This window comes from Choloepus didactylus, chromosome 8 (genome assembly GCF_015220235.1).
Source record: "Choloepus didactylus isolate mChoDid1 chromosome 8, mChoDid1.pri, whole genome shotgun sequence".
NCBI lineage: Eukaryota > Metazoa > Chordata > Mammalia > Pilosa > Megalonychidae > Choloepus > Choloepus didactylus.
The window spans coordinates 54904476-55048654 of record NC_051314.1 but is presented as its reverse complement, the minus strand read 5'-3'; the positions used below and the strand labels follow the sequence as shown (position 1 = coordinate 55048654).

At 38.4% G+C, this 144179-nt stretch overlaps 2 protein-coding genes across 8 annotated transcripts; both read right to left on the bottom strand.

Moving 5' to 3' along the window:
- Nucleotides 1-58104: 58104 nt before the first annotated feature.
- On the bottom strand, nt 58105-60598 carry PHLDA1 (pleckstrin homology like domain family A member 1). Its single transcript, XM_037847718.1, has 2 exons — nt 59034-60598; nt 58105-58621 (listed from the first exon to the last, which is right to left on the bottom strand). The coding sequence occupies exon 1, from the start codon at nt 60218-60220 to the stop codon at nt 59060-59062; it is 1161 nt and encodes a 386-aa protein (XP_037703646.1). The 5' UTR covers nt 60221-60598; the 3' UTR covers nt 58105-58621; nt 59034-59059.
- A 10363-nt stretch (nt 60599-70961) lies between these two features.
- On the bottom strand, nt 70962-103815 carry NAP1L1 (nucleosome assembly protein 1 like 1). 7 transcript variants are annotated; one of them, XM_037845439.1, is made up of 17 exons: nt 103666-103809; nt 103310-103484; nt 92326-92362; nt 88008-88093; nt 86473-86575; nt 80854-80995; nt 80565-80645; nt 79672-79800; nt 78662-78733; nt 77758-77897; nt 77178-77323; nt 77063-77082; nt 75448-75570; nt 74717-74746; nt 74154-74204; nt 73241-73312; nt 70964-72569 (listed from the first exon to the last, which is right to left on the bottom strand). In XM_037845439.1, the coding sequence occupies exons 3-16, from the start codon at nt 92340-92342 to the stop codon at nt 73277-73279; spliced, it is 1176 nt and encodes a 391-aa protein (XP_037701367.1). In that variant the 5' UTR covers nt 92343-92362; nt 103310-103484; nt 103666-103809; the 3' UTR covers nt 70964-72569; nt 73241-73276. The 7 variants fall into 7 exon arrangements, with proteins under 7 accessions (XP_037701368.1, XP_037701367.1, XP_037701365.1 ...); XM_037845440.1 differs by lacking the exon at nt 103310-103484 and having other exon boundaries at nt 70962-72569; nt 73271-73312; nt 103666-103814; XM_037845437.1 differs by lacking the exon at nt 103310-103484 and having other exon boundaries at nt 103666-103814.
- Nucleotides 103816-144179: the final 40364 nt, after the last annotated feature.

Sequence of the window (144179 nt, the reverse complement as noted above, 5' to 3'; positions counted from 1 at the left end):
CCTCAATGAGAAAAACTCTTCTTACCTTTCCATTTATACACAGCTCCAAGCAATAATTTAACTACTTTACTACAGAAACAGTTTTCTAAAGAAATTAAAATTTATACGTGTATAAAGATTATTAGAAAAATGAAACACTTTTATTCTGATTTTTCAATATTGAAAAATTGTAATAAATATTTGGAGTTCATTTGTCATGAGTTTTATTTCCAGGTTCCAAATGGGTTCATATGCCAAGTGCAAATGCAATTCCTTTCTGGGTATCTGGTACTTGTTCACATAAAGGGACCCTACCTTTTTGAATAGAAGAGACTGACACAGAGAATCATCACAATCCTAGATCTGTGTATCTGTTGCATTTAAATTGGTACCCTTTCTCATGCCTGTTTCTTTAATAAGCAATTAAGAAAACTATTTCAGATAATTCTACATCTACAAAATATCTAAGATGTAACAGTTATCACACCAAAAAGTAGATGAATTCAAATAGCTCCTTATTCAAGGACAAAGGATCAAGTTCATTCAGGCAATAAACAATTGTGACTGAATTCAGCAGCTACGGTTCACGTTATTTTCCTGTTTAAAGAGCTGGTTTTCCTTCAAACCAACTGAGTCTTTTTTCCCCAAACTTTCAAGTAGGAAGACATAATTTTTAACAAAAAAGTCAGCAAAAACTTTATACATACAAGACTTGTTCATTGACAATTAGTATCGAATGACATTAACACTGATTTTCCATTTGGACAAAAATCCCGGATTGCTGTGAAGAAATGTCATGCATGCTAACTTCCTTTAAGAACAGGGACCAATTTGAGCACTGATTTACATTAGGAAAAAAAAATTTGTTGGAAGTATGCAAAAGCTTTTTAAAAATGTAAGTGGGATTACTTATGAGGTCTCTACAAAAATAATTGTTGGTAAAATCATGACACCATTCAGCATTAATAAAGAGCAGAGAGAAGTTATTATGAGGAATCTTACTCAGCAAACAAAAACAGAACAAATTCTACTGTCAAAGTGTATTTTTTAAATAGTTGAAAACATGACTCATACAAATATAGAATGAACACGTGTTAACTCATATTCAACTCATTGATGAGGGAGCCAGCGTGTTGGTAAAGCTGGTTCAAGGGGCATTTGGGGCCCTGGATATTTATGGAAATTTGAAAAAAAAGAATGCATGAATAAGATTGCTGGTTAAATACAAAACTGGTTAATGTCCTAAGAACAATAAAACCTTAATCTTTGGGGTTATCTATATAGTCTTGTCAATAGAAAATAGTACATCAAACAAAAGATACTTTTCCTTGGATAATTATATAATCCTTGGTGGTCTTTTAAACATTTTTCCGATGTGGCTTTGATAGGATAACCTGTCTTCTTCAAGTTTTAGATTATTTTTTCTTAACACCTCAGAGGTGTGTTTAAATCAAATAAAAATAAGATTCTAGTACTACATGTCAAAAGAATCATTATTGAAAAGAAATTCCTAAATCTGGGCATCTGGAAGCAATTTATGGAAATGAATTTTACTTGTTTTGTTTTTTTTTTTCTTACCCCTGATTTGAAACAAAGATTCTCCATGTGACGAGCCACTGGCTTTGCCTCCCTTTTGCCTCTCTGTTCTAGCAGAGACCTTGTTCTCTTCACCATACACTGGCCCAAATTACTATCCTACTCTTAGAAAACATGAAAGAAATGCCATACCATACCACACTAATGTCCAACAACTTTCACCTGAGAGAAAAATGCTTCTTTTAAGCAAACATAATTCCTTACTTTCCTGTCTTTTCCATGGCATTATTGAACAGTCAGGTCTTTTTTAGTAATCACCCTCATTTTATTGGTAAGCCAATAATCTCCTCCAAATAATATGATCATTGAAATTTTAACTTCCTCCTAAGTCTTATTTTCCAGTTTTAAATTCCCTTCTGGGTCCTTTTTAAATTTTCCTTAATCTGCTAGATTAAAATGCCCTCCTAAAACTCCAACATATGTTGAATCTAGGACCAAGTGCTCCAACAAATATTTAAAGAAAGGAAGAAATTACCTTTCCTTTGCCTGTTTACACCTTCTCTCAGAGTAAAAGATTAGACTTTGGTAGTTAACAGGTTAAACATAGGTGAAAGATGCAAAGACTTAAAAGAGAATTTTAAATGAAAAACAAGTAATGGCAAAGAGGTTTTGGGCTGGGGGTTTTGCTGTTTGCTGGGTGTGTTGGATTTGGGGGGTGATTTGGGCCTTTTTAATAATGATCCTGCTCTGTTGCAGGAATCATGGCACCCAGCTAGGAAGCCCTGGCCTCTGTCTGCAGTGCACACACTCTGAATTTCCTCATAAATGAGTCCCATGAAGACCAAAAGGAAAGGAAAGGCTTAGCATGTAAATGTCTCATTAGCCTGGGCCTGGGCTGGCTGCCCGGCTCTGATTGGGCTCCCAGTGACTTCTTTTAGGCTTGGGGCCAGGACTTATTTTTATAGAAGATCTTGAAGCAATTTATTCAGTTCCCACAAACCCCATGGTATTGTGAGAAAACTTCAGATTCTTCAAGAGGGTTATGGATATAGGAATGGCCAGAAGGGGCGAGAAAGACAAAATGCCATAAAGACACTTAATGAGGTATAAAGCAGTGCTTCTTTTGGTCAAAACAATTGTATTTCGATCTACCAATCAATCTCCAGAGCTAAATTCCCACACCAGCCTGAAATAATGAGCTGCTCCAGCCTCAAAGGGAAAACCTCCAGTGTAGCCTGCGGTAAGGGGACAGAAGGCAGGGGACAGGGAAGTTCCATTTAATGATCACTAGCCATGTTCCGAACCCTGCACCAGGTGCTTTAGCTAATTTATTTTTCCAAACAACCCTAGGAGGAAAGACAAGCAAAAAGAGTCCTGCTGCCACTGTCATCAACCCCCTTCCTCACCTTTAATTCAGTGGACAAACACAGGCCATGCATGAAACTTGGGAAACCAACTACAACCCCAGAATTAATTATGTAACTCGAATAAACAACAGATTTAATGCTTCCTTTGCACTTGACTCCATCACAAACTCGTTAGTAAGGACAGAAGCTCACCCCAAAATGAACTACATGTATGAAGTGCTACTCAGCATTCCTGAAGGTTGAATGGAGAGCACCCTCCTGGCTGCCTAGGGGCACTGAACACAGAGACAGCCTTGGCTCCTGGAGAGGTTGTTTTTCTCTCTTCAACCTCTGGCTAGATTTGGGTTAAAACATCAAGGGACAAGCCCCTGGTCCCATCTGTGACTCCCGCCACCCATGGCTCCCACCTGCTAGGGTGGGTTAGCTTGGGCCGGCAGGCAGAAACCTTCTGTGCTGGAGGAAAGCCCACACTCAGCAGGAGTCCAAAGCCACAGGTGATTCTGAAGAAAGAAACTATGTTTTCAACACACAATAACATTCCGATCTATGAATCTAACAAGCCAAGTGTAGTGGAAGAATTTGATGAAAATAACAAATTTAAAGCCCTCTTTTTTATTGCTCTGCATCCCTGGGGAAGGGATGACCTTCAATATTTATTCATTCCATCATTCATCCAATACATATTTATTGAGAGACCACTATATACTAGATATTGTTCCAGGACCTCAGCAGCAGTGAACAAAACAACAACAGCAAAAGAGTACTTTTAACTTCCTCATTAAAGTAATATATGCTCATTAGGGAAAAATTATAAAATGCGGAAAAAACTGAAAGGAGATATCACCTGAATCCTACCAACCAGAAAAAAGGTACTCTTAACTTCATGGGATATATATTCTCCTTTTCAATCTACTTTTAATGTGTATGAACCATATGTACATAATATTTTCCCCAAATAATACTATATTGTACATAATTTTGTATTGTAGCTGATTTTTTCACTTGCCATATTGTTAGTCATATTTCCAAATGTTTCAGTCTGGTTGAAGACTAATGTCCTAATCCAAAAGCAGAACTGGGAGCACATTTTGTCTTCTGACCAGTTGTCCAGACTCACTTGATATGAGGAAAGCAAAAAGGAAGATTAACTAGACCATCAAGCCACCATGCTCCCCGGGTTGCCACCCAGGAGAGCGTATGTACTAAAGTTCTCACAGATCTCAGTTGATGGCAGGGAGGTGTAGGCAACATCCTGTTAGGTTGCGAGTAACTTGGAGTCCAGGTTCATAGCCTGGGTTCACCCAGCCTAGACAAGGGAGGGACGGAAGAGTCATCCGTGGGTGTAACAGCAACACACAGTCTGGAATGCTTGATTCCTGCAGCAGGTACCCGGGAGGGCGGCCCAGACACAGCTGGGTGTGGTTAGGGCTCTTCTGGAGAACAGCAAGGCAGGATGGGCTACTGGGTCCAGGTCTAAGTAATTTGTAATTTCTTTCGCATTGTACCTGACTAAAAGCTAATCACATTATTACAATTGAAGATAGCAAGCTTAAATTCAATCTATAACACTTTAGCAAAGCAGCAAAACTTGAGGATCTAACTCTTTAATTAATTTAAGAGAAAAGCGGTGCCCAAAAAAAGCTTCCTTACAAGGTGGATTTGTTTATGGAGACCAGATCCCATAAAAATGGAAATTATTCCAGTGGCCATACCATGGCTTCATTTTCAATGATTGTCTTTTTTTCCACTGCATCAGTGCACTCAAGTTTATTTTATCAGTCCTCTTTTATGGGAAAAAAATTTTTTAACTTCCAGCTTTTTACTAAAACGAACAGTCCTTAAGTGAACACCCTTGTTGATAAATGTTTGTGCACCTGCTTTGTTATGGCCTAAAAATAAATTTTTTCAGATAATATTATCAACTCAAAGTACATACACATTTTTTACGGCTTTTGATTCAGATTATCAAGGTGCTCCCTCAGAGAAGTACCAGTCTATTCCCACTGGTTTTGTGTAGAGGTATCTAGTTCCCTGTAACTTTTCTACATTGGATAGTACCAGAAAACAAAACTGCTAATTTGGGAGTTAAAAAAATAATTTCACTGTTTTCCTTTGTATTCCTTTATTACTGAGGCTGAGCACATTTTTATATGCTTGTTTACTATTTACTTCTTTTGTGAATTAGTTGTTCATATACTTCATAAGTGTTCTTTATACAATAAGGATATTAACCCTTCACATGTATATACTTGGTAAAGAACAACTTTTATAATGTATATACTAAGCCTAATAGGTTTTCTCCTCTTTGTCCTATAAGTCATTTAAAGGATTCTTTTCTTTCCAAGTTGGCTGCATTCATGACTTTCCTAATCATATATCCAAAAGACCATATCATTTTGAAAGAACTCAGTATACAACTCACTATTTAAGGGAGTCGCAGGGTCATATCAAGCAGCCCTTTTCAATTTGTATGTTATTGCTCATGCTTTTCAAACTTCTTTGACTGCATTTAAAATATGATATTTTACATTGTGATCCACTATATCTTCTGTGAGTTTCTATGTAAATATACATGTGTATATATAATTAAGCACATATAATAAACAACATATAAATATACATGTATAATAGAAATGAAGTGTTTATAAGACAATACAATTCTTAATACCTGCCTTGTATACTGATATTTTTCCTCTTTTTTTAGGCTAGTCGAGACCCAATTAAACTGAGTTTGTGAACCATTAAGAAGACCTACCCACAGTTGGAAAAACACTATCATAATTGAAGATGCACTAGATCCAGGAAAGAGATATAAGCATGAGTCTTCCCCTATGTTTTTAGAGTCTAGTTAACAATCAAGATTATTATAATCATAGCATTTTTGAGAGCTTACCACACACTTATTAATTGTTTTACATGCATTATCCCATTTAACCTTCTTGATTTCCCCATAAGTAGGAATTATTATTGTCCCTATTTGACAGATGAGGAAACAGGCAGAAAGTCTAAGAAACTTGCTCAAATTCCCTTGGTGAGTACTTGATAGAGCCAGAATTTCAACTAAGCAGCCCGATTCTAGAAACCTTTGCTTCCTCTGGTCTTCCATCCACAGCAGCCCAGATGTCAGTTCAGGGGCACTGACCCCTATGGGCAGAAACAAGCTAATTGCAAAATTTAGCACCAAAGGCTACAGAAACTTTCGATGGTTCTAATAAAGGCACTGGGAGAAGAAGGAGTTCAGGGCACAGAGAGAAAGGGATGAATATTTCCATCATCAGAGAAGTTGTAGGCCCTTTGCAAAGAACCTGCTGTGTTCCAAACTCTTTTCTCTCCCTGCCCAAGAAGTGAATATAAGAAACAAGTAGGCTATAAAATGGAGTATAGAAGGAATATATAGAACATCAGGTCTCGTTTATCTGTCACCTCTAGACAGAAATATGCAGTGACACTCTACCCTCAGCACAGGTGTGCAGATATTCGTCTACCCTATTTTTAAAGAACAAGTCTATAAAAATTATCTTTATTGGAATGTGTCAGTGAGGATGAGAAAGGGAGTTGAAGCTTGAATTTGCAAATAGGAACTATTTTAAAGGCTACTCCAGACTAAATTTGGCCCTTATGATGCTGACTGAAGTATCAACACCTTTTTTCTGCTCTGCCCTTAGCAAAGTCCATGGTCTTAAAGGAGAGTCTCCCAGAATTTGGGTTTTCCTAGGTCCCCACTCCAACCGTCTTTTCCTTTCCTTTGATACTTTATTATTTGTGTTTAAGGAGAAACCCAGCTTGTTCTACTGGAAGATGATGATAGTTTGGTTTTGCGATAAAAAGGGCACCATCAAAGAGGCAGGACATCCTCTGCAATGCAAGGCTTTAAAACCTGCTACCTTAATTCAGGCAAACACTTAAGAACATCACAACCAGGAAGTCCTTTTTTAGATCTAATCTACATCCATCTTGCTGCAATTTATAAATAAACTTTGGCTTCCCATCCCAGCCCCAGATTGCTAGATGCCTAAGTAAAATTTAAACAGTAATTGAGTGCATACAGAGCAGCCATCAGGAAAGTTCATTAATTTGCATGCAACAGCATGTGATCCCCAGATAAAAGGTGCCGCATTTGTACAAAGCGTCTACTAATTTTTTTTTTACAAATTAGCCCTGTAATTAAACTTCCGCTAATAATAATTGCAAATACTTACTTCATTACTAAATAATTCCTTTTCAGAAAGGAAAAATCCAGCTCATTTACTCATATTATCATTAGACTGATTTATACAATGGTTCTTTATCTAAAGACACGGGGCCCTGAGCTCTTGCTGAGATAAATGAAGAAAACAATGCTTTCAAATCCTCTGCACCAAAGAAAAATGAGCTTCAGCTTCCCAGGTGTTGGTTGGAGGTGGGAGGACTGGGTTTCATGGTTGCATATTAACTCTCTGACCTCCACTAGATAGCCAGGTGACAGCTGCAGTGAGGTTTCTTTGAAGTGTGACATTCCTGCAGCACTTCAAAGGGCCCTGGCCTCTCAGGCAGGTATGTTTCCTGGCCACACCTGGTACCTGCCAATCCCACAGCAGCATCTGGCTGACAGAAAGCTCCTAAGACCCAGCTCAGGGTCTCTGTAATGAAGTCCATCCAACTGACACTGTTCCAAGGGAAGAGAGTGGGACCCTAAGATGAATCAAAGCTTCAGGACCTGTCCTTTTCTGAGGATTTAACACTTACCTCAGCCCAGGTCATCACAGCTCAAAAAGCAGCAAGTACAGAATTTTGACTGGCAGGTAACCATTGTAGAAATCAGACCCGATTCTCTTAAGCAAGCTGTCTGAGCATGTTGTTTAAAGGGGGACTTGGTTAAAAGTGAAAAATGTGAGCAGAAGGCTAAGGTTGAAAACTCTCCTGGGAAAGGTAAATGTGAAGCAGCTATAATAATTGAAGCCAACTTGCCAAAGGGAGCACATTGAGGTCAGATCTAGAATAGGAAAATATCCCTGGCTTCAATCCAAGTCTGTAAAAAAGCACTTAGCCCATACGTCATCTCCACGCCATCACCAATCACCCTGAAACAGTCACCTTTTGGTGGTTCTCCTGAGTAACGAGTATTACTGAGTACCTACCATATTGTACGCGTGTTATGTAGGCGAATAAAATACAATACTCCTCAAAGAATTTACACTCTAGTTGAGACTAAAATCCACGCACCTCCTTATCAAGCCTTTGGCCTCTAAAATCAGACATCCTTGGGTTCGAATCCTAGTGAGACACTGGGCAAATAGACTTAATTTCCCTATCTCAGTTCCCCCCTCAGAGAGTGGTTGTGAGGATTAAATAAGGCAAGGCATGCCTCATGACTAGGGCAGTGTCCCGCACTTAGCAACAGCTCAACAAACATTAGCTAATATGATTACTGCTATTGCAGGCCGGAAGGTAATCAACGGGATGCGGTCCCACAAAACCACTGCCCCACCCAGCTGGAGGATCATGTTGACTGGCAATGAAATGTATCTGCACTCATAACTCACTCATTTCTGGGAGAAGAAAGGTCCTACACCAGCTATGTGTGGTTCAGTGGAGAATGCTTGAACCGAGTAACCAGAGCACCCAGTGCAGTGGACCTTGCCCTGGTGAGGCATAGGCAGTGAGCTGGGAAGGGGCCTGTACCAATCCACCCCACTGCCTCCTATCATCATGCACATAGAGTGCTTAGCTCATGGGCTTGATGTGAGGATTAAATGAGATCACAATCGTGATGCACTGAGCATAGTGACTGGCACATATTAGGGACTTAATAAATGTTCAGTCCTATCATTAAGATATAGCAGTGTCCTTGAAGCAGCAAGTAATTCTCTCCCATCAACACATCTGCAGTGGTTTGGAGCTGTATGTACCCCCGAAAAGCATATTCTTAAACTAATCCATTCCTGTGGGTGTGAACTCAGTGTAAGGAGGACCTTTGATGAGGTTACTTCAACTAAGGTGTGGCCCAAAATGGACCTTAATCGTATTACTGGAATGAAAGCAGAACGAAATGAACAGAATGAAACTCAGACAAATAGAGACAAAGCCACAGGAAGCAAGAAGCTGAAGATCAGCGGTACCCAGAAGAGAAGGCAGAGGCCGGGAGAGGCTGCCATGTGCTTGCCATGTGACAGAGGATCCCAGGAGCAAGGATCACTGGCAGCCAGCCCTAGAATGGCAGTCTTCAGGAAGAAAGCATCACTCTGATGATGCCTTGAATGGGATTTTCTGTTAGCTTCAATACTGTGATCTAATAAATACCTATTGTTTAAGCCAACCCATTTCATAGTATTTGCTTGAGCAGTCAAGGAAACTAAAACAACATCCGTTCCTGTCCACATGATGCAATATAACCAACCATAGAGGGAATAAGTCAAAGGCACAGAGTAAGGGCCTCATTTATCTTTGAATCTTCACATGCATTACAGAGTATGGGGAAAAGCATGGTTTTGGAATTCAGGATAATCTGGGTTGAATCCTGACTTCACTTCTTACTAACCAAGTTATTTAACTTCTCTAAGCCTCAGTTTTCCCATCTATAATAAGGAGAGAGGGGTTGTAAAAATTAGACATAATATATGAAAAATACCTAGGCCACTGCCTAGTACACCCTGAGTGTTCAACAAATGACTAATAAGATACATTCATGGTGTCAACTTTTTCTTTGGTTCTCCCTTCCTACATTTTATATATTCTATTTTAGCAGGTGCTTTGTAAAGTTGTAAAAGGCCATGAAAATTGGCTGTTAAGTAGCATGAGATCATATGACAACAAACATCATTATTTTTCTCCAAAACGAGGGAGTTGGAATAAAAGTTAGAGAACCTGGTTGTGTCAGCACATCAGCCATGCTTCCATAGGTGAGGCCGGAGGTAAGGCTGGCCCTGGCCAGAATGGAAAAATAGCAGCAGTTTACCTTCCTTAGCATTTATCCCTCCTTTCTCCCACCACCTTCCCACAACTCTGTCTCCATCACCAACCAGGTAATGCTTTCTGAGCCTTTAACACACACACACACACACACACACACATCCCTGAAGTCTAAGCCCTCTCTTTTCTTTATATAGGTAAGTATATGTGAGAGGATGTGGGAGAAATGGCCTGAGCTTTGAAACCAATCTCCTGTCCAAATTGACCTAATTTTGCAAAGACCCCACTCCAACCATTTTTCCCTTTTTTGCCAAGGCCAAGGAATGGTCAGTCTCTCACCTAACCTCTTAAAATACGCACAGTCTAGACTCTCCACTCCAGCACAAGTCTCCTCTACCACTCTCTCAATGTATTTCACAAGGATCTCTACCCAATATTTTAGCCATGCCCCCTTTCCCTGTTGAAAGATAACTCAGTAAATCCTCTGAGAGTATGGGAGCTACTAATGTTAACACTGCTACTACCTCTATAATGATAGTTTAACTTTATTAAGGCATTGTGCTAAGGGCTATAGATATATTAGATCATTTTATTTCTTCCAACATCCCTATGAAGTAAATATATTTTTTTCCAACTTTGCAAATAGCAAAACTGGCACACAAAGAGCTGGTAACTTGCCCAAAGCCACAAAATGGAAATACAGCAGCTCTGAGATTTCAAACAGGTTAGTTCATTCATTCATCATTCATGTATCCCTTTATTCATTTCCTCAACATTCAACAATAGTTATTGAGTATATACTCTGTGCCAGAAATAGAGCTAGGTACCGGTATATCAAAAACCAAGATGGATTCAATTCCTGCCTTAGGATCTTTTGTCTGACTCGGAATTCTGTTTCTTAACCACTGCATATATCTCCTCCCAAATCAGACACCAAGCAGCTGTGCCAGTGTACTATATTATATCCTAACCTGGAAAAGGACCCACAACCTGACTTCCTAGAGACTATAGCCTGATATACCCAATCATCATCCTTCATGTGCAAAAGGAAGAACTTCTAAATAGTTCTGGAAAGTTCAGACTACATTCTGAAAGTGCCACCTTAGAAAGCTTGGATCTTCTACATTCAAGTTCTGCTCAATTTGAATATAGTACAAACAGTGGGAAGTCTATAAATGCCTGTCACACACAGCTGACCACACTTTTGTAGCACAGAGTTCTATCCCGTCTGAGGGAAGGCATTTCTATCAGAAACTTCCTTTTACTTCCTTGTCAGGCCATCTCTGCTTCACTTCCAGGTTCATTTCCATATCTGTGTTTCCCATGCACAGCCAGGTCAGAGAGGTAAGCTCCTATTTAATATTTCAGTGTGATTTCAGAAATACTGAGAAGCTAACTCCACAGTCTCCTTCTCCAAGGCTGCTGCACTGCACATCTCCAGGAATAGCGAATATGATGCGTCAGATGCCCTCTGGGATGTGAGGCCCTGTGCCTTCTGCCCCACAAAACACCATTCATTCTCTACCTACCCCAAATAGCCCCAAATCACCAGCCTTTCCTTCCACAGTTAGTGAGAAAAATACTCTTCTCAAAGATCACATTCATGCTGAGTCAAATATTTTCCTGGTGACATTTAGGAGTGGGAGTAGTAGGGAAGTAGAGGTGGAGATCCTTGTGGCAGCCAGATTTTGCCTCATGTATATGAAGTACTGAAAAGACAGGGAGCACTAAAAGAGAATTTGGAACATAGGAAAAAAAATCACTGAGCACACCAGGTACAGACGTTTCCCACTTTTCGTTCGGGTTAATCCTAACTGCCTATACCAAATATTCCTGGTCTTCAAAATCCCAAATCCCACAAACTAAGGGTAAAGTAAGTTGAAATATAATACACTGTTTTCTTTCCCTACTCTTCCCTAGCAACATGCCTGCATAGATGAAAAGCTGACACATTTAAGAGGAAAAAAATATACAATTTCCATGGTACCAAACCATCATCTAGTTTCTAGTTTTCAGAAGATTTATTCTAATGCACTGACACTTCTCACTTTGAAAAGACAACTCAAGTTCCAGAAATGAGGCAAAAGAAAATATTGCCTGTCTTCCCCGAATATGATGGGTTTCATTTAATATTCATTAAAGTGTGACTTGCTTTCCGTTCATAAATCTTGAAAACAGATTTTGACCCCCAGTGTGCTGTTTTCATTGGCTGAGCACTTTTTCTTTCCCTTGACATTTTATAGTTTGTGTTTAAATATGAGACACAGATGGTTTTGCTAGTGGGGGTTTCTGGTTTAGCTTTAAAAGAAAACAGAACAAAATCCCCAAAGATTTACAACAGGTGTCCTATTTCCTCCTCATAGTAAAATAATACATTGTGCAATAATGAAAAGGGAATGAAGATGGTAAGACAATGAAATGCCCAACCTAGAAGGATAGAAAATATGAATCTTGGCTGACTGGCAGATTCAAAGCAGCAGATTCAGATGCATTGTCTGTCTATTTTAAAGAAATCTTTGATGCCGACAACATAAAATTGAAATTAAATATCCAAAGTGGAAAATTAGAGAGAGAGTGTATGTATGTGTGAGACAGAGTTTGGAGGATATGGGGAGTAGTGGTAAGAGAAAGTCATTCTTTATGGGTAGAGAATTTTCTTTTAATTAAATTCAGTTTTATTGAGATATATTCACACACCATACAATCATCCATGGTGCACAATCAACTGTTCACAGCACCACCACACAGCTATGCATTCATCACCCCAATCTACCTCTGAACACCCTCCTTACACCAGAAAGAATCAGAATAAGAAAAAAAAAAAAAAGTAAAAATGAACACCTAAATCATCCCTCCCATCCCACCCCATTCTTCATTCAGCTCTTTTCCCCATTCCTCTACTCATCCATCCATACACTGGACAAAGGGAGTGTGATCCACAAGGTCTCCACAATCACACTGTCACCCCCTGTAAGCCACACTGCTGCACAATTGTCCTCAAGAGCCAAGGCCACTGAGCTGGAGCTCAATTCCAGGAATTCACCTCTAGCCATTCCAATACATCAAGACCTAGAAAGTGTTGTCCACACAGCATGCAAGAATGTCCACCAGAGTGACCTCTCGACTCCACCTGAAATCTCTCAGCCACTGAAGCCCTACCTCGCTTCATTTTGCATCCCCCCTTGGTCAAGAAGATGCTCTCAATCCCACAATGCCGGCGCCCAGTCTTATCCCCGGGAGTCATACCCCATGCTGCCAGGGAGAGCCACACCCCTGGGAGTCAGGTCCCATGCAGGGCGGAGGGCAGCGAGACCAACGGGTAGAGTATTTTAAGGATTTTGCCCCACATATCCCTTTATTCACAAAGTGTCTATGGACCATAACCCTCTATGTGACCTGATAACCAACCAAATCGAGTTCCTAACAAACCAGAGAGGCAGGACAGCCAAGGCAATTAACCACTGGATTTGAGCATAAAGGGCATACTGGTAAAACCAGCTTTGCGTTATATGTGAATGACACTGTATGTGGAGCTTAATTTCCAGATGATGATAATGGTGATAACAATAACTATAATGGCTAAGATTTATTGGCCACTTACTATGGATCAGGCACTGTTCTAAATTCTTATCTCATTTAATCCTGACAACAGTCTTATGTGCATGTACAATGATTATTCCCACTATACAGAAAAGAAAACTGAGACCCAGGGAGTTAGGTGACTAGCTCAAGATCACACAACTGCAAGGAACAAGCCACAGTGAAACAGCTGTGTGGAGAGGAAAGACTTTGGATGGGCTCATGACTAAGTACCATCATAAATATTATCTATCCATAATATATTCTCTGCAGTCAGGTGGGAAGACAGGTGGGAGATTTGGTAATCCAGGGAATCTCAAAGGTTATCAGAAATGTTTAACCTATTCCAGAGTTTTCAGTCACTCTACCCATACTAACCACTAACTACAGTAAGTGCTTAATAAATTTACCCATGTTCTTGTTACTATTTTCAGTGCTCTAAATGTATTATTCCTGTAATCTTCACATCGACCCCATAATGTGGATAACATTACCCCATCTACAGATGTGGAAACTGAGGAATGGGAAGGCTACACAACTTTTCCAAGTTTACACAGCTGGTACATGTTTTTCCCAGGATTCTAACCTGGGCTCTTCCGGGTTCAGAACTCAGGGAAAGGATACGTTTATTTTGTTCACACTTCAATTACATGCATGGAACATGCATATGTTGAGTGATAGAGAATAATTGGTGTCCAATATGTTTATTGAACTGAATTGATATTATTGTTATTATCATTAGACCTGAACCTTCTTATTTCCGTGATTACACATAAATTTTCATCCTTTTTGAGAGATAGTTTTTGGAGTTGTAATTTCTGAAAACAAGAAATAATTCCAATGAGATGTTAACTTGATCACTTTGCTCAGATGGTGTCTACTGGGTTTCTCCACTGTATAGTTAACTATTTTTCCTTCTGTCGTTAAAAATAACCTGAGAGGGCTACTTTGAGCCTGTGCAAATATCCTGTTTCTTCTCAAACTTCCACATATTATTGGCTACAACAATTATTCCTGTGGTGTTCCAATGGTGATTTTCTATTTCCCTCAACCTTTCTACATTTATTAATTGAAATCCTTCTGTAAGGAAGAGTTGTCCCTTCTCCCAATTCATTTATTTATTCAATTATTTATTGACATCTGTATGGACCCATGGATATTTATTTTATTCTGTAAGTTTAAACTCAATGCTATCATTATTTTGTTGTTCAAGATAATGTAATTTTTTGAAGCTGGTATGGGAATGATTGACTTGGCCTCTCCAAGCCTGTTTCCTCAGCTGTAAAATGAGAATAACAACAACGCCACACTCAACAGGATTTTGGGAGGATCAATGTCATCTTGTAAAGCCTGCCGCTCACTGCTTAGCATGCAGTAGACTCTAAATATGTTAGCCTTGTGACGATAGCCATTAAATACATACACGTGTCACATACAGATTGGAGACAGTGGCAGAGGGAAATTTGGTCCTTGGGCAGGTGTTGGGAAAATAAATTGGGCAGGAATTTCATTGAAGGTCAGAAGAACAGGAATTACTCTGCTATTAATCAGCCAGTGACATTGGACAAATCACCTCTCCATCTGCAACTCAGTTTCCTCGTGGATAAACAATGAAGGTCCTTTCCAGTTCTGACATTGTATCATACTAAACCACCTTAGCTGTATGGAAAGATTCACTTGCACAAAGTCAAGGAGCAAATCAGTGATACTCTCACACTGACACGGAGAAGGGACTAATTCACAAAAACATAATCCAAGAATTTTTTGCCAGTGTAGAAACAAGCAGAAGGCCAAGAAAAACAATACACATGGCCACTTTCTTGTCAGGTAACATGCTCCATCTCCTGATAAAATCCACATTATTTCCCTGCCTCCAAGCTTCACATATGGCCTTGTCTTTTTAAATTATTCCTAATAATTTGGAGGACAAACATACACAACTTTTTTCCATAGCACTTGTAATCATATAATTGTGCTTTAAAAATTCATTGAAAAAATGAAAAATTTTTTAAATGCAATAAATTGTATTTTTCAGCCCCAGAGACATGTTAAAGTGAGAGCTGTTGCCACTGCTCTCTCTCCAACTTTCTTCACCAAAAAAAAACCAAAAAAGCAAACAAACAATAAATGCCCTTTAGCACTGGACGCTGGAAACTCATGGTGAAAGAAAGCCACCAGCTCAGGGTCCTGGCCTCTGTGACCAGGTCCCACATTTATTGTGACTCAGATGTTCCTCCCTAAGTTAAGGACATGGATTTGGACAATTCATAAGAACCTCTGAAAATAAATTCCCTGTGCTCCCTTAATCCCAACTCCAGACATACTCCAAAATTAAATTCCTGCCTCATTTATTTTCCAAGCTTTTTGCTCCTTGATTTACCAAGCTTTTTACACCAACATTTAACCTGCTTTCCCCTCATGGGGAAATGCTGGCTGCAGGGAACCACGCTAGGGAAGCTCCTGATGGGCAAGTCCAATGCATAACAGTGTTTTTATGGTGCTTCAGTAATGATGTCTTGGGTAAGGTCCAAGATGGATGGGCATCTCACCAAATTGTAGACTACAGTGAATAGCAATATAGCACAGTGGGTGTTTCCAGGGTAATCCCACTCCATGTCATCTTTGTCATCTTCTAATTAGGTTTTCTCACATTAAGCTTATAATACCTACTACAGGCTATGGGCACCAGGTCACAGAGGCGGCCAGACCTGTGATGTCGGGAAGCACAGAAAGTGGCCTTGGATCAAACGTGCACTTCAAAGACTGACCTGAGTCCTCCCTCCAGCATGATAGAAATCCCATAACCCAAAGTCCTTTATCCTGTAAGTTCCCAGACTTCAGCCAATGCGCTTAAGAAGAAAAACATTTGGGATCTTGAACCCATTACTACTAATAAACCCAGTAACTTTTCATTCTGTCTAATAAAAATGGACGCTCTTTAAAAATTGGTTGCCAAGGAAACCCCAAGGTCATCAGGCAAAGGAAATAAGACGCAGCTTGATAAAGAGGAAAGAGAACATGGGTTTGAGTCATGTTTCAGTTCCTGGTTGTGCTAATTTCTTACTGTGTGATTCTGTGTAGTTACTTAAGTTCTCTGAAATTCAGTGGCCTCAATTAAAAAAAGAAGCCAATAAATAATTATGCCACAGTGTTGTTACTGTTTAATAAGATGATGGATCAAAAGTGACTAGCATAGATTAGTGGTGCAATAAATGTTAGTTTCCCTTCCATTCATCCGTAAATTTGCCTGAGCCAATAACAGAAGTAAAGAAAGAAAAAGAAATGAAAATGGTTACAAATCAGGTTTTAAATCCTATTCCCATTTATCTCCTTTGTCTAGCTCAGCAGTGACTATGTCAGACCAAAGAAGGCCAAAAAAATCCTTAGGGTGAGTTATAACCAAGAGCATGATGAAAAAATACGCTGAAATAGCACACATATTCTCACAGTAGGAAACAAAGGAGGAAAAATTCCAAGAACAATAAATAGATCCAACTTCTACAGATTTTAGAATTTGCTGAGCTTTTTATCAAGGACATTTTTTTAAATGGCAGGAATGGGGAGGAAGATTCCGCTTTACATCACAAAATTATTGACCTCAATTCGCAGTTCAGGACCTAAGAGCACAGAGAAAGACCACCGAAAGTTTCCTTCTTGTTTCACCTCTTCTCCAACATTATTTTAAACATGGATCTTAGCAGGAGTATCATTAGTTCATGACACAGCAGATATGGATATGCAGTTCTGTGGAATCTTTGGGTGGGGGAGAGAAAAGCAGTACATACACTCCAGTCCAATGTCATCCCTGTGGTAATCACTTAATACAAATGAATCACATTGTGCCACTGGCAAGAAGTGATATTGCTTTAGAAAATAATAGCCTTGCATATGTTGGTTTTAAGAAAAGCAAGGAAGTGATCACCACAAAACTGAGGATAGTGGTTTCCTCTAGAGGAAGGGAAGGGGTGTGGTCTAGAAAGTAAACAAAGGAGGGGCTTCAGGGCGGGTGATGCTCTATTTCTTGACTTGAGTGGTGGTTACAGGGGTGTCCACTTTGTAATTATTCATTATACTATATGTTTATGTTTTTTGTTTACGTATTATATTTCATAATTTTCAAAGGTTAAAAAAAGAAAGAAAATAATAACCCTCCCTTCATTGAGAAAATAACACTTTACTGCAGATCTTAGCTCCAAGTATTTAAACTTTATCTTCCTTAGTCGATGCCCATGTTCCGCCCATAGATTGTTATTCTGGGAAAAAGAGAAGAGGGTGAGTTTTGAGGGGCCACCAATAGACTGCTATTATTGCTCCAGTATATGTGATATTCTGGAGAATATTTTAATACCATAGTGTTTTTTAACTTTTTAGTTTGAAATAATTTCAAACTTATAAGGCTGTTGCAAAAATAATACAAACCCCAAACAGAGAATTCCAATACACACTCACTTCCTCGGATACACAAATCACCAATTTTAACATTTTGCCACCGTTGCTGTATCATTCTATCATCTATCTATCTATCTATCTATCTATCTATCTATCTATCTATCTCTTTCCTGAACATTTAAGAGCAGGTTGCACACATCTTATTCCTTGAGCACATAATACTTCCATGTACATTTCCTACAAACAAGGATATTCACTTTTGTAATCACCTTATGTGCAGTTATCAAGTCAAAATTTTGATATTCATACAAAGCTTACATTCTATATTCCAACTTTGTCTTATGTCTCAATAATGTCCTCTTAAGCATTTTCTTCTCCATTCTTAGATCCCATCCAGTATCATGTACCGCATTTAATTATCATTCTCCTTAGATTCCCTTTCCTTCTTTCTCTTTCCTTTTTTCTTTCTCCCTTTCTTTCTTTCCTTCTTTCTTTCCATCTTTCTCCCTTTCTTTTTTTCTCTTTCATTTTTCTTTATTTTTTTCTCTCTTTCTTTCTCTTTCACGTGGGAACATACATACAATATAAAACTCCCCATCACAACCGCTCTCAAGCACACCATTCAGTGGGATTAATCACATTTCACAATATTGTAGGACCCTCACCACCATCTATTACTATAACTTACCCTTCACCCCAAACAGAACACTATACCCATTTTGCATTAATCCCCCATTGGCCCTGCCCCCACCCCTGGTAACCTGTATTCTACTATCTGTCTCTTTGTGTTTGCATATCCTCTGATATTTTCTCTGTGGTACCATAGGGTTTAAAATTAACATCCTAAATCTGTAACAATCTTCTTTGATTTGATAGCAATTTATACAACTTCCATAACATATATAAACTATGTTCCTATACCCCTCCAGCCTCCCACTTTTATGTAGTTCTTGTCAAAAGTTATATATTTATACAGTATGAGTCCAAAACCATTGATTTAACTTTATATTTTGTATATTTGTCTTTTAGATCCTGTAGAAAGTTAAAAGTGGAGTTACAAATCAAAAATACAATAGTGCTGGTATTTATATTTATGTATGTCATCATCTTTGTTGGAAATCTTTACTTCTTCATGTGGCTTCAGTCAGTTGTCTATTGTCCTTTCCTTTCAACCTGCAAAACTCCCTTTGGCATTTCTTGTAGGGCTGGCCTAGTGGTGATGAACTCCCTCAACTTTGTTAATCTGGAAATGTCTTAATCTATCACTCTTTTTTTAAAAATTCAATTTTATTGAGATATATTCACATACCATACAATCATCCAAATATTCAATCAGTTGTTCACAGTATCATCATATAGTTATGCATTCATCACCCCAATCTATTTTTTGAACATTTTTCTTGTACCAGAAAAAGTAAAAATAAGAATAAAAGATAAAAGTAAAAAAGAACAAATCACCCTCCCACCCTATTTTTCATTTAGTTTTTTGTCCCCATTTTTCTAGTCGGCCATCCATACACTGGATGAAGGGAGTATGATCCACAATGCTTTCACAATCACACTGTCACCCCTTGTAAGCTACATTGCTACACAATCGTCTTCAAGAGTCAAAGCTACTGGGTTGCAGTTTGATAGTTTCAGGTATTTACTTCTAGCTATTCCAATACATTAAAACTTAAACAGGGTTATCTATATAGTGCATAAGAATGTCCACCAGAGTGATCTCTCGACTCCATTTGGAATCTCTCAGCCACTGAAATTTTATTTGGTTTCATTTTGCATCCCCCTTTTGGTCTAGAAGATGTTCTCAATCCCATGATGCCAGGTCCAGATCCATCCCTGGGAATCACATCCCATGTTGCCAGGGAGATTTACACCCCTGGGAGTCAGATCCCACATAAGGGGGAGGGCAGTAAGTTCACCTGCCAAGTTGGCTTAGCTAGAGAGAGAGAGGGCCACATCTGAGCAACAAAGAGGTACTCAGGAGGAGATTCTTAGGCACCATTATAAGCAGGTTTATCTTCTCCTTTGCAGTGACGAGCTTCATAAGGGCAAGTCCCGAGATAGAGGGCTCAGCACACCAAACTGCCAGTCCTAAATGTTTGCATCGCTCATTTTTGGAAGACAGTTTTGCCAAATATAGAATTCTTCATTGGCAATATTTTGCTTCTGGTGCTTTAAATATTTCTTCCCACTGCCCACTTTGCCTCCATAATTTCTGATGAGAAATTGGCAGTTAACCTTACTGAGGCTCCCTTGAATGTGACATGTTGCATCTCTCTTGGAGTTTTCAGAATTCTCTCTTTATCTTTGGCACTCAGAAGTTTGATTATAATATGGCACAGTCTAGGTTCATTTAGATTTCTCCTGTTTGGAGTTTGTTGAGCATCTTGGATGGGTATATTTGAATATTCTCTCTGCCCCTTTCTTTCTTCTCCTTCTGGAACTCACACACTGCATGTATTGGCATGCTTGATGATGTCCTACAGGTTCCTCAGGCTCTGTTCACTTTTCTTCATTCTTTCTCCCTTCTGCTCCTCAGACTGAATGATTTCAACTATCTTATCTTCAGGCTCTCTTATTCTTTTTTCTGCCCACTCCAATTTACTGTTGAAACCCTCTAAGAAATTTTTAATTTCTGTTACTATGGTCTTCAGCTCTGTTTGGTTGCTTTTCAAAATTTCCATCACTCCTGATATTCTCTTTGTGTTCCTCTATTATTTTCCTGACCTCATTTAGCTCTTTGCCTGTGTTTTCCTTTAGCTCTTTGAGAATATTCAGGATCATTTTTTAAAGGCTTTGCCTGGAATGTCCCTGGTCTGATCCTCCTCATTGATTGTTTCTAAAGTTTAATCTTCTCCTTTGCTTGGGTAATCACTTCCTGTTTCTTTGTATGTTTTGTAACCTTTCATTGAAACCTGGACATTTTGATATTTTAAAGTGTTATTGCTGATATTTAGACTCTGAGACATCTGTTCCTTAAGCTTGTATCTAGCTAGTGTAGTGACAGAGCATTCCTTGAATGTGTGGAGCTAGAAGAAGAAGAAGAAGAAAGGAGAAGGAGAAGGAAGAAAACTTCTTTCCCAGGACTTGCAGATAGATCTGGGCAGAGTGCTCTCCTTCAGGGCTTATCCATACAATGAGTTTGGAGAACAGCTCCAGGCCAAAGTGCAGGGTCCTCCCTGATCCTTTCTGCGCATATCTCTTATCGTGGGCATGCATTCCTGTGACCCTACAATCCTCCTATTACATGGATACAATGTCCCCTCTTCCCTAGTAAACAGTTTCTCCATGGCTGGGCACTGTACTGTGTGTCTTGCAGCCAGCAATCCCTTGCCTCAGGCAGCACACTTGACTGCTCTCCCATAGCATTCTATAGGATTGCTCAATGAGCTGCCTTCTATAGGAAAAGCAAATCTTGGTATGATGAGTGCCTTAGACACCAACCACACAGATTGGACTAGACCTACATGCTCCCAGTATGTACACAAAGATTACTCAGCTCCCTCTGGAACCAAGACCAGGGACCCAAACTGGGACAGCAGGCCAGCTCTGTGCCAAGCTGGTGAGGATTAGGGCAGGGGCCAGCCAGGGTGTCAGGAGATTCTACTGCTTTTAAGTGGCCTTTTTCTTGATTCAGTACTCACCCTGTTAGTGCAGTCTTTTAACTGTTTTCTGGAGTTTTGAGAAAGCTGTTCCAGCAACTCTTGCTGATTATGCAAAGCTTTTGTGGGAAGACAGAACCCTGAAGTGTGTCACTCTGCCACCTCAATCAGAGCAGGGCTGGGGCATGTTTTTAAGGTTCAGTACGTTTGTGTCAGAATCCAGTGGGGTTCCACAAGACAAAAGTTCTGCAAGAGGAAATCAACATTCACAAACCAGCATCAACAGACTTTCAAAAAAGGTACATAAATGGATTTATGGAATCATCAGAAAGAATACAAAAGTTTTAAGGAGATATTAAGAACTCAGTTCCTCCAATTCAGGGCATAGCGGAGCCTCAGGGCCTCTATGTGAAGAAAATCCCTCCTGTGTTTGGCATCTGAGTGACTCACCCAGAAAACCATCCACTGCGTGCAGTACAGAGGAAATGAATCATGGAAGCTTCTGACCTTTACCCTTGTCATCCCTGCACAGGGAAACCACCCACAGACAGTCTCAACAGAGCTGGAGACAAGGCAGTCAAACAAGGCACACACGAAAGTGATGTAAATCCATCAGCAGAGTAGAGTAAGATAATCAGGTCAGGAGAATGCAGCTCAGAGTTTGAGGATACAGGAAAAGCACTGATTATATGAAACAAAACTTAGCAGCTGAACTGGCATTCAAGACAGTTTGGCAGTGCCCACTGACCCAGGGTCTTAAGCAGTGATCTGAACTCCTTATACAATTAGCTGGGGTTGGGGTGGTGATGGGGGAGCAGCATGGAGGAAACAATGACCCCATGCCCCTTGGAATCTTCATCTTGTGTTTGGTATTTGGGGAATTTGCTTAGCTGGCTTAGAGGAACAAGCCCAAACTAAAGAAGAATGACACTGATAGAATTATTCACATTTAAGATGAATACCCAATGCCCGCACTCTGAAAGTATAATGAATTTACATGGCAACTGGAAGAGGGATACAAATGCAATCTGAAGAACTATCTATAGCCATAGTCCAGTGTTGTAGGTTATGATTTCAGACTTAAAATCAGAATGCCCTCAAAATGCTAACCTGAAAGTAAATATAATTCAAGAAATAGGTGTTGAGTAGAAAGCAAACCCTAAGAGGACAAAAAGGAAAAGCTCTAATTGCCTACTGTACTGAACACAAATGCATTTGGGGATGATATGTGGAGGTTGAGGTGTCTCTCAGCTTCTCTGCTCACCCATCCATGGTCAGGGAAAATGTGACTAACTGCAGAGCTGCAAAGCTCAAAGGTGTTTCCCCTCACGCCAAGGTAAGCTTTTTCGTGTATTTCTCTGCTGATATGGATCTAGAAATTGTAGTAAAACTTTGTAAATACTTTATTATAAATGAATATGCTGTCCCTCCAAAAATATCACCCAGTAATGAAAAAGGTTTAGTAATAGAAGATAGTGATGATAGCATATTATTAAAGTAACTAATGGCACTGAATTGTACACTTAAAAATGGTTAAAATGGCAAATTTTATGATAGATTTAGATATAGATATAGACAATAACAATTTTTTAAGAAGAACATAGCCCAGCCTTTTCTTTGGGAGGTATTTGGCTAGGAAACCTTGCCCTTGCTGGTTAGGAAAGTTGGAGATAGGCATGTATGTGCCACACAGCTTAATACTGAGTTCTGATTTGTGCTTGACATTGGGTGTCAAGATATTGGAGCACTTTGGATGTCAGATAATTTTTCTGGTCATAGCCCAAGGAATATTGAGGCCAGTCTTCAAAACTTTCCTCTCCCTGCCACCCACACTTCCCACTCTGGCCACTTTCATATTCTTTCTCCTACTGTCTCCACCATTATTCTATTTATTAAATGAGAGATTAGTCATTTCCAGGTAGACAAGCAGGATTTATTGCTCTGTACCCTATTATTACCCTCAGTGTTTACTGATGGAAATGGAAGTAATTCAGTCTTCTTTCACAGCCCAGAATTACAGGGTGATGCTTTGCATACTGTTAAATGATTTGGATACAGTTGGTATCAAGCAGTCCCAGAGTTATCTTTTTACTCCCTGATGAGCTTTCATAACCATTTCTGTCATGATTTCCCACTAATTAATTAATATCTTTTCTGCAATAATTAATAATAATTTTAAAAACAGCTAATATATTCAATACTTACCACATGCCAGACACTCTGTTAAATTTTTACAGGCTTTTAGTCTTTTTAATCATCACAGTAACCATACATACTATTTTTATCCCCACTTTATAAATAGGAAACTATGGATTAGGGAGATTGTGTAACTTGCCCAAAATCAAGCCAATAAGCGAAGGAGCCAGGATTCAAGCCCAGAGCTTTTCAACCCCAGAATCTGAGCTCTTCACCACCACAATATATGCCCTAGGATGCTGGGGCAGGAGAAGAAGCAATCAAATAATATTTATTGTCGTACTGATTTTGGTCACCTTTTCCTTCCATTTAAGTATGTAATTATAATAGGCAGTAGAGGGGAAATATAATAAAATCCAATTTCTATTTTGATATCCCATCTGTCATTCATGAATTTTCTATATTTCTTTCTCATGTGTAAGAAATTAGAAAGGAAGAAAGGTAGCAGTAGAACTACCTGCAGTTTCTAGCTTGATTTTCCTATTCCTTGATAATAGGGAATGTGACCTTTCCGAAAAGATGATCTTTCAAGCTTGACCAATAAAACCCCCATCAGAAACACCTCATCAAGCACACATTGAAAAGGGCCAATTGAGGTCAGCTTCTCATTTGGAATTCACTTTCTGACCTTCTGCTCGGAATAGTAGTAAAGACAATGCAAATCATTCTCTCATCTTCTGCCTCCACATTTTATCTGAGCCAACCTATCAACAATTCATTGAGCATCTGTCATACATATCAGGACTAGAACAATTACTGTGTAAAAATTTGAAGAATTAGACAGTCTGTCTTTAAAGAGTACATGTTCCCCAAAGCTTCTATTCTGTAGCTAGTCTGTTGCTGATGGTACAGTTGGTTTCTGATTCAGGGGCCCACGGTGTTCAAAGCAATTTTTAAAAATAGATCAGCAACTTAAAGATTCATGATTTCTTTTGGCTAATTAGTGTTCTGACTCTGTGAATAGAGAAAGAATATTGCAAAGTCAACTCAACATTTAGATTTCAAATGAGTATCATAGTAGTTGAAAATTATCTAGGGAAATTATAATTTTGGAAAATAAGAAGGCATCTTGAAACTGCCTCTAACTTGGGCAAGTTACTTAACCTCTTTAAAAATCAATAGCCATCTATAAAATGGATCATCTGTGTAAAAGACTTAGCACAATGACAGACACATCAGAGCTCAATACATGGCAGCTGACAAAAAAAAAAAAAAATTAAATTAAATCCTCATTATATTTTTCCAGTGAACCAATTTGAAGACTGTAGGTGCCAAAGGAAAGGCCTAGCAGGACATTAAAGGTTCATCACAAAAAAATATTGGCTGTAAAGCAGACTTTGGTATCAAGAAAGTCTATTTAGGACCCATCAAAAGGGGGGTTAGTGATTACTGAGGCACTTCTTTACAAGGAAGTTCACCCATATCACATTAAACACGGACCAAAATGGAGAACCTTCTTGAGACACAAGCAGTTGAAGATTGAGAACTCACTCTTAACTGAACAGTAGGGTGGGAATTTGTTGAGATAATTAACCATAACTGGCATCAAAGAAAAAGTTTTTTTAGTTCAAACCCAATTAATTGGCAAAAAGAGAGGGCCAGACAAAGGGAGCCTGTGAACCGTGTGGAACAGAAGTCTGAGTTCAAGTTAACCCAGAGTAATTAAACAACTAAAAACAAGTGACTTGGACCGTGCAGATTTCCTACACAGAGCTCCTCTGGTCAAATAACTTCCTCCCAAAATAAAGTTGGTGGGAAACTTTCAGGTGGAGTTTGATAGTCTTAAAATAAAATATTAATGACAATTGCTATATATCTTATCCCAGCTGGCAGTCACAGACTGCCCAACTTTCATTGTTAGGGATGTCTAATTGATTTCCAAACGAAACAGAGAAACCCACAAGAAGCACAATGAATGTTAAAAAAAAAAAAACAAAAAACAAACAACAACAACAAAACTCCATTCTGAGTTTTGATTTTATTGATTAGGTTGGGATAGAATAAAAATGCAAAACAAATTTCAATATATAATATACAAGGCATAAGAAATAAAATTGTGGGTGGGAGGTGGGGGAAAGGCAGGGGAGTAAGGTAACAAAACCAACCAAAGAGAAATTTGCCAAGTCTCACAGATTTTACGGAGAATAGGAGAGAACATGGAGTCTGACAGGAAAAGATTCAAGGGAGAAACTGTGGGAAAATGTGAAAGTGCCTTGAAGAGGAGCCAAATTTTAGTGGGTGGGAGAGATGAAATGATAACATCTGCTGGCCGCCTAAGCTTTGAAAGGAAGAATCTGGAGCCTGGCGCCTCATTAAGACCTTGAAGAAAGGAAAGGGTTCCTGGAACACAGGGGTACAGCCTCATTCATGAACAACAATAAACATAAGAATAAAGATATTCTTTCACCTCTCCATGGAAAGGTATTTTTTTAGGGAGAGTAACTCTCATGGATTTTTCTTACAGCTACTCTGTTATGAGGGGAGGTGCCAAGAACGGGTTAACCTTGCCACACTACAGAAGACTGGGGCAGGGGAAGTGAAAGGTGACTCTGATAAGTGACTCACCTAGGCTGTGGCAGCTGGAAGCAGAGATGTGCCCCCAGCTCAGCTCTTCCATCTGCCAGGCACGGTGCCTCTACGAGAGCACCAATTACCAGTCTTCCCCTGGGAAAACCAGCTGCCCCTAGTTATCAACAACCTCAGAGGGTCATAGTCCTCAATAAAATCCCCAAGGGCAAGGCTAAGAACATCACCTTCTTCCATACAGCCATCTTACCCATTCCTCACCCTTGCTATCATCTTCTTTTCTCTTGGGTTGAAGGACGCGATACCAAACTTTGCTATTTGAAAAGGCATGTTTAACTGCCAACTTGACATCTCCGTCTGGAGAGCTAATAGACATCTCAGACTTAACATGTCAAAAAAGAACTCATGGTCTTTCCCTGTTCCCTCACTTCCCCCAAAAACCCTGCTCTACACCAAGTTCTCCCTCTCGTTTAATGGCAACTTCATCCTTCCTTGAATTATTCTATTTGGCTTACACCCTACATCCAGCCCATCAGCAAATGCTGTTGGTTTACCACCAAAATATCTCCAGACTCTCACCACTTCTCATCACCCCCATTATCTCTCGCCTGGATTTTTGCATAACCTCCTAACTGGTCCCCCTGGTTCTGCCCTTGTCCTCCTACACACAACATAGAGAATCAAGTGGTCCTTCTAAAGTTTAAGAAAACTGATGGAATCTCTCTGCTCAAACATTCCAGTGGTATCCAGTCTTAGTTGGAATAAAAGCTCAAGTTCTTACAATGGCTTAAAAAGTCTCACACCCTCTCGCCCCCAGTATCTCTTTTACTTCTTTTACTTCCACTGTCCCCCTTTCTCACAACTAGGGTTGCCAGATTTAGGAAATAAAAGTACAGGATACCCTGTATGTCCCAAATGTTGTAGGAGACATACTAACATTAAAAAATTATTTGTTGTTTATCTGAAATTCACATTTAACTGGGCACCTGTATTTTATCTGGCAACCCCAGGTACACCCCTACCTCATGCCTTTTGTACTGCTTCTCCATACTGCCTAGAATACCCTTCCCCCAACATTTGCTGACTCACTTCCTCATCTACTTCAATCCTTTGCTCAAATGTCACCTTCTCAGTGAAGCTGGCCCTAGTCTCAGAAACAATTATAATCTCAACCCCCACCAGCACTTCCTACTCCCTTCCCTACTTTATTTTTCCCTAAAACATAATTTACTTATTTGTTGTTGGTCTCCCCCAGATAGAATGTAAACTCCCTGAGGGCGGAATTGCTTTTGTTCTGCTTTGTTCATTGCTGTATCTCCTGCACCTAGAACATTACTCGGCACCTAGTAGGCTGTCAATGACTATTGAAGAAGCGAGTGAACAAATGAATGAATGCCTCTCAAAGCTATTGATAATAAAACAGTCAACAACAGATTGCCACTGACTCAAAGATTGTTAACATTATACTCTCCATCCACTTTAAGTCTACCAAAAAAAAAAAAAAAAATCATGTTGGAAATACTATAAACAATCTTTTATCGTTTTCACTCTGCCTGTCCCCCTAACACAGAATAAATCAACTCTCTTGGCTACCCACAACAGGGATTGTCTCATTTGATATTGATTTTAAATGTGAAAACCCCAAACTTCACCAAAAAAAATGTAAAGCAATAGCTTATTTTATTTACAGCTTTACAAAATACTGTCACCACACATTAACCCCTTTCAAAGGCCTTAAATGCAATAGATCCAGACTCAAGAGGACAAAATTCAAGAGTTTACAAAATTCAGAACGAAAGGTTTGATCTCCACTGTAATAAGTACATTTGTAAAGGTAGTCATACCCAGCCCAAAATAACAGCAAAATCTCTACCATACTCACCCTCCTGATAATGTCCCCTTAAGAATCCAGCTATTGACATTAAAATAAATAACTTGTGAAAATTTATTAGCAGTGGTTATCATGACTTTGTGTGTGTGTGTGGCTTTAAGAGACCAAACACCTGCATCACATAACGTAAGCCCAATTAATTATTGAGCATGTGTCAGTTTTATGATCATCAAAGCTTCTTCAGTGTTTATATTAGAGCATGAGAAAAATATACATTGCTCTGTGATTCAGGGTGAATCATTATACAGCCCCTCTAAATTTTCAGTCGGAGAGGGGGAACAAAGCCTTTTCACATAGAATATGCCAGGTTCCTTGAGTACTTCTGGAAAAAAGTGGGGAACAGTTGGGCCTTGGGTTGTTCCCACAGGGGTTCTCAGCCTTGAATGCACATTGAGACCACCTGAGAACAATCACTGATTCCTAATGTCTAACCCCAGAGTTTCTAATACAGTTGACCTGGGGTACTGCCTGGACCCCGGGAGTTTTAAAAGCTCCCCAAGTAAGTCCAATACAGAGAGAGCTTGAGAACCACTATTTCAGAGTCTCCAAAAAATGCACAGTGAAATAAGCCCTTTTCAGGTTTCAGTGAGAGGCCACACACCCTGATTTTATAATACTCTTCTCCAAAATAGAATGAAGTAGATGAGTTTGAAGAAATGGAAAAAAAAAATAAAAATAAAAAACTACTCTCAGATTTTATCTTAAATCAATGTGTACTGTTTGAGGAAAAAAAATAATAATCCAGGCTTTAATATAAACAAAGGAAATTTTATCTCAGTAGCTATGGGAAACTCCCCAGTTTAACCTAGCTTTTCAACAATTCTCATGTGCCATAACTGTGGCAGCAGACAAAACATCTGACAATGTGCTCTTTATTCACACCAAACACACCAGTGGACTTCAAAAGAAAATCAACATTTACAGTTTAATTGCTGTTTATTCCCTGTATTCAAATCAGCTTTCTTTGGCTGCCCTCTTCTACTCAGAAGGAGATTTAATCATCTGATCTAATTTTTCCAAAGAATAGGAAGTTATTATTATGGCAGCACACTGAAAAAAATTAAATGACTGCAAAAGAATTTGCATGAGACACAATCACACTGAGTATTTTTAAAAGCTCTGTCACTAAGGCAGGTCATTTTTTTAAGTCAATAATTTAGGGATTGAAAACCCTGATTCCTATTTCTTAACTGACTTTTGAGTTATTGATTACGTCTATGCTCGCAGAATGAGTTATAGCAGTGAAAAACATTGGTGCTAAAAATCAATGGAACCATTTACAGCAGCACTGTCCAATGGAAATATAATGCAAGTTTTAAATAAATATAATTTAAGTTTTCTAGTAGCTACATTAAAAGTGACCAGAAACAGGTGAAATTAATTTTAATAATTTAATTTGTTTTTAACTCAACGTATCCAAAATATTATCATTTCTACATGAAATAAGATATTCTACATCCTTTTTTTTAAACTAAATCTTCCAAATCCAACGTGTATTTTACACTTGCAGTATATCTCAATGCAGACTAGCCACATTTCAAGTTTTCAATAGCCACATGTGTGTAGCTGCCACCAGACTGAAGACTATAGGTCTATGTCAACAGCAGTAGTTTGAAAATCAAAGCAAATATTTTCTCTTCTGGTTCTTCCTTTTTGACAAGCACTTTTTGCTGTGCTAAACAGAAAGCTGGGCTTCATGACATACAACACATGCTGAGCACTTTCTACCCTTTAAACATTTTTTGTGGCTTTGCTGGAACTGGAAACTATAGTTTGGCCCTTTTCTGTGCTGTCATAATTCATGTTAGTTTTTCATTAGCCACAAAGAAAACATATGATTGAGTGTGGTTCACAGTAACCCCTGAAAATTAATGGCAGTTTTCTCCAAAATATTACCTTTCTTGTAGAAACTGTTGTTTTAGCATCTTCTTTCCCTTTGTTGGTAACATTTGTTGATCACACTTTACTGGCTGACTCTACCTTCATCAACTGCAGTATTTGAAAAAATGCTGATTCCTACTTCACAGGCATTTGAAAGAAGTTTAAATTCTTTTCACAATGCCAAGATGAACATCCACAATACTCTTACAAAATCCTGACAACAGAGCTAGCTTCTTAAACAGTGTAAGGGACTACCATTGTAGACTTAATGTTTTTACAACACCAGAGACACTTGAGCTTATTCTTCACTTTCAGTGACCTATCCAACAGGATTTATTCAAATTTAACCTAAGTCAACTTCCCATAATCTCTAGAAGAGATCCAGGCAATCTTTATCTAGGCCTCTCTCCACACACTCTTTGAAGTTACATTATTTCTTAATCACCCTTCAGCCATTGGTAAATAGGCTGCCAGCTCCAAATCAAACAAAAAGTCTCCATGTTCTCTAGCTAGTAGATGATGTCAGAAGAAAAAAAGTGAAGGAAACATTTATATTTACGCCGCAAGTCAATACATTGTGACCTTCACCTCAGCCTGCAAGAAAAGCAAATCAGATAACTAGAAATGGCATAGAATTTGTCACGGGAATGGGATTTCAAGAACCCAGCTATCAGTTTCGTCATTTACTAAGATTGCTGGAGTGTAGTCACTCTGTGCTGTGCAAATACAATTTGCCTTCTTTGCAATGGTTTCATTTTTCCATGATGAAGCCTGCCATTTTAAAGAATCTTTGCACATAGCAGAGTCGTGATAAAAGGGGTGAAGTCTGAAGCTAAAGGACTGATCTTTTCCTCCTCTCTGAAGAATGCAGTCTCACCGTCAGAAAGGATTTATATTTTGATATAGATATACATAAAGCCCAGAATAAGAACTGACATGGATCCCCATTGCTTATACCAAGCGCGAACTCCCTCTGTAGTCTGATGTCGTGCCATTTGCCAACATTTTGCCTCCCCTTCATTCACGATGGTTTCTTTACTGCGCATCCCACCACCCATCCCCTACTCCCACACACATACTTATTCCTGCATGGAAGCAGCTACCTGAAATGCTCTCAACCCACAAGTGAATCCATAAATAAATAGAAGTGAAGGCACTGTACTTCATATCTTAACACTTCTGGATTTGGGGTTGCAAAGCTAAAATTCCCAAGTCTCCTTCATCCCAATAGATAGTAAAGCTGACTCGCTTGACATTGTAATCTAATCAGCTAGAATTCCCATGGGAGTGCTTGACTGAATCAAAGGAAATGCTTTTGAACTATGCTTTATAAGAAAAGAAGTTCTTTATTAAAAGAAAAAAAATATATATGCATATACTTTAAACTGTAGCAAAACATAAATAGAAACATAGAACCTCACCCATTGACACTTTGCTGTTTTCAATCACTATTTAATCTCAATCTAATATTGTAGAAGGGGCACTTCCCAAATATGGCTTCCTCACTTGGTGCAGCCAATAAAAGTCATGCGGAAACCAGGCTGAAGAGGAAAAGAGGATTTATTTACACCAGTGGAAGACAAGGGAAGCTTTCCCAAATCTGCCTCCCCAAAGTGCTTCTTCAATTGCTTTTTATGCAGGTTCAGAGACAAAGAGAGATAATCATTTAATTAACAAATAACAAGAGTAATAGACAAAAGGCTTATCTATATCTGGGAGGTTTGGGGCAATCTCTTTAATTGGTTAAACCCATTAGAGCTGGACAAAGAGAGTTAATCATTTTAGTTAACATGTAACAAAGGTTTAGAGAATTTCAGTAATTTACTTATTTCCTATTTCCTTTAGGAACTAGGAGCCCCAAGGTTATGTACTGAGATAGATGAAAAGGCTTTTTCCTATCTGGGTAGTCTGGGGACCATAGATGAATGCTTATTCAAATCTGGGTGCAGACTTTATATTTACATACTGCTTCAAGGCTTTACATTTACATATTGCTCCTTTGTGAGAACAAGAGCTTCCATTATAGCCTGCTTTTGCTTACACTTTTAAGGCTATATTTTAAAAGTCACTGTTACAATATTACCAAAAGATGATAACATACAACGTTGCCACTAATCCTGGGCCTTTCTCAAACCTTTACCTTTTTCACAGTATGTGGTACAATTTGGTGGTGAAGGGGCTCACAGCCTATTCACATCAAACATTCTCCCAGGCAGTTTTCTTTGGACTTTCATTTCTTTTAGCAAAAAGCAACTTTATCTGAGACAAATTATAAAGACAAGGACTCATTTGCCCTTTGAAGCTTCCTGTTAACATCCTCTGCTTCCCATCTCCTTCATGGCAAAGTAGAATTCCTGTAATTTATTAAAACAAAACAAAACAAAAAAATCAGAAGTTTCCATAGCAGCTTGCTATTAAGTGTTCATGAATAGGCCTTTTTAAAATTTGAAGATCATTCCAATTTCCTACCCCAGATATCTCCCTTTCTGATCAGTCTTGCATCTGCTAACAATTAATTGAATTTAGTTTAAAATACTAGCAAAATTGGCTGCTTCTCTCACAGCTTTGGTACAAGACTAGCAAACTGCAGTTGGTGATCAGAAATTAACTTCTTAAACCACATATAGCAAAACACTACAATCAAGAACAGGGATTTTTTTTAATATCTGTGCTGAGAGATATTCATCTCTCCTTTTACTGGCATGTTACTTTTTAGGTCTATACCAAAACAAGCAGCACTGAATTCTATTCTGTATTACTATTCCCTCCATTTGTGTTGTCATTTTGTCTTTCCATTCACAGTGTAAACTCCTTCAAGGCAGGTTCTGGATGTTATGTTTTTTTTTTTTTTTATTCCCTGTTTGTAACTTAATGCAGCACTCATTTTTTGGTCCAAAGAAAATACTTGTCTGGCTGTTTGATTGCCTGAGGTATACAGTGGCTCAGGTTGTGGGTGCCCAATAAAACATTAAGCAGCAATCTCTTTCTCCATAGGCTCAAATGCATCATACTTGAAATGCACACTTTCTTCAAGTATCCTGACTCAGCAACTCCAACATCTAAACTAGGGATCTGGCCACCATGCTCAGAGTGACAGACAAAGCAAGAGCACAGGTGAAGCACGCTTCTTGCTTCTTACATAGTGGGTATGCTGCATTTCAGAAATCATTGAAATAGATTTCACCCTGTCTTGAAATCATCACACACCAAGCAACCAGTAAATAGCCAGGGAGAACAGAGATGCTTGAAGTAGCTATAATTCTGCAAGGACGACCCCATTTGATCTAAGGAACACGTCTCCAATAAGCCCAGCCAATGAGCCAGAAAAGAGGAAACACACATGATGTCATTATCACAAAAGTAAGTGGAAACTGTATACACTTCTCTTGGAATAGACTACCTACCCTTAGCCCATCATAAATGGAAAAGCAATTCTTTTTACTTACAGTGAGTAACAGTGATGACAATGACAACGACAACAGTGACAGCAATAATCATAGCAACTACTGAGCACTGAATTTGTACTGAGCAATCTGCTAAGTCACTTCCTTACAACACCCTGACAGTCAAGTATGATTAGACCTATTTTACAGGTGGGGCTATTTAGATCAGATATCACACCCACCTACTTAGGAGCAGTCCTGGTATTTAATCCTAAATCTATTGGACTCCAATTCTGTTCTACATATTTTATCAGTCAGACTAAGCCAGAGGGGCCCTGAGGATGTTCTCTAGCATACTTTTCTTTGGAAAAGGGCTAGCTCTGTCCTAAAACTCTTATAAATTCTGCTACTTGGCCTAGTGTCTTAAGAGTTTGCCCAAAATTGTCATGAGAAGATCACCTAATCCTAACATGACCATATAATTTATCAAACAGGCCAATGTTTGAATGGCTTTGTCACCATGACAATAGGCATTAACTGAGATTGACCAGGACAAACCAAGATCTACCTACATATTAGGTTGTCTGTCCTACCTAAACTAGGTATTTCTGATTGCAACACTGTAAATTAAGCGGCCAACTCTTTGAAGTTTATTTTTTAAAGCTAGGTCTACTGAGTTATAATTTACATACAATAAAACTTACCTTTATTTAGGAGTACAGTTCTATGAATTTGAACAATCATAGTCATCTAACCACCACCACGATCAAAATATAGAATATTTCTATCACCTCAAAAAGTAACCTTTGTAGTCAATCCCCTGCCACCCCCGGACTCTGGAAACTATTAATCTGATTTCTGTCCCTATGTTTTTACCTTTTCCAAAATATCATAGCAAATAAATCATATAATATGCAGGTTTTGAGTTTGGCTTTTTTCAGTTAGCATAACACATTTGGGATTCATCCATGTTGTTACTTCTCTTAGTCATTCATTCCTTTCTATTGAGAAGTCCTTTCCATACCCCTCCCTATGAATGTCCTACAATTCGTTCATCTGTCTGCCAGTTGATGGACATTTGGATTGTCTCAAGTTTGGGGTGAAATTATGCACAAAGCTGCTGTAAACATTCACATACAGATTTTTGTGTGGACTTATGTCATTATTTCTCTTATGTAAATAAATATCTAGGAGTGGGGATGCTGGATTATGTGGTAAGGGTATGTTTAAATTTAAAGAAACTGCCAGTCAGTTTACCTAACTGGCTGTCCCTTTTTGCATTCCTACCAGCAATGTATGAAAGAGTTACATTTACCCATAATCTTGCCATTATTTTATATTTTCAGATTTCTTTTTTCAAGCCATTCTAATAGATACTGTAACAGTGACTTTTAAAATCTAACCTAAACCTGCAAACAAGCAGGAAATTGTAAATTAACCTTAAAATGTAACCTAAAGCAACTTCTAAATGTAATCTTAAAACTGGAAGTAGGCAGGGAGTGAAAAACTTAAGTCTCACAAAAGAGCAAGATGTAAAGTTTGCAGCTAAAACCTAAATAAGCTTTCATCTATGGTCTCCAGACCTCCCAGGTAAGAATAAAGCCTTTTCATCTATCTCCCTAGACGCCCAGGGGACACCTTTCACAGGTGTCACCTAGTTCCTAAAGGAAATAGGAAATAACTAAATTACTGAAATTCTCCAAAGCTTTCTTACATGTTAACTAAAATGATTAACTCTCTTTGTCCAGCTCTAATGGGTTTAGCCAATTAAAGAGATTGCCCCAAACCTCCCAGATATAGATAAGCCTTTCATCTATCACTCTAGTTGCGTGTTAATTAAATGATTATCTCTCTTTGGGAAAGCTTCCCCTGTCCTCCCACTGGCATAAATAAACCCTCTTTTCCTCTTCAGCCTGGTTCGATGTGACTTAGCACCGAGTGATGAAACCATATTTGCCCCTTCTACAGTTTCTCATTGTGGTTTTAACTTGTATTTTCCTAATGGCTAATGATTTGAATGTATTTTCATGTGCTTATCCATCATCCATATATCTTCTTTGGGAAGTACTGGCTTAAATCTTAAGCCCATTTTTAAAAATGTGTTGTTTGTTCTGTTATTACTAAGCAGTGAGAGTTTGTCCTATATTCTGGATAGCTAAAGTATTTATTGAGGTTAAAAGATAGCATGATTACTGAATTTCACTCTAGGAGTGGCATGTGCCTTGCCAGGAAATTATCCAAGATACCAGCTACGCTAATATTCTTTCTCACACCAGGGGCAAATGTCTGCAACTCTACTGGAGAAGAGCACAAGGCCAGACAACTTGTTCCAGATCCAACCAAGATAAGCTACTTTTGGAGATCTTGAGAATGATGAAATACTGGGGAAAAGACGGGACAGCTTATTTTCATTAACAAACAGGATCTACCATTTTTTTTATCAATCAACTTGTTCCAGTTTACTAAAGCTGCCATTATGCAAAATACCAAAAAATGGACTGGTTTTATAAAAGGGATTTATTGGCTTACAAATTTACAGGTCTAAGGCCATAAGAGCATCTCATCTAAGGCATCAACATGAGGATACCTTCACTGAAGATAGGCCAATTGTGTCCGGACTATCTCTCCCAACTGAGAAGGCATGTGACTGACTTCTGCTGGTCCTTTGCTCCTGGGTTCTGGTTTCAAAATGGCTTTCTCCCAGGACATTTCTCCTGGGGGTGTTCTCTTAGTTTCTCCCAGGCAAACTCCAGGCTAGCAAAAGTCTACTTTCAATGACCTTCTCCAAAATGTCTCTCTTGGCTACAGCACTGAGCTTCTTCTGTCCGAGCTCTTATAGGGCTCCAGTAAACTAATCAAGACCCAGGCTGAATGAGCAGGACCACGCCTCCATGGAAAGGAGCTAATCAGGGTTATCACCCACAGTTGGGTGGGTCACATCCCCATGGAAACAACCTAATCCAAAGATTCCAGCCTAATAAACACTAGTATGTCTGTCCTCATAAGACTGCATTAAAGAACATGTCATTTTGGGGGACATAATACATCCAAACCAGCACAGAGCTTATACATTTTGGGCAAGTATACTAGAGAAATTATGCTGTGTCCTTCTCAGTGCATCATATTAAGTTATCTCAGTTTTCAAGATGAAGATTCCGAGACTCAATGAAGAACACAAAGCTAGTGAGTGGCAAAACCTGGATGTGGGAAAACAGGAGTTGTCTTTGACTATGTCCCTTGCTGCCTCTTTGCAGGAACACAGTGAAAAACATTTTGAAAGGGAATTTGGAGGCTTTTGAATGCTGGACAGTTGGGTTAGGGCTCTATCTAGTTAGTCTTCAAAGACTGGATAACTATTAAAAGACATTGAGCAAAGTGGTAAGATGTCAAAAGCAGTGTTTGAGGGAGATGAACCTGACCACAATGTAAAACCTGTATTGGAAAAGGGAGAGGTTAGGGGCAGGGAAATCAGTAAGGCTCTAAGGAGACAGCCCAAACACAATCTCTGAGTGCAGGCCCACATATTTGCATCTTAAACACCCTCTCAAGGTAATTCTTATACACATTAAATAAATTAAATATTACAAATATAAGAAAACAGAGATCGACTTGATCAGGGTCAGCAAACATTTTCTGTAAAGGACCAGTTAATAAATATGTTAAGCTTTGCAGCCCATTCAGTCTTTGTCACCAGGATCAGCTCCATAATTTGCAAAGCAAAGTGCAAAGTGAAAATGCAGGGCCCCTGGTTCAAAGTTAGATTTCAAGATGACTACAGCAGAACCTTAAAACTATACAGATCACACACACCCATGTCACAAGTACTGGACTCTGCCATTGTAAAGCAGAACCAGCCAAAGACAAGATGTAATGAAAGGGCAGGTAAGGGGCAGGATTTGGACCAGGGCTGTAGTTTTCTGGCCCCTGAGCCAGATCATCTTTCAGCATGTCAGCATGCTCACTAATGTTCAGAAAGCTAAAGAAAGGCTTTTTCTTTTTTTTAAGTTGGGGGTGAGAGGAATACAAAATAAAATAAAATGATGCATTTACCAAATAAACACAATTTCACACAGGAGTAGATTTAGGTATATCTCAAGTGAATTTTGTTTGTATTGATATTCTTTCTTAATGCAAGAGAATAAATAAGTTTCTTTGAACAGACAAAGAAAAGGGGATGCTTAAACACCAAAAGAACATCCTGTAGTTCTGGACTTCTCTGATGCAAGCTTTGTTCCTGGTTTATCTATCATCTGTACATCATAACTCAGATAAAATTCACTTCAAAGGAAACTACAATCTGTTAAATTCTACAAGATTACCCAAAAAGTGAAGACTGTTTTTGCGTTTGAATCAGAAATCAAATTACTCTAAGGTATTATAGACTTTTCTATCAAAGAAACCTAAGAACGATTCAGAATTCAATTGAAATTGGAAAAAGAAATAGCAACCTCCAACTGAAAATATCTAAACAGCTTTTTCCCTGGTGTAACATTCCAACTAAATTGTTATATGTGTTACGGTGTTTCAGACATCGTATTACTATTTCCTATCCTGAAGCATTTCAGGTCTTAGCCTTTCTCTCCGCTAACAAAACTAGAACAATTTTTTAAAAACCAAGATAGTATATCTAAATGAAACAACATTTACAAAAAGCAACTAGCTCAGACACAGTAGGTGCTCGAGAAATGCTCCCTTTACTCTCTTTAATAATAAAATTGCATAACACCAAGAATTAAAAGAAAGATATAATCAGTTCATCAGAGGAGGGGAAAAAATGTTTCCTGGCATTTTTTCCAGTCTTAATTGTTCTGGTGCCCATGGCCATGACTGTTTTAGAAAAACATATGCTACACAGCTGCAAATGCAAACCTGATTACCTCTAAATTAATAACATGTAGGAGGCAACACTTGCAGCTGTGAAAGAGAACGGACGAGAGCCCCAGTGAAATCCAATCCCCATAACATTTTTACTGTTTATTTTATCACAAATATCTTTTAAAAATCATAATAAAAATCCCTAAAGAGGAGGGAAATGCACAATAAAAACAATTAAACCCACCATTGCCATTTCTTTGTTCTTGACCAGCCAATTTGGGTAATTATCAACTGAAGCCAAATTGATTTTTCTTTCTTGATCCTCTGGCTCTGAGGATGTGGAATCTTTCAGCAGCTGAAGGGATCACAAAGGAGAAACTGCATAGTACCTTTCAGCAGTCAAGAGCTGGCATTTCCAGTTTATACACCTCATGTCAAACACGGGAAGTTAGGGAAGAAAAATCACAGCTGGGTATTTCTGCTTAAGGTTCATTTTTCATGAGCAAAACTAATGTGCCATGCAAAGGGGAGGGCAGGGGAGGGAAGGCGTTGGGCAAAGCACACATATGTTTCCTCAAGAGACAGCATTTCTTTCAATATGTACCAAGGGGAAGAAAAAGAAGCTTTCATTTGACTTAAGGTCCAAACAATCTTGGTTTAGCCTCAACAGAGGCTTAAACTGAGATATGAAGATCAATTAGTAAGTTCATCAATCAGAGTTTTGTTAAACTCAGGTTCACCGAATCCTGTGTGAGCATCAATCATTTCCCTTGACTGTGAAAGAGTCTTCAAGGGACCCAGAAAACATCAGAGGTCCCCTGCTTGAACGAGAAGCTTTGACTCCATTGTTTTGGGGGAGGCCAGCCATATTCTTCTGAAAACATGGAGGATTCAGTGGTAACTGACTTGGTGAAGACCTTAAATGCTATGGGATTTGAAGAAAAAGGAGATTAGTGGGCAAGTTATAACTGGAAATAAATTAACCTGAGTCTCAGATTCCTCTTCCAAAATGGGTATAATAAAGTTCACCTCGTAGGACGACTGTGAAGATTAAATGGCACTGTAAAAGAGCCTGGCACATAGTAGGCCCACAAATACTGTTAAATCAATCTGAAGCAAATGTTTGGAGAGTCCAGTAGGAAAGAACATGAGTATGTGAACATGGCACTTGTATTTGGCAGCAAGAATACTGGGCTGCTAGGAGCAAAGAATTTGGGTTGGACTGTTCCAAGAGGTTAGAGGGCAGCTGTGGTTGGTTGTACAGCTGGTTAGAAGAGCATGTAGTTGATCATGAAAGCAGAACTCTTGATGTGTGAGCTGGTGTGGCTGAAGTTGCCAGCTGTTCACCAGACTCAATGTTCTCCTCACCTCCCCAGGCATGGCTAGGCTCCCTCGAAGCTGACTGTGGCAATGGGATTGAGTACCAGCCAACAGAACATGAGCAGAAATAATGCATTCCACTTTAAGATTAAGCCCATTAAAACCTTTTATGCATATTCTTTCTGGCTCTTTTCTTCTTCCAGCTGAATGGGGCAGCAACCCCAGAGCTACCTTGAAAGTTATGTGTTGCAGAAACCAGAACCTCTAGCTACCTAAGTCCCTGAATACTTCATGAAGCACAGGCCCACTTCCAACAGGGAAGCTTCCTGGGCTGTTGCATGAGCAACAAATAAACTTCATTGTGTCTTTACCACAATATCTTTACCGTGTAGGGTAATACTCTTCGCTAATATAGCTCAGGAGTCACACAATGAAAGAAGTGCTTTAGCAAAATGGCCTATCAGGGACTAGAGAATGAATAATAAAATAATCATTGCCACTTATTGCAGTGCCTAGCAAGTGCTCAATGTAATAGTAATAATACCTAACACATGCAATACTTACCATGTGCCATGAACTGTTCTAGCACTTTTTATATATTGACTCAATTTTCATTCTCTAAGCTCTATTAGGTAGGTGCTATCATTATCCCCAGTTCATAGATGGATAAGCTGAGACATAGTGTGGTTAAATACCTTGCCCAAGGTTACATCACTGAATACATTATCTCATTTGGTCCTTTCAACAACTAACTCTACGAGCTAAGTAGTATCTTCCCCATTTTACAGAGGAAAAAAATGAGACTACGACCCAAGCACACTTGAGGACACACTGCCAGGAAGTTGGAGATGCTGTGCTTGGCTCCCAAGAACTTCTAGGCCTTCTTTCCCTTCCACCCCAGATGCTGGGATCAGGAAATCAACCTGAAGAACTTGGGAACTGAACAGGCAGGAGGCAAAGCTTTATTTATGCTTTATTGTCAAAGCTCATTATTCAGTGGGTTAATCTACCTCTCCATGTTTTGTTAGACTTAGTGCTGCTTTTCAGGAAAATAAATAGCAAGCTTGAATTTCACCAGTCTGTGAGAATCTCATACATCTTACATTTCCTGAGGGTATCCAAGACTTCTAGTTTTCTCCTATGAAAATGGCTCACAGGGGGCCTCCCAAGACAATAAATTAAAAGTGATGGGTTGATTAACAAATCCTTAAGGGAGAAGCTACTTTATAGTAAGTTGCCCTTTTTAATATTTTAAAGAAAATCCGTATCAATGACATAAAAGGACATTATGGCCATTAAGGATAAAAGTACCCCCCAACAGCTGCCTTTGGTTGGCGATGGACACAGCCAGTACGAGGTACAACTGGGAGGCTTGTCTTCAACTCTGGCCTCTCTTCCATACCTGTGCCTCCTCTTCAGCGGCTTTCCTCTCCAACTATACTCCACCCCTTTTCCTGGATCTAAATCAGATCTGTCATTTTAATCACACTGCTTACACAGTAACGGGAATTGAGTTTCAATCCATTATTTCAATGTCATTTGTATTTTAAGGCTTTTATCTATGCCTAATTCAGGGGGGAAATCCATGGTTCCCCATGAACTGAATTTCATGTGGTCTCCAGACAAGTTGAGAGATAATAATTTGAAAAGTCTCCCTGCAGACTCCTCAAGTGTAGGCTGAGTGTTCTCCCCACCCACACAGGCCTCCACAACACAGGGTAATTTCTGCAAGAAGAGAAACTCCCACATTTATTGTTTTGTTTATTGGTCATTGAGTTCACTGGGGGCAGGGACTGTGTCTTACTCAAGAAAGACTTCATCAAAGTTCCTGGCAAGTAGGAAACGTTCAATCAATGTTTGTTGAATAAAAGGAATAAATGAAAGAGGAGGGAACCGATGGACTAGAACCACACAGTAGTGCTTCCTGTCCCTCGAGTACACATATACATACACACACCACACACACAAGTGCCTGCATGCACACACAGGTGCACACACATGCCACACACGCATCCATGCACATAACATACACACACACACAGTTTCTTAAGGATTGGCTTGGGAATGGCTACACGTGGCGTATGTGGTGACAACAGACTAACCATTTCTCTAAATTCTTTGAGAAGCTGAAAGTCTGCCCCACCAGCACAGGAACCCTCCCCTCCCCTTCCCTTGCCTGGTAGGAGCAGGGCAGGGTCCTTCCCGCATCTCCCTGAGCCTCAAGTCATCCCAACCCTCCTGCTGTTCAAGACTCTCAGGCATATATTTGTGTCTCTAGCACACTTAAATTCCTTCCAGTTAGAATTGAATGTTTTGCTAACTCTTTCTTCTACCATCCCAAATTAAGTACTGTTACATCCTGTCATCTTCATCTCTGGTAATGGAGTTTCTAACAAGATGTTGTGAAAAATCCCCATGTAACTAACAGAAGTATTAGGATATCCTTCATAATGAAACTAAAGATGTCTCAAGTGAATAAAAATAGCAATAGTAATAGGTGGTATGTTTTAAACCTTTACTGGATGCTAAGGCTTTATACCTACTTCCTCCTTTAATCATAACCAAAACTCTCTGAAGTATTACTATTACTATTACTATTGTCCCTTTTTTATAGATGAGAAACTGAGTCTGATAACAAAGTAAATGTTCTTACTACCTGGTAAATGGTATTCTGCCAATATACCAATTATTATCTTGTACAGCAGAGATAGTATTGCTTTGGAGTCCCAAGATTACGGTTTGAATCCTGATTTTGCCACTGGGTGTTTTGGGCAAGTTCCTTAACATCTCTGTTTCCTCAAATGTAAAATTCAGATGGCAATAACCAATTTATGAGTTTATTGTGGGAATTAAAAGATGTAAGGAACACATCTTTCTGGCACCCAAGAAGAGGTCAATAAATGTCTGCTTCATTTTTTCCCATTTTGCTGTTTGTATTCTCATCCAATGACTCGATGTCGGAGAAAAACGCATTAAATTCTCTGTTCATGTCCCAGGAAAAGTAGATCACCTCAGCCTGCTGGCCAGATGGAACCATTTGAAAGCAAAAACAAGTGTTTCTATCCCAGATGGTCTTTACCAGCCACACTGCAGAAAAACAGAGAAAGAGTTATGGTGTTTCTCCAGCACAGATACATCCCTCCATGTTGATTAATAACACTCAATCTAGAGATTTTTATACAACTGGTCACTCTTCCACTCCTCACTTGGAGTTGAAACACTCTGTGTGAGAATCATCAAAGCCACTGATTCCTCTAATACATAATGCGCCAATACATCATCACAATCCAATAAATCACATCATCGGCACATATAGTCAAAGCTAACAATTCTAGGCTCCTTACTGATATGTGTTCTAGAATAGCACATGTTTCCTTTCTGCTTATTAAAAAGCACAGAAATGTTGGATGAATGTAAAGTGGCACAGTAAGGTTGTATCTTCATAGAAGCAGAGTCAAGAAGGATTTTGGCAGATACTACAATAATTTAAACAGTTGATACCTAATACTTGGGTTTCAATCATTTGACAGTTTACCTAAAAGCAGGTTTATAATCTGGTCTATAGAGCCAACTCTCCCAATTCTTAAGATCCATTTAGAAGTTTAGACAAAGTCAGGATTAACACCTGCTGAAACATGATCTTGTTTCTTGGCCCAAGAATAGATGGCTTGTGAAATGTAATGAGTGAATTTCAGTAGGCAAAAGCAAACAGATACGTCATTCCACACAAACCTCCCTTACCTGGCTGGGCTTCTTATTTAACTAAATTGATAGATAGCAACACACCACTGGCTAAAGAATCATGATTTTTAAGAAATAGTATTATAAGAGAAGTGGTAAGCACAGCACGTGTGTATGCACAGTATTTAGCCCAATACCCAGCATACGGTAAGCACATCATAACCAGGAGCTGGTTACAATACTTGCAAAAAAGTACGAGAAGTGGTAATAATAGTGACGGTAACTTCTGTGCTAGCAATGGAAATACATTCATTTAGATACATTTAAAATTTCAAAATAATGTGTATCCATGGATCGGGAGTTCTTATTCTCATTTTACAGATGAGGAAACAGGTTGAGTAATGTGTCAATTCTGAGAGATAGAGCCAAGTTTTGGGCCCAGGATTGTCTAATTCCAAAGCCCATACTGCCCCTCTCTGTAACACCAGGCTGCTTGGGGCAGAATTCAAGGGGGATTTGTAGGCATCAAAGGAAACAAAGAGACCTGCCCATCTCAGCCACCTCATCCCCCTCTTCTCATGTCCCCACCATCTCTCTCCTACCCAACCCCAGGATAATCTGGCTGAGAGATAGAACACACTGGTAGAGTGTTTTAGGGGCTGGCATCAGTTTAGGCATGGCCCTGTGTAATAGAACACGTACGTTTGCTTGGTTGGAGTTGGAGTGCCCTGGCATAAGGGGTGTTATGAGTTGCCAAAAGCCCAGGAGGGCATTTTCCTGTTTGCTGGGTGGCTGACCACCGTGTCTATAGATCACTCTTCTTTGAAGCTGTTCTGCTTTGTTTATAGTCATGCCCTTGACATTAGCCAGAGGGGACTTTGGGAGCAGGGTATTCTGGGAATACTTCCTGTCAGGTTTTTCCCAGCCTCTCTTTGGAATGCCTCTGCAATCCACTTTAAAACTCTGGGGGTGGTCCAATGTGCCTAAAGGGACTCTGCTTTGTGTGCTCAAAAGGATTCCCAGCAGTCAACCTCAACCTCAAAAATAGCTCAGGGCTTAATGAGACTTCATTGAAATAGTCCCTGTTTTTACATAAAAACACAAATCTGGCCTGGTATCTACAAGCCATAAAGAATTATTTCACTTGCTTCCGAAATTACATGTCACTGTAGGGTACTAATCCATATGCTTATTTTGGAAACTCTGAGAAATGGGGGAGGCTAATAGGGTCCCTCTGTTTGTGTGAGGAAATCTTAAGCCTCCGAAAAGAAACAGCAAAGGGACTTCGGTGCTGACAGTCCAACACCTCGGAGACTGGGATTAGCCCTCTTGAGCGATGAGGGGAGACAAATGCTGCCCTGACTTCTTAGAAGAACTGAGGAGAAGGTAAGAAAGAAGATAAAACTGGTATCATGGGACCATCACCAGGGAAAGGCAGCTAAGGGCAAATCCTACAGGGACCCACACTGTACAATATCACACACACCGGAGTCCCAACTGATCCCAGGCCAGAGCCCTGGGGAAGCCTTACTAAGTTCCTCAGTGGGAAGCACCATAAATTTTACAAGCCAGACTCTGTTCCCGGGGTTCTTAAAAGGCTCTGGGGTTCACCGGAAGGACAGACTGAGACCAGGATGGAAGATCTGGCAGCACTTGTGGATAATAGCTTTGACTAAAGGATCAACATTAAGTATTCAACCAGCTGACTAACCCTCTGAAAAAGAAGTGTCAGGAGGCCATGGTGAGTGGTTGGAGGGATCAATCCAGATACTATTGTCATTGTTACCCAAGCTGTGATTATCTCCAAGGTTGGGGGTGACCTGGGGACATCCAGATTTCTTCATGGTAACTGGATTAGTGAGGACTAGGTCAGCTCCTTTCCGCACCCTGCTACTCGTGCTTGCTCCCACCTGCAGTTTCCCACAAGGCTTGTCTTTTCTCAGCTTTCTGTGGTTCTGCGTTTCCACTGAACTCCATTTCCTTCTCCGAGTTCTTTCCTTGGCTGGTGATACACTATCACACACTACAATTGTACATGCTTCAAAGCAAATTAAAGCTGCTCCATCCCTGGAGTGCTGGCTCTCCCAAGCCCTAGACCGTTCTGTGAGAGAGGCCACCTTCCGGAAAGTCCAGTAGATGGATGAGAGCCAGGGAAGGAGGGGCTGCAGGAAGGCGAACGGTCAGCATCACTTTTGTCGTACCACAAAAATCTTCAAATACTTATTTTTGAAAAGGGGGGTGGGAGGGAAGCAAGGGAACCAGGAAGAGCTTGATAAATTGCAAATAAATAAAAATCAAAAGACTGTGAGATTTGGGTGAAGCCTGAATGGTAATGTGGACCCCAACCCACCGTTGAGCTTTTCGTTCCTTTCTGCCCTTCCATGCAGCTTACCTCATCCCACTGGCAGGACGGTCTTCATAGGCCCTTCGCTTTTACCATGATTCATGTGTTTTGCCTCCAATAAGGCCTGGGGTTAAGCTCTGGCAAGGTGGGGTGGGGGGTGGGGGGCTCTGAGATGATGCGGTGCTCTCCTTAACTCCCCAGGAAGTGATGCTTGTCCTTGCAGTTGTGAGACATGGCTTCCATTCCATTCCTTATAAAGGCATGTGTTTTCTTGAATAAATGCTAAGTGGAAGTAGTCTCTATGTTTTTTTCCCTTGATCCATAACCCCATCATTCTATAAATAAAATGCTGCCTTCAAAGCACACAGACTGCTTTGCAGGGTGGTCTGGGAAGAGAATCTAAAGCCTGTGTGCTGGCCTCTGTCTGACTCCACACTGTTCTCCTGCAAGTCATACTGGCCACGAGCTGCCCGCTGCCAGGCCGCTCTCTCCTCCCCCGGAGAAGGGTGGGCCAGGCTGTCATTGGTCCCCCCCCATTCCTACTTACACTGAAGGGCTGGGAGTCAGCCTCCTGGGTGGAAGGAGCAGGGGCTCTGGGGTCTCCTGGGCCGCGTTCAAGTCACAGCTTTGCCACATAATCGCCCTCTAATCTTGGTCTTGCAAATTTAACTTCTGCAAGCTTCTGTTTTCTTATCAGTAAAAAGGGAGCTAACCAATTCCTACTTTATCATTTTATGATAAAGGACCTATCATAAAGCAAATGCTACAAAAAAATAGTAACTAGCATTGTTTTTATTATTTCCTCAATTGCTATTCTCTCCCATTGTATTATTAAAATGATATGCTGCTCATTACAGTGTTCAGGTAAAAGAAGATTCTGGTTAAATAAAATGTCTGCCTAAACTAAGCCTTTCAGAAGGATCCTTTTTCATTTCAGGGCATGGCATAGAAAATAATTCCAGATGATGTCTGGCTATATTGCAGCCTTAGTGATTAATCAGATCCTTTGATCGCTGAGCATCTTTCATTGCCCTGGATGTTAGTTCTCTTAGTAGAGTTGGCTTTTCATTGCATAGCAGTCAGAGGAGGTTGAGTTGAAGGCATATTGGGTTGCTAAAACAAGAATAAGAGCAAAATCTATAATGGCATGTCTAGATGTGGTTTCCTTCTTTTTCCTAAAGGAAGGAGGGGAAAAAGCACAGAGTAAAAACGGATGGTTCTCTAAATTGATGGAGATTTTTGCTGCCTGTAGTTGCAGTGCATTAAAATGAAAAGGTTGTGAAATGATGATCTTCTTTAGCAAACAGTGGAGGCAAGTTCTTCCAGAATGTTTTGCCTAAATAAAGTCAAGCTTCCCATCAGGGAAAGAGGTCTGGGGCTATATCTAAACTAACTAGGGGAACTAAAGGGACTGTTATTTCACTTATGGTTATAAACTGCTATTGTAAATCTCTTCCTTTCTCTCCTCTCCAGTTGGGGAGGGAAATTACATACGATTTTTTTCTCTCTCGCTCCCATTCTCTCTCTTATTTGGGAATAAAGTAGATATTAAGCATTAAGAAATAAAAAGAAAGTGCTCTGAAGGGTTAATGGCATATTTGTTGGTCACATTTATTAATCATCTACTACTGTGCAAAATACATTCATGTATATTATTTATTTTAGTTCTCATAATAGTTCTGTGGTGCCAGTTTGATTATTCCCATTTTACAGGTAAGGAAATGGAAACTCAAAAATGATAAGTGACTTGTGTGAAGTCACAATTTTTTAAGAGGCAGACGCTAAGATTCAAATCGAGGTCCTCCAAAGTCAAAGTCTGTATACTTTCCAAACAAAGGCAACTGAACACAGAAATAACTAATAATCATATAATATTATAATTGAAAGGGTCCATAGAAGACATCCTTATTCTAAGACAAGAAAACTGAAGTCCAGCGAGGTCAGGTCCTTTGCCTAGGATCATGCAGCTTGTTTGCAGCAAAGCCAGGTAGAGAATACAGGATTCCTTCCAACTACTCTTGGTAGATCCTAGAAGCATCTCCCTAAAGAATGAGAAGCTCACACAGAGAGTAGACACAGCATGCTCCTCTTGCTCAGCATGGATCAAAAGCAAGCATTTCTTCTTCTCCTATGACCTGCTTTGGATCTTGTGGCGAAATATGTAAATGGGATGAGGTCTGTAGGAGGGCTGGCTGCTGTAAGAACATCAAGCTCTGCTGGTGGAGGCTCTAACCTTTAGTGTTCTGGATCCCTGAGACCCTTAGATCTTTCTTATTGAGTTCTTACCATGAGCTCACTGCAAGGCTAAGCACACTTGATATGTCTTGTCTCATTTAATCCTGTGGGGAGAGATGGCAGCCTTCCTCCTCCTTTTAGAAATAGGATCTAGGAGGAAATATTCTAATGAATGTCAGCTTTCCAAACTCAAGTCAAATTACAGAAAACGTTCTTTAAGGGATTTGAGCCTGTAGGAAATATACAGAATTTTTACCTTATTCTGCATTATTTCCTTTTTCACTCATTTAAGGAAGAAACAAAGTGTTATAAATAGAGAAGAAAGCTTCATTCTTCACCCCTTTTCCTCTAAAGTGATCTCCATTTTAAAAATACATTATTCTTAGTCATCTGTTAGAAACAACCCAAAGTCTTAAAGGTTCATAGGAATTTTACATCCTGAGTAAAGATTCTTCCCCACAAAAGAGAAATTTTCATTGGTGACTGGGAAAGCATTTTCTCCCAAGATCCCTTCACTTCCCCCTTGCCCTGTCCGTCAGGAGGTAGAATTCTTGGGCCACCCTACATCTCAGACATTTCCATTTCACACCCAATTCTTTCCACATTTTTAATTCACAGCCCCCCTTAGCTATTATCCTTGTTCTATATGTTAATTCCTGTGCAATAAAATGTTTGAAGCTAGAGTATTGATTTTATATGTCAAGTTAAATACGTGCAACTAGGGTTCACTGATCATGACACTGACATGGTCATGAATTTGTGAGGTTTGGGGGCATGGAGAACCAGCCAACCCCATGAAAGCTGCTCAGTGGACCCATTTTACACAGCCATTTGGTTCATCTGGATATTGCCTTGTTAAGCAACATTGAAATCAAAGTGTTTTCCCAGGCTCTCAGAGTGCCCGGGTCAAGAATGTTGAAAATCTGCTATCAGAGAGAGAGGCTGTCAGCATTACCCCCTATCAAGCCCTCCCAGTCATCACTTGCATAAGAACAAGCCGGCAACCCACTGCCTTGTGACAAGGTCTGTGACTCCAGGAGGGAGCCAAGCGCTATGAATGAAACCCTGTAAAAGGTCATTTTATGTAAGAGGAAACATTGGCATCACCCAGGGCACATATTACATGGTTTTGAATTAAAAACCAGATTCCTAAACGTGACACAAAAGGACAGATGATGTATTATTTCACTTATATGAAGTACCTAGAAAAAGCAGATGCATAGAGACAGAAAGTAGATTACAAATCGGGGGGTGGGGGGATTGGGGATTTATTGCTTAATGGGTGCAGAGTTTCTGTTTGGGGTGATAAAAAATTTTGGTAATGGATGGTCATCGCAGCACAATATTGTGAATGTAACTAATGCCACTGAATTGTACACATGAAAGTGGTTAAAGGGGAAATTCTGTGTTGTATATATGTTACTCCCAGCTCCCCACCCTGACACACACACCAAAACTGAATTACTGGTTGCTGGAGTACATACACATTTGGGGGATCCCTCTACTTTTTTCTCCCCTATTTTCTCATTAGAAGATATCAGTTCTGATATCACCTCCAAGTTGAGCCCTTAAATCAAAGGAATATATAGGAAAATATTGTCTGGCTTGGGAAATTTGATGTCATAAGTGGATCATAAACTTAGGTATGATAGAATTTTGTCCTGTGTGGATGACATTCACCAAGTTCCCTAGGAAGGGCAGCCACAAGTCTCACCAACCCCCCTGCCACCCCCTTCCCCACTAGGATCCCCTAGATGTGCACGGAGATGCATCACCCTCAACAAACTTTTCTGTGCATGTGAAGGTGTCTCCTGACACCTACACAAAGAGTCTAGGAAAGCCAGTCGCCTACCTCAAGTAACTGTATAAACATTCAAATCACTTCAACTCCAAGGATAATTTCAAGACCTCGGGGTTGACTAGCAATACTGGAAACATTCCATGAATATTTTAGGAGTCATAAGAGAAAATAAATTCCAAATGGCTGCTTAACCCAGTTTCTAAAATAAATGCTTTTCAAAATAAGTTTTTGAAAAAGAATATATCTCAACACTGACATTTTAGAAATACATCCGTTTCAAAATACATGCCTGATTTCTCTTGTGAATTTGCCTCTTGCTTGCGGTTTCTGTTAACACGTGTGGATTATACTTGGAAGGTCTAAGTCTCGATCCACTTTAAAAAACTATAGTATTAAACATTTTATTTTCAATAGCTGTAAACTCCATAGGTAAACTTTAAATAATTAAAATAATAATTTGCATTTGTTTTGGGACAAGATGTGAGGTCTGAATGCTTCAAATGATTATTTGCAAGAATAACACCACCTTGAATTTACAAAAATTATTTTCCAAGCCTTGCAAAGCAGTAATTACAGCATCTGGCTTCATTTTCTTCCTCTGTAAAAAGGATGAACGAGGCTTCATCCCAATCTTAAAATTCTGTGATCAGCACTAATTTCAAACCCACTCTATGCAGGTAGAGGGGAGGTATTATTGCCTAAATTTTTATTGTCAGCAAATACAAACCAGGGTCTACCAGCTAGTGAGACGACAGTGCAACTCACATCTTCCAGTAGCCACCTGGCACTTTTTGCAGGCATCAGGGTTATAATTGGAATCTCTGGCAAGGACTACAATTATTCTATAGTGACAAGTGTGTTGTGGCAAGGATCAAATTCATTCTCACACCTGCAAATATAACTCATATACTAATATCTACTTAAAAGTCTCCTCTGCTACCAGAAACTAAAAGGGCAAGTCACCGAAATGCTCTCCCACTGAAACCGGAGCTATCCCTCCAGCGCTGGTGTTAAAACAAGGCAACGGGAACTTACAAAGGGACCTGGCACCTCCGCAGACCACGACTTTATAATAGGTGTTCAGGCAGGATAGCAATAACCCTCAAAGCAGGATGCTCAAAGCTCTGGAGAAGACAGCTTTGCCCAGTGCTGTTTTAAACTCTTCAGATATCAGGCTCCACACTAAAAAGCTGATCAACCTGCTTTCATGAGCAACAAGAAAAAAATCCATCTATCTATCTGTTTCTCTATCTATCTACTGGGTAGCATGGAAGGAGCATTAGAGACAGATCTGTGTTTATATACTACAGTCGAGCTTTGTAGAAATGAATATTTCTTTGGCAGCTAAAGACTAGAAAAAGAATATGCCTAAAAGTCGGCTGTCATTAGTCACAAAGCTGGTCTGCTTTTTTTGAGGTGATGAGTCAGCCCGGACGAGGTAAGCCACACAACTCAGTAGAAGTTTTTACAGCAAAGTTCAAGATACTTGCAAAATAATGTATGAACTGTTGGCTTTAGGAGAAAGCCAGTGGAGGACAGCTGTGACATAACTCCCCAAGAGTCATATCCTGTTTCTGTACTATAGTTGAACACTCATTTATTAGTGGCTTCAGAAGCCCAGGATGTCTGGGTTTAAAGGACTCCGTTGGTCACTCTATTATAAATGGTTTTGGCAGGATTTGAGAGTATGCAATATAACCACATAGACTATTTTTCAAGTTTTCATTTCCGGAGTTCAACTAAACATCAAATGCCCCAGGTGAGTGCCTGGGCAGGGAGCAAGCCACTCCCACATCTACTCTACCTCAGACGCAGTTTCATTCTGGCTCTGTATCAAGGGCTAACAAAGTGAATCTCTCTGCATTCAGGTCCTAACCAACCTTTCTAGATAAACTCCAATTCCGAACAACCCTCAAACCAATGAGACCTACCGACATCAACAGTCCACCCCAGACCATCTAAATGTCCAAGTTCTCTGTCCCCAACCTGCACCATCTTTGATAACCAGACCCACTTTGCAGGCAGGTAAGGCCAGGGCCCTGGGACACTCACATCATCATCCCTGTTTAACGATGGCCTTTCTACATGGTGAGTATTTCTGCTTCCTATAAGGTCTTTGAGAAAGAAACAAAGCAAGTTAGGACACCTAGCTCAATAGATCCACATGGTCAGTGAGTTCAGTATTCAGGTTTCCCTCTTTCAATAATTCTGTACAGTTGCAATGCTGTCTTCATCTGACTCATTTCAACATAAATATAAATTTGGCTCCAATTTTACAAAGAAAACTAGGAATTGTTTGATGATATTTTCTCCAGTTGCAATAACATACCATTTGTTAAAACCAAATTATTTGGATTAGAACACATATACAGGTATGAATATATAATATCCAACCTCCCACCCTTAAAATGGTATCAGATAACAATAGTGTTCATTTGCATAACACTTGTAAGTAAAGTTCAAGAGGTGACCTTGGAACTTGAACTCATGTAGATTTCATGGCCACTTCACAGTATACCCGTAAGAGCTCATCAAGAGCAGGTCTATTATTCCCACTTACAAATAAATAGACCAAGGCTCAGAGAGATTAAGTGAGCTGGCTGAAGTTATAAGACGAAGCAGAGCCAGGACTAAAATTCAAGTCAGGGCTCTTTTCAATATGCTGCATGCATGAGGATGTTTATTGCAGCATTACTGAAAACAGCATAAAGATAGGACAATAGGCAAATGAATGAGTAAATAATCACCTCAATGCTATATTAAGTTGCTATTAAAATTATGAGTTGAAATAATAATAATGATGATGATGATGATGATGGCTACATTTATTGAATGCTTACATTGTGACAGGAACAATGATAGCCCTTTATGAGAAATATCTCATTTTGATTTCACAACTCCATGAGACAGGTACTATTATTATCTGCATTTTATGCATGAGAAAACTGGGGCTCAAATAAATTAAACCACTTGCCCAAGGTGATTCAGCTAAATAAGACTTGGTCTGTCTGACTCTAAAGCAGGGTTTCTCAACCTCTGCACTATTGATATTTTGGACCAGATACTTCTTTGCTATAGGGAGCTGTCCTGTGAGTTGTAGGATGTTTAGCAGCATCTCTAGCTTCTACCATTCAGCTGTGAAAACCAAAAATGTCTCCAGACATTGTCAAATGTTCCCAGGGAGAGAAAACCGTTCCAGGTTGAGAACCACTTCTCCAAAACCTGGGCTTAACCATTATTGAATATCTACCCTCCATCCAACACCCACCAGCCCTCCTACAGAAACATGGAAATGGAAATATATATAGGAAATACATATTCACACAGAGATAAACACGGTCATAGACGGGACTCCCTGAGAAACAGAATCTGAGACCCTGCAATTTGACTGCAGGAGATTTGGTGGGGAGGGTGGTATTTCGGGGACAACACCCTTGGGGAAGCAAAGGATACAGGACAGGGTAGAGGGAGAGCTGAAGTGCCATGGGAATTTGTTCTACAGGGACCTCTAGAGCTAGGGTGACCCTTTAGAATTGTCCTGACTTGAGACAAGGAAGCTTGGCCTTTATCCACCCCCCACAGACCAAACATTGGATGTGGGTTGCTCCAAGGAGGCAGTGTGTTATAAAGTAGGGCAAAGTGGCTCTCACTGAGGGCAATTCCCAGGGGAGAACTCCCCGAGAGCATGGCAGCCACGGATGCTCCCCACAGGCCGCGGCTGAGTAGCTCCTATGTCCCAAAGGGGCAATCTGGGGGACGCAACAGCACCTCTACAGACACATATATATTTCCATTGTTTAACTGTAACTAACTTAAAATCCATAAGCATGCAGACAAAGACTGGGAAATAATAAAGTAATAATCAAAATGAAAATAGTTGCCAGGATGGAGGTATTATGAATAAATTGTTTTTTCCAAAGTTGAATTTAAGGATATTGTCATCATACTGTTCTTGTCATTTAAGAAGATGTGTTAAGCTAAGATCTTAGAAAAGACAATACAGACCTTCAAAATACCATATATTATATATTCATGTGGCTATAATCATTCCTAAGCCCCTTTATCTGCCCTAAAATGCAGGGAGATTTCCTTTCTTAGCAAAATCAGGTACTGTTCTAAGCACTTTTACTTGTACTTACTTATTAAATCTTCTCAATAACCCTAAGGTTATTAATTCCATTTTATAGAGGAGGAAATAGAGTTGCCAAGAGGTTAAATAACTCAAGATCTTCACAGCTAGTAAGTGGTGGAACTGGGCCTTGAACCATAACACTAAAATCCTGGCTCTTCCCCACTTTACCACTCACCATATACATTTATTCCACAGTGCCCCAACCCTAGTAATGGCAGCAATTTCTCTTCCCAGATTTCATTTCTTCTTAAAAAAAAAAAGGTATAATAATAAATCTGTCAATGTAAGACTATCCTAAGGAATTAAAAATTGCCTTCAAATTCTCTTTTTAAAAGAGTTTTGAGATTTAAAGTTATTTAGATGCCAATGGGGATTGTCAGAGTAAAGTTATGCTCTTTTTTAAAGAATCAAACCCCCTTCTGTTTTCAGCACAAAAGTACACCTGTTTGAAGGACAATTCTGAGTCAAGTCTTCACCCTCCCCAAGAGACCCAGAAGGACTAGAATCTTGGACTCAAGAGGGAATTGCCTTCGAGCTAATTCACTAGCGACCAGTTCTCATTGTCAGAGGCCCTCCCTGTGGAAAGTTCAACTCACATTCACTAGCATCTGAAAGCTAATTATTTCATCAAAAGATCTGAGGGAGTTTCTACGTTCCAAATTCCCAGATAATCGGGGTGCAGGGTGGTGGGGGAGAACCTCAAAATGGTCTTTTTTCTTCCCAGATTGGTCATGGCCTTTAAGATAGCCAAGCATTTTAGAACCTTTCTCCCATAGGAAAGCATAGTGAATGTGCCAGGTGAACAAGGCCTTCAAAAGGCCCACAGACATCATCTCAATAGATGCTTTATTTGAAATGGAATGCATTTTGAAAATATGAAAAATAAACCACATTTTTCCAAAATCATTTAAGAGGAATATTTACACAAATTATGACAACACTATTTAGTTCACAAATGTGAGAGCTTATAAAGCATTTGGTATGCCATGGTGCTTGCTATTCAGAAGCTTGCATTTGCAATATTCTGAAACTTTAACTAGAAGGTTGACTGGGAAATGTAACAGACAAAAGATTTATCTTCTCAAAATAAACACTGTTATCTCAAAGGATCACCTGTTGTTAAACCTGCTTTCCCCACTGCCCAGCAGATCGCCACCAGCCAGCTACAGAGCACTGGGTGGCAGGCTTCACCAGCCTTATGCAGATAGTTCTAATGACCCAGAGCCATTCTGCTTCCTTCCTTGGGCAAATAATGCCCTTCCTAAGCAGACCCTGTTGGATCCTGCACTCCCTTTTGGTAAATGTCTGCCAAGAAAGTCACAGATTACTATGTCACCCAATTTTATGTAAATCTGGTTGGCTGTTCAACACTCCGAATCAAAAATCACCCTTCAAAACTGTGTCAAGAATTTAGAAAACAGTTCTTAAAAATTAATCCAAAACAATTCTGCCATTAATACATCTTAGGTTGCTTTAGATAATTAAGTGTATTTCTCTTGAAAGAATCACTGATGGATTCAAAATCAAACTCTGTAACTTCCAAATTTAAAATTTGTTCTACAGTGGGAATTTTTACTGGTAAAGCAAAAACCAATTAGTTTGACAATTACAAAAAAAGAAAAAAAAAAAAAAGCAAAAACACATGCTCACAGGCCTATCCTCCTCTCACAAAGCTCTATGTTGTATGGGATTGCTCAAAGCTTCACTCAAGTTGTAAAGCCCCACCCCCACCCCCATAAACCTGCTGCTGAAGGTGATATTATAAATACCTGGAGTTAAGCTAAAACCAGACCACTTACCACTTTCCCCGGGACAGAAAGCAAGTGATGTGTTGGAACTCACACTCTGGCAGCAGTATTATTTAGCATCAGATTTTAAATTAAGGATCTTTAAGAGAAATACCAAGTGCTTAGTAAATGATAGCAGTTTAGAATTAAAACGCTCCTTTCCACTTAAACCAGACTTCTAACAGTGTTGACATATGTGGGCAATTCCTTTAAGCGATGTGTAAGGTTTCTGTAGTTTTTTTCCTATTGGAAAAAACATGTGAAGTGAAATTATACAGTTAGCTTGATTTCTACACCAGGAGAGAACCCCGGCTTGTTCTAGAAGGACCCCTTCTAGCTGTTTACTCTCTGACCTCAGCACTCCCTGTAGGGCATATGAAGATCTCTGTGGATTTCTGATAAACGAGTGTTTGCGGAGGTCCTCATGATGCTTAGCCTATCCCAGTATTAGTTGTTCTCTGGGAACTACACGAGATCAAGTAAAAGAAACAGTGAGGCAAGAGAAACCGCCTCCTGGGTGCTGAGGAGTTACACATTTTTCTTCCTTCCTTCATTTGTCCAACAAATGGTTATTGAGCTCACTGTGTACGAGGCTTCCTGCCAACACAAGTTCAGGACAAAAGTTCAGTTTCCAGATGGGACATTTGCTTTGATTTTCCAACTTTTTACATTTTGTGTTTATTTAAGGGGTGGGTTCTCTCTTGAAACTGCCCCCCTTTCATTCTTCCCTTTCTTGGGTTAAAAGGGATACTCCCTCCCTCCCCTCCTCCCCCAGTTGATTTGTCAGGCCTCATTACACCTTAGGTGGTTTGTAAGGGCAGATATCATCATTGTCTTACAATGTAGACTAGAGCCTCTGGTGCATTGTTTTATTAAGTATGCCTGTTCTTTTGCTCTGGAAAAATTATTAAACCATAACAATTTTTAAATGTCAAAACAACAAAAAATATCCTATTCTTTTCCTTTCTGATTTCTGAGCTTTCACAGTTAAGTGCTAAGAGGGGTCCAGATACAGAGAGTCTGACAACGTAAATGTCACAAGGGACAAGGTAGCAGGTGCTGAGGAAAGACAAAAAGAACTAAGATTCTGGTGGCCCCATTAAGAGCCCTGGCTATGGGAGAAAAAAAATATATATATAAAATTCCAGCAGCCCAGGGAGCATAGTTTTTTTTCAATGAGTCTACCTAGCCCTCTATGTAAGCTAACAATGTACAAAAGCCTTTTTAAAAAAAACCTACATGAATCTTAATTTTAAAAAGTATTTGGCATGACTTTTACTTTGATATAGCACAGGAAGTTGGAAGAAAAATTCTTCCATCCTCCATCTGGAAAAAAAAAACAGTTTAATTGAGTTTATTATGATCTGTATATATTACAACTACATTGTAATTGTATGGGCATTCACTACAAATGACAGCAGTAGTTCTAAGGGAGCCAAATCACACTTGGCTTAAGAAATCTCCTTTAGATTTGGTTGTCTATGTTGCCCATCCGTATGAGTTTTTAAATCTTTGTAGTGTTTCTTCACAACCTGTAACCTAAATTAGCCACTGTAAGCGAAGGTTCACTTAAATTTTGTTTGCCATTTGCTTAAGTTTTGGTTTTCCCCACAACTGTGGATACTTTATGATCTCAAAGTTTCATCATTTAAATACTGCACTAAAAAATAATTTGACCTTGAAACTCCATTCTAGATGGAGAAAGAATAAAGACATCTCTAGCATGTGATTCTATTTTCACTTCTTAACTATATGACTTAGCAGTGGCTTAATATTGATCATTCCAACTTGAAGCTGGAAAAACACTCCTCAAAACTTGGAAAAGGCAATGGAAAACACAGGGGCCTTCAGCAAAGCCATACAGATAGGAAGTGATTTTCAGCCCCAAGAGGACATGGTGTCATCTATGGCTCCTTCTAAGCTTAAGTAGCATCTGCCCTTGTGGATTTTGATCATCCTTTTGATTTAACACAGAAGAGGGTTTGTTCTACCTTTAAAAGCACATCCTCTTCCCCGCCTCCCCGCCCTGACTCCTGAAAAAGTGACTGCTAAAACAAGACTGGGGCTGTTTTCCTACTGAAGATACAGTGTTTATCCAGTCCTTCCTTTTTCAGTTTCTGAGTTTTGCTAACCTAAGGACAAAACATACAACCCCAAATTTCTCACAGAGCTATAAAAACCAAAACAATTGGTTTCTCTTGTCAACATTATATTTTCAGTATGAAAACAAAAAGTTGTGACTCCTAGTCCTTTGAAATATTTACAAACTGTATTTTAAACTGTGGAATTTCTTCAGTATGCTTCTAGAACAAAGTAAAAGGATCAAAAAATCTGGTTCAAGTCGAATGTGTGAAGCTTTTGGAGAAGAGAATCTCTAGTTGGATAGGGGCACAAATATTTTCTCAAGTTAAACATTCTCTTTTCCTCCACTCCTTTTTTTGAAATGAAACACCTAATGCATTAATACTCATAAATCACAGTTTAAAAGACCCTTTTCATTACTATATCTTCACACACAGATGCTATAAGCAAGGCCTTTCCTACAGTAGACCCAGCCCTACCATATATTCAAAATCTGATCATCCTTCTATCAGTTAGATTATGTTTTAAACAACATTTTGAAATCAGAGTTCATTACCACTGATTTTCTTTTTAGAAGAGTGGTATCTTGAGTGTTAGATATTCAGAATTACACAATTCTGTACTTTTAGTTTCTTTAAACTGCTACACAGAATATATGGCTAAGAGAAAAAAAACTTCAAAAAATAGTAATGTCACAGAATTTAATTTCAACCACCTGTCATAACAATGAAAGTGTCAGACATTCTGAAATTGCCCCAGGAATAATGAATGGATTGTTAATGTTTTCCTCTCCACCGCCCTTTTTTCTTACTCTTTTGCAACTACTAGGGCACAGGTTTTTGAACATAAAGTTTTTTTCTTGAGAAATGGCCTACATTCAGACATGTCTTAAAACAAGCATTTAAAAAAACTAATAAATAATCATAAATCAAAATACATTAAAATAAAATTACAGTACAGCATTGCTCCTGGAAAGTCCACCATACTAGAAGATCCTTTCAAAGGTTCATAAATAAAGCTGTCTTGATTCAAAATCGTTTCCTGCATCGTGATGACAAGAGTGCAGAAAACTAAAAGGGATAGCAAGTTAGAAGTCGGGTGACGTCCAAACTACTTGATCTGGTGGGGGGCGGGGAGACTTTTGTTTTCGATCAAGCGAAGACAATAGAAATGTGCTTGTCCCACTTCCTCAAGTCCTCAAAACCTGGAAAGAAAGGACACGGAATGAAGTCGATGGCTCAGAATCTTCCCAGACCAGTCCGGCGGACCAAGCGTGCTCAGAAAAACACTGGGGTCGTTCCCTCCAGTTGCCCTGACACAGACAAGTGGCGCTGGTGACACTGAGAGAACCAGCTTCGGATTCGCTGGGGGCGCGCGCCACGGAACAAGCGCGGGTCAGGGGCGGCGGGGGCGCGGCGCGTGAGGCCTCCCTGCCCGGCCGGAGTCCCTATCCTCACTTCTCAGTCTGGTCTCTCCTGGGCTCCACCTTGCTTCCCTTCTTTCCACCTCCCAAGAAACCTGGAGTGATTTCTCATTTCTCCACCCAAGAGCCAAACCCATGAACAGCCCCCAACAGCCCCGCGACCCTCGGTTAGCTAGAGTTGCCGGGACCTTACCTTGTCTGGCCCGAGTGCTGTCCCCTTCAGGCAGAGTTGGAGGTGCTGCGGAGAAGCCGGTGGCCGTGCGGCTGGGGGTGCGGCTGTTGGTGCTGGTGCGGTTGTTGGTGCTGGTGCGGTTGTTGGTGAGGGTGCGGTTGTTGGTGAGGGTGAGGTTGTTGGTGAGTGTGCGGGTGTGGATGCGGATGAGCATACGGGTGGAGCTGCTGGGGCTGGGGCTGAGGCTGGAGTTGGGGCTGGGGTTGGGGCTGGGGCTGGGGCTGTAGCTGGGGCTGAGGGGGCTGCTGCTGGACCAGGTGCTGCTGCTTCTGCCGCGTGGACTTGACCGCCAGGATGGCCTGGCGGTTCTTGTACTGTACCATTTGCAGTGTGATCTCGGCGTTCCAGCCCTGGTCCTGCGGGCACCGAAAGTCGATCTCCTTGCCCTCGGCCATCACCACAGTGAAGTACATGTACTTGCCCTTGCGCTCCACGCAGTCTACGGTCTTCATGTTGGAAAAGTGCAATTCCTTGAGCTTGACCGGCGGCTCTAGGCTGGCGACTGGGGGGCAGCCCGGTTGGGACGGCTCCGCCAGCCCCTGCCCCTGCCCCTGCCCCTGTCCGGGCTGTTGCTGCTGGTGCTGGTGTTGCAGCTGCTTGGGCGGGATGAGCAGCAGCCCCTCCTCAGTGAGAATGCAGCACTTTTTCTTCCAGAGCTGCAGCAACCCGTCGCTACGCTTCTCCAGCACGCCCTCCTTCAGCGCCTTGCAGCCGCTGCTCTCCAGCATCCTCCCGGCATAGGGGGGCCCGCCGCTCGTCTCGACCTCTCCGCTTCCAGCTACCGGGACCGGGGGCAGCAGTAGCAGTCGCGCGCTGTCCTCGCCCCAGCGGCTCCCACGGCCGCCCGGCCTGAGCGCGCAAAGGCTGACACGTAGGAGACAGAGGGGCGGCGGCGGCTCGGGATCCCGGCAGAGGGGCAGCCGCGTCCTGATGCGCCACAAGGTCCCGGAGCTGCGAGCGGCCGGGCCTCTGCCGTCCTCTTGCGTGCGCTCACTGAAGGGCACTAGCCGGGCCCCCTCGCGGCGCTTTTGAATTGGCCATCCTCCCCACCCCCGAGTGACACCCAGCGGAAAAGGCGGCTCTTGGCTCCCGCACTGCGGGGGAAAGCCCAAACCCGAGAGGCGCTCGGCCGTCCGCTTACGCCTCATTAACTTGGAGCCTCTCCAAAGCCGGCCGTGTCCACGCCCCCCGCGTTCTTCGCTCCGCCTCTTGCCGCCCACTCTCTTCCGCGCTCCTTCCCCCGCAGGGCTGCCGGGACCCCAGCGGGGGAAACTCCTCTCCTCGGTCCAGGGCGACTGCCGAGGGCGCTCCAGCCGCTCGGTAAGGAATCCCGACGCCCAGAGGGCGCTGAGGGGCCATCCCCAGCGTCCCGCCTCTCCCTGGCCCTCGGGAGCTCTCTGCCAACAGCCTCAGAAAGTGAGGATGAGGCTGCGAGGGCGGCAACAGCTACCAGACAGTGCCTGGATCACGAACCTGCCCCAGGGATTCGCGCTGGGCTCCCGGAGCCCGCACAGCTAGTGCCCTGGCCTGGGCGAGCCGGGTAACAGGCTGAAGAGCTTCGGAGTCCTGCGGAGTATGCCTCCCCCAGGACGCCTACGAAACATGTTAATGCACGAAGGCTGAAAAGACACCGTCTTTACAAGCACACTCGCTTACGGTCATTAAACTACCTCTTCTTAGAGCAGAGGGAGGCTGATTGTTAGATCAAAGCAATAGTGTTACTGTCTGTCCCGTTTGGAAGGAAAGGAGGAAGGTAGACCCACTTAAGGAGGCTCTTGCCGTTCTTTTCTCGACCGGGGGTGGGGGCAGGCACTAGCGTACTTCTCAATCCCGGACACAAACTCTCCAGTTTCCTTCTTGAACCAACCGTGCTGACTGCAACATCTCTTACAGCATTAACTGAACTCTCCAATTACCAACCGGAAATATCCGGTGTTGAGAGCCACCACACTCCGCCAAGTCCGCCTCCACGGTTCTGTTTGCAAACGGTTTACCGGTCAGGCCTCGGCTTTGGAATCTCGTTTGTGACACGAAGAAGGTGATGTCATACTCGGGCGTAGCTCCCTCCTACTCCAACATTTAAACAATTTCTATAGAAGCTGCTTCCAGGGTAGCAAGGCGGGGGGTGGGGTGGGGGGGTAAGCATAAACCGACACCAAGCCTCTTGGTGGGGAAATTCATCACTAAGTAAAATAGGGAACACCAAATGTGTACAGACCCTGAGGATGCAAAGAACAATCACAAGAAGCCAGAGCTGGACAAATCGAATTGGCCAAGGCAAAAGGAAAGGCTGCTGCTTCTTCACAAAGGAGGAAGGGGGAGTTTGGCTCACCGGCTAGTTTTGTATGGCTAGCACAAAGAATTCAAGAGGGAAAGAGGAAGTGAGAGCTGAGCTTGAAGGGGTGAGCAAGAGTCAAATACTGAAGGGCTTTGTGTGTCACGCTAAGAAATTCGAACTTAATCCTGAAGATAATCAAAAACAAAAGATAACATTTAAACGCAGGAAGGTTTGAATCTTAATTCTAAGGAACAGTGCCTTATGGAGTGGGACAATTCCAGCACGATCCTAATTCCTACTGAATTGCACTTGGCTGGATGCTCAGGACCTTTATGTTGTTGATGGGTTAGCAGTCTTTCCAGGAGAAAGATTATTTAAATTATGTAAAGATTCCTAGTAAAATTACGATTTAAAATGACAATTCTGTATACTAATGACAAACACTACACCTAACATTTCAGTTTGTTCCTTTCCTTGCCTTTGTCGGACAAGTGAGCATTCCAGAGAAGTTCTACATGACCAGCTGTTCATCCTTTTAACAGAATGCCATTCTTGCTCATTTGAAAAGGAATACTTCCTTTAAATCTGGAATCCAGAGATTCTGAAGGCAGATGTTGATGGAAAAGACATCTCATATGAAAAAACACAATCCTGATCAGGTTAAAGATGAGGTGTAATTTGGAAGTCTAAGCCATTATTTCTTAAGGGAAACTCAAATGTGTTTGGTATTATCTAACCTTCTGCAGTTTATCAGGATGCAATAAATGCATTCTATTCTACACTATTTCAAAATGTCTGAACCAGCATGATTTTCAAAAGCAACTATTTTATTGTAACTAGAGTCTTTAAAATTTCCAATTGGGTATTTCATGACAATTTAGTAATTTCATGAGCACTTCAGATATAAGCCTTCAATGTGCCTTCTAACCACTGTGCATTGATTGTTGGAAACCTTAGTGGTATAGGAATCTCATAGATCAGTGACAACTTTGCCCTTAATTTGTTACTTCAGCAACTACTAAAATGACCATATTGGCCAATATTTTTCAGACAACAAAATAAATTCACAGAAAATGCATTAAAGGAAATAACTGTCCCAAAAAAAGAACTTTAGCTTTAAGTGTAATGAAAACCTAAAATAGCACTTAAAAATCACTAAAGTTTAGAAAACTAATGTAATTATTTCTTTGGTGAGCAAATTTGAAATGGCTAAATTGAAGTGAATTTTAAGGCTGGCAGCACCAGGGTCACACTTGCCCTGTCAGCAGTATCTGACATAAGGATCATTTTCTCTGATACAGTTCTTCACTTGGCTTATAGAACACCACGTTCTTAGTTTGCCATCTATCTGCCTGGTCACTGTTTCAGTCTCTACAGGCTTCACCTCTTATCGTCATTCTTTTAACATTGTAATGTCCTCGAGCTCAGTCCTTGGTCCTCTTCTTTTTCTACATACTTCCTTGGTGTTCTCATCCAGTCTTGTCACTTTCAATACCATCCATATGCCAAAGACTCCCAAATTTATATTCCCAACTTGTATTCAACTGCATAGTATCAAAGAATAAAAGACCTCCACATTAAGAAAAAATTTTTTTAAACCTAACATGCCAGGCAAGAGAACACTAGCATTAGTGAAGTCACTGTAATGGAGGAGTCTGTAAGTTTATATATATTTGGTTAAAAGAAGGCCCATTGTTAACCAGATGGAACTAGTCCAATAAGGGTCTGGAGTACTACAGTCACTTAATGTTCATGGTTCTTTAACAGCTTTAGCTGGTTAGAACAGCTGTAGTGAAATCAGCCTTCAGCTTTGATATATCCCAGGCCAGCGCAACTATAAATTGAAAATTTTCCTAGCACTTCTTTACAGTACCACTTGGATGTCTAATAGATAATTCAAATATGAGTTTTCAAACAGAACTCCTGATCTCCAATCTTACTCCAATCTGCTTTACCTGCAGCCTCTCCCCTTCTCAGTTGATGGCAACTCCATTTGTACAGTTCCTCAGGCCAAAAACCTTTATAACCCTTAAACTAAGCCTAGACTTGTCCTTATCAAGGGAGAGCCCTGAGCTTTGAAGGATTTGAGTAAAAATGACATGCCTACCTGGAGCATTCACATCCCTCATTCTAGCCTATACTAAAGGTCCTCAGAAACAAAAATTAATTGCTGACATGGCTCCATAGTGTAACAGGGTCTCTTCCCCATGGATTGTTTCAGGGAACATTCTACATTATCCCATTGGTTTACGGTAAGAGTCATCAAAAGGAGAAACAGTAATGAAACTGGATTATTTCCCTTACTTAGCACTTAAATGGCCAAATAATTGGTTAAAAGTCAAATAATCAATTCTGGCTTTAAAAGATTTAACAGTAGCATTGGGGAGTTATTTACTTTCAGTTACGATTGACTACAGGATTACAAAATCCTTTATAAATTTAGTAATTCACAATATACAGGACTCATGACAGTAATCATTATTAAAGATTTGGATAGAGCAAAGGTCAACTGTCCTTCAAGAAAGAGAAGCCAAATAACCTATGAAAATCCAAATCAGGTTCTTTCCATCAGTGTTTAAAGGATGGTACCCATTCAAAGTTCAATTCAGACTTCTAAGCCATTCAATTTTTTCACCTTTAAAAAACTATTCAGTAGAAAGATTCTAATTTCTAAAATTAAAGAATTAAATATTAACTCTTCAATTAAATACAGAACTGTAACTTTTTTAGAAACGTACTTCAAGCTGCATTCCTCTTCAAGGTACTAGTTGATGAACTGATGCCTCCTAGTGACCAATCTGTATAATAGTTTAGAACAAGTCAGACTATTAAAGGATGCTTGATGTTCTGTTTTTTTTAACACTGTTAAAACCAATCTGTGGATCACAAAATCAACTTGATCACAATTTGACATCTAAATATTTGTGCACTATGCACTTGTGAATTTTGGTATATTGTATATTATACACTGAGTCATCACATAAGATTTATTTCTTGCTGTCGATCATGCCCTAAAAGTCTGAGGCCATTGGGCTACTGGATACAAACATGAAAACACTACCAATGTCATCCAAGATACCAGATCTCTAGTGAACTTACTTTAACTACTGAACAGAGCTGGAAACAAAGTAGAGTATGAAGAAAAAGGGATTAACTCTGCCAGAGAAAACCTAAGGGGTGGAATTGGAATTGGACTTTGAAGCATGAAAGTTTAGAGGTGATTGGGGAATAAAGCAGAGGCAGGCTAACCTTAAATTGAACACAAGTAAATATAGTATATTACTGGAGCGCACTTAAAAGTTGAATGAAAGAACTCATTCTGTGGAAGGCTTTCCGTGCCAGGTAAGGTTGGAATGTTCTTTTATACAATGAGAGAGAAATAAAAGTTTTCTACCGTATCTTACGAACAGAACTAGTATGCATAGGATAAAAGAATAAAAAATGGTGGGGGTATTACAAGAGCCGAGATGAGCGAAATGAGAACTCAGATTAGGCTATTGGTAGAATAGAAAGGGCAGAGACATCTGATTGACAGAAGTTGCACTTAAACTGAGGGAGACAATTAAATGTGTTTTCTGACTGGAAATACATCGATACTACCCAAAATGGGGCAAGCAGGCTGAACATTTTATTGGAGATAGTCACCAAGTAACTTGAGTTCAGGAGTCTGGAAGACACTTATTAGGGTGATAATTGCTTTGAAATTAACTACGGGAAGTGGGATGAAATGGAGCAGGAGTTTGGCACTCTTCTTTTTTGCCTAAATTCAGAACATGAGATACTACATTTGAGGAGGAGAAGCCAATGAAGGAGTCTGAGAACCAATACTGTGGTGTCACAATACTACTAACTCCCACTGAAAGTCCATGTACCTAATAACCTTTCCTAAGCCTTTTTCTACCTAAACTATGTAAAATGCTCCTGTTGACAACTTGATTTCTGATAGCTAGATACTTGGGCAAATCCCTCCATTTAAGGGGCTAGAGTCACAGGATGTCTTTCTCTTTTAGTCTTATTCTATTACATTACAGCAGTCAGAAAGGAAAAAAAAGGGGCGGGGGACAATTCAATTAATCATTGATCTGTGAGGAAAAAATCAGCAAATGGGCAAAAGCCTTTTATAGGTGATAGGAGAAAGAGAAGCACGGAATATAGATAATTCTAAAAATGTGAGGGTGAAGGATAAAAAATGGGATGGTAGTTTGCTTAGGTGATGAAGTAACAAAATTACTTTAGAAGAGGAATTTGGTTGTAGGCATCACAAACAACAGGATAACTGTAGGAGCATCCAAGAGTGAAAGGGATGAAATAAAAAATTCTGTGGGGCAGCCAGGCCCAGACATGTGGACTCTTACCAAAGAATTCACTGCCACTAACCCTACTGAAGGGCCCTGAAACTATAATGTTTAAGTCACTGTTAATTGAGTAACAGCATACCTTAACAGATCAGAATCAGAAACTAGACATTTAATTTTGTTTCCAGTTAAGATTCCACTCACACTTTAAGTTGCTGTCTCAATCTTATTTCTACGTATGGTTTTGAGAAAAGGTATTAGGTAACATAAAATGAATGGCAGCAAAATCCTGGATTAATCCTGGATTATCATGACTCGTGTTTTGGAGTGTTACTCTTACCTTTTTAAGGGCTGCTTACTTGAGAAACGTAAATATTTGCCATAATCAAATAATCCTTTTCTAGATCTAAAGGTCTTCATGTTGCAGATGTGGCTATCATTCCAGTCTGTTGTCCCAATTCCCAAAAAACTCAGATTCTGTTCTAAACAGCATGAGCAGGTCAACATTTTCCCACCTCCCTTTGGCACTAAGGACAAATCATAGGCTCTCCTTTAGAGGTTGGGTGCCAGAATGCTGAGCATTTTGCTGCCTCCAACCCTTCCTGTGGCCCAGAACCCAGACACAATGGATTTGACCCATGATACAATGAAGATGGAGCAGCATAGCAAGAGAACCATGAGATTCCTAAGAATCATGAAGCTTCCTTCCACACCAGTCGCAGTCTGTTTACACCTAGAGTTCTTTCATGAATAACCTGTATTTCACTTAAACCTCTCAACTTTTGGCTTGCTATACACGTGTGTGTGTGTGCGCCTATATCTATGTCATATACTATAAATTTTTTTATATATGAAAATTTTTATATGTATGGAAAGGTGGAGGAAGTAGGTAAGGGAAGGAGGGAATACTTATTAAAGTCTATTTACTCTGGTCTCTAATAAAATACCTGGTATTCTCAAATCTCTACATAAAGTAACTCTTTTCCATTAGCGTGACAAGGAAGCCAGCCCAAGAAATCTCAGAGCAGACAGCACAGCCTGAGGCCAAATGCTGGCTCCAACACCAGGAAACAGTGTCCTTGTTAAGTCATTTTACTTCTGTCCCTACATTCGGAGGGAGTAATTGTCAAGGAAGCATTAAGATTATCCCATCACTGTACATTATGCCAAACACCGACCCCTGTCCTGGTCTTCTAATGTGCCATGGGATTCAGTTATTAACTTTTTAGTGGCTAAACTGCTTGTCCATGCCAGAGGTTAGTCTGGTTAGTGTAAGATGGTGTCTAATGTAGCACAAAACCATATGAAAACAAATCTACTTAATAGTTGCCTAATACTTATCACTTAAGGTTCCTTATCAGGCTTGATACTTTTCTGTTGAATGAGTTAATTCTACATATATTTGGGGATTGCAATTGCTCAGGTAACCCAAAATTATAAAAGATCCTGATGGAGGAAACTTTTTTCTCCTTTAACATGTTAATTATGTATGTATAAAATTACTTAATTTTACCTTTCACGTTTCTGGCAATCTGAGAAAATTACTGTACCTTTTGTTCCATCAAAACTACTCTTAATAACCACATGTACCGAGTTCTGACCAAGGCCCAGCTTAGTTCTCACCATCAACCACCAGATGGGTATGAGAACCAGGTGAATATTTTTCAGATGATTCCAGTCTCTAGCCTTCAAACTGTCCCAGGTGATGCTGCCTAGAGAAGAACTATCCAAACCCAAGAAGTGAAACCACTCTTGTCACTGTTCAATCATTAACTTTTAGGGATGGCCTTGTTATGCAGCGCTAGATAAAATACAACTATTGATTGCACCCCCACTCCCACCATATTCTCATAGCTCCAGAGTTTACAGAATATTCAGTCTAGTTTCCTAATTGTTTCCCCAATATATACCACTCAGTATGTAGGAATATGTATTATTACAGAAGCCCTCAGACACCCATCTCCATTGCCAGGAATCCAGACAAATGTCAGAGATGGAAAGAGGATGGGACAAATTTGGCTGCAGAATGACAACTTGGGAGCCATGAGAAATATAATCTGATTTCATATCATTTTTACCATTAAATTTAGCTACTATTCAGTCAGTCTGTTTCTTATGCACACTGAGTAAGGTGCCTTAAGAAATCGGTAGTTCTGAAATTGACAACTGTCATACTCAATTTAAGATGTTGCCAGCTATGAATTCCTGGTTTTGTTTAGGAAGCATTCACTGAATGCACTATGTAAACTTCAGGCTCAAGTACTTTGTTCTCATCAATGCTCACAGCCCTCATTATACAGATGAAAACACTGAAGCTAAAAAGACAAGCAGTAAATGGACTGTTAACCATATAGCCTCTCAATTTATGAACTATTTCTCATACATCTCCATTAAAAACCTGATGGTAGACACGTTCGTTTAGAAGCTGTAAGGTCTTAATCTAAAATTTGACCTACTCAATTCTACTTGTGTTTTTTTTTTACCTATAGAGCACGCTCATGTACAATTCCAGTGGGATCACCTGCTAACTCCTTTATTTGTACGCATATAAACATGGACTTAAGATTAGGCTAGTAAACATCCTATTGTGTTGGATTGAACTTTGAATTATGCAGTGTAAACCCATCGTTTTTAATACAAAGATGTACTTTATTTCCTGTATCTGTCTCCTGAAAGAGCAAGAAAGGATGACACCAGGAACAGCAAGCAAACCTAACACGCAGGAGACATTTCTAACTTTCATTCCCCACTAAAAGGAACCAGCGATCCTTGGAAAAATGGCTAATTCTAGGGCTGGGACAGAGAACATAATATAAGCCCAGAAAAAATATTTGAGCTATAAACTAAATGCTCAGAAATTTATAGGAATATATCAAAAGCACACAGAAATCAACTTGAAAGGGATACCACTGGTCAAATATGGAACAATGTTAAGCACCAAAATTTAAAAGGATTGTACAAGATTTTATATCCTTCAGAACATTTTGAAGCAACATTTAAACAGTGTAAAGAACACCTTCAACCTCAACTGGGAATTGCACTTAAAATTTTTCTCCATGCATGTCCACAATAGCTGTATGAATAAGCAAATGAGGATCAACTGCAAATATATTCCTATATACTACCTTGGGGCCTTGCTAATTTAGTATTCAAGTGCTCTTACCTTAAATGGCTGGCTCTCAGCCTATTCCTGTCTTGGTTTAAAATCTATCTTCATGGACAAGTCACACCCACTGAAAATAGTCTAAAAAGATAGTTTTCAGTGTTTACAACCCTTGAGAAAGAACTTCCACAGCAAGACCCTCAGTTGCTTGGCCTCTTGTAACTCCATCTGTCTTTCAATGTCTTTAACATGCCCAGAATCGTCCTGCTTCAGGGCTTGCCCTGTATTCCTCCTATTCCTCCACCTGAAGCTGCTCTTCCCACTTGACAAATTCCTCCTCATCCTTGAAATCTCGGCAAAAAACACACTTCTTCATCCTGTTTTGAGCATTCTGATGGAAACTATTTTACCACTCCATGAAAATTTTCAGAGCCATAACTGTAACACTGTATGAATGATACACTCTGAACATTAATGGCATGAATTTTTGCTATGAGATGTTAACTTCTGGCACTTGAATTACTGACCTCTAATCCTAGTTACTTCTTGGTTTTAGTGTTTTAAGTTTAAAGCACAAAGAACTTAAAAGTACCACTTTTATTTTATGCTGAGTTTTGAAATAAAACTCAAATACTTGGGAGATTTGCAAAAGCTACAAAGAAACCTTTGAAAATAAAGTAGTATTAATGACTTATTTCCTTCCTGCTGGCAATCTGTATTTCTAAATTATGCTCCGTTTCTATTTTATACTGAATAATTAACCAATACATTAATTGTAGAAAACTGAAAAATCTGAATGTACAGTATATTCTCAGTAAAATGGAAGAAAAACAAGACAAAGTATGCTATTATCAAAAATTTCTCATGGATAAAGACTTAAACAAAATAACTTTACACTCGAACAAGAATATTTTCATTTCTCTTAAGTCACATTTGACATCCTTAATCAGTCCAAGAACTTGGCTTATTATCCAGGTTATATTTTAATGTCTGGATTTTTAAACCAATTTACAAAAACACCAGTATACAGTTATGTAAGTTAACTTCAGCATTATTTCACCTTTATCAATTACATTTACTGTTCAGCTATTAGAGACCCAGTGCTTCAAGAAGGAAATTACCTAAATTATGAATACATATCTTCAAACAAGTATATATATACAATGCAGATTTAAAATTATAAAACAGAAAAGCAGCATACGTATTTGTATTTTCTAATGTTCATACAAAGAATGTATGCCTCAAAACTATCATTCTATTCTGAACATTTAAAATAACACTTGGCTTGATTAAAACAGTCAAAAATACGAAGGTTAAAATTTTTTTAAGGTTAACCTATAAAAATGGACTCGAATTTTAAACCAAGCCTGGAAACCAAAGCATTCAAAGTATATTTGAGTATTAAATGGTTTAATATTTCTGTGTGGTACAGTAAGGTTGTCACAATAGCTCAAGGTTTTATTATGTTTAGTGACAGGGGTGGCCTACAATTCAAACCCACAAATTCATACTGTCTTATACACAGTAGCAATATGAACACTTAACTGTCTTACGGACTTTATCATACACTTTATCATTATTAACCTATTTACAGAATAATGAAAATATTTCTATTAACATTAATGTCCCTTGTTTATTAAGTGAGCTAAAAAGGAAAGAGGTAGAATCCCATTTTTTTTACATATTACTCTACAGAGTGTTTTTCTACATTAAGATATTTTAATTTTGCGTTATCGTAACTTTCATGTTAAACAAGCAATGATTCAATTTATGAAAATGTCTTCTGCTTACTTATTATTCTTTAATGACAATAAGGTGATAGGCAAAATTTATTTTTCAACAGCATGTTATGGGTGATTATGTGGGATTTTATAATTCCTATAGGGAAAAGGGAGAGAGAAACTGGTAGCCAGTGCCTGGGCTGATGGAAAATAAAGTGAGAATGAGAATACAAAGACAAATTTTGAAGTGTCTCAAAAATGTTTGTGGTCATCATAAGAGTCAAATCTATCAGACATGGTGAAATTTCTAATTTTCCAAAGACAAACTCCACTTAGCAGGATATAGGAGGTTGCTCTTAAAATTATTCAAATTTACAGACCATGGTGGCCTAAGCACAGAATAGCCTACACCTCTACTCTTCACTCTCTTAAAAGAAGTGCTATACTCATATAAAACAAAACAAAACAAAAAAACACCCAAAATATCACCAGTATTTTATACAATAAAATCCAAATTTTATTAAGGATTTCAAATTACATTTTATTTTCAAATTTCTAGAATGAAATTGAGCCATTTTGGAATCAGAGAAAGGGCACAGATGAATACTGACATCCCTTGAAACTAACTTTATTAAGAAAACAATTCCTCTGCAAACCATCTGTCCCTTTTGTAACAAGATTAATTATTATCTACTACTTCACTTTGGCAATAGCTATTTCCTAAAGGAATAAAGGAAAAAAAAAAAGTAGTGGTTTTGCTACTTAAGTTTATTTTAAAATGGGATTCTATCTTTAGATTAAAAAAATGTGTAAGTTCAGTAAAAGCTATGAAGATGAGAGCTATGGGTACAAGAAAAAAAAAAAAAACGCAACAAAACAAAACTCAGCACAGATGTCTAATCTAAGCAACCAAAACCAATTTGAAAATAAACAGGGAAAAAAAGGTGTTTTCATGGCATTTTCTTCCCTACAAGCTATTGCAATTGGTTAAGGATTTCCAGTAGTTAATTAAAATCTCAGGAGAGAAATAAGCAAAACTATACAACAGAAAAACGCATTCACATTATGAGACCTCAATACTAAAATTTCAAAAAGGAAACTTATAAGAATTAACCATTGTAATTTTATTAAGAGCAGGAACTCTTGGCCTTCCTTCCTCTAGACTGGTCCACTCTCACTGTCAAAGCTTTTAAGTTCATCACAAAACATTAACAGTAATTAGCCTGAGGTATTTAAAGTGCAGCTCTACTCTCAAATTTAATGGCAAGTTTTCTTTTCAAAAATGGTCTTATTTCCACTGCAGTCCCATGACTAAAAGCAGTTATTTACTACATTATGGTCATATAAAATACCTGAAAAATCAATCCTTGAACCTTTTGAAATAGTTGCTCATCCATTCATTTCTATTAAGATAGTAGCCACACAAAGACCTGTAAGAGTGCTGCCTGTCAAAATCCAGAACAGAGGTACTGTTTTCCAGTTTAGAATTATCAAACCCTGTTATAAGAAAGATGCTGAATTATCATATCTGTGGTATACTAAATAGGTCCAAATTTTTTAGCTTTCAATGAGACTGTGCAAACATTTCACAAAACTGAACTTAGTATGCCTCAACATTATCTGTGAGGTAGTTAAGTAAACAGTATTACCCATTTTAATACATAGTGAACAGAAGAATGGGTATATGACATACTCATACTTGCAATAAGAATAAATCAGAAACTTGTGGCCTCCTCTAGTTTTAAACCAAAGGAAATGAAATTTAACTTTTTGATCCTTCTTCTAAACAAGTACATCATTTAAAGTTTTGTCTTTTTTTGAAACAAACTTATTAGATGTGGGACCATCTTCCAAAGTTGGCACCCTTTTCTTCAATATGGTAAACTGGCCACAACCTAGTTCATATGGTGAACTAGGCCTCTGCCTCTACCTAAATTAATACAAAATTAAGACATTATCTTGGAAAACTAAAATTGTACTTGACATTTTTATTTTAGGCTGCAAAAACAAAAACAAGCAAGCAAACAAACAACGAAAAACTTGAAATAGGCTTGTCAAATGATGTAAATTCATCCTTTCCAGGGAAGCAGAAGGTAGACCCTACCACAAAGAAAAAATGCTTAATTAATGGAGTTTAAATTTTAAAAGTGCAGTTAAATCTAAATTGTATTTAGATTTGAATTTAGGTTTTATTCACCTCCCTGTGATAGCCAATAAAGTATGAATTCAATTTCCTCATGAAGATGTCATTTAAAATACGAAAATCTATAAATAATCTGATAGTTATCAGGTGTGATCTTACTGGAAATTCTTAATCATATACTTGGTTTGCCAAGTGTAAAAAAAAACCAAACTTCTCTTTTAGTGTACGTCACTGCATTTCTATAACAAAGTAATGAAAGGCACAGCTAATGCAAAGAGACTTAAACGCATTCAATTACTGGCTGAAAAAATACTTTGGTTCTTCAGGAAAAAATCTACAAAGTAACAAATATTTCATTTAACAGTTGTTAAATTTCATAGCTGTACTTTAATGGTTACATGACAAAAACACTCCACAAAAACCGAACTATGTAAGTAATTAATGAGCATGCTTGAGAGAGTGTGCATTCAACATATCTGGCAGAAAAATTATAGTTAAAAGGCTAGGTAGAACAAATTGGTCTTTAAAAATATTAGTTCCTTTCCTTAAAAAAAAAAAGTTACCAAATCTACAAGAAAATACAAAACATAAGGCTGTAAGTAAATAATAGTTGTGTTTAGGCTATTACAGTGCAGGTTATCCTCAAGGCCACACACATCCTGCTTCACTGCTGCTTGCACTCTGCTGGATTTTGTTCCTTCTGTTAAAAGAAAGCAACAAGTCAATCTATCTTCTGCTACCTGCTTCAGTGAATTATTCAATAGTAATCAACTGCCTATCTTAATTATTATAGTTATCTCACAATTCCATTACAATTTTTCCGAATATTAGCAAGTTACTGAAATGCTGAAATAAAGCCCAAATTTTATATTACTGAATGAACTCCATAAAATAAACTACACTATTAAATAAAATTACCAGTCATTTTTTCCTTTTCAAAAATCACAATTATTCAAAATACTAACTCTATTCATAGTTAACTGTTAAGAGTAATTCATTCCTGTTAAATCTCCTAACTTTAAATTACCCTTGCTTGCTCAATAGAGTAAAATATCTTCTGGAGAGATAAGACAAATTTCCAGGAATAACTAGGAACCCAGGGACTGGGAAACAGTGGTGGCTGGAAGAATCTAACAAACAGCACCATTCCTATGTTCCCAAGCACTCCCACATACAGATCTTTTTAAAAACAGACCTTTCTTTCAGCTTTCCCTGGAGGAAAAGTAACAAAAGAACGCAACCAATAACTTAAAAAAAAATTGTAATTAAAAAATTAACAGTTTTTAAACTGTGATGTCATTAAAATAAAATCCTAGGGTTCACTTCTCATGAAACTAAGAAAAATTCAAGGTAAGAACCAAAAACGATTGTTTCTTAGAAAAGGTGCACTGAAATTATGTGCATTCTTTAAGTGCCAGTGGATACTGTAAAAAATCAGTATCCGCCAATGGATTAAGGAATTTACTGCAGTTAGTTTTCATAAACACCAGTTATTTTTACCTGCCTTTCACTAATAGAAAAGTAGCACTAATTCTGCTCACCTTGGGGTCATAGTCTGCATCATTTTCCTCGTCTCCTTCTTCTTCCCCTTCCTATATTAAAGTTCAAAATGCATCCATGAAGTAGGTACAGAAGAAAGAAATCTCATAATGTAGGGAGAATTTAATACAAATTACTCTATAGGTCAAAAAGATTTTCCTGATTACAGAGTTTGGTGACAATGTAACTTAATTTGAAAGCTTCTAATACGAAAATTTCCCAACACAACTTGAGACATCCAGACAGCTTTTATTGAAAAGATTTACTGCAGCCAACGTTGAAAAAGTTTACTGCAGCTTTTGACTTCTTCAAAGAGCTGATAACCCTGCAGCAGAACAGAATTATTTGAAATAAAAAAAAAAAGTTGCTGAGTTTTGCAATGTATTTATTGAAACCTCATACATACATTGTTTGGCTGTAGAATTCTAAAATCATACGTTTTTCCAAAAACATTTTTATCCCACATTACAGATTAATGATTATAGCAAAGGAATACATAAGCCATTCAATTTAGTTCTCAATGTGTGAAACCCAGACAATTATTTGCTCATTTGGTAAACATTACCTCATCTGCTTCTTCACCTTCTTCATCATACTAAAAAGGGAAAAAAGGATGAAGTTTGAGTATAACACACCTTTGAGAATCAGTAACACCGATAGTTCTACCCATTAATACCTAACACAAGGACATCTGCCTCAGGAGTCACTTAGCTCAGTGCCATATATAAACCTTACAGCTTTTTAAGATGACTATAGTACCATCATATGGATAAAGTGCGATCAAACAACTATTACCGTAAATATTATTTGCCAGTACTTAAGTACAGGACACTCTGAATCAAAAAAGATTTACTATAATGATGGTAATTTAATAAAATACCCAAAACACTAAGGACAGCCTAATTTTACCTTAATCATTACTAAATGTTCCCTTGGGTAAAAAGTTCTATGCCTCCTAACAAATAATACTATCTCAAGCACTGAAAAACTTCCTAGTTCTCTTTTATTTGGCCAAAAGCAAGATCATACAACACTAACCATAAATAAAAAGTCTTACCAATTCAGAATTCGTGCAAGCAGAAAAATAAAAACTAAGATAAATGAATCCAAAGAACCTAAGGGGACCTACCTAAAACAACTAAGAAAAGCTATCTACAGGATAGTCAATTAGCCTAATTTTGAGTTATTCTAGGTCTTACTTTTAAAAAAATAGACCTATTCCTTCAAACCCTTCATAAATTCTGACTACCATACTCTTCACCAAATGACTTCACTACAGGATTCACATTCACTTACATCATCATCATCATCTTCAATAGCTTCTCCAGTAAAGTATAACACTGATCTTGGGATTATACGCTCACGTAAAAAGTGGCCAATCTCAAAGTCTGCAGCAAGGATAGCTTCAGCATCATCATCCTGTCATTAGGAAAAACAGAAGTACAAAATTTAATAACTTTGTTAATGTGAGACTCTTGGCTTTAAATCATATGTTAAAGGGAAGAAACTCTCAACTTCACTTTCACTTTTTGTCATTTTTACATTAGCTTACATACAAGTGATCAAGTAGTCATCCACATGCCCTAAATTTACAGTTTATTAAAAAGAAAACAAGTTAGCATATAGGTACACATACTAAAAGTTAAGTGTGAAATAAAAGTAAAACTAAGCAAAAACCAGTTCTAAACTGGCTTAAACAGTAAAATATAAAAGCAATTTTGTTAGAGGACTGCTACTTCCCTTTAAAACTCCAGATAGAATACTAAGAAAGAATCTTAGGCTTTTGTAAACAATATATTAAGTATAAATGGCAGTAAGACTACAGAGGCTCACTTCACACATACTCTAAAACAGAAAACCCAGAGGAAAGATGGTACCAAGAAACTCTGCAGTTTTAAGTCTACTTAATGTGGAATAAGATGAGTCCTAATTGATAAAAACAGTGAGCCATCTAAATCCTGGATTTCTTAATATGAAAAACCACAGCACAGAAATCGTTTCAACATTATTAAAAAATCTCATTTTAACTTCTGTGATACTTAAACAATACAGTGAGTCAATAGTCCGAATTTTATGAATTTTTGTTTTGATTCCTCTCCATATAACCCACCCTAATAAACAAAAACAAATGGACTCTGAAGGAAAGAATTCAACCAGAACTACTCAAGACTTTTTTGTTACCACCAATATTGGTAACAGAAAAAGACAAACTCCAGCCCATACATCGACATGACAATAGTGAAGTCTGTCGTAATCCTGAGAAACAGTTCTCTTAACCTAAATAAAAATATGCTGCTTTATCATTATTCCTACTCTTTTCAGACAGAAATACTTGACTTTTGCAGATCTGGTCTAAGCCTCAGTTAAGACTATTCTAATTTGGAAGTATTCAATCATTTATAATTTCACATATGCATAAACCAAACTACCTCAGTTAATTTGAATTCAAAAGCTTGACCAATGACCAAGTTCAAAACATTTCTGGGCCTATCTTTCTTTGAGGTTGTTCCTCAGCCCAGACTATAAGCCAGGCAAATTTCATAGTTGCTGGCTAGATGGCACCACATGAAACCATTATTTCCATTGTAATAATAGGAGTTTAGTAAATAGTACAAATGACTCCAATACATTCTGGTTTCAATAAGGAAACTATAGCTTGAAAAGTTAAATCCGTCACAAAAAATACTTGCAAGGCTCAAAAGAAAAGGAAATTCTTAGCTTCAGTGCTTCTCAGACACTATTAGCATTCTGAGTGAAACAATTTTTTAGATCCATAAGGGCAGCCCATGCATTGCAGGCCTTGAAGAACCAAATGCTATCAACAACCATCCCCACTCCTGATTTCTGACACCCAGTGCTTTAATTTCAAATACAGTAAACAATACAGTCAATAAATAACAATTCAACTTACCAGATCTCCACTCTCAGGAACTGTAAAATTGAGAAAAGAAATGCAAATAAGTAAGAAATTTAAACAAAGTTTATTATAAAATAACCATTAATACCCAAACTAAAGCACTATTTACCTTCAGGAGGAGCAAAAAAATTAAAGAAAGAGTCATTGGAGACAGTTTTAGTCACAGTACGAACTGTCCCACGTCCCTTGTGTTTCTGCTTCTTTTTAATGGTTTTCAAAGTGACATTCTTTCCTTTTTTCCAATCTATCTGACACCTTCCAAAACAAAGGAAAATAAAGCTTCTTATAATTAGCACACTGATTTCAACTGTTAGGTGAGCTAAAAGTTTTAAATTAAATGTTAGATTTAGATACCAAAATTCAGGGGAAGAAGAAATTAGCTGAAATGCTTTCTGTAAGTGTAAAGGGGAAAATTTTATTTCTAAACAAACTTTTTCAACAAATATTACATTTACAATTAACACAGTCTCACAGTATGAGAAATTTAAATGTGAACTTCTTTCTAGAAATATGTGTATTATAGTCAAAGAGCCAAAGCTCTTCTCCAAGTATTTTACTGAAAAGGTGGGAGATATACTAGGTATGTATGTATACGTGTAGCAAGCACCTAACAGACTACCTAGAAAATACTAAGTATCACGAATCATAGATAAAACAAAAACAGATATGAGCAGTAAAATTAAACTCACCCTGTACAACCCATAATTTCTGGTCCATCAAAAGAAAAGGGATCAGAATCATCTGGTTCTGACCTCATCCTATATGTCTTTGTCAACACTTCATTTGTGAAATACTCATTGGGTTCAAAGTGAAATTCTAAGACAAAACTCTAAAAAAAGGAAAAAGTATAGAAATTAAACTACATCTCAAATTTTAATGCTTTAATAAATAAAAATTTATTTTGTAACTTTTAGAACTGTGAGAATGTTATTTCTACTCTTTAATCTTGAGAATGAGGGGAAGGGTCAGACAAAACCTAAATTATTTAAAAAGCAAAACAAGGCACACAAAATAAACTGAATAAAGTTTAGTTCAATTTACTACTACTTAAGTAACACATTTACACAATAGACTAGACACACCTAAATAAACTGATTAAGTCACCCCTCACCATTCCCAGCAAAGAGGGCTTTTAAGTATTAGACTGCAGCCTAAGCTGAAGAAGAAAAGCCCAACCTTGCCGAAGTTAATACAAGAATCTACAGCCTATATAGTGCTTAATTCACAGTTAGAGCTAACCTCTCGTTTCACATAATTTCCAGACATATGCCTTTTAAGACTGAAAAAGTATTTGCTTGTTCACATTTCCCTGCCACTATTTTATTCACTTTAACCCAGACCCGAAATAATCAAAGACCGACTTTATTTCAGAAATAGTTTATGTTCAGAGAAAGAAAAAGAATCAAGAAAAACTGCATCCCAATTAGCAAAATCCGAATACTACCAACAACTGAAAGAGCACCAAGTACCATGTTTAACTCCTTCCCACCCCATCCCTAACCCCTGAATGACACCTCTTTTTAAAAAGTTTCATTTAATCTACTTACAAGTATCAAATGTTACAGAATTTAAAATATTTTAAGGTTCTTTTACCATAGGCTGACCAGCATCGGAGAACTTCACTTTAATATCCTTCAAGTGCTTCAGAATAGGTTCATCATGTTCCTTTCAAATCAAGAAATATAATAAAAATGATTACCTGTCATACTATTTTAGAGTTAGTAGTCTCTTACCAGTCAATTAACACTAGCTGATTAAGTGAGATATAACATTTATGGTGAAATTTTATATAGCAATTATGAACCTTAAGATTACTCTCCAGGTCATGGGCTTACGCTGTAGTCACCTTATACTGCAATTCCAATACTATTGGTAGAGAAAACGACTACATGGAAAACTAACAATTACATCATTATACAAGCTAAATGGGCTGTAAAGTGCAAACCCAATCTAAATAAGGCATGTTTCATTTAAAAATATTTCCTGATAATGACTGCTGCCTTTTCCATTCTTTCTGCTGGATCCTTTTTCTACTTTCCTACAGTAGAAACGCAATAAGCATTCATGTGCTGCAATCAATTCCCTTTGCTTTGTTAACAACACTGAAAAGGCAACACTGTAGATGGTAGTAGCTCAAGAAATGCTTCTGACTAGAACAGGAGGTTTCCTGAAAAAGGTGGCCATCTGTTGGTTTCCCAGAGAAAGTGACATTTGTGAATGAGTTAAAGGTCTCTACAGAGTACTTTTAAAATGCAAATGCCCCCTGGGATAGTCTTTGTTGCAGAATTAAAAGTTCTTTTTTAGGTAATATAATTGATACACCAAGATTCTCTCCCTCATCCTACCTCTATTCTAAGCATGTAAATTAAATGGCTATGAGAGAAAACCAGTTAGCAGTTCGCAATAGAATCATTTCATTACCTAATTTTAAAAATGAATTTTATTTGACTACATTAATCAACATTGCCATTTTCCATCTAAGAATAGTCGTTTCAAAAGAATCAAAGCAATCTTTCTATAAGGCTCAACAATGAAGTAGTCACAGCCACTAGAAGTTAAAGGATTACTATTTAAGGTAAACTTGTTTTTAAGAATAAGATTACCTGAACCATATCACTGAGCAAGTCAACATTCTTAAAAACAGTCAACCAAAATTCAGGAATTCCTTTGGGGTCTTCTTTTTCTTCATCCTTTTTCTCTTCTTCTATCTTGGCCTTTTCTTTCAGCTCCTCCTTGATAATAATAGGATTATTGAATACCTAGATGAGACCTCTTCATCATCTTACATTCCCTCAAGTTACATAATATGCAGCAGCAAAAATACAGAAACCAACGATCCCACAAGAACCAATTACAATTTTTAGTCAAGCAAGTTCCAGTCTAATTATGTCAACACTGCTGTTCCTCTTACTAAACCTTACTTCCATCAAAATGGTTGCTACACTAGGACCCAGAACTATAGGAAAACAGCTTTAGGAAAACAATATGAAAACCTCTATGAAAAATAAAGACTTTTAAGCATAGTAAACAAGAAAAGCAAAAGAAATACAGACCTTGTCTAATGCCACACATCACTCGGAGCTGTTAAAATTATATTCTCTTTACCAGCCAGCATTAATATAGCAGAATCATGTAAAAGAGCACTGGAGTTGTGTCAGAGATCTGTCATTCATTAGTTGTGGGCAAGTCACACAATTTCTTAACATGAAAAATGGGAACAAACCCTTGCCTATCATGAAAAGGTTCAAATCAGCCTATAAACCATAAATACTAAAGAATACTCTAAAATTTAAGGGAAAACTGAGTTTGGGTACAACTAGCACCATGTTGAACAGTGGCTCATTTGCACTAACCATTAATTTACCTATAATATTTCCTAGGTACAAAAATAACACTTATTTTATTATATTAACCTATCACCTAATGCTAACATTTCTGACAACTCTTAGGGTTTCATCATCTAAAAACTCACCAAAATAAACAAGTTGGTACTAACCGAAATTTCATCTTCCTCATCTGGTTTCCATTCACATTCTTCTTCTGTAGGTTCATAAATTGCATTGATGATCTCAAATCGCTAAAACGATTAAAAAGATTGCATGAAAATACCCAAACTAAAAACTAGTGGTTTCTCATTAGATTCTTGTGGATTTAACACACACCAAAACTTTTAAAGTGCCATTATTGGTATTTTCCTAAGTACTCTAAAAATCTTCTCCATGAGATTTAAAAAGCCTATCTTCTAGAATTTTAGATAAAGAAAACAAGGTGGTCAAAAGCATTACCTTATCAAATAGAGGCTGATAGAGAACAGCGTACTTTCTTTCAAGATCATGAACTTCCTCATAGAATTTGGCTTCTATCTGTGCACATTTAACTTGAAGGTTTTTGAGGGCATTCACTCGTCTTTTAACTACCCTAGGCAAGCTGAGAGGTTAGAAAGTACCAGTTAGAAAGCATCATAACAAAACATAAGTTACACTTCTTTTATCACATTGAAATTGAAGCATGTTATTAGTGAATGACAGGACTTATAAATACTCATTCATAAAGCATTTAAAATCCAAGACATAACTATATGAACCCCCTGACTACCAAAACATTTCAAAAGTAGAAATACAACCAGACAAATTGATAAGAAAATGTAAATCATTATCATCAACCCTAAATCTTTAATTGTAATCAAGTTCAGTGTGGGACTTGTCAGTGCTGGCATCTCACCTGTAAATGCAGTCTCTCTCTTACGAAGTTCAAGTCATAGAATGACCATTCTACATTTGAAAAAAACAACTATCTAAACATTTTTTAGCATATATATCTCACCGATCAGTTATTATAAGGTAAGGAGGTGATCATATGTATACTGGGAAGAAGGACAGTATCCTACACCGTAATATTCTACTTTAGTTACTATATTTAATTTGGAATTTGAAATTAAATAAGAACATAATTTTTATCAAGAGGGAACATGGATTCTTATAATAACAGCTTTATCGAGATATAATTCATACAACTCTACAATCCACCTAGGGGACATGGAATTTTATTAGGTTATACACATCTGGGTTATGAGACCCTTGAATGACTCAACTTATGAACCTCTCTCCCACCCAAGAAAATGTTCACACTCAAAATTCAAACAGATCCAGAATCCAGGTTAAAAATTCCTGCTACAGATAGACTTATTTCTTAAAATTGAAAGTAGAAAGTTTAATGTTCTGCCAAGGTGGTGAACTAGCATGGGATAGTACCTTCCATCCCCAACATCAACCCTAAAGAAACTTTACAGCTAAGAAGGGAATGAATAAACCAGGCACACCAACACATACATCCACACCCATACCCCAGAAGCAACTTCTGTGTAAGACTGAAGGCTGTCTTTAACTAGCATGAGCTAAGCTGCAACCTAGGGTGGGGAAGGACAATATGGAAGAGCAGCAAGAGGGCAAGTTGGAAGAAAGCTTTTTAAAATCCTGCTCTTGCTTTATAACAATTATTATCTGGTTCCCCTCACCCTCTACAAGAACCAGTGTTCCTAGAATAACATGAAGGCAGGAATAGGAGTTGGTAAGAGGTGGACTGGCTCAGAGACCTCAAAAACACAACTCCTTTACATCCTCCAATCTAGGAATAGTGCATTACAACAAAGGGAGAATGCCTCCTCCCAAAGCTGACAAAATATTCTTGTGGAATTGGCAGCAAATGACTAAGTCTGAGGTGAATGGAGCTCTCCATCTTACGCTCTTTGGTTCCCACTCCTAAGACTCAATGGAACAGTCACAGACTGGAATCTGACCTTCATTCCTCCTCCAATACTCATTATCAGAATGACTGAGATCCCCCATAGTGCATGAGTTCAAAGGTCAAAATATATGTCATCTAAAGCAAAAATTCTTATTAGATGAAAAATTTAAAATAGGCACACAGATATATGTAAAGAGATGAGGGAAGATATTAACAGTAGGAAACACGACCAAAAAATCGAAATCAAAGTGAGAATATTAAGTATGGAAAACAGAGTAACAAAAATAACAAACACCATTAACACCACTGGATTCAGTAGAAGAACAAGTTCATGAGGTTTAAAAGCTCTCCCAGGAGGCAGCAGGAAAGACAGAAAATATACAAGAGCTAAGAGATATGCATGACAAAAGTACCAACACCTGAATACCAGAGTAAAGGGGAAGAAGGGTATGAAATATCTGAAAAAATGAGACTAAGTTTTTCAGAGTTAAAGAAATATGAAAATCCTCACACTTCTAGACATGTTAGATTTATAAATATCAAAGACAAAAAACACTCTGAAGGTGTTCAGTGAAAGAGCAATAACCCAGACAGGAATGAGAATCAAACTGATACCAGGCTTCAAAAGATACAAGAGGAAAATGCAGTGGAATTTTTAAGATACTTAAAACTTCAAAGTTATAATTTATAAGCAGCCAAATTATTCAGATATAAAGCATAATAAAAATTGAATCAGGTATATCAGGTTTCAGAAGGTATGCCACAAATACCCATTAAATTCATTAAAAACAATCTGAAAGTTTAAAAAAAAAAAAATCCAGGGGTCACTATATATATGGTATGGGTGGTCAATATCTTGGTAAATGTTACCATTGTCTTTGAGGGGGAAAAAAAGAGAAAAAAACATGACCAGAGACAGTACACTTATAAGCAATATACATATACATATATTGATAAATTTAAGAAATCAACAGAGGTTATTAAAAGCTTAGTTAGGTATTAGGTTATGAGCCACTACCATAATAACAAAAACAGAATGCATTAATTTTAAAACCAACAGAAGACAGTTTGACCTAATGAAAGCAAAAAAGGAAAAAAAAGAAAAGTACAATAAATAACAAGTAGGAAAAGATGGCAGCACTCAGTACAAAAACAGTATCACTTCCAAGAAATGCAAACAGGTTAAACTTACTAGTAAAGGAGCAAACATTCATACCAGAGGAAGACAAAAGGAAGGAAGACATAGAGGATAGAAAAATACATGCCAGTTAATTAAGAACCCAAAAGACAGTTCTAAAAAACACTGATAAGATCAAGAAACCCCTGGCAAGACTACAATACAGGATACAGAATATAAAAGGAAAATATTTTTTTAAATGTATACATTTTTAGAAGAATATACGATGCCAAATTGGGCAGAAGAGAGAACATGAATACAGCACTAGTATGTAAAAACAGTGAATGGTAGTCCAAACTTCCCAGGGCCTCTACTTCCCAAACTTCAAAGGCTCAAGTCAATTTTTACAAGAGAGTTCTACCAACCATTCAGTTAATTCCTGTCATACACAAGTTGTTCCAAAACGGGACAAAATGTAAAAGAAGCCCTGTTCATTTCATGAGGCAGTTAAAATCATAACTCTAAAACCAGTTAAGGATAGTTATCATCATCACCAAGAGTTTATGTATATACATGCACATATACAAGTGTCCAACATATACATAAACATGCAGGAGCTCATTTCACTAAATATCAACTACCCAGCTCAGCCATTTTACAACAATGCATCATGATTAAGTTTATTCCCAGAATGCAAGGAGAGTTCGATATCATATACTACGAAAATATACATTTAGCATCTATTTAATAAATTCAAGCAGAATATTCAAGACCATCTGAACTGATACACTTACAGTACTGAAAATCTTGGCCAATGCTAAAGAAAGAAAAAATAGTTCTATAAGGTACAAAATAAGAGCTAAAGCTGCCATCATTTCCAGATAGATAAGATCTTTTGCCTAAGGGGGAAAAGAACAGAACAAATTACTACTCTAAGGCTTTATTAAGGTTACTAGATACAAGATCAACTTTAAGAAAAATCAATCCACTCCTCTCTACACCAGGAACAACTAACCAGAAAATACAATAAAAAAATAAGATTCAAAACAGCAACACATCTCAAACAACATTTCAAAACTTAAACTATAAGGAATTAACCAAGTATAGAATAGAAGCTATGATGAAAACTTAAGACATAGACTACAATTCAAATAAACACAGGTGAATGAAAATACTTAATCATTCCTCTATCATGTTAATATATAAATTCATTGTCATTCCTATCAAAATTTCTACTGAAAAATTTTTTTGAGAATCCTGATAAACTTGTGTCACAAGCATACTTGGAATAAAAGTTTACATATGTTATGCGGGTAGGTCAACCTTCAAAGTGAGGGTTGGGGGTGAGGTATTATACCACATATTAAGACATTATAAAGTCATAGTAGTAAGTGTGAAACTGCCAAAAGAATAGACAAAAGGACCAATGAAACAGAAGAGTGCCACTCAAACACAAACATAATTGTTTATAAAACTTAATATACAAAAAATGTAGCTTATGAGGGGTGACAATGGGATTGGGAAAGCCATAAAGACCACACTCCACTTTGTCTAGTTTATGGATGGATGAGTAGAAAAACAGGGGAAGGAAACAAACAGACAAAGGTACCCAGTGTTCTTTTTTACTTCAATTGCTCTTTTTCACTCTAATTATTATTCTTGTTATTTTTATGTGTATGCTAATGAAGGTGTCAGGGATTGATTTGGGTGATGAATGTACCACTATGTAATGGTACTGTAAACAATCGAAAGTACGATTTGTTTTGTATGACTGCGTGGTATGTGAATATATCTCAATAAAATGAAGATTAAAAAAAAAAAAAAAAAAAAACTTAATATACAATAAATATGGTGCCACAAACTGATAAGGGAAGAATGGATTGTTGGGTTACGTGTTACGAAAACCGGATGCTTACCTACACCAAATACAAAGGTAGACTCTAGAGGGATTAAAGACCTAAATGTGAAAGGTAAAACTAGTCAATAGAAAACCTAAAAGGAACAAGAACGGACTTACACAACTTCAAAAGCAGAAAATTTATGTTACATAGAAGTTAAAGGTTTCTGTTAATGGAGGATGCCAAGGAGAAAGTTAATAGACATGACGTAATAGACTATTTATGATGTGCAAATTAACCTCTAGAATACCTAAGAACTGTAATACAGGAAAAAGACAGTAACTTCAATAGACAAATGGGCAAAGGGTACAAACGGGGAACTTAAAGGTCTCACAAGCATTACGAAGAGAAGCTCAGAACTCATTAGAAATCAGAAAATACAAATTAAACTGAGCTCACACCCATTATATAGATGATAAACTGGATGATGCCACTGTCAGCAGCAACAGGACAAACAACTTTCATGCACTGGGTACAGCCATTCTGGAGAGGAAGCTGGAAGTACTTACAGCTTCCATAACCTCTATTAACTAGTAATCTCATTGCTCAGTACATACCCAAAAGAAATTCTTACACAGTTCCTTAACAGGACATGCACAAGGATGTCCACTGCAAAGAAATTTGTGGTGATGGAGGTTCAAAGCAATCTGGCTGTCTGTCCATCATAGGGAAAGTAGACAAAACACAGTAAACATACACCATAGTGAACTATGCAGCAGTTAGAAGCTACAGAGTAACTAGAGAGGTATATAGATAACCAACATGGATGGATCTTAAAATAATTCTTTTGAATAAAGAAAATTATAAGCAGAATGAGCTATCTAGGCTATTTTTCTCACTGATGAGACAAATAAGAAATCTGTATTTCTTCTAGTTCTGTGCATTTCTTCATACAAACCTCTAAAAAAATCTTTAAGATCAGTTCTGGTTTTGGACTACAACCTAAACAAACTTTAGGAGACCAACTCTAAATTGGTAGTACTTTGCAAATTTTTAAACTCACAATAATTCTATATTAGATACCAACAGACATTAGTTTTCCAGCATTACATATCTAACTAAGCCCTAGATGGTCTTTAAAAGATGCAGCTGCAATGGTGATTACAGAAGGGTAAATTAGGACGATGGAAAAGAAGAACTTGTACCTTTCAATGTATCCTGTTGGTGTTTCTACCAGACCATCAAGTCTTTCTTGAAGGGCTGCAAGAATCTGAGGATTTTGCATCATTTGAACAGTCAGCTGACGTGCTTAAAAAAAGGGGGGAAGGGCATCGAAAGAAGGATTTTATGAAAATGTATTAAGCTATTTCAATAGGACAATCCAATCATGAAGTTTCCTGATTTGCCCATAAAATGCTGGTATGAGTAGAGATGGGCAGCAAGCTAAAGAAAATATACTCTAGGAAAATCCAATGTTCAGGAAAAGTTCAGATTCCTAACCTCTAATGCACACCATTCTCTCAGGGCCACTGTCACAACTACTATGAACGATATCCTTTCCTCTTTCTGGCATTTTATGTTTCACCCACCTTGCATTTTGGGCCAAAGCTTCACCCAGATGCCTATCTATGACTCTTAACAATCCTTTAAAGGCAAGCAACACATCAGAAAACTGCAAATATATGGAGTTTTAAGCCTGGGAGAAAGACAGAGGAGTGGAGTGAACCTCAATGTCTGTCTGATGCATGCATAGTATTCTTGTGTGTAACCGAATAGAAAAAGTCAATAGTTGTGATAAAGGGTGTAACTGAAGCCAAACAAAATTTGATGATCAATGGCTTCTAAAAATTACACCCAATCCAAATACAAGCTAGAGATTTGCAGAATTGTGTTGCCATCTTCAGTTCTTCAACAATACAGACATAACACCAAACTGCCATGAATTTCCCTTCTGAAGGTCAATTCATTCTATTAATTAATGGATGATATATAGCTATGATAAGGAACATGAATTAAGAAATATCAATATTGGTCACTGAGGACATAGTCCTCTATCTTTTAAGAAAATGTTGCAAGATGAAAGCTGAAGCTAAAAGTTTCAAAGTCCTTTCATACAATTTACCTCCATCTGGCTAAAAAACAAAAAGTTGGATTATCTGGTAACTTGATATGCTTGGCCCTGATCTATAGTGCATAATCTCAGCAGTACAATTTCTCCCTACTTCACAACTCCCACCTTTATTATCTGCTAATGTGAACTCTGAAAGATTTGGCCTACATTTAATAGATGTCTCACTTTTTTGTTTGGAGAAGTAGATTTAAAAAGACATGCATGCACATTATTTTCCATATTACATGCTTAACATATTTTCAAATTAAATCTAAACCAGTCTTTTCTTTAGATGCACCACCAAAAAAACCCCAACCACCACCACCTGTAACATTTCACAATGACAGAACTAACAGCAGCTGTTTGACACAGCTATGCCATGTCACTCCAATAGGAGAAGGTATATGCAGTCATTTTCCATGGGTCACTATATCCATACTTTCCCTTACTACTGCTCTATCTCATATACACTAACACATATACAAACATACCCACATGAACTGCCACTGAACTGGAGGTTGGGACCAGTGAATAAAATGGACAATTTCCAAAAAAGAATGGTACTTATTACTACCCTCTAAAGGACATGTACCAGCAATCATTGGCTCCTGAAGTAATTTAAAATAATACCTTTGATTTTTGTTTCTTCACCAGTTTCTTCTTCTTCTACTTCTTCAACATCATCCAAATCTTGATCAAGTTCAGACTGTTCTTTGCTACAATATCATAGTATCACACCAAGGTTCAAATGTACCAATTACCAAAAAAATATAGAAAACTTAAATGAATGTTCTAGATTAATATGCCTCTTTCAAAGACACAAAATAGGAAATTTAAAAGGTAGTTCAGTTTTCCTTTTAACTTTATATGTAAACAAGTACAAATTGAAAGTATTTATACTTTGTTTTGGACAGTTAAGATAAAGTATAAAATATTTATACTTGTTTTGAACAGTAGTATAGAACTTGGAGGAAGCTTCCTTGTAGAGAGGTAGAATCTGGGAAGCCTTTTTGAGGTTCCTCCCTCACTTTATCCCCTCCTACCTATAATATGGATGTAATAGCTAGAGGTCCAACAAGGATCATGAGGTATCCTAGAGAATGGAAGTCACCAACTAAGGATAAAGAACTTTGATAAAACACAAGGAGACTGGATACTTGATGGCTGTGGAGCAACCACACCAATCTGTACTGAGTAACTTGAATTTTCCTCCTTTTTCTTTAATGGGGAAAGCAGAGAGTAGTAAAAGTTATGACAACCTCTGAGTCTACTTCATGCTTAGAACAAAGCCACAAAGACAGCACCAATGAGAGAAGGTAAAAAGTTAATAAAATGGAATCCTCCCCATTTCATCTTAAAGAATCACCAAAACAAAACAAAAAACTAGTTTTTGAACATGAGTTTACAACTAGCAAAAAGATGAGGATAGCAATTCCTTGTGAGATTTTACATTTTAACCATTTGGATTAGACATTTAGTTGCTTTCGCATATATGAAAAACATCTAAAAAATTAATTTTTATTTAGGGACAAATACCAACTGGTTAGTATAGAAAAATTTTGCTGGCAGAATACAACTGACCTTAAGTCTTTGAAAACTAAGGGAAAAAATTCAGCCTTCCCAACAGAAATTATTTCTGGAATATCTGTGATTTAGCATAAGCTTAAGTATTTGCATACTTAGAATTAAGGGCCACTGGCTAAAGATAATATTGAACAGCTCTTCCTCTAGCATCATTTCATTCAATCATTTATTGAATTGTTTAAGGCTTTAAAACAGGAGTTCACAAAGTACACTCTGTGGCCAAATTCAGCCCACCGTGTTTTTTGGTAAATAATGTTTTATTGAAACAACATCACACTAACTCATTTACTTACTGTCTGTGGCTGATTTCACATTTTAACAGCAGAGCTGAGTAGCTGTAAGAGACTGTATAGCCCAAAATGCCTAAAATATTTAATACCAGGCCCTTTACAAACAGAAAGTTGAACAACTCCCAAGAGCTCTAGCCCATAACAGGGCTCACATGCATCCAAAACTAAATACTGGTTGGGAGGGAAGGGAGGACAGAAATCAAGCTGCCACAGTTTTTTATTTTTTAAAATTTAAAACAGAGGGTTCCAGGTTAAGACAGCAGATTACACATATTCATCAGATCTTAATCATCCCAAAATCCTCATTAAAATTATGATAAAGGGGTTTTTAAACAGATAAACACAGGACAAGGAGAAAAGAGCAGCAAAATTTTAGAAGCCAGAAAACAGACAAGGAGTAACCAACTTCACTGAGAGAACCAATTCTAAGCTAGCAGTGGGGAAAGCTGAGAACCAGCCCAATTTAAACAGCATCTCTGAAAGGATAAGAACTGGCAGTACACTTCTAAAACTAGGGCTGGCTAAAATAGAGAGGACTAAGTTAAAACTGATAAGCTGTTAAATCCTTACATTCCCTCAGCCCTGGCAGAAATCTGGCAGTTTCTTTACTGGAGAAGTAAAACTGAGGACTCAGACCTGGGGACACTGCTAACAAGTGCAAAAGATAAAGGGTTGGCTGTATATACACCAGAATACTGAATGCAGAGACCCTTCCCTAGCCTTGTTATCCCAAATCTGACTGTCAGAACACCCTGGAAGTGAGATCTTACCCAGCAGAGACTCTTCAACAGAGAATCTGACCAGCCCAGAAAGAAATACCATTTTGACATTGGGGGTTTTCACAGTAATTGCCCACCCTGACAACCCTACACTAAAATCCCAAATTGACAAGCCTGGTTTCCAAACACTCAAATTTTCTATTTGACATTTTTTTTGAAACATCCCTCAACTGCCCCCCCCCCAATCGCAGTGAGCAGACAATCAAGTATTAACTCATATTTGAACAAAGCCTCTTATATTAAGACCAAAACAAATGGGCAAAGAAAAATTTAATAGCAAACAGACTGTACAGGGGGAGGAAACATCAAAAAAGATAATACAATGAAACAAGAACAGGATGCTATAAAAACAGGGACATTCTGAGAGCAAATGATCTCTTGGAAGCTAAAACACGACAGAAATTTTAAACCTCAATACATGAATTGAAAAGAGAAAAGTTTTTTTTTAACTTTGCCCAGAAAGAAGAGCAGAAAAGACAAAGATGGAAAACAGGACAAAAGACAATTATTAAGACCAGCCCAACACACAACATTTAACTAACAAGAGCTCCAGAAATAGAAAACAGAAATAAAGCATTAAACAAAAGTTAAGTGGAGAGTATTTCCCAGAACCAAAAGCTGTGAGTTGCCAGACTGAAAGGGTCCACCACTGAATGCCTTACTCATGGATAAAAACAGAAACGAAGTGGAAATTTCAGAATTCTGAAGTCAGAGAAGCTTCCACACTTATACATATATATATGTATATATATATATACACATATATACACACATATATACACACATACATTTTTTAAAGTGTCACATACAAATGATCAAGAATTAAAACAACTTTGAACTTTACAGGAACACTGGAAGCAAGGTGACAATGGAGCAATGTCTTCAAATTTCTGAAAGAAAATGATTTCCAAACTACAATTCTACACTCAAACTATTAAGCATGAGGGTAGAATACAGGGATTTTCAGTCATGCTGCATCGTAACAAAAATTATTTCAGTCGTACCCTTCCAAGAAGGTACTAAAGAACCAAAGAAAGTTAACAACATGGGATACAGCAAACAGCAAATCCAAGACAGGAGGAGCAAAAAGAAACCCCCAGGAAGATGTAAAAATAGATTCCACAAAGACATCTGTGCAGTTAAAACAGTCTGGACTGCAGCAGTATGACTCAGGAGTCACAATCACTTTGAGAGTCATTATTACCAAACGCCTGTGGCCACTCTTCCATCTTTTTATGCTGCAGACAGCATACACAGGTGGGATGGCCCAGATTCTGGTATATACTTGAGTATGTTGTCCCCCTGCTAGAGACATTTCATGCCCTCCCACCTCCCCATGTCCTGCTTGTCTACAACAGTTGTGGATAATCCTACCATCCCTCTCACCCAAATGTTCTGCTTTAACCTACTCCCCTCTAAGTTGGCAGAAATCACAAGCAACAAACATATTGCAGCTCGTTCCATTTTCTTACTAAATTTCCGCAAGACATTGATCCACACTAGAACCCTGCCAAATGCCAACTTGGTTAAAACTATGCTTCCCAGGATGCATGATCTTGCAAAGCCTCAGGAACGTTGAAGCCAGACTATGACCCAGATAGTCTCTTTTGCCTTTTGTTTTCTTCCCTTGGGGCCTTCAAGTAATAGTGGTAAATACTGCCTTTTTCCTTACAGCTAATTTTGTGATTGCTATTAAAGTTATCAAAATTAAAAAACAAATATTCAGCAATGAAATGAGACAAAAGCCAGTGGTCACACATCTGAAAAGGTAAAAGATGCAATTAAGCAGAGGCACACAGGGCTTCTAATAATAATAGTCTGTGTTAAACTTGTACACAAGTGTTTTATTATTCATTAAACTACGCATTTTATACATTACTTTGAATGTATATTATACTACATGTATGTACATTTTAAGTAACAAAATATTGGGAAACACATACATGATACAAATGAATTCTTAAAGTATGATCCACTAGGCGAGTTCAGCACTTTACTTAGAATAAATAATGACAAATGATTTCCTACTTATGACAGTAATTATATATACTATTTTCTTTTCGAACAGACTGTATCCAACTTTTATTAGAGTAGGTACTAACCATTAGTCATTATCATACATTTATATACTATTTTCTTTTCGAACAGACTGTATCCAACTTTTATTAGAGTAGGTACTAACCATTAGTCATTATCATACATTTTCATAGTACATAATTAATAATCCTGTTAACTACATCAGAGTACAAAGTGATGCCAGATCTCTGAAAAAAGAACCAATTATCTGCCACTTACTTGTCAATGTCTGCCATGTTGTAAGAACTCCAAGTATCTATGGAGAGAAACGCCAATGTTAAAAAAGTTATACCATTTATTTAAAAACAATAAGAGCATTTGAATCCAAAACCTTTAAAACCATGTTGAAAACTATCTCAAGAAATTTACTTGCTTTAAAAAGCATCAGTGTTCAGAAGAAAAAGTCATGAACACACAAAGATTATCTTACTAGTCATCAAAAATAATTTTTCACAGTACACTGCTTCAACAGTTACTACTAGGTTCTTAGAATCTGTCATATAAGTAGTATTATAATAAAATCATTGGTAAAGAATTTGATCTATGTTAGAACCACAGAAAAGGAACAGAACAAAAAGGGTCGTTATTAAATTTCCTTTAACCACCATAAATAGCCAATTTTTGCACCAAAGTTTAGGTTACTTAATACTTCACAGGATAAACTTTTATTTTGACAGTATTAATTTTTATCAAACTCATGTTATTAAGCCAAAATCTGAAATCTACTAGACTATTATTGCCTCCTCCAGAGATCTTTAAAAAATAGTCTAGTAATTTCTTTATCAAACACGAGTCCTTTAAACCACTTCATGACAGTTATAAAACTCTGGGTCCCAAACTATTTCTGGTAAACCTTCCCCATCTGTTCAAATATACCTTCATGTCACATCTCACTCCTCAACCTCCTCTTGATATACTGCTCATTGTCAACAACGCTTTTGGTTACTAGAACACAATAAATTTACTATAAGACTTTTTCATAGCATATCCTAAATTCCTTTTCATTACAAGATTAGTATTACTTAGAGAATTTAGCTTTTAGAAAAATAAAATTTAAGGTAAAATTTGTTATTTCAGGCAGAAAAATGGCTGAATGCCATAACACAGATTATTTAAAATCTAAACCATTAGAATCCCACACGAAAATCGATCTTATTTTAAAAATTAAAATCTTAGCCTTTAACCCATAAAATGCTACCATATGATTACTCGTATCAACATGCTTAATATGCTTATTACTTAAAGAGTTAAGAATATTAAATGCTACTACTCTTAGCAGTCACATGGCAATATTTGAAGGAAGTATCATTACTGATCTAATATACACCTTTTAGGCAAATTATAAAGGAAATATTTCTAATGTATCCTAGTCTATTTTAATACTCTTCTATTTGCTTTCAGTAACTTGTAGTAGCCCTGATGAAGTTTCTCTAGTGATGCTAATCAGCCAGCATTAACATAAAATGTTTAGCAAACAATTATGAAGAAATGCTGATACAAAAATAAGAAAACGCTGCACATCCTCTGGCGCTCAGCTTAAAACTTCTGCAAAGATGCCTTCCCATTCTGGCTATATAAGATTCCTTGGCTGTATACACTCTCCTAACACTATTTCTTTCCAGTATCTTCTCAAGTTTTTAACTATAAATTGATTGCTGTAACTATCTCTGATCAAGGTCTGTGTCTCCCAAGTGAGCAGACCACAAGATTCACGATGACAAGGATCTATCTGCTTTTGCCAATCACTGCATTGTATCCTCCTGGGCAGCTGCAATTATTCATCTCATTAAAAATAAACTTAGCATTAACATGCAACACACATAAAATGGACTTCTTTGCAGATGTAAGTTAATATGGAAAGAGCCCCAAAGCAAGATATAGAACGTATGGCAAAAATTCCACTTCAATACTTTTTTCCTCATATATATACATATCCTTTCCTATGAGTAAATAATTCCTGGAAAGGCAGACCATAAACCTAAACGTGGTTACCTATAAGATGAGGAAAAAAAAATGAGAACTTATTTCTCTTTCAGCATTACTTCTCCACATGCTTATGTTTTTAAAATTAGAAATTAATAACATTTTGCAATTTGCTGGGTTCAACAGCGTCCAGTAAACTCAGCAATTGTCAAAAAATGTGAAAGAAAAAAAATCACAAAATTTATTAATTCAATTTTCATAATATTTCAAGATGTTCAAAGAATGGATACACTGCTACTCTCAGCGTTCATTTTGTGGGATTACACTGAGTTAAAACTCTTAAAGTGAGCTTCTTTGGATTATTTTTTAAAGAGAATCCCACACAGCAGGATGGCATTACTCCAAGCTACCTTTTTTTTAAAGTAAGCCTAATTTTGTAATCAGATCAATTCAGTTGGTGCCAGCTTTGCTGTAGACTGGCCCAGGCAAATTCTCAGTTTTATTTTCATCATCTACAAAAAGGAGATAAAAATAATCGTCCCCTCATTGAATTGCTTAGGGTTAAGGGAGAATATCCATGTAAAACACTTATTAGGATTTGATACCTAAGTACTCAATATTAACTGTGTTTCCATTCTGTTCATTTTGGGTTGGCATGGGGCCAACAGTTCTGCAAAGTAACTGGGATGATTAAAGCAATTCCTTTAGTTTAGGGAGCTTAAAAAAATTGTTATTGTAGTAAAACATATGAACATAAAATCTGCCATTTCAAGCATTTTTAAGTGTAAAATTCAGTGGCATTAAGAACACTCACAATTTTGTGCAGTCACTGCCAGTTTCTAAAGTATTTTCATCAACCCAAACAAAAATTCTATACCCATAAAGCACAACTCCCCATTTCCCCCTTCCCTCAGTCCCTGGTTAACTTCTAATCTATTTTCTATCTCTATGAATTTGCCCATTCTAGATATTCCATATAGGTGGAATCATACAGTATTTGTCCTTTTTTGTGCCTGCTTATCTTATTCAACATCATGTCCTGGCGTATTTTACTCAACATGATGTTGTAGCATCTATCAGAACTTCACTACTTTTTCTGGCTGAATAATATTTCACACGTATATACCACATTTTGTTTATCCATTCATCTGCTGATGGACATGTGGGTTGTCTGTCTTTTGGCAATCGTGAATAATGCTACTATGAACATCGGTGTGCAAAGAACTGTTCAGGTCCTTGTTTTCAATTATTGGGAAGATAAACCTACAAGTGGGATTGCTGGGTCATATTGTAATTTTATGATTTAACTTTCTGAGGAACTGCAAAACTGTTTTCCACAGCAGCTGCACCATTTTACATAGCAATGCAGAAGAGTTCTGATTTCCCAAAAGGCTATTCACACTTCTTTTCCTTTGATTAAAACAGCCATCCCAGTGGGTGAAGTGGTCTATTATGGTTTAATCTGAATTTCCCAAATGACTTGTTGAGCAAGATGTTGAGTAACCTTTCGTGTGTTCACTGGCCATTTGTCTATCTTCTTTGGAAGACTGTTTTAACTTTAATAAATATACCATGATTATGTAAGATGTTAACATTGGGGAGGAACTGGGTGAGGGTACTCAGAAACACTCAAGTAGCTCTGCTACTTTTCAGTAAATTTAAAATTATGATTAAAAAGCTTATTTAAAAAAAAAAAAAAGATCCCTTGGATCCCATGTTCAGATTCTGAACCAACAGGTCTGAAAGGGTGGAACCCAAAAATTGCATTCTGAACAAAAATGCCAGCTTCTGAAGGAGGTGGTTCGCATTTAATCAGACCACACTGAGAAGCACAGGCTTAGATTAACAGCTGAATTTTTACTGCACAGTTGACAATAAAATTGAAGACAAATTTTATTTGTCAGATAGACTCAACGATGTTCAATCTAAATGATGTATATACAAGAAAACATGATCTGTTAGTACCTTAAACGCCCAGTGGGTCATTCAATTACCATACATTACTCAGCGAAACATTATTCAGCCAGTAAAAAGGTTAGACAGCTCTTTCTGTGCTCATGTTGAATGATGGGTGTGTGTGCATGTGTTCACTTGCTCGCCTATGTTGCTAAGTAATAAGAAAAAGGTTAAGACTACCATGTGTAGGATGAAAATCATTTGTGTTAAAAGTAAAAGAAAACAAAACAAAAGTCAGGCATGTATCTCTTCTCTAGGGAGATGTAATTGTTTGGCTGAGATTGTTCAGTTGGCAGCAAAGGACAGATGGAGAAATACATTTTTCAATTCTGTCCTTTGTATATTTTAAATTTGTACTTGCATTAAGCTCAGTAGTATTTCTGATATTTTTTAGGAATTTGGATTATATCATTCTCATTCTCCTAAATTTATTTTGTTCTACACTGAAAGGAAAATTGGTGTATGCCCATACTAATGAGCCTGATGTTTCAAGGAGTATCAAGATTTTTTTATAGGATTGTAAAAAAAGATTTTCTACCTAAGAATAATATGACCTCTAAATCATTCAGTAAAATTGAAGGCATAGGTATGTGACTATGGTGGTTTGAAACTGTATGTACCCCAGAAAAGCATATTCTTAAAGTTAATCCATTCCTTTGGGTATAGCCCACAGCAGGCAGGATCTTTTGATAAGGCTACTACTCCAGTTAAGGTGTGACCCATCTCATTCAGGATGGATCTTAATCCTCTTACTGGAGTCTTTCATAAATGGGATGAAAATACAGAAAGAGAGAAAGCCAAGGAAGAAAGTGAAATCAATGAAACCTGGGAGAGAAGGGAGAGACCCACAGACCCCACTTTACCTTGCCATATGACAGAGGAATCAAAGATCCCTAAGAACTGGTCTTCAAGAAGAAAGCAGTGCTTTGATTTGGATATTTTCTTGGTCTCAAACTGTAAGCTAATAAATTCTCATTGTTTAAGCCAACCCATTTCATGGTATCTGCTTGAAGCAGCCTAGGAAAACTAAAACCACCACCAAACCAGTTCTTCAACTTATTACACGTCATTAGGGCAGGTCACGTAAGTTCCAGTTTTTTGTGTTAAAATAGACAAAGGCTGCTCTAACACATGGTATTCTAAGAATCTGATGACATATGTAAAAATGCATTGTAATCTGAAAAAAAGTAAAAATGTAAATTGTTACAAAAACGTTAATTTTGCAGAAGGAAACGTTAATAAAGCATGTATTTAGAATAAAATAAAAAAATCTGTCAGACATGAAACACATTCCAAGAACTCCATGAAGAATTTGTTTCTAGTAGTGGAAGTTACATTAAGACCAACTTTATCACTGAAGAATAATTAAAAGTATAGAATAAAATATCTGTTAAAATCTTAAAAGCATCAAAATGGCTAACAAGAACAAAAAGAATCAGTAACCCAACAATGAAGACAAAGCAGGTAGCAAAAAGGCAAACAGGGAGAAGGAAGTATGTGCCCTAACGGCAAATGCCTATCTAGGCAAATGTGAACTGTGGTTGTAACTACCTTGTAAAAACAAAAGCTCTGGGGCCTGTCCATGGTGGAAAAGCTTAATAGCAACCCTTCCACATTAAGCAGGGACTCCCAAAGTGTTATGTCCTCAAGAGATAATAAACCAATCTTTCTGGATAGAGCCCAAATTCATTCCATCTGTGTTGTCCCCAAAACCCCAAGCTTTGGGTTTAGCTTAAAATGGTCTCTGCCTCATAGTGCTCCTAAGCACCTGTATATGCAAATGTAAGGCAAAGCACCTTTATCCTAGACCTCAAATAATTCAAAAAATTCACAAGGGCATGAGAGCAACAGAAAATTTTACAAAAGAAAATTCGGATAAAGATTTAAATAATAGGAATGTCAAACAAACTAAACAAACAATACAAACTAAAAGAAAAGTGTATCTGCAAGGAACAACCATCCATTAAAGGCAATACAGTAAATTTGTAAAGTAACTAAATAGTATATCTAAAAATAAAAAAGTAAACTAAATAGGCAGATTTAACATTTGATTAGATACAGCTGAAGAGAGAATTAATAAGCTGGAAAGCTCAGAAGAAATCTTTCAGAATACAGCAGACTAAAGGATGGAGAATACTGAAATTAAGACAGTTTAGGAGACAATAAAGTCTAACATTTAACACAAATTCCAAGCAAAGAGGAGAGAACGAAGCACAATATTTGAAGAAATTAAAAGCTGAGAATTTTCCAGAACTGATCTAGATTCAGGAAGCCCTACAAATCCCAGAATAAAAAGAAACCCACTTAGATCAGTGTAAAGGCAGAACAAAAGGTCACCTTAAAAGCACTCATCCTATAAAAACAAAGGTGAAACAGTATCAGGGAAAAATCATCTCTAGCAGAGACTAACTAAAAAATTCTCAAGTATGTTTTCCACATAGAAGGTTATGTTCCCAGATGGATGTTCTAAGATGACGGAAGAAAAATGGTAGGGGAAGAAGGAGGAAAAGAAAGAAGTAAATGGATTAAAATATTCTAATGCCTTTATGTATGCGATTAGATTTCTAAGACAACCCCCAAAATACTAGAAATGGCAAATTAACTTACAAATTAGAAAATCAAAATAAATTTTTAGTCAACTCACAAGAAAAACAGGCTACACAAATAGCACAAAATAATCAGATTAAAATATAAACATCATAGTAATTACACAAAAATGTAAACTGATTAAATGCTACTATTAAAAAAATTGTCAGACTGAATTTTAAAAAATCCAATTATATCCTATTTATGAGACACATCCATAACATAAAAATATTGAGTTTCAAATCCTAAACCCAAAGAAGGCTGGTATCGTATTAAAGTCAGGGAGGAAAAGGAAAAAACAAGCTGTAAGGAAAAGTACTATTAGAGATAAAAAGGGTCATTTTATAATAAAAGGTTCAATTTACAACCCAATATAATATATGTAACATACAGAATAGATTAATGAGAAAGAAAAGCCACTGGTTCATAATAACACGACCTGAAGAAAATCTGCCACTGGAAAAAAGGGGGAAGAGGACAAGTGATTGAATCAGACCACAAGCTGATCATTTTGGGGTGTTGAAATAGCTAGCTGTCCAGACACATATTATCCAGTAACTACTCACCACCATTCCAGTAAATTTCATTCTGAATAAACTCCCCTTACATTTAATGAAAAGGAAAGAAAATCATATTTATGGAGCCCTAATGTGTAACAAATTATACAGACTTTCCTCATATTTGCAGATAAAATATTAAGTACCTTGCTCAGTAACACACAACAAGTAAATGAAGAAAGTAAGACTTAAAAAATCTGACTTCCAAAACCCACTCCTGGTCTACTATTCCAAAAAGGAGAGATGGCCTCCCAATCAAGTTACTGCTATACAGATTATACAGTAACATACTGGTTATTATTCCTTTACAGAAAATGACTATTTCATGGTAAAACAGCCAATTAAAACCTGCAAATGTTTAAAAACAAAGAATTCAAGGGAACCAGGACTATCCTAAGTATATAGATTCCCTTTTATCCCAGCCTTCACTCATTCCAAATGCACTGTGCTTTAAATAAATCTATTTCAGACACTGAACATTTTCAGTGGTCCAGAGGGCTCAGGATCTCACTTGGTTCCAGCACAACCTTATAGTTAGTATATATATCTTTAGGCTCGCTTTTTCATTTAAGTCAATCCAGAACTGACCTTGTATTAATCCCCAAAGCAAAATGGACTTCTATTTGAAAACACTGTGTTGTCTTCTGCAGAAGGGTTCTCAATACCTATGGTATTACCTGATCCAATAGCAGAGAATCATACCTGGGTTGAAGTTAGGTCTTAAGGGCAATGAAACAGTATGCCCTATCTAATTGGCAGTCATTTTTTTGTTTTTGCTGTTGTTATACTATACAAGCAATCATCCTTAACAGATGCCCCAACTCTCTAACTCAAATATGGGCATTGATTCCAACCGGCATGGAGAGAACACATCTATCCACATGGTCACCAAATGTTGGCTTCAAATTCTCACTGAAAGAGAGAATTTCTCCTTTCACCGGCCTTCAAGTTACAGCCCCCTTGACCATCCTGACATTTGGTGAAAAGTCACCAAACCATTAAACATAATACCTTAAGAAATAATTTAGTCAGAGACTATACACAATAGGAAGTCATAAGGTAAAGAAGCCATTACCCAGCTACAAGTAAACAGATTCAACATTGGAAGATCTCATGATCACGAAGAAGTGCTAGAGATTTCCCCTGCAGCACAGTGGAACCCAGGAAAGAGTGCTTTTGAATTCCAAGCTGATGCACAGAACAGTTTAAGATATGAGCACTGTCTTTAAAAGCCAGTACAGTCAGGCAAACACTTGAAATACCACATCATTAGTCACATTTATTCCTTAACTATGTAACCTTGGATAAATTCTTTAACCTCTCTGTGCCTCAGTTCCCTCTTTGTTAAAATGCTAATAATACCACCTACCTCTTAGGAGCACTAAATGAGTTAACACTCAATTTAAAACAGTGCCCAAATAATCACCCATTAAATGTTAACTGTCGTATTTACCCCAGTATGCCCTCTTAACCTTAGAAAATAATTCAAAATAATTTTTATGTTCTTCAAAACTAAAGCTTTTTCCAATAAAAATTAAAATGTATAAAACTTCTGAACAAGGAAGTGTATCAAAATATGTAGCAGCGAAAAACAGAATTGGTAACCAGAAATATAGAGGCCACTTTCTATGGCAAACCCAGTAATGTGCTCTAGTAGTCTGCTGTCAAAACACTAAGCAACCTAAAACTTTCAATTTCTAACCCCCAACTCTGCCCAGGGAGATAATTTCTTATCAGGATCAAAACAAGTCTGAAATGGGTCTTAAAATCACCATTTTAACGAGTTCCTTCAAATAAAGAATGTTATAAATACTACTTCTATTCCTCTTTCACTTTTTTTGTCCATAGCACCCACTCTAACTTGACATTTGAAGATACAGCTAGCAACCAATTTGCCTGTTTTGCTCATGAAATAACCCCCAAATCTAGGATACATGTCAAAATAGGTGCCCAATTACTTACTCAAAATCAGCTAATAGCAAGTAGGATTATGGGTTTAGTTAGACTTGAGAATTCAAATATATTATTAGTATTTCTATATTAATCAGATTCATTCCCTTTGATCTTATATTCTACTAATATCTCAAATTTACAACCAAGCAAAATCAAACAAAATAAGGATGTAGTTATTAAATGCCTACTATGTAACGGGCCAGCTAATAGTTCAGTCTCTAAAATCTTTAACCTACATGGACTTCCTTTAAAATCCCAGGTGATTTTTACAGGCTACAATTCACTTTTCAGGTGGCATTATCTTCTATCTTCATTTTTCAGTTGGGGATCAGAGTGGAGAAAGGGAAATGAGAAGACAGAAATCTTTTAAGAGCCAGGTTAGTAAGGGTAGGTATGAATGATATCCTTTCTCTTCAGCCTTGAAGTCAGAGATTCTGCCTCTTTTACTCCCTTTTACAAAAGGAGCCTTTATTTAGAATATATTTCTGGAAGTTTAGAATGGAAGCAGTCACCCGAAGCCAACATGGACAAGTTGGATAACAGAATAGCAGCATTTCGGATTATTTCTGGTACAGCTGTTTTTTATTCTCATTAAGGAACAAGAACAATCATGCACCTTATTACTAGCTTAATAATTCTGTCAATTAATGGTCCACTATCATAAATAGTTATTTCACTACAGATAAAACTGACACAGACTTTCAAAGTGGTATGATGCAAAGATTTTAAATGCTGTTAATTAAACTAACACAAACAATGTTGGCCTGAAAAGAGAATCATGTCAAGATTTTATGACGACAGAAGATGTCCAAGCCAATCCATCAATGTTTAGGTCCATCTGTCCTCAAAGGATCCCTAGGTCTTCTTAGAGCTAAAACAGTTTAGATTTGGGCCATTTATCTAAATTCAGGCAACTTCAAACAAGCTTGGGACTAGACTAATAGTCCCTGAAGATGGATGTAAACTTCACTTACTTGTCAGTTTTAAGTTATCCTGTATACTAGCTTTTTCTCTTATTCAAGGGCCATGTTATTACATCATTAGTAAAATAAGTACAGGAGTATTAATTTAAGCTGACAATAAAGTAGGACCTTGATAGCAATTTGAAAAGTTTTCTTCTCACCTACATCTCAAAAACAGCTCATTTCCCATTACAGCACTCCTGACACCAGGGAAATAGTATACATTTATCAGACTATAGTCGTTTCAGGACTAACTGATCAGGCAGTGACAGTCTAAAACAGGAGTTTTTTAAAAATACATTTCCTGTCCTAGTTCATCTTTTTTTCACTCTGCAAGCCTCGTCCTCCCAAAAAGGACCCCGATCCACATCCTCCTTTTACAAGCTCTCCTGGAGAATTCTGAGGACAAGACAGCAAACTACAAATTTAGTCCAATAACATTTACATTAATGCCTCATTCTACCGCATACTTCCCCCACCCCATCCCCATTCACTTTAAAAGATGGTTAATTAAGGACCTTTTTCTGGGAACTTAAATACAGAAACTAATTTCTAAGAAATTAAGAGAAGTCATATAAGAATTAGATATTACAGGCCAAATCCTTTATTTCCATCTTAGAACCGTTTAGGTGTTCAGATTGCTCAAGATCGACCCTGGTCAAGACACCCATCCAAGTTCTAACTGTGCTTGAGGTACACAAAACAACCTTTTAACACGCGTTAATTATTTTAAAACCCTAGCACTGGAAGAGGCCCTGTTCAGCATCGCCCATCATTTAACATTCATACTTTCTTTCGGTACCAAGAGAAAGATTAAGACCACAGGGAACAAGCAGGCAAGAGTTCGAACCCCAGGGGCTTAACTTATTTGCTCACTGTTCATTTCCCTAGACCACCAACTCTACAACTTTCCAGTGAAGAACCCAGAAAGGGGGCTCCAATCAGGAGCAGACGATAGTCACGCAGCCCATCACCACGTGTAGAGGAAAGCCGCCGGGGTTTCCCCTCCCAGCGCGGCGGCCGCCTCCAGTAGGAGGAGAGCCCCGGAGCCCCGCAGCCTCGCAGCCTCCCCCACCACCTCCCCGCCTCAGGGCCTCCTCCCTTCACTGCCCCTCCCACCCGTCGGAATTTGCAGCCTCCGCTGTTCTTTCCATCCCCCCGAGACCTCCCTCCGGGAATTATTTTTGAGGGTGAAACGGGGGTGTCGAGACGGCGGGCTCCGTACTTGGGCCCGGCCCGCACCAAGGACACCTCCCACTTCCTCACGGCAATGCCGCTGACTTCTCAGGGCGTCCGGGCCCCGCCGCGGCCTCCCTCCTGTCCGCGTGGAGAAGCCGGTGGGGCACGGAGGACCTCAGCGCAGACCAGCGCGGTCCCCGGACACCACAGGCCTCGCCGGTCGCCACAGGCCGCACCGACCCCTGCGTCTCCTTAGCAGTCCCTGAAAAAAACGACGGCTGAAGGGTCGAAACTCCGCGGACTGGTCTGATCCTACAGGACAGCCAGGGAGGACCGGGCGCCCGCGACCCCCACTCTCAGTCCCCCGTCCTTCTTCCCTCCCCTCTGCGTAGGCCGTTCGGCCAACTCCAGGTTCCCCTCCCTTCTAGGCCCCCATCCGTTACCGGCAGCTAGTACGGGGAGCCACACGGCCGGAGCTGCGCAGGCAGTGACTCAGGACGGCAGCGGCAGCGGGAGGAGCTGGAGGCGGCGCCGAGAGGAGATGGCGCTAAAAAAGACCCCAGAGCCCGCCGCACGCGCTCATATACAATTAGCGTCAGCACGTAGACCGCTCCGCCGCCCTCCCCCCGGCCTCTGCGTCTCCTAGCAACGCGAGCGGGAGGCGGGCCCAGTTTCGGTTGCCTAGCAACAGAACCGTCCCTCTTCGCCCGCGCACTCCACACGCCTGCTGCTGGTTCTTCCCGCCCCGCGGCCCGTGCGTCGCGCTCGGGTTCTTTGGGTTCCCGCCTGTGACTAACCTCTGCCCCCTGCTAACGCACCGCGTAGTCTCTTTGCTCGCTCCTACACTGGAAAAGAATCTCAACCACACGGTTTTAGGGAGGGGCCTTGGCCCCCCTCGTCCGTGTCCCACCTCACCACCCCTCAGCGTTGTCCCGGGTGGGGTGTGGAAGTCCAGCCATCCTTTTCCCCGCTCGCGGCATGCTGCGGTCTTGCGCGCTTTAGTCCTGTTCATAGCCTGGCCTTATTCCTGCCTTATCATTGCAACTCCCTGGTATCCACTTTCCCTCCCGGCCTTATTCTTTTTTCTGTAAGAACAACATTTCTTTCCCCGTGTACACCTGCGGCGGCGCCTTCTGCGGGTTTTGCTTCTCCAAACTCAGCGGGTACCCGGGCCTTCTTCGGGTGCACCTCACCCCACCTCCACCTTTCTGCCTGACGTGAGAGCCCTCATTTCTACTTTAGTTCTTTTGATGGGTGTATGTGGCTTATTTTCTAGTTGATTTTTAATGCAAACATTCAGCATATCTGCTGTTTTCATCTTTCTGTAGAACAACAAAGTATGTAAATCCTTAACCGTGTGAAACCACATGGCTATTTTCAATTGATGCTGGATTGACTAATTTTAACTCTTAAAACCGTGATTTTCAAAGTGTGATCTGAGGGTCCTTGGGACCCCTTACAAGCCCAAGTCAAAACTATTTTCATAGTAATATTAAGACGTTATTTGGCTTTTACACTCTCATTCTCTCACAAGTGTACAATGGAGTTTTCCAGAGGCTACATGACAGCGTGAGATGGCAACAGATGGAAAAAAGCAGATACACAATCCAGCCAAATTCTGTAAAAACCGAAATTAAGGAAATTTGCAAAAATGTGAAACAATGCCACTCTTCTCACTCGGGTTTTGTTTGTTTTGGAAAGTAGTTATTTTTCATAAAACTTTATTTTCTATTTGCTTTATTGTTTAAATGGATTAATGAATAAATATTTTTTAAAATTTATCATTTTTAATTTCTAATATGGTAAATATTACAAAACATAAACAAGAACTTTTGGGGGTCCTCAATTTTTAAGGGTTCCTATAAAGGGGTCCTGAGACCAAAAAGTTTTGAGGACCTTTACTCTAAATATTGCAGTCTTCAAGCTATCTGGAGTAATCTGTTAAAATCCTCATATTTAGCAACTACCTCTATTCCATCTTAAAGGATATAGTTATATTCTTGGCACTTCCCAACTTCACTGAACTTAGTTGCCTTTCTTATTTCACACTACAGATGCCTCAATATACCTAATCATTTTAGTTCTTCATATGTGAGACTTTTGTTTTTTCTACCTTCTTTCTTCATATACACCCTGCTTGACCTTGATGTTATGCTAACACTAATTATCATAACATCAATAATGACTCCTCATGAAGAACCCACTATATTTAAAATAGAATACAATGCCCAAAATGTACATAAACTTGGCACTAATTTTAATGATGCCCTCAAGAGTGTTGCCATCTAATCAAAGTTATCCATAATCCAAGGTAATTAGCATATTAAAAATGAAGTAAATAGTGTTCCACTCCTTTCCATAAGCCTTTATGGTCGTAGAACTTCTGAAACAAAATTGAGAAGTTAGCCTTCATAATGGTTTCTACCCTTCTCAAGAGAGCCCCACTAATTTCAGACACTCTGCTGCCCTAAGGCTCTGAATTTCTTAGGTTCTATCCCTTACCCCATAATCGAGGATTTATGATTGCTAGTTTACGTGCTCTCTTTCCTCTTTTCTCCAGGTCCCTCCTCCAGCACCTTTCTCTAGCCTCCTCCTTCCCTCCGTTCAGTGTACACTAGCCAGTGTAAGAAACTTACATGCTAATAATGCATGTATTTTAATTGTGGTATTTTGAATCAGTTTGTAAATCTAAGCCTTTACCATTTAAGTCCAGAGAAGGCCAATCATTGATGCACTCATTCAATAAATATTATGTGTCGGCCCCAACTTGAGACACTGGAAGTATAGCAATGAACAAGGCAAGGTTCCTGATTTTATTGAGTTGATGTTCTAGTGAGGGAGAGCAAATGATAAACAGAAATGAAATAATTTCAGATATTGGTAAGTGAAAGAGTTATGAAGGAAATAAAATGAAACCAAGGGGTAGAAGGTGAATGATCCGAAGATACCACTGCGTTTTTTTACATAACCCCTATTGGTCTCCAAAATCACGCAAGGCTACCTGATTTAATTACATAAATGGGGGCTCTGGTCACTGAACTTGGGTGGTGCTAAACTTTCACTTGAAGTTCCTTTTTTCTTTATACCCCATGTTTTTCATTTGGTGGCTTTTTTGCAACATTGTATCCTAGTGGTTTAGAGGTGTGGTGTTGGAATAAGGTATGACTTTGGAGTCAGAAGGCCAGGTTCCATCCCTGTAACACTGTGTAATTTCAAACAAGTCGCTTAAATACCCTAAGCCTCAGTTTCCAAATCTGTAAATCGGGACAAAAAAGTCCGTTCCTCAAAGGGATATTACAAAATGTTAAATAACACATGTAAGCTGATAAACATGGTAACTGACACATAATAAACACTCAATAAAAGTTAACCATTATGAACCTCTTACTGAGGTATCTTTTGTTTGTTTTATTGAAAGGCTGAAGAAACTTCTCTGAAGTCTTCTAATAGTATTTGACATGATTTTCAGTTAAATATTATATTAAAAGCTATCTTCTCACAAATTTTAAAACATGTTTCCTGAGCAGAAATAATCCACAATTACCACAAAATATTATATTCAACATACCTGGATATAGACACTGAAGGATTCAACCAGACAAGAAGATGACAGAGCATATCAAATGTGCTGTGTCTATATTTCAGCCCCTAAATAGCAGTAAAATGCTTAAGTTTTCAATTCTAACAGGCATAGGTTCACCTTAACACCCTGTGACTTTGCATAACTACTTACTCTTCGCCTCAGGCTTCCCCATCAGTAAAATGAATAATTCCAATGAAAACTGCCTTTTTCATAGCATGAAATAGAGAAATGTATATAAGCCCCAGAGCTATGACTTTCATTTTAAGTACTTGGTTAATGTTCATTTTATCTCTCCCAACTAATCAGTATGTAAAGTGTCCAAGAACACCAATAACTGCCATCTAGAAACTACACAAGATACATTGAAATAAACTTTATTGTCTTAGTCTTGGGTCTGGTTGGTATTATTTTTTTCCAAATTAATTTATAAATGCAACATAAGATAAATCAAAATTCCAAAGAGAAATTGTAGATAAGATTTCTTAAATTTTTCCCTCTACATCTATTCCAGTTTGCTAATGCTTCCATTATGCAAAACACCAGAAATGGATTGACTTTTACAAAGGGGGTTTATTTGGCTATAGATTTACAGTCTGAAGGCCATAAAGTTTCCAAGGTAAAGCATCAACAATAGGGTACCTTCACTGAAGGAAGGCCAACGGCATCTGGAACACCTCTGTTATCTGGGAAGGCATGTGGCTGGCAACTTCTTCCTTTGCTCCCAGGTTGTGTTTCAAAATGGCTTTCTCCAAAATGTCAGCATCAGCTTTCAATGACCATCTTCAAAATGTCTCTCTAAGCTGCAGCACCACCTTTTGTCTGTGAACACTTTTATAGGACTCCAGTGATTCAGTTAAGACCCACCTCCATGGAAATTATCCAATCAAAGCTCTCGCCTACAGTTGGTTGAGTCACATCTCCATGGAACCACTCAATCAAAGAATTCCAACCTTATCACCACTAATATTTCTGCTCCCACAAGATTACATCAAAGAACATGGCGTTTTGGGGGACATAATACATCCAAACTGGCACAACATCCAAACAAGGTTAATAAACATTTTTGTTTGAAAACACCTTTATTTTGCCTTAATTTTTAAATTTAAATTTGTAGCTAGATAATCATAGATTCACATGCCGTTGTAAAAAATTGTACAGAGAGATCCCATGTAACCTTTAGCCACTTTCCCCCATTGGTAACATCTTGCAAAATGTGGTACAACATCACAACTGGTATACTGACATTGACATAATACACAATCTATTCAGACTTCCCAGCTTTACACAGACCCATCTGTGTGAGAGCTATACAATGTTATTACATGTGTAGATTTGTATATCTACCACCACAGTCAAGATACATAACTCTATTAACATAATGATCTTTTATGTTGCCCCATTTATATTGGTTATTTTTTCATTTACATGCCACATATGGTTCTGCCTTGCCAGACTTTACTTTTTTTTCTAGTTTCTCACAGATATACCACTTAGGTAGACAATAAGCCATGCCTTTGCTTGGGTCTTTAATATTTCTCACATGAGCCATTTGCAATAGCCTCAGAATTGGTTTCCTTAATACCACTCTCTCACCCCCTCCTATGTACATTACCAAGGTTATTTTAAAATAAAATCTAATCAAGTCTACTTAGTCATAAAACCTTCAATGACTTCTTGATGTCTACAGGACAAAATAAGACCTACATAACCAATCCCAATCAGAATTGGTACTATTTCTCTAGCCCTACCTCCTGCTACCCACTGCCATGAACCCCATTGTTTATTACTTGGAATTACCAGACTTTCAACATACCAGGTGTTTTTAATGTCCTTTTCTTTCCCCTTCTATTTAACCTTCAAGGTCTAGCTCAAATTTTCTCTTCTATGGGGACACTTCCCTGACTCACCAAGGCAGATCTGGTTATACACACTTCTCTGTTCGTAGGCAATTCTTGTACTTTGTTATACATGCTACCCTCTCCTCCAATACACATTGTTAGTTATGGGAGAACAGTGTCCTTCTTTTTGTATACCCCTGATTTGGACATGGCTGGCAGGGAGAAAGCCTTCAATAAATGTTTATTTGAAAGAATAAAATGAAAGGAAAGAAAGAAGTCATTGAAAATAAACAGTAAGTCACAATACTTTATGTAAATAACCCTTTTTCAGAGTTCATTACATCAATTTTATGTTTATCATAGAGTCTATGCAAGAAAATTTTGTTGATCAAGCCTATGCAAGAAAATTCAGTCAATCTTTGTTTGAATATTGCTTTCCCTTATCCATGAAACAACTTGCTGGTAAAAGGAAGGTAAAGAAATATTAAAAGCTTTGAGATCATATTGAATAAGGAAAATAAATTATATGGTAAAATTTGGAGACAATCAGAGAATCCATTATTGAGAGAATAGTTAATGAAATGTGGTAGATGCACATCATAGACTATTATGTAGTAAAAATTAAATGTAATGGCAATGTGGATGAAATTTAAAGATGAAATGTGAGAGTGAAGTAATCAACATGGTGATGTAAGGCATCCCATGGAAAAGTCTTGCCTCAGAATCAGCTAATGAAAAGTCAAATTGTACTGGCTTGGAACTCTAGAGGATGATAGAGACTGGAGAAGGGCTCCACAAACACAGAATCAAAGAAGTAGAATAACACTCTCAGAGGTCAGGTAAGAGATTTTCTTTCCAGAGCTGAGAGTTGAGAACCCTCCCCATCACTCAGTCCCACACAGCCTGGGGGTCACACAGAGGCAGCACAGCCTGGGTCCCCCCCTGCCATGGATGCAGATTATATCACCACTCACAGCAGCAGGTTAGAACCCCACACATATCCAGGCAAAGGAACCCAAGTCTGCAGGGACCCAGTGAGGAACATAAGCTGCATAAAAAAGAACATCCAGGGAAAAAGAAATTAAAAGAGAGAGACCACAGCAGAACAGTTGGCAAGAGGTGTGCACAGTCAATCCAGTTACTATTGGCTGGACCATGTAAAAACAAAATGGACTTTACTGGATTGACCCAGTGGTTTGTATATATTACGTCCCCCAGAAAAAGCCTTATTCTTTAATGCATTCTTGTGGGGGCAGACGTATTAGTGTGGATTGGGTTAGAACCTATTGGTTCAGTGTCCATGGAAATGTGACCCACCTAACTGTAGGTGATAACTCTGATCGGATAATTTCCATGGAGGCGTGGCCCCACCCATTCAGCATGGGCCTTGTTTAGTTAACTGGAGCACTATAAGAGCTCAGACAGAAGAAGCTCATAGCTAGGTGTTGCTGATACAGACATTTTTGAAGATGGTAGTTGGAAGTTGATGCAGACATTTTGGAGAATGCCATTTTGAAATGCAACTTGGGAGCAAGCAGATGCCAGCCACATGCCTTCCCAGCTAACAGAGGTTTTCCAGATGCCAATGGCCTTTCTCCAGTGAAGGTACCCTTTATTGATGGACACTTTATGGCCTCATGACTATAACTGTGTAACCAAATAAACCCCCTTTATAAAAGCCAATCCATTTCTGATGTTTTGCATTCCGGCAGCATTAGCAAACTAGAACACCTACCTTTCTGGATTGACACCATGCCTCACAGAAAAAAGGGGGAGGGGGTTAAACTGAACTGCTGTAAGAAAGAATGGGTCCCAGAACTGAAAAGTGTAAGGAAAAGGTGACACCAAGTGAGGGAGAGAATTAAAACAATCATAGGAATGGGGGGAGGGGGAGAGGAAACTCAGCACAAAAACAAACAGAACAGATTAAGATTCCCAGAGAAGGAACAGAGGACAGGAAGCTTTCTCCTAGAGATGAAACAATTGTAAAAAAATGCAATCTTAAAAATTGTATCATATACCAATGGTAAGAATAAGATAAAGAAGAACTGAGAAAATATCAACAGTTAAATACAGGTTACTCTAAAGTTCCAGAATACGTTGGACCAAGCATCAGAGAAGAGCTTTAAAACCAATAAACATTAAATCCTTAGACAAGAGGGAAAAACTGACCTTCACAGTTAACTCAAGATAATCAGATACCCAGACATCATCAAAAAATTGCAAGCCATACTAAGAAACAGGAAGATTTGTCTCAGTCAAGGAAACAAATTAAAACTTCAGAGGACATACTGATTTTGAAACAAATGATCAAAGAAGTTCAAACAAATCTGCTAAATCAATTCAAGACGATGAAGGAAAATATGGCTAAAGAGATAAAAGATATTAAGAAGACAATGTGTAAGGATAGAAAAGAATTTGAAAGTGTAAAAAGAACAGAAATTATGAGGGCAAAAGGGACAATAGTGGTGAATAAAAATACACTAGAGGCATAAAACTTGCAGAAGAAAGAATCAGTGAACTATAAGACAGGACAATCAAAATTATATAGTCAGAAGAATAGATAGAGAAAAGATAGGAAATATTGAGCAATGTCTCAGGAATTTGAGTGACAGCACAAAGCACACAAATATGCATGTCATGGGTGCCCCAGAAGGAGAAAAAAAGAGAAAAGGGGAAGAAAGAATATTTGAGGAAATAATGGCTGAAAACTTCCCAACTCTCATGAAAGACACAAATATACATGTCCAAGAAGCACAATGTACTCCAAACAGAATAAATCCTAATTGACCTTCTCTGAGGCACACACTAACCAGAATGTCAAATGCCAATAATAAAGAATTCTGAAAGCAAGAAGAGAAAAGCAATTTGTCACATACAAGGGATCCTCAATAAGACTAAGTGCCAATTTCCCATCAGAAACCATGGAGATGAGAAGGCAGTGGTATGATATATTTAAGGTACTGTTCCGGTTTAGTAAAGCTGCCATTATGCAAAGTACCAGAAATGGATTGGCTTTTATAAAGGGGATTTATTAGGTTACAAATTTACAGTTCTAAGGCCATAAAAGTATCTAAACTAAGGCATCAACAAGAGGATACCTTCACTGAAGAAAGGCCGATGGCATCTGGAACACCTCTGTCATCTGGGAAGGCATGTGGCTGGCTTCTGCTGGTCCTCTGCTCCTGGGTTCTGGTTTCTAAATAGCTTTCTCCAAAATGTCTCTGGGCTTCTTTCTCTCTGAGCTTCTCTCTCAGCTCCTGTGCATTCTTGCTTGTTCTCCCAGGACATTTCTCTCTAAGCATCTGGAGGTTCTCTTATAGCTACTCCAGGGTAAACTCTGGGCTTCATCTCTTAGCTTAGCATCTCCAAACATCTTTCTGTCTGCATCTCCAAATGTCTCCAAGCATCTGGGTCTGTTTGGGCTCTCAGCTCTCTTAAGGACTCCAGTGATCTAATTAAGACCCACCCTGAATGGGTGGGGTCACATCTCCATGGAAATATTCAATCCATGATCTGACCCACAATTGGATGGGTCACTTCTCCAAAGAAACAACTTTAATCAAAGATCCCACCCATAATAAGTCTGCCCGCACAAGATAGCATTAAAGAACATAGTCTTTCCTGGGGTACATAACAGTTTCAAACCACCACAGGTACTGAAAAAGAAAAACTACCAGCCAAAAATTCTTTATCCAGCAAAACTGTTCTTCAAAAATGAGGAAGTGTTTAAAATATTTACAGAGGAACAGAAATTGAGAATTCATCAACAAAAGGCCTGCCCTACAAGAATTTCTAAATGAAGTTCTGCAGGTTGGAAGGAAAAGACAGGAGAGAATTGTCTGGAGTAGTGTGAAGAAATGAAGATTATCAGTAGGGTAAGTAAAAGGGTAAATGCAAAACCCAATAGTACTGTATCTTCAATATGCAACTCTACTCTTTAATTCTTATAGGAGTCAGAATACAATTGAAGAAGAAAAAGGTATATTTCCTGACAATGGACACACAAAATATAAAGAGATAATATAAGACAAAAATAACATAAAGAAGGGAGACAGAGGGATATAGGAGCACAGAACATGTATGCTATTGAAGCTAAGTTGGTATCTTCTCAAATTAGTAAGTTATAAATGTAGATGTGTAATACAAACCACAAACAAAGTATTTTAAAAATATACAGAAACAGAAATGAGAAAGCGATCAGTTAGATACACCACAAAACACAACTGTACAGAAAAGGAGGTTGCAATAAAGGAAAAGAGAGACAAAAAAATGTATGGCATATAAAAATCAAAGGAACAAATGGCTAAAGTAAGTAATGCCTTTACAGTGATAACGCTGACTGTTAATGGATTAAAATCCCTACTCAAAAGACACAAATTGGTAGAATGGATAAAAATGCCATGCTCCAACTAAATGTTCTTTTTGTAAAAGTCTCACTCTAGACCCAAAGAAACAAATAAGTTGAAAGTGAAAGGATGGAAAAGATATTCCATACAAATAATAACAAAAACGAGCTGGGATAGCTATACCAATACCAGACAAAATAGAGACAAAGAGGTACACTATATATCAATAAAAGAGGTACACTATATATTTACAAAAGGGGCAATTCACAGAGAAGATATAACAGTCATAAATATTTATGCACCTGGCAGGCGGGCTGGTGGCTGGGCGGGCGGCGGCGGCGGCCTCTGGGCAGCAGAGGGGGCTCCGGGGCTGAGTCCGTGTCGACGCCAGCCGCGGAGGCGGCACTATGGGCACAGGCGGCGACCCCACGGCGCGGATGTCTCTGATCCCCGGAGTGACGACGGCCGCTGCGTAACCTGGAAATTACTCCTCCAGGAAAGTAGGTAAAAAGCCAGGAACTGCGTGGACTGGACACCACAGAGCAATCTGTCTTTGGGCATACTTCATACAACACTCATGAAAACGTGGAACTGCTGAGATCAGCGAAATCTGTAAGTTTTTGCGGCCAGGGGACCCGCGCCCCTCCCTGCCAGGCTCAGTCCCGGGGGAGGAGGGGCTGTCAGCTCCAGGAAGGAGAAGGGAGAATTGCAGTGGCTGCTCTCATCGGAAACTCATTCTACTGATTCAAACTCCAACCATAGATAGACTGAGGCCAGACACCAGAGACTCTGAGAGCAGCCAGCCCAGCAGAGAGGAGACGGGCATAGAAGGAAAACAACACGAGAAGCTCCAAAGTAAAAGCAGAGGATTTTTGGAGTTCTGGTGAACACAGAAAGGGGAAGGGCGGAGATCAGGCCTTGAGGCGCATATGCAAATCCCGAAGCAAGGCTGATCTCTCTGCCCAGGGCACCTTTCCTTAATGGCCCTGGTTGCTTTGTCTATTAGCATTTCAATAACCCATTAGATCTCTGAGGAGGGCCGGTTTTTTTTTTTTTTTTTTTTTTTTTTTTTTTTTTTTTTAAATCCTTTTTGCTTTTTCTAAAACAATTACTCTAAGAAGCTCAATACAGAAAGCTTCAAAGAATTGAAATTTGGGCACGTCAAGTCAAGAGCAGAAATAAGAGAGCTCTGAGACAAAAGGCAATAATCCAGTGGCTGAGAAAATTCACTAAACAACACAACTTCCCAAGAAAAGGGGGGTGTCCGCTCACAGCCACCATCCTGGTGGACAGGAAACACTCCTGCCCATCGCCAGCCCCATAGCCCAGAGCTGCCCCAGACAACCCAGTGTGACGGAAGTGCTTCAAATAACAGGCACACACCACAAAACTGGGCGTGGACATTAGCCTTCCCTGCAACCTCAGCTGAATGTCCCAGAGCTGGGAAGGGGGAGCAGTGTGAATTAACAGAGCCCCATTCAGCCATCATTTGAGCAGACTGGGAGCCTCCCAACACAGCCCAGCAGCCCAGAACTGCCCTGGGGGGACGGCACTCACCTGTGACATAGCACAGTCATCCCTCAACAGAGGACCCGGGGTGCACAGCCTGGAAGAGGGGCCCACTTGCAAGTCTCAGGAGCCATACGCCAATACCAAAGACTTGTGGGTCAGTGGCAGAGACAAACTGTGGCAGGACTGAACTGAAGGATTAGACTATTGCAGTAGCTTTAAAACTCTAGGATCATCAGGGAGATTTGATTGTTAGGGCCACCCCCCCTCCCCGACTGCCCAGAAACACGCCCCACATACAGGGCAGGCAACACCAACTACACACGCAAGCTTGGGACACCAATTGGGCCCCACAAGACTCACTCCCCCACTCACCAAAAAGGCTAAGCAGGGGAGATCTGGCTTGTGGAGAACAGGTGGCTCGTGGACGCCACCTGCTGGTTAGTTAGAGAAAGTGTACTCCACGAAGCTGTAGATCTGATAAATTAGAGATAAGGACTTCAACTGGTCTACAAACCCTAAAAGAACCCTATCAAGGACAGCAAATGCCACGAGGCCAAAAACAACAGAAAATTATAAAGCATATGAAAAAACCAGACGATATGGATAACCCAAGCCCAAGCACCCAAATCAAAAGACCAGAAAAGACACACCTAGAGCAGCTACTCAAAGAACTAAAGATGAACAATGAGACCCTAGTACGGGATATGAAGGAAATCAAGAAGACCCTAGAAGAGCATAAAGAAGACATTGCAAGACTAAATAAAAAAATGGATGATCTTATGGAAATTAAAGAAACTGTTGACCAAATTAAAAAGATTCTGGACACTCATAGTACAAGACTAGAGGAAGTTGAACAACGAATCAGTGACCTGGAAGATGACAGAATGGAAAATGAAAGCATAAAAGAAAGAATGGGGAAAAAAATTGAAAAACTCGAAATGGACCTCAGGGATATGATAGATAATATGAAGCGTCCGAATATAAGACTCATTGGTGTCCCAGAAGGGGAAGAAAAGGGTAAAGGTCTAGGAAGAGTATTCAAAGAAATTGTTGGGGAAAACTTCCCAAATCTTCTAAACAACATAAATACACAAATCATAAATGCTCAGCGAACTCCAAATAGAATAAATCCAAAAAAACCCACTCCGAGACATATACTGATCACACTGTCAAACATAGAAGAGAAGGAGCAAGTTCTGAAAGCAGCAAGAGAAAAGCAATTCACCACATACAAAGGAAACAGCATAAGACTAAGTAGTGACTACTCAGCAGCCACCATGGAGGCGAGAAGGCAATGGCACGATATATTTAAAATTCTGAGAGAGAGGAATTTCCAGCCAAGAATACTTTATCCAGCAAAGCTCTCCTTCAAATTTGAGGGAGAGCTTAAATTTTTCACAGACAAAGAAATGCTGAGAGAATTTGCTAACAAGAGACCTGCCCTACTGGAGATACTAAAGGGAGCCCTACAGACAGAGAAACAAAGACAGGACAGAGAGACTTGGAGAAAGGTTCAGTACTAAAGAGATTCGGTATGGGTACAATAAAGGATATTAATAGAGAGAGGGAAAAATATGGCAAACATAATCCAAAGGATAAGATGGCCGATTCAAGAAATGCCTTCACGGTTTTAACGTTGAATGTAAATGGATTAAACTCCCCAATTAAAAGATATAGATTCGCAGAATGGATCAAAAAAAATGAACCATCAATATGTTGCATACAAGAGACTCATCTTAGACACAGGGACACAAAGAAATTGAAAGTGAAAGGATGGAAAAAAATATTTCATGCAAGCTACAGCCAAAAGAAAGCAGGTGTAGCAATATTAATCTCAGATAAAATAGACTTCAAATGCAGGGATGTTTTGAGAGACAAAGAAGGCCACTACATACTAATAAAAGGGGCAATTCAGCAAGAAGAAATAACAATCGTAAATGTCTATGCACCCAATCAAGGTGCCACAAAATACATGAGAGAAACATTGGCAAAACTAAAGGAAGCAATTGATGTTTCCACAATAATTGTGGGAGACTTCAACACATCACTCTCTCCTATAGATAGATCAACCAGACAGAAGACCAATAAGGAAATTGAAAACCTAAACAATCTGATAAATGAATTAGATTTAACAGACATCTACAGGACATTACATCCCAAATCACCAGGATACACATACTTTTCTAGTGCTCACGGAACTTTCTCCAGAATAGATCATATGCTGGGACATAAAACAAGCCTCAATAAATTTAAAAAGATTGAAATTATTCAAAGCACATTCTCTGACCACAATGGAATACAATTAGAAGTCAATAACCATCAGAGACTTAGAAAATTCACAAATACCTGGAGGTTAAACAACACACTCCTAAACAATCAGTGGGTTAAAGAAGAAATAGCAAGAGAAATTGCTAAATATATAGAGACGAATGAAAATGAGAACACAACATACCAAAACCTATGGGATGCAGCAAAAGCAGTGCTAAGGGGGAAATTTATAGCACTAAACGCATATATTAAAAAGGAAGAAAGAGCCAAAATCAAAGAACTAATGGATCAACTGAAGAAGCTAGAAAATGAACAGCAAACCAATCCTAAACCAAGTAGAAGAAAAGAAATAACAAGGATTAAAGCAGAAATAAATGACATAGAGAACAAAAAAACAATAGAAAGGATAAATATCACCAAAAGTTGGTTCTTTGAGAAGATCAACAAGATTGACAAGCCCCTAGCTAGACTGACAAAATCAAAAAGAGAGAAGACCCATATAAACAAAATAATGAATGAAAAAGGTGACATAACTGCAGATCCTGAAGAAATTAAAAAAATTATAAGAGGATATTATGAACAACTGTATGGCAACAAACTGGATAATGTAGAAGAAATGGACAATTTCCTGGAAACATATGAACAACCTAGACTGACCAGAGAAGAAATAGAAGACCTCAACCAACCCATCACAAGCAAAGAGATCCAATCAGTCATCAAAAATCTTCCCACAAATAAATGCCCAGGGCCAGATGGCTTCACAGGGGAATTCTACCAAACTTTCCAGAAAGAACTGACACCAATCTTACTCAAACTCTTTCAAAACATTGAAAAAAATGGAACACTACCTAACTCATTTTATGAAGCTAACATCAATCTAATACCAAAACCAGGCAAGATGCTACAAAAAAGGAAAACTACCGGCCAATCTCCCTAATGAATATAGATGCAAAAATCCTCAACAAAATACTTGCAAATCGAATCCAAAGACACATTAAAAAAATCATACACCATGACCAAGTGGGGTTCATTCCAGGCATGCAAGGATGGTTCAACATCAGAAAAACAATCAATGTATTACAACACATTAAAAACTCGAAAGGGAAAAATCAATTGATCATCTCAATAGATGCTGAAAAAGCATTTGACAAAATCCAACATCCCTTTTTGATAAAAACACTTCAAAAGGTAGGAATTGAAGGAAACTTCCTCAACATGATAAAGAGCATATATGAAAAACCCACAGCCAGCATAGTACTCAATGGTGAGAGACTGAAAGCCTTCCCTCTAAGATCAGGAACAAGACAAGGATGCCCGCTGTCACCACTGTTATTCAACATTGTGCTGGAAGTGCTAGCCAGGGCAATCCGGCAAGACAAAGAAATAAAAGGCATCCAAATTGGAAAAGAAGAAGTAAAACTGTCATTGTTTGCAGATGATATGATCTTATATCTAGAAAACCCTGAGAAATCAACGATACACCTACTAGAGCTAATAAACAAATTTAGCAAAGTAGCGGGATACAAGATTAATGCACATAAGTCAGTAATGTTTCTATATGCTAGAAATGAACAAACTGAAGAGACACTCAAGAAAAAGATACCATTTTCAATAGCAACTAAAAAAATCAAGTACCTAGGAATCAACTTAACCAAAGATGTAAAAGACCTATACAAAGAAAACTACATAACTCTACTAAAAGAAATAGAAGGGGACCTTAAAAGATGGAAAAATATTCCATGTTCATGGATAGGAAGGCTAAATGTCATTAAGATGTCAATTCTACCCAAACTCATCTACAGATTCAATGCAATCCCAATCAAAATTCCAACAACCTACTTTGCAGACTTGGAAAAGCTAGTTATCAAATTTATTTGGAAAGGGAAGATGCCTCGAATTGCTAAAGACACTCTAAAGAAGAAAAACGAAGTGGGAGGACTTACACTCCCTGACTTTGAAGCTTATTATAAAGCCACAGTTGCCAAGACAGCATGGTACTGGCACAAAGATAGACATATAGATCAATGGAATCGAATTGAGAATTCAGAGATAGACCCTCAGATCTATGGCCGACTGATCTTTGATAAGGCCCCCAAAGTCACCGAACTGAGCCATAATGGTCTTTTCAACAAATGGGGCTGGGAGAGTTGGATATCCATATCCAAAAGAATGAAAGAGGACCCCTACCTCACCCCCTACACAAAAATTAACTCAAAATGGACCAAAGATCTCAATATAAAAGAAAGTACCATAAAACTCCTAGAAGATAATGTAGGAAAACATCTTCAAGACCTTGTATTAGGAGGCCACTTCCTAGACTTTACACCCAAAGCACAAGCAACAAAAGAGAAAATAGATAAATGGGAACTCCTCAAGCTTAGAAGTTTCTGCACCTCAAAGGAATTTCTCAAAAAGGTAAAGAGGCAGCCAACTCAATGGGAAAAAATTTTTGGAAACCATGTATCTGACAAAAGACTGATATCTTGCATATACAAAGAAATCCTACAACTCAATGACAATAGTACAGACAGCCCAATTATAAAATGGGCAAAAGATATGAAAAGACAGTTCTCTGAAGAGGAAATACAAATGACCAAGAAACACATGAAAAAATGTTCAGCTTCACTAGCTATTAGAGAGATGCAAATTAAGACCACAATGAGATACCATCTAACACCGGTTAGAATGGCTGCCATTAAACAAACAGGAAACTACAAATGCTGGAGGGGATGTGGAGAAATTGGAACTCTTATTCATTGTTGGTGGGACTGTATAATGGTTCAGCCACTCTGGAAGTCAGTCTGGCAGTTCCTTAGAAAACTAGATATAGAGCTACCATTCGATCCAGCGATTGCACTCCTCGGTATATACCCGGAAGATCGGAAAGCAGTGACACGAACAGATATCTGCACGCCAATGTTCATAGCAGCATTATTCACAATTGCCAAGAGATGGAAACAACCCAAATGTCCTTCAACAGATGAGTGGATAAATAAAATGTGGTATATACACACGATGGAATACTACGCGGCAGTAAGAAGGAACGATGTGGTGAAACATATGACAACATGGATGAACCTTGAAGACATAATGCTGAGCGAAATAAGCCAGGCACAAAAAGAGAAATATTATATGCTACCACTAATGTGAACTTTGAAAAATGTAAAACAAATGGTTTATAATGTAGAATGTAGGGGAACTAGCAGTAGAGAGCAATTAAGGAAGGGGGAACAATAATCCAGGAAGAACAGATAAGCTATTTAACGTTCTGGGGATGCCCAGAAATGACTATGGTCTGTTAATTTCTGATGGTTGTAGTAGGAACAAGTTCACTGAAATGTTGCTATATTATGTAACTTTCTTGGGGTAAAGTAGGAACATGTTGGAAGTTAAGCAGTTATCTTAGGTTAGTTGTCTTTTTCTTACTCCCCTGCTATGGTCTCTTTGAAATGCTCTTTTATTGTATGTTTGTTTTCTTTTTAACTTTTTTTTTCATACAGGTGATTTGAAAAAAGAAGGGAAAGTTAAAAAAAAAAAAAAAGAAAAAAGAAAAAAGACAAACAAGGGGAAAAAAAAAAAAAAAAAAGATGTAGTGCCCCCTTGAGGAGCCTGTGGAGAATGCAGGGGTATTCGCCTACCCCACCTCCATGGTTGCTAACATGACCACAGACATAGGGGACTGGTGGTTTGATGGGTTGAGCCCTCTACCATAAGTTTTACCCTTGGGAAGACGGTTGCTGCAAAGGAGAGGCTAGGCCTCCCTGTATTTGTGCCTAAGAGTCTCCTCCTGAATGCCTCTTTGTTGCTCAGATGTGGCCCTCTCTCTCTGGCTAAGCCAACTTGAAAGGTGAAATCACTGCCCTCCCCCCTACGTGGGATCAGACACCCAGGGAAGTGAATCTCCCTGGCAACGTGGAATATGACTCCCAGGGAGGAATGTAGACCTGGCACCGTGGGACGGAGAACATCTTCTTGACCAAAAGGGGGATGTGAAAGGAAATGAAATAAGCTTCAGTGGCAGAGAGATTCCAAAAGGAGCCGAGAGGTCACTCTGGTGGGCACTCTTATGCACACTTTAGACAACCCTTTTTAGGTTCTAAAGAATTGGGGTAGCTGGTGGTGGATACCTGAAACTATCAAACTACAACCCAGAACCCATGAATCTCGAAGACAGTTGTATAAAAATGTAGCTTATGAGGGGTGACAATGGGATTGGGAAAGCCATAAGGACCAAACACCACTTTGTCTAGTTTATGGATGGATGTGTAGAAAAGTAGGGGAAGGAAACAAACAGACAAAGGTACCCAGTGTTCTTTTTTACTTCAATTGCTCTTTTTCACTCTAATTATTATTCTTGTTATTTTTGTGTGTGTGCTAATGAAGGTGTCAGGGATTGATTTAGGTGATGAATGTACAACTATGTAATGGTACTGTAAACAATCGAAAGTACAATTTGTTTTGTATGACTGTGTGGTATGTGAATATATCTCAATAAAATGATGATTTAAAAAAAAAAAAAAAATATTTATGCACCTAACTATGGTGCCCCAAATATGTGCGGCAAACAGTGGCAAAACCAAAGGGAGAAATAGACATCTTTACAATAATAGTTGGAGACTTCAATACATCACACTTGTCAATTAAGAACATCTAGACATAAGATCAGCAAGGAAACAGAGAACTTGAATTATATGATAAATGAATTAAACCTAACAGATATATAGAGAACATTGAACCCCAAAACAGCAGGATACACATTCTTCTCAAGTGCACATGCATCATTCTCCAGGATAGAACACATGTTAGGTCACAAAAAAGTCTCAATAAATTTAGAAAGATTGTAATCATGGAAAGCATCCTCTTTGATCATAATGAAATGAAACTAGAAGTCAATAACAGGCAGAGAACTGGAAAATCAACAAATATATGGAAGGTAAATGATGCACTCTTATTAAACAATCTGTGGGTCAAAAATGAAATTACAAGGGAAATCAATAAATGTCTTGAGAGTAATAAAAATGAGAACACAACTGTGCCAGTTTGAATGTATTATGTCCCCCAAAACACCATTATCTTTGATGCAATCTTGTGTGGTCAGACATATTAGTGTTCATTAGACTGTAATTCTTTGATTGTTTCCATGTAGATGCAACCCACCCAACTGTAGGTGACATCTCTGATTAGATAATTTCCCTGGAGGTGTGGCCCTGCCTATTCAGTGTGGGCCTTGTTTAGTTCACTGGAGCCCTATAAAAGCTCAGACAGAAGGAGCAAGCTTGCTACAGCCAAGAGGGACACTTTGAAGAATGCACAGGAGCTGAGAGAGAAGCTGCAGAGACATTTTGGATATGGCCTTTGAAAGCAGACTTTTGCTCCAGAGAAGCTAAGAGAGGGCAAATACCCCAAGAGCAACTGACAGTGACATTTTGGAGAGAAGCTGAAGCCTAGAGAGGAGCATCCTGGGAGAAAGCCATTTTGAAACTAGAACTCCAGAGCAGATGCCAGCCACATGCCTTCCCAGCTAACAGAAGTTTTATGGATGCCATTGGCCATCCTCCAGTAAAGGTATCCAATTGTTGATGTGTTACTTTGGATATTTTATGGCCTTAAGACTGTAACTGTGTAACCAAATAAACCCCCTTTTATAAAAGCCAATCCATTTCTGGTATATTGCATAATGCAGCATTGACAAACTGGAACAACAACATATCAAAACTTATGGGAGGCAGTGAAGGCAGTGCTGAGAGGGAAATTTATAGCCCTAAACATCTACATTAAAAAAGAAGAAAGAGCTAAAATCAAAGACATAACTGCACACCTGGAGGAACTAGAAAAGGAAGAGCAAACTAAAACCAAAGTAAGCAGAAGGAAAGAAATAACAAAGATTAGAGCAAAACAATACAGAGCATTCACAAAAGCAAAAGTTGGGTCTTTGAAAAGACCAATGAAATTGACAAATCCTTAGCTAGACTGACAAAGAAAAAAAGAGAAGACATAAATAAACACAGTCAGAAATGAGAGGGGGGACATTATTACTGACCTCCTAGAAATAAAAAGTATCATAAGAGGATACAATGAACAACTGTACATCAACAAACTAGACAACCTAGATGAGATGGACAAATTCCTAGAAACACATGAACAACTAACAGACCAACTGCAAGTAAAGATATTAATCAGTCATCAACAACCTTCCAACAAAGGAAAGCACAGAACCACATGGCTTCACAGGGGAATTGTACCAATCATTCCAAGAAGAATTAATACCAATCCTGTTCAAACTCTTCAGAAAATTGAATAAGAAGGAACATTACCTAACCGAGGCCAACACCACCCTAATACCAAAGCCAGATAAAAATACTATAAGAAAAGAAATTTTCAGACCAATTTCACATGTGAACATAGATGCAAAAATCCTCAACAAAATACTTGCAAATCGAATCCAACAACACATTATTAGAATTCTACCCCTTGATCAAGTGGGATTTATCCCAGGTATGCAAGGATAGCTCAACATAAGAAAATAAATTGATGGAATACACCACATTAACAAAAAGAAATGAAAAAAAAAAAAAAAACGGTCTTCTCCATTGATGCAGAAAAGGCATTTGACAAAATCCAGCATCCTTTCTAGATTAAAAACACTTAGAAAAATATGAATAGACGGAAACTTTCTCCACATGATAAAGAGCATATATGAAATGGTGAAACATCAAACTCAATGGTGAAAGACTGAAAGCTTTCCCTCTAACAAGATAAGGATGCCCACTGTCATCACTGTTGTTCATCATTGTGCTGAAAGTTCTAGCAAGAGCAGTCAGGCAAGAAAAAGAAATAAAAGTCATCCAAATTGGAAAGGAATAAGAAAAACTTTCACTATTTGCAGATGGCATGATGATATCTAGAGAAAATACCAAAATATACAACAAAGCTACTGGAGCTAATAAACAAATTCAACAAGGTGGCAGTGTACAAAATCAGCACACAAAATCAGTAGAATTTCTATACACTGATAATTTGCAAAACTGAGGAAAAATCAAGAAAAAAATTCTATTTACAATAGCAACTAAAAGAATCAAATATCTCAGAATAAATTTGGCCAGGGATGTAAAGGGCTTATACGTGGAAAACGACAAAACTTTGCTAAAAGAAATCAGAGTATCTAAATAAATGGAAGGATACTTGATGTTCATAGATTAGAAGACTAAATGTTGTTAAGATGTCAATTGTACGCAACATGATTTATAGATTCAACAAAATTCCAACATCCTACTTTGACAAAATGGAAAAGCCAATTATCAAATTTAGTTGGAAGGGTAAGGGGCCTTGAATAGCTAAAATCATTTTGAAAAAGAACAAAGTTGAAGGACTCAGACTTACTGGCTTTAAACTTATTACAAAGCTACAGTGGTCAAAACAACATGGTACTGCTAGAAGAATAGATATATAGACGAATAGAATTGAATTGAGAGTTCAAAAATAGACCCTCACATCTATGGCCAAATGGTTTTTGACAAAGATGCCAGGTCCACTCAGTTGGGAAAGATTAGTCTCTTCAGCAAATGGTGCTAGGAGAACTGGATATCCCTATGCAAAAGAATGAAGGAGGATACTATCTCACACACTATACAAGAATTAACTCAAAATGGATCAAAGACCTAAATATAAGAACCATAACTATAAAATTCCAAGAAGAAAATGTAGGGAAACATCTTCAGGATCTTGTGGTAGAAGGCAGTTACTTAGACTTAACACTCAAACCATGAGCAAAAGGAAAAAAATAGATAAATGGGACTGCATCAGAATTAAAAACTTTTGTGCATCAAAGGACTTTACCATGAAAGTGAAAAGGCAACCTACTGAATGGGAGAAAATACTTGGGAACTACATATCCAATAAGGTTTAATATCCAGAATATATAAAGAAAACCTGCAATTCACCAATAAAAAGATGAACAACCCAATTAAAAACGGGCAAAATACTTGAGTATACATTTCTCCAAAGAGTATATACAAATGGCTAAAAAGCACATAAAAAGACTCTCAGCATTACTAGCTATTAGGAAATGCCTATCAAAACAACAATGAGGGAGAGAACCTAAGACAGCAGCTAGGTGAGACAGGGCAAAAAAACACCTCCATGAAAAATACTAGATAAAAGCCACAAAGTGACCCAGAACACCAGTTCCAGTGATGCACCAGCTGGACAAGATCTGCTTAGTCCACAGGGACCATGCATTTGGTGAAACCAGGAGTCTGCATTCTGAAATGAGTGAGTGAGCGGGCTGAATGTCTGGCAGACATGCTGTGGTGTGGGAAAACCACAGATTGTCGTTTGGAGTTGGACTAGTTCTTTTTAAAAAAAAAAACAAAAGCAGCTGCAGATATAGCAGTGAGAACCACACAGTGAAGCATGGCAGGAATGGGCTGTGCGAACACTTCAGTAGGCATGGAAGATAGCCTTCTGTACACCCACTGCTAAGTGTCTCAGAGTGAAGAAGATAGAGGTTAGCCAAAAGGGGAAAAAAACCGTGCACCTTGCAGCGATCTTCACAGCAGGCTGGTGACACTCCTGCCTGGAGCAAGCACCACAGTCCAGAGATGCACCAAGGGACCCAGTGTGACAGAAAGTGTTTCCAACAACACAAGCACACACCACAATGTCGGGAGTGGACAACAGCCTTTAGTGCACCCACAGCTAATTGTCCCAGAGCTGGGAAGGCGGAGCTGTGTGAAAAGGGGGAAATTAACACACCCCATTCAGCCATCCTTAGAGCAGTCTGGGAATGTCCCTGCATGGCCTGGTGGCCCAGACTTCCCTTGAGGGACAGAGCGCACTTGTGACATAGCACAACCATCCCTCAGCAGAGGCCCTAAGAAGGGTACGGCTGGGAAGAGGGACCCACTCAGAAATCCCAGGGACTATACGTCAATACCAAGGACTTGTGGGTCAGCGGCAGAAACAATCTGTGATGAGACTGAAATGAAGATTTAGACTCTTGGAACAGCCTTAAATCTCCAGGAACACCTGGGAGGTTTGATTATTAAAGCTGCCCTGCCTCCCTAACCGCTCAGACACGTGCCCCACATTCACGGCGGACAGCACCAACAACACACCCAAGCTTGGTGCACCAGTTGAACCCCACAAGAATCAGATCCCCACACACCACAAAGACAAAGTTGGGGAGAATGGACTTGAGGGGAATAGGTGACTCACAGACACCATCTGCTGGTTAGTTAGAGAAAGTGTATACCACCAAACTGTAGATCTGACAAACTAGAGACTGGTGTTTCATATTCCTTCATACCCTAAAAGAACTCTATCAAGTAAAGCAAATGCCAAGAGGCCAAAAACAACAAAAAATTTGAAAAGAATGTGATAAAATCAGACAATATGGATAACCCAAACCCAAACATCCAAATCAAAAGATCAGAGGAGACACAGTACTTGGAGCAATTAATCAAAGAACTAAAGACAAACAATGAGAGCATGGCACAGGATATAAAGGACATGAAGAAGACCCTAGAAGAGCATAAAGAAGAAATTGCAAGAGTAAATAAAAAATAGATGATCTTATGAACATAAAATAAACTGTTGACCAAATTAAAAAGAGTCTGGATACTCATAGTACAAGACTAGAGAAAGCTCAACAATGACTCAGCAACATCGAGAAACACGGAATGGAAAATGAAAGAACAAAAGAAAGAATGGAGAAAAAAATTTTAAAAAATCAAAATGGATCTCAGGGATATGATAGATAAAATAAAACATCCAAATTTAAGACTCATTGGTGTCCCAGAAGGGGAAGAGAAGGGTAAAGGTCTAGAAAGAGTATTCAAAGAAATTGTTGGGGAAAACTTCCCCAACCTTCTACACAGTATAAATACACAAAGCATAAATGCCCAGCAAACTCCAAATAGAATAAATCCAAATAAACACACTCCAAGACATATTCTGATCAGACTGTCAAATACTGAAGAGAAGGAGTAAGTTCTGAAAGCAGCAAGAGAAAAGCAATTCACCACATACAAAGGAAACAACATAAGACTAAGTAGTGACTACTCAGCAGCCACCATGGAAGCAAGAAGGCAGTGGCATGACATATTTAAAATTCTGAGAGAGAAAAATTTCCAACCAAGAATACTTTATCCAGCAAAGCTCTCCTTCAAATTTGAGGGAGAGCTTAAATTTTTCACAGACAAACAAATGCTGAGAGATTTTGCTATAAAAGACCTGCCCTACTTCAGATACTAAAGGAAGCCCTATCGACAGAGAAACAAAGAAAAGAGAGAGAGATAGAGAGAAATTTAACAGACATATATAGAACATTACATCCCAAATCACCAGGATACACATTCTTCTCTAGTGATCACGGAACTTTTTCCAGAATAGACCATATGCTGGGACATAAAACAAGCCTCAATGAATTAAAAAAAAAATTGAATTTATTCAAAGCACATTCTCTGATCACAATGGAATACAAATAGAAGTCAATAACCATCAGAGACTTAGAAAATTCACAAACATCTGGAGGTTAAAAATGAGGGGGAGATGAAAACATTCCCGGATAATCAAAAGCTGAGAGACGTCAACACCACTAGATAAGTCCTATAAGAAATGCTAAAGGGAATTGTGTAGGCTGAAAGGAAAGGACACTAAACAATTGACTGAAAGCACATGAAGAAATAAGGATTTCCAGTAAAGATCACATGGTAAATATAAATACCAACACTACTGTATTTTTGATTTGTAACTCCACTATTTACTTCCTACAGGATCTAAAAGACATGAAGTGTAACGAGAAATCAGTGGTTTTGGACTCAATATAAAATATGCAATTTTTGACAAGAACTACATAATGGTGGGGAATGGAGGAGTATAGGAACATAGTTTATGTGTCCTATTGAAGTTAAGTTGGTATCAAAGAAAACAAGATTGTTGTAGATTTAAGATGTTAAATTTAAGCCCCACAGTAAACACAAAGAAAGTATCAGAGAATATGATCATAGAGATGAAAAGTAGAGTATGGCTTACAAGAAGTGGGGGAAGGGGCAAGGGGGAGTTAATAAGAAATGAGTGTAGGGTTTCTGTTTGGGATGAGGGGAAATTTCTAGTAATGGATGGTGGGAAGGTGATGGCATTGCAACATTGTGAATGTGATTAATCCCACTAATGGAATGCTTGGGAGGGGTTGGAATGGGAAGATTTATGCTGTATATATGTTTCCACAATTGAAAAAAAAAAAGACAGTCTAAATAGATAATGACAATTAAATGCCAAGGATGATCCTGGATGGGAGCTGAGGACTGAGGAGAGGAGGCTCAAAGGGACACAGTTGGGACATAAGAAAAAAATGAAATATAGAATGTAAGCTTTGTATCAATGTTGAATTTCTTGAACTTCTTAGCTGCCCTTGACATGACTGCATAAATGAATGTTCTTGTTCATGGGGAATGTATATGTGAATTATATTGTTTGTTCAAGAATGTGTGCAGCTTGCTCTTACATGATCAGAAGACAGAGCAATAGATGATGGATGATAGATAGGGAGGGAGGGAAAGAGGGAAAGAAAGAAATGGTAGAGTGACAGGATGTTAAAGTTGGTGGATCTGGAGTATCGGTGGAGGGGGATTGGGGTATGCTGGAGTTCTGTGTATGGGGTCTGTATTGTTTTTGCAACTGTTCCCGTAAGTTTGAATTTATTTCAAAATAAAATTCAACAACAACAACAACAAAAAAAACCACAGTGAGATACCACTTCACACCCACTGGAATGGCTACTATTAAAAAAAACCAGAAAATTACAAGTATTGGAGAGGATGTGGAGAAATAGAAATATGCATTCAGGGCTGTTAGGAATGTAAAATGGTGCATCTATGGTAGAAGACAGTTTGGCAGTTCCACAGAAAGCTAAGTATATAACTACCATATGATCTGGCAATCTAGGTATGATCTCTACAAAGTATATATCCAGAAGAATTCAAATCAGGGACTCAAACAGATATTTGTACACCAATGCTCATAGCAGCATTATTCACAATTGCTAAAAGACGAAACAACCCAAGTGTCCATCAATGGATGAATGGGTAAACAAATTGTGGTATATACATACAATGGAGTATTATTTATCCATAAAAAGGAATGAAATCCTGATACATGAAACTACATGTATGAATTCTGAAGACATTATGCTGAGTAAAGAAGTCAGAAACAAAAGGACAAGTACTGTATGATTTCACTGATATTAAACAATTAGAATAAGTACACTTGTAGAGTTAGAATCTGGAACATAGGTTACCAGGGGATGAGTTGGGGTTAGGGAATATGGAGTTAATGCTTAATTTGTAAATAATTTTTATTTAGGTTGATTGTAAGGTTTTGGAAATGGATGTTGGTGATGGTAACACAACATTGCAAGCATAATTAACAGTATAGAATTATTTATGTGAATGTGGTTAAAAGGTGAGATTTTAAGTTGTATATATGTTACTAGAGTAAAAATTAAAAGATAAAACATGATTGTACAACATATTGAGTCTTATTTTAATGACAGACCATAGTTAATAGTACAATTATAAAAAAATTCTTTCATCAATTATAACAAATGTACTACAGTAATGCAAGGTATTAGTAATAAGGTAGTATATGGGGAAAAAAATACACTGTAACATATTTTTAACATGCTTTCATCAGCTGTAACAAAGGTACCACCCTAAACCAAAGAGATAACAATAGGGGGGGTGTATGGGAACACTGTATTTTTTACATGATTTCTCTACAAACCTACAAATTCTCTAATTAAAATATACTAAAATTTATTATACTTTAAGAAATGCAATGCTTGAAAATAAAAGCACATTGACATACCATTATAGGAGTATTAGAATTGCTGAAATTAAAAAAAACTAAAAACAAAAAACAAAAATTTGCCAGTACCAAATGCTGGTAAGGATGTAGAACAACAGGAAATCTCATTCATTGTTAATGGGAATGCAAAATAGTACAATAAATTTGAAAGACAGTTTGGCAGTTTCTTATAAAGTAAACACACAATTACAACATGACCCAGAAATCTCACTCCTAGGTATTTACCCAGTGAATCAGAGCTTGTGCTCACAAAAAACTCTGCATGTGAATGGTTATAGCAGCTTTATTCCTTATCACCCAAAACTGGAAACAACCGAGGTATCTTCCAACAGGTGAATGGATATACAGAGGTGCATCCATTCAATGGAATACCACACAGAAATAAAAAAGAATGAGCAATCAGTGGCAGAGAGATTCCAAAAGGAGCCGAGAGGTCACTCTGGTGGGCACTCCTATGCACAGTATAGACAACCCTTTTTAGGTTCTAATGAATTGGAGTAACTAGCAGTAAATACCTGAAACTATCAAACTATAACCCAGAACCCATGAATCTTGAAGACTATTGTATAAAAATATAGCTTATGATGGGTGACAATGTAATTGGGAAAGCCATATGGATCACACTCCCCTTTGTCCAGTGTATGGATGGATGAGTAGAAAAATGAGGGCAAAAAGAGAAAAGGCACCCAGTGTTCTTTTTTACTTTAATTGTTCTTTTTCACTTCAATTTTTATTCTTATTATTTGTGTGTGTGTGGTAATGAAAATGTTCAAAAATTAATTTTGGTGATGAATGCACAACTATATAATGGTACTGTGAATAATTGAATGTACACTTTGTATGACTGTATGGTATGTGAATATATCTCAATAAAATTGAATTAAAAAAATAGCAATTGATTCATCTCAACAACAGGGATAAATTTTAAATGCATTTTGCTAGATGAAAGCAGCCAGACAAATATGAAAAGGTCAACAGTATAGAGATGAAAACAGATGCATGATTGCTATGGGTTGGGGGAGGGGGAAAGAGCTGACTCCAAAGGGGTTACAGAGGGAAAATTTTAGTTTAATCAATACATGATTCTGTATATATGGCAACATCCATTTGTTGCATACAGATTTTTAAGAAGTCAACCAAGATGTTAGGGATCCCAGGATTGAATGCAGATGACAAATGCAGTGACAAATGAATCCAACTATACTACCATTAAATAATATAACCTTATCAAAGGGGTAGAGAAGAAAGGAGCTGACTTAGGAAAACTGTTTCGACTGGGTACTCTAAGGCTAGAGGCAAAAAGAGCTGAACATTAAAATGGTACTCTAGTTGGTAAATTTGTTTCTTACAGGAGTAACCATTTGCAATTCTGAAACTAATTTATGTGTATACTGAAATTGAATGAATAAGTAGATAAATTGTAAATAAGGGGAGCCAGGTTTATCACTGTCAGAGAAAAAGTTACAGATAAACAAGGGTGGAAAGCTAAAATTAACCCTGTGGTGCTGGCTTCATATCAGTATGAATCATGGTGATTACAGATTATAGAGGTGGATAGGTAGGTAGGTAGGTAGATAGATAGATAGATGTGTGTAATTGCAGTATAAATACATGTATTTCTTAGTTTATACACTGAGAGGGCCTAGAAACACTGACACCCCACTAGCAACAATCAAGTGCAGTATATAGACCTCAGTTTCTAAATATCATTTTCCAATAAAAGAATAAATGGCTGAACTGATTCTAGGGCTGGGGCAGAGAAAATCCAAAATGATTCTGGAGTATCTTGTTGTGCCAAAAAGGAAGTTTGTAAAACAATAAAAAGAAGGAAGGGAGGAAGGAAGGAAGGCAGGCAGGAAGGAAGGAAGGAAGGAAGGGAGAGAGGGAGAGAAGGAGGGAGGGAGAGAGGGAAGGAGGGAGGGAGGAAGGAAGGAAGGAAGGAAGGCAGGAAGGCAGGAAGGAAGGAAGGAAGGAAGGAAGGAAGGAAGGGAGAGAGGGAGAGAGGAGGGAGGGAGAGAGGGAAGGAGGGAGGGAGGAAGGAAGGAAGGGAGAGAAAAGGCAATGATGGGGTCTTGTCAAAAGGACACAGAAGCCAAGCTGGCAGCACTCCCAATGGCCAAAGCTGGAACAAGTTGAGCAAAAAAATAATGACAGTACTGGATTATAACCAAAAAAATAAAATAAAATAAATATCCATAAGCCAACAATGATATAAAAATTATTGAATACATAAATAAATGGAGATGGGACAAATCTTCCTTATAGAGGAATTCCAAATAATGTAGGTAGATACTCCCCTCTTTGGGAAATGGAGATTAATTCCCCTCCGCTTGTTCTGGACTGGATTTAATGACTCACTTTCAAAGAACAGAATATGGAAAGGGAAAAAAGTGACTTTAAGGTGGAGAAACCTAGCAGTCACTAGCTTGATTGAGTGATCAAGGTTAGTGTCATCAGTTATGAGTCAGACTGATATCAAGTACCCCCTTATGTGATGGAATGAGAAGAGCATTTGTGCTAATTAAATACAAACAGGTATGCATTAAACACATTCTAAGGAGGGTAGACAGAATAGGAGTGGAGTACAGGGGCAAAGGGAATCAATTTATTGACCAAGAGGGGTCTTATCAAGAGGTGGGGAGGGATTACAGGGTTAAGGTAAAAAAAAATTAAAAAATAATTTTAAAAATAAGAGGCAGAATGTGGGTATGTGCTTTTGCCATTATTAAACTTTCAACATTTTTCATTTCTCAACATTCTATCACTGCAGGATTAAATCGTGACTCATATTACAAAAGGTTACCTCTTGAAGCTAAAAGAAACCCATAACAATAAAACTAGGTTTGCCATTAGTTTTAGCACTTAGTAAATTTGAGCAATTTAGGGAACTAGAGATTAAATGTATAAATAAATTAAAGAAAAGGCAAGTCAACAACAGCCATAACAATAGCTCACATTTACTGAATGCCTTCAATGTGCCAAACCTATCTACTTGTTGGGTTTCAAGGAGCCAGTAAATAAAACACGTTTCCTGCCTGAGTTTGGAACCAATTGAAAGAGTGATGCAGGAGTCAGGTAAATGGAGATCAAAATGTTGCCTTTCTTGCAGACAAGGCAAGCTGGAGAACACGAGTGAATGTCTTCAATCCATGGATTTGCTACCACTTCATCCTTGCCTTGAGACAGGCTAAACCTTCCCATAGCTGGATGAACACAGGCTGGCAGTAGAGGGACACAGACCTGGACAGACAAGTTCTGGAAAAAAGGGAAACCAGAAAGTACTGTGCTTAGTCCGTTCTTTGCCTATGCTTTAACCCAGTTCTTTTTCCCAAACTCCCCAGTTAGATACATCACTCTCGCATAGGGATAAACAATTGAGAGAGAGAGAGTAAAGCAGGTTTTTGTGGTGGAAGTCCTTGCAGAGGGAAGCCTGAGGCCAGGAAAATAGAGGGTTCCTCTGTAAAACTCCCTGTTGTTCTCCTGTCAGGCTCATCTCCACATAGCAGTTTCTATTATCTACACACCACCCCCAACCCCCCCGACCCCACATTTTCATAGCATGTACATGAGTAAACCTGAACTCACACCCGGGTCTTAATCACTTCTGAAGAATGACCTTTGCATTACCCAGGGAGGCTTGCCCGAGTGATCTGCAGTTAAATCCTGATTAAATTTATTGGATGGGTGGTTAGGGAAGAGGCAATAATGAAATAGTGAAAAAAGTCACCATGCTGAGTTTCAGGAGACCTAGAACATGGCTGCAACAATGTTACCAATTGATTGCTTGGCCATGGTCAAGTCACTAAATTCTTTACATCTTGGTTTCCTCATCTGAAAAAACAGATTACAAATCCTGCCTTTCTACCATCTAGAGTATGTTTTACAAAAGCACTTTGAAATAGCATCAGACTATAGTGAAAGCTACAGTTCTTCATTGGGATGAAAATGTTAATTCAACAACCTTAGACAAATAAGAGAAATCAGAATGTTTTTCTGAATGTTTAAATTTAAAAAGCAGATAATTTGGAGGCCACCAGAGGTAGATTCAAATCCCAGTAGCGTTCTCTGATTATTTGAGTAAACTGGACAAATAATTTAATCTTTCTAAATCTTGTCTGAAAATACAAACAATTATAGACTATTTATCTAATAGTGTTTTGTGAAGAGCATATAAAAGACCTATCTTTGTAAGCATTAGTTTTCTTCCCTTTTACTTGTTCTAATATGAGATCTACCCTGCCTGCAGTGGCTTCTATGTCTATAAACTATTTGACTGAACAATTCAAGTTAGCCCAATTGACTGAGCCATTAAACAATTAGCTTCCTTGACTGATTTACCTTAAAAAAATACTGAATTGATTGCAAGAATAAAAAATGGTTCCATGACTCAGCATTGTAGAAGCCATCTTTGATACCCCTTAATAGGTGCCTTGAGTGTCTGAATTTTAAAGCATTAGTTCTTATTGGAATAATTTACCTAGATTATTTGGTAATTACCTAAATTACCAAGAAGTCTGCTTGCTAGCATAAGCACATAAATACATGTACATCATTAATTCAGTCATTCTCTTCACAAAGTTTTATTGAGCAATTGCCATATTTAGATTCTTACCTGTATAATGTTAGAGGATACAATTTTAAGATCTGGTTGAGCATATATTCCAAATAAACATAGACAGAAGAATGGGCTATAAAAAAGAATGTTCTATGCAAATTATATATTGCCTCATTTTACTCATCAGCAAAATGCAAGTAATGATATCTACCCTCATTACAATAATTAAATAAGATTATGACGGTGAATTTGAAAGAATGATCCCCACACCACAGCCCAGTCAGCCTGGGAAGGAGGACAGTATCCCTTGGTGGAAACTATTACTTGCCCAGCAAAATTCATTCTCCTCTTCTTCCGCCACTTAGACTTTGTTCCCCAGTCTACCTCACAATGAGGTGAGATTCTGTTACTAACTTCTTGCCAATGGAAAGTGAGCAAAAATTATGTGTGCTACTTCCAGGTTTGGGTTTTAAGACATTAGACATGTCTCTTCCATGTCAACATTCCCTTTCCTGCTATAGAACCTGGCTTGGGGACTACTGGCCTCAACCATAGAGATAAGGACACGCCCAGGGGTGATGGAGCATCACAATATGAAGAACCCTGGATTCTGAATGACCCCATTGAGCAAAGCTGTTCTGCTGTCCTGCACCACCCTTTTCCAAATGGTTGCATGAGAAAGAAATGAGATCAGGTTATAGAAAATTACCAATTAAAACTACCAAGAGAAATTTTCTCAATCTCTTTTTAAAACACTAACTTAGATAATATTAGCAAACATTTATTTAGCTCTTACCATATGCCAGGCACTGTTCCTAATGTTTCACAGATGACTCATCTCATTTTCACAAAAACCCTTAAAGGTATCTACTATTATTATTATTTCTATTTTACAGATAAGGAAACTGAGGCACAAAGAGGTTAAATAGTTTGCCCAAAGTCACACAGCTACTAAGTGTGAGGGTCTGGCTCAAGATATTTAAAGTGACTCATATTTAGGTAGCACTATCTTCAATGGAGAGCCTGATAGTGTAGTGAGCAGTGCACAGGGCTTTACAATTAGACCAACGAGGATTTAAATTCCCATGATCCCTGTTGTGGGTTGAATTGTATCCTCCAAAAATACATGTTCAAGTCTTAATCCCTGGTACCTGTGAATGTGACTGATTTGGAAATAGGTCACATCTGTTTTAGTTTTCTAGCTGCTAAAACAAATACCATACAATGGATTGGCTTAAACAACAGGAATGCATGGGCTCTTGGTTTCAGAGGCTAGAAGGCTCGCTTCCTCCCTGAGTTGGTATCTCTTGCTGGCTGACAATCTTGGGGTTCCTTGGCCTTTCTGTCACGTGGAAATACGCACGGGGGCATCTTCTCCTTTATCTTCTGGGTTCTGTTGACTTCCAGCTTCTGGCTGCTCCCCTGTGGATTCTTTTCTGTGTCCAATTTCCTTTGCTCATAAGGGCTTCAGCCATATTGGTTTAAGGCCCACTCTCATTCAGTTGGGGCACACCTTAACTAGTAACGCCTCAAATGTCCTAGGAGTTCACACCCACGGGACCAGGAGTTGGGACCTGAACATGCCTTTTGTTGGGGATGTGATTCAATACCCAACAGGGTCTCTGTAGCTATAATTAGTTAAGATGAGGTCATACTGGATTAGTGTGGGTTCTGATCCAATACAACTGGTGTCTTTATGAAAAAAGGGAACTGCAGATAACGACATAGACACACAGACACCAAAAGGAGAACGCCATTGAAGACAGAGATACACAGAGAGAAGACAGCTACGTGAAGATGCGGACGGAGATTGAGGTTATGCTACCACAAATCAAGGAAAGCCTAGGGCCACCAGAAGTTAGGAAGAGGCAAGGAAGTAAGCACACTTCCCCAGAAACTTGAAAGGGAGTATGACTCTCCCAACACTACCTTAATTTCACACTTTCAGCCTCCAGAACTGTGAGAGAAAAAATTTCTGCTGTTTTAAGCCACGTACTTTGTAGTACTTTTCTACAGCAGCCTAGAAAGCTAACACAGTCCCCTTACCAGCTAGGTGATTTGGGACAAGTAGTTTCATCACTCTGGGTCTTGATTTCCTCATCTGCATTCTGAAAAAATAATACCCCTCCCATGGAACTATTGCAAAGATTTAAGGAAAAACCTGTAGAGTGCTTAACAGCATTATTTTTGGAATGAGAGACTATTCCCATCTGCAGGGACAGAATTATTCATGGCATGACATTTTTAAGAAGAATTATAAAAGTATAAATTTCCATTGATAGTAGGACAAATTACTTTTTTCAACTCTACAACCTTAGAATGATCTTGATATTTTGTAAGTTTCCAGGAATCTTCCCAAATTGACAGCTAGTAATTTCACTCACTGTAGAACAATGCTGTTCAATAGAAATTTCTGTGATGATGGAAATGTTCTGTATCTGCCCTGCCCAGTATGATAGCTACTAGCTACATGTGACTCATGGGCACTTGAATTATGCCTATGTAACCAAGAAACTGAAATTTTAATTTAATTTAATTTAATTTTGATTTTGATATAGATAGCTACCTGTGACTATTGGCTATCAAATTAGACAGCCTAGCTAATTGATCAATCAATTAATCTAATTAATCTAATTAATTAATCTAATCAATTACTCACATCTAAAAATCAAATTGCGGGAAAACATCTGTGGGCATTAGAATTTTTTATTTCCTATCCTGAATGTACGTTAGGAAATAAAATTGCTTGCCTATTTAGTCTAATTAACCATATAGGTATAGCCCAGATGGAATCAAGGTATGATTTATTCTCACCTCTATATTGTAGATCAATTCATGTTTTGAACTATGTCTTCTTTCTTACATAATCAGTACGTGAGCTTTAGAAATATTGATTATTTTGTGACCATTATAATGTTTTATTCCATGTCATTGAGACTATAGCTAAGAGTAAGAACTATATCATTGACTATTTCATTTTAATGGTCATTAGGGAATTCGAATAAATGCTTTCCTGCATTGCTGATGTGATTCTGGTATCCCATAGCAAAGAACAACCCTAGAAACCATCAAACCTGTTGGTTAGTAGCTGTCAAGTGTCCATTACACCCAAACTCAAAGAATTGTCCTTGGTGGGAAATTCTCAACACCTTAACAGAGCCTTTTAGCTGAGCTAGTGGGCACTTCAATACATTCGCCAGCTTTGGTGGTGCATTTTGTACCTAACTCATCTCGCCATCCATCCGATGTCATAGGTCTCTGCTGCTCTTTCTTAAAATGTGGCACAGAACTTGGGATCCTCAATCAAGTACTAATTTAAATTTTTGCTTGAATAGTTTGATTATATCCACAGGCACTCTTGCTATCTGACTTCTGATCAATTGAGTTGAAATTCTGTCTAGCTGAGAACATGACTTGGGCTCTTTATCTTTCCCAGTAGGGGAACAAATTTTCTCCCTACTCACTGGCTAAAGGCTCTCCTTTTAATCAACAACATAAAATTTCTTCATTTCCCATATTACTAAACAAATTCAGTCAAGAATTGATTGAGCCATGTCACTTGCATAGTGCTTACATAAGCCCCTGAGATAGGGAGAAACTGCTTTGTCATTATGGTTACTATTGACTCTTTTAGCTTCCCCTAGATTTATTTCAATATTGTTAGCTAATAGTATTTGCTACTTTTTTGTTGATCATTTACTCTTTGTCAGGAGGATAATATAAATTATCTGATTTAATTGAAACAGCAGATTTATGATTAGGAATTAAGTGTCACATTTTACAGATATGGAAACCAAAGTCAGAGAGAGTGAGTAAATTGCCCAAGATCACACGGCTTGAAAATGGTACAGCTCAGATGCAAACCCAGATCTTTCTTACTCCAGAATCTAATCTCCTAAACACCAAACCATATAATGTCTTCTTCAACTGATATCAGTATCTGTTATCTACAAAAGCATTCCCATTAATTAAATATATTAAAAGTGAGGTAAACTTTTACAGAGAGTTCATAGAATAATTTATCTGAATAGCATTTGGTTGTTCTGCAAAACCATAAATATGGTCATTTTGGTCACTTGGCGTCTTTGAAAACAGTTCAAGGAAAATTATCTTTTCACCTGCATGATTGTTTTCAGTTAGAACGAAAGTCATATAATCCAATATGTTTCCCTTGGGCTTTAACTGCCATGAAACTGTACTCTGCTATCACAAAGAATTTATCTCAGGTGCCTAGTGTCATCATTCATTCACTCAACATACAATTGTAGTATTTAGGAGGCCGAAATACATAGCCAGGGGCTATGCTAACTAATACTGGATGACAGGAAGTGCCTGCCATCAGGCAGTCCACAGTCAGTTGGGGGCTGGGGGAGGACATTATGTAAACAACAAAACAAGCAATTAGCAATAAGTGAAATGAGCCATAAAAGGTTAATGAATGTTGGCATAACAGAAAAACTGACCAGGTAATGAGCCTGCCTTAATGGACTAATCAAGAGCTAGAACCTCAAAAAGCCAACTTTCTGATCATTAGTCAGCAATTCTATTTTTGTGCTCACATTTCATTTTGTATAATTTAAAAATCAATTCATTAGAAAAATATAAAAATAAATAAGAGGCATGGACATCTTTTTTATTTATCAGGAATGACATAATAATTATTCCTGCATATTCCTGAATTAATTTTTCTTTCAGTAGAACTCCAATTTTTAACATTCCTCTGGAAAGTACATAAAGCAATTTCACAATAATAAAAATGGAAATTGAGTTGAAATGATGTCATTGCTTTTGGCATCTGCAAATTAATTTGGAGAAGACAAAGAATAATAAGGTCTTAGTTTTTTGTTTTAGATGCTAAGACTGGCAAGCAAAGATCATGCTTTTGGGAAATCATTCATTCTTATGTAAAAGGTATGCTTAGAAAATGGGCATCTCCTGCCTTTGTAGGCTTTAGTTCACCATCATCACTAAGAACTGAGATACAAAATACCAGCATGGGCTAAGAATTTCTAGAAATTAATCTTAAGACTTTCTTTTCTATTTAGAAAAAGAAAAAGAGTAAATGGGAATTAACTTTCACAATGATTAGCCAGTGAACTGCAGATACAGGTGTCTGCACATTAACTATATTGAAAGGAAACCTGGACACAAAGAAGGCTCTCCACTCCTTTGCCTTAGCTGCCCCTGCCTTGGTATCTTCTTTAGAATTAAGTGCAGATGAATGTGCTAATTTATCTCTTCTGGTACTTTCTTCTTGAGCTTTTCTTATTTTCAGAAGTGGAGAAAGAGAAGATGCTATAAAAACAGAAACAGCTCTGAGGTTTGTCTTCCAAGGACAGTCTCAGTGAAGGGCCAACCCTTCCCCCCAGGAACCTGGAGCTCCTCACTGCTGTTCTTCACTGCCAGATCCACCTGCCTGGAATACCCCAGAGATGCATTTGATTTGTGAGGTGTCCTCTTTGAAAATTAAAGCATTTTCTTCTGAGCACCTGAGATCTGCCGCACCAAGGTAATGGGAGTTCTAATGGGTAGACAGGTTGGCAAATATGGAGCTCAGGAGCATGGAGCACGTGGGAGGGCAGGACAAGCCAGAACAGCCAGAGCTGAAAGCACAAGGTAACAGTGTGTGCCCTGGCAACGTGGAGAGAGGGACTCAAAAAGATGAGAAGGGGTACAGAAGGGAGGTGAGAAGGTGACAACATAAATTAAAACACAGGCTTGCTCTATTTAGATGATTTATGTAAAGCACCTAGAGTAATGCCTGGCACAAAATAACATGAAATTAATATGTATTTAGTAAGCATTGGTCCTAGGACTAGTAATTTCCTACAACAGGGAGAGAAAGGTCTATTCTTTCTCCCGCCACCCCCTTCATATCTCTTGGCCTGCTATTCCCAGGACTCAAAGACGTGAATTGCATAATTTGTGGTACAGTTTAATTACATATTAGGGGAAAAAGGCTTCTGTGTGCTGGCTCTGGAACCCAAAAAACATTCATGCTATCGTTTCGATGGAGAAAGTATTTGGCACATAGTAGGCTCTAAATGAATCCTTGTTTAAACAAAAATATGTTTAACATTCCAAACAACCAATTTATGTACTTTTTTTAATAATCTAATTTCTAAATAAGAAAAATCTGTTTACATGGTCTGGTGGTTTGGAACTGTATGTACCCCAGAAATCATGTTCTTAAAGCTAATCTATCCTGTGGGTGTAAACTTATTGTAAGACCTTTTGAAGAGGTTATTTCAGTTAAGGCATGACCCAGTTTGGGTCTTAATCCTCTTTCTGGACTACTTTATAAATGGGATGAATACAGAAAGAGACAAAGCCACAGAAACAAGAAACTGAAATCAACAAAACCTGGAAGAGAAGGGAGAGACCAGCAGATGCTGCCATTTTCCTTGCCATATGACAGAGGAGCCAAGGATTGCTGGCAGCCAGACTTCAGGAAGAAAGCATTGCCTTGATGATGTCTTGATTTGGACATTTTCATGGCCTTAAAACTGTAAGCATGTAAGCTAATAAATTCCCATTATTTTAGTTGAAACCATTTCATGGTAGCTGCTTTCAGCAGCCTAGGAAACTAAAACACAAGAATACTAGTAACAGAAGTGTGCACATGATAAAAGCAAAAGATTTATCCTTTTGTATTTTCAAAATAGCTAAAATTGGTCCACTCATAGGATTCTTAGTTCTCAAAAGAAAAAGCTCTTTAACAGTATTTTCTAACCATTCATTATCTGCAAAGAACAAGCTGAGTAAGTTGCTACCTTTCTCATAAAGTCAGTAAATAGTTCTTCATATCAGCATCAGCGTCAGCATCATAAAATGTCTCCTTTGCCATTTGAACATTATCCACCAGAATGATTTTTCAGTTTCTGTTCTCCTTCTCAAGAGATGGATCTGTCTAACCATTGTCATTGCACATATCCTGCACTTGCTCACATTTAGTTTTTTTTTAATGCATTTTTTTATTGTGAACTTTAACATATACATAACAGTGATAACTTTCAAAGTATGATTTAACAGGTAGTTAGAGAACAAATTTCAAGGAATGTTATGGGTTACAGTTCCACAATTTCAGCTATTTCCATTATTGTATAATACAACATATATACCAAAAGGTGTTAACTTTCGATGTACCCCTTAACAAGCAGTTATATAGGTAATTTCAAAAATTGTTATGGGTTACAGTTCCATAGTTTCAGTTACAGAAAGGTGAAAACTTTCAAAACAGTTCAATGAATAGCTCTAGAGCAAATTTCAAAGAATGTTATAGGTTATAGCTCCAACATTTCAGTTATTTCCTCTTAGCTATTCTAATACTCTAGCATCTAAATATATATATATATATATATATATACACACACATACATATAGTTATATATAGTTTTATAAAGCTTCAGTATTTGTAGTCCTTTGTTAAATCCTATCTTGTCTGTTTCTACCTCTTCCTCTCATTTAATCTCTTTCTTGATCTTCGGGGGTGAACAGTCAGTGACCACCCTAACTTCACATTAAGTTTTGACTCATGTCATGAATCATAAAATGTCAGTGTTTTCCTCATTGGCAACAACCTCTCTGCCTGCAACAAACAAACAAACCTGTATATATTTTTTAAGACCTTCAGAATTTAAATTCTGCAAAAAGCAACCAACTAGGACAGAAAACATCCAGGGAGTCTTGAACATGGATAATAGACTATTACGTTTTGTTTACAGTAATTTATATGTTGACATTGCCTTAGGCAATAACAATTCTAAAATTTACTGCTTATAACTGGTGTTATAAAGTTTCTCTATCTTCCATTCTCCTGACTCATTCCCTTCTTATCCCTAGCCTAACACTTAAAGCCCTGCTTCTCCCCAAATTAGGGTCTTGTTTTCCTTGCTTCCTGATTTTATTTTTACTTGCAAAGGATCTCTTTATTTAACATTAACAAGACTCCACATACAGAAGAAAAAGAAATGATGCTAAGTGAATAACAAGAAACTTGGAAACTTGGCTTCATGAAGTGTTGGTTACACTGGGCTACAATCTAGCAACCCTGTAATAAGGACCCATGCTCGTAGGACAGGAATTAGAGACACGGATATCTAAGTGGAAAAGGCTACAACTAGCAACCAAAATGTCATGACCCAAAGAGGTTTTCAGTCAGAGTGTCAATATTTCAGTTTGTGTTACAAAGAAAATTAATTGCAGCTGAAGTATTTTTCCTCTCAGATTCTGAAGGGAACCAGAGAGAGATGATGACTCTGTCTACAAAATAAAGGCCCAAGGCACTGCTAACCCATTTGTCTTGGTGACCGTAACTACTAGTTTAGATTGTGACACAAATGATTCAACTGTAGTCATTGCCTTCAGTGCTAAAGAGAGCAGAAATGAATAGGTCAATCACATCCCATTCCAGTTTGCTAGCCAAAGGCCTTTATAAATAAATAAATGTCATGATGGAGAGCTTTAGAAAAGAAATGTTGTTTACTAAAATGGATACATTAGCCCTTTATGTTTTTCCAAAATCATTACTGAATGACTAGGACAATTCACATACCTTAGAATATAATTATTTATATTTTAATACCTTGGAGCGCATTTGAGTTTAGCATGTTTTCTTAGAAAAGAGGGATAGGAAACAGCATTTTCTGCATTTCCTGAAGTGTGCAGGCTTATCACCAACTGCACACAGAAGATAAATATTTATTTCTGGAGATGGGGCCTCAGGCCAAGCCTGAAGACACATGGCCTTCGAACTTATTTGATAAGCAGCCTCCAGCCCATGAAAAGCAGAATTATTGGGACAGGATGGGAAAAGGGGTTTGAGGAGTGCCTTTTTGGCCCCTGAATCAGAAAGAAATGCATTTCCAAAATCACAATGGGGTGGAAACAGCCTCAAGATGAGCTGGAGGATAAGCATTTTGTAGATGGAGGCTTGTTTTAGTTTCCTAGGCTGCTGAAAGCAGATACCATGAAATAGGTTGGCTTAAACAATGGGAAATTATTAGCTTACAGTTTGAGGCTGAGAATATGTCGAAATCAAGGCGTCATCAGGGCAATGCTTTCTTCCTGAAGACCAGCCGGTGATCCTCATTCCTCTGTCACATGGCAAGTTACAGGGCCGCATCTGCTGGTCTCTCTCTACTCTTCAGGGTTGCCATGATTTCAGCATCTTGCTTCCATGGCTGTTTTTCTCTCAGTATTCATTCTTTTTATAAAGACTTCCAGTAACAAGATTAAGTCCCACTCTAAATGAGGTGGGTCACACCTTAACTGAAGTAGCCTCATCAAAAGATCCTACTCACAAGGAGACTTCTGGGGAAGATGGCAGGGTAGGGAGGTCCAGGACTTGGTCTTTCTACCAAAATAACTATTTAAACAGGCAGCAACTGACTGAAACAATTATTTTGAAACTCTGGAGACCAGAGAACTATACAGCATCCAAAGAAGAGCAGGAGGAAGTAGCTGATAAACCACAGTAAAGAATAGTAAGTTGCTCTCTCTGCACAGTGGCTACCAGCACCCATCCCCCACTTTCATGCAGCTGAGAAAAAGGTGTCTTCTCAATGCGTGGATATATTGGAAAAACCACCCCAACATTTAGAGAGAACAGGGCTGCTGTAAAGGCCCTTGGAAAGGTAGGGACTCCTACTCTCTCAAGCCCCAAGGATAAAATATCATACTATAAATGACTCTTAGATTTTGAAATCTAGTAAAGTGTGTGCCCTTCAGGTTTTAGGAACTGTTCCAGTTTCATGACTCCTGTTTTCCTTTCAGTTTCTCCCTATGGCAATGGAAATGTTTATCCTATGACTGTTCCTCCTTTGTATGTTGGAAGCAGATAACTTGTTTTAGTTTCACAGCCAGAGGAGAATTTTGACTTAGAACAAACCTCACCTGTAACTGATTTTGTTAAGACTTATCTATAAGACTTATCTATTGTTACTGAGATGATTTAGGCTTCTGTGATATTGTGATGGAATGAATA

Excerpts from the sequence above, each read along its gene's own strand:
- PHLDA1 (XM_037847718.1), bottom strand. The coding sequence starts at position 60,220 with ATGAGGCGTAAGCGGACGGCCGAGCGCCTCTCGGGTTTGGGCTTTCCC.
- NAP1L1 (XM_037845440.1), bottom strand. Across the intron at positions 80,646-80,853 it reads ATCAGCCTCTATTTGATAAG|CGATTTGAGATCATCAATGC; the intron begins GTAATGCTTTTG and ends TAATCGTTTTAG. Across the intron at positions 77,083-77,177 it reads TTTTTTTGCTCCTCCTGAAG|TTCCTGAGAGTGGAGATCTG; the intron begins GTAAATAGTGCT and ends TCAATTTTACAG.